Source organism: Aedes aegypti, chromosome 2, assembly GCF_002204515.2.
Source record: "Aedes aegypti strain LVP_AGWG chromosome 2, AaegL5.0 Primary Assembly, whole genome shotgun sequence".
Classification (NCBI taxonomy): Eukaryota; Metazoa; Arthropoda; class Insecta; order Diptera; family Culicidae; genus Aedes; species Aedes aegypti.
The window spans coordinates 300,669,039-300,813,217 of NC_035108.1; the positions used below are offsets into that span (position 1 = coordinate 300,669,039).

Below are 144,179 nucleotides of genomic sequence, written 5' to 3' on the forward strand. Positions count from 1 at the left end.
TTGACAAACAGTTTACTGAGGGCTTTAGCCTCCACACTTTTCGTGATTTCTGTAGTTAGCCTCCAAACTTGCATACAAGTTGGTAGGAGAATTTTGTTTTTTGTCATATAGCCGCAATTTTCAACCAAAACTCAAAGTTTTTACACTTATTTCGATTGTAAATTGTCTGATCTTTCGATTGGCGATATCAGTTTGTCCCCAAAATGCTCCAAAACCTTAGCCTCCAACATTTTGTAGTTAGCCTCCAAGAACCCTACAACAGCAAAACATGTTTTGGAGGCTAAATGGAGGCTAACTACAAATCGCTAAGTTTGGATAATCTTGATTGGTACAACTAAGCCACTGAGCATCTCACACAAACATCTAGATTAATTTTCGATTTGAAAGTAGGTGATGCAGGACACTGGAAACCTTGGAAAACCGGGCTGCCTATGTGCACGAAAGCTGTTTTAAGGCTATCTGACAACACCTAAATATCATCACTCTAACCCATTACATACATGACTAAAGCACCCTCCTCGTGTGAGATTGATGATCAGCAACATCTAGTTGGGCTGATGGATTTTATGAACGCGCGCGAGGAGGATCTAGAAGAAGTGAAATTGGACAGATCAGTTGGAAACAAATGCCAAGCTCAACCAAAAGGCGATGATACCTGTCGTAACGCGAAAAAAATGAAAAAAAAACGTAAATGGTGATTTATTTTAATTCTCTTCATTTGTTAATTCTTCTATATAGGAGTCAGTGTGAAACTGATGACTGTTTCGACCCCGGTTTCGACTTGGACTGCGAATATTTGGTTACCGAATCTGCAGAACTATTAGATGTACCCGAGCAAAATACCCTGTACCATATTTCTGGTTATATATTTCAGAAAATCGCTCAACGACCGTCAGTTTTTTCGAGTGATGGAAATATTATTTAGAAATATTAAAGCTTCAGTATCAAATCAGGAACATTTGCAGAAAACAATTCTGCAAGAAATAAAAATGCTTCCGAATAATATTTTCCATTGCGTAAAATTCAAAGAAATTTTGATTAAGAAATTTGTATTGTTCCGATTAAGATCAGGTGAATTAAAAAAATGTCGAAAGAAGAAATTGGATAGCCGAAGTATGCTGAATTGAATTCTTATTGTTTGTTCAAAACTGTTAAATTTGTAACTCACCCAAATGAAACAAAAATACAGTTTGCGCTTTACTTTATTTCTTTCCGGTAGGTATGATAAACATCTACAGTAATTTAGAGCCTGCTACTCAGGTTGGAGTTTTATATGATATCCACAGTTACTTTATGTGCATGCAAGTCGCGGAATATTTCATAACGTAAATTTCATGAACCGGGAAATCTAATCCAGGTACCTTTCACGTTCAGATTGTAGCCGCGCACCTTACATTATAGCTCATGAAGGCCTCTCATAGCTTATGTTTATCGTCGCAGATTCAAATTTTGTCGTTTTTACCATCATTCTATAATTTATGAGTGGTTAGAGTCCGCGGCTACACATCAAAGCCATGTTGAAGGTGTCTGGGTTCGATTCCCGGTCGATCCAGGATATTTTCGTAATGGAAGTCTCCTTGGGCATAAACCGTTATTGCACCTGCCAAACGCTATACGTATGCCAAAATGTCCACTTTGGCAATAAAAGCTCTCAGTTAATAACTGTGGAAATGCTCATTGAAAACTAAGCTGAGAAGCAGGCGCTGTCCCAGTGAGGACGTTGATGCCAAGAAGAAGAACAGAGACACTATAATTCACCTAATCACCACAATTAAAAAAATAAATAATAGGGTAGGTGTACCAGTTATGGCCATAGTGGTTCCCTATTTCGCCATACGTGATATCTTGTGTGCTTTTACATTTTGAAAAATCTTTTGTGTTTTAGCAGTAAAACTAAGGATGAATCTTGATGTTAAAACATTCAAAAAGATTAAAAATGTGATCCAAATTTTGCATATGGCCGAATAGAGAACCACTATGGCCATAACTGGTACACTTTCCCTAATTAGGAACTATTTTTTTATGAAATAGTGTACCGTCTTCCATACAAATGGCAACACTGTTTTAATGTAACATGCAAGGGTGGAAAACTTACAACTGTGCTCATGGATGAAAAGAAGAACAACTAAAAGAAGCCAGGTGTCCGATCTTATCTTAGGGGTACAGAATCCCCTTGCATTGTGGAGTGATGGCCGTTAGATTTAGATATTACACGACATGCGCCACGCGACTTGTTGACTTGCGAGACGTGTTGGTGGTGTGCCAACTATGCAAGTGTTTTGCAGCGACAAATTTTGTCTGAATTAGGTGAAAAACAGTGCTTTATCATCCACCTTAACGTCATACCCTTATGTTATGGTGAAGATAAATTTAAACGATGCCTCATATCATCATTAATCGAGAACGATTGTTTTCTTCTCTAAAATAGTGCTATTGAAAATTCAAGAGTTGGTTTAATACGCATGGTTAGCATAACTTAAAGTAGTTTATTTCGAGAAAAAAAAGTTGAGATATTAAGAAGCGTCCATAAAAAAGATCTCAAGTATGTGTCACGGAATACCTGCCTAGGCTTCACGGAGCACGATATGAAAACTGCTGCTTCACATTCGCGACTACGAAGCTGCTGATGTTTTCTTCGGTTTTCTGTGGCAAAAACAAGGAGAGATATAATAATGTATGGGAGTTCACATTTATTTATGCATAAATTTCAGCTCGAGCAACATGGTTACATGGGCAGTTTGGCGATCACTGGTCTAGCTGAGTAAATAAGAACACATTCTAATGGTTGTATAAATATCACTCATTTTATTAATCCGAACGGATACGTTCGCTCCTATCAAACCACTCAACATGCTGTGGATCTAATGTAATGAACAACAAATCCGATCCTAATGTACTCCTATCAACCGTCGGTGCACCAAGTCCAAAAATCCATTTGATAGTCAGTTCGGTTGCTATCCTACGAGAAAATGCTCTCGACTTCGGGTTTGTAGTGGCCACAGGTGGGAAAGCCCGGTGGAGTTTTAATCATCTGGTCGATCTCACCGACCTGCAGAATGAAGCTCATTCCGATGCCCAAATGCCACTCAAAATGACAGTGCACCAACCAGAACCCTACAAAAAGCAGAAAAAGGGAAAATGCGTATATGAATGTCGGTCGACCCATCATGATGCACAGTGGGAGATTCCGTCATTTTAGCGCTTTTAATGAACAACGTCTTATGCATTATGGTGTCTTATTGAAGTTTTTCAGTAAGTAAATTCGCTTCTTTTGATGTATTCAAAATTTTAATCTATCACCCTTAAAGTGAGATGGAAAATTCAATTTTTTAACATATCAATATACAATGTTGCTGTCTTGCCTAAAGTTGTAGAAATTTCTGTTTTCAACAACTTTGTCGAAAACATTAAGTTCATAACTGCAATACTTTTCAAGAACCCTTGAAACTATATTTTTCGATAGAACTTGTGCATTTTAATAGCATAAAGTAAAAATGTATTTGATGTTAATAAACTAAACTTTTGTGAAGACACCAACTTTGTATATTAAAAGTTCAAAATATGAATTTTCAATTTTACTTTTGAAGGGAAAGGTCAAAATATAAAAAAGAAGAAGAGCTTCAGTCTCTGAAAAACTTTGTAGAAGAGACCATAGAGTTTGGAGTTAGCATTTATTATAAGTGCTAAAATGCCCACTGTACGATGGATTAATTTCCCAAACAAACCTGGATTGTCCGCACGGAAACGAATTTTCGTGTAGCCCCGGCTCGGAATCGACACGGTGTCTTTGTAGGGCGGATTGTGCCCATCGGGCATCCCACGTGTTCGCCTGACGACGGGCTTAAGTTCCTCGTCTTTGATCCACCGAAGCTTTTCGGATGAATGTTTTATCCTGGTTGGCAGTTGCCCCATTCCGGTAACGATGAATCGGTGCCCGTGCAGATGGAACGGGTGATAGAGCTCTCTGATCACTTCGGCGTCGTCAATTAGCGACATTTCCACTATATCGTTGAGGTCCACCTTTAGACGGTGGACGCAAAAGCAGGCTCGCTCCATCGGACATTGGGCCGGACGACTGCTGACGTTGCAGAATGCATTTTCCATGGTGGGCAGCAGTTCCGGTTGGGTGAGGGGCGGAAATGACGGGTACACCATGCTGATGTTGTTCGTGATGCCAATGTTGTTGAGCGTTAGGGCGACAGCTGAAAATTTCATCAGAATTGACGGTAAATGGACAATACGGTTAACCCACCACGGTGTATCACACTGGTTCAGAACCCGAAAAATGTGCGTTTTTTAATTTTAGATGTCTAAACGAGATTTGATGATGTCCTTTGAAGAATTAAAGGGTATTCCGTAAGCTTTAGCTGCCTTTTTATCTATCTATAAAAAAGGGAATGGTGTTTGTATGTCAGGAAATTGCTTTAGAACGGTTCAACTTATTTTCACAATTCTTCCACAGTTAGCATAGTGAAAAGCTGCGAAATGTTGGTTAAAACGACGGGAAATTTTTTGAAGGAGTAGATCACAGTGAATACAAACCTGACACCAAGAAAAATTGCCTACCATTATGAAATCATAATATAATTGTCTATTTTAGTGGAAAAATCATTTAGATTTTCGTTCCTCGGGTTCTGAACCAGTGTGCTATGTCATTGGTATTTGAGTTACCAAGGTGAAAATTCTGGTTATAATGTGTGCGCAACCGACGACCATTTGCCGGACACATTTGAGGTAATGGGTCTGACATGAATCCTATACTTACTCATATAGCGGACATAGCCATCGTTGGAAAATAGCAAACTGGTGTCGGCAGTAAATGTGTTGAAAGCGACATAGAACTTTTTGTCTGGAACTGCATCAATGAGAGCATCGTCACGCTGCACCTCGTGAGCTTCCAGGTCCGATGCACAGACAAATTGATCTCCCGGTTGGTAGCAAGTGCTGTTTGGATGGTTGAGGGTCTGAAATTTGAATATTGAAAAAGTTTTGAAACGTTCAAAGTAGAACTACAGTGACTATATAATTTGTAAATTAACCCGTAGGCTACGGGGCTGACATACAAAATTCAATTTACTGCATAACTCAATATTTTTCAATGAAATTTTGAGGATTGTTACACTATTAGTTGTAGTTTCATGAGTAATGGGAGAGTATACTTTAGGTGCGTCGGTACAAACTTCGAGGTATTTAACCTCGAAGTGGACACTTCCAGCCTTGAAGATGCCGGGCTCGAGCCAGACGACAAGTAAACGTCGCGGTGTCATCCGACAGCTTACGGACGAAGAAAGTTCCGTTGCGGCCCGTTGTCCCTCCTGCAATCGCTCCGATGTGGCGGACAGATGGATGGACCAGTGTGACCTGTGCGAGAGGTGGTTTCACTTCACCTGCGCCAGGATTGGCGAAAGTGTCAGAGATCGCAGCTTTGCGTGTGTCACCTGCGCGCTACAGCACGGACTGGAATCCACCAGATCAACTACGTCCAGCACTAATTCGGCAAGAAGGCGGCTCGAGCTACTTCGGCTAGAGGAAGAAAAAAACTGCAGGAGAAACTACTTGTGGAGCGAATGGAGGAGGAAGCTGCTCTTCAGAAGAAGGTAGTAGAAAAGGAAAGGGAGGGAAGGCAGCGAATCACGCAGGAGAAGTTGAAGATCGCAAAGCGGTACATTAGTAAGAAATACGATGCTGCAGGAAGAGGAGAAGTCGCAAGATCGTTCTAGCACACGTAGCAAATTCGGTGAGGTTGAGAATCGGGTGAACAATAACGATTTGGCCATGGCAGTTGGATTCGGGACAAACTAAGTCCCCGTTGGTGCCACGCCAATTACCGAAGTTGGTCCTCAAGCAACTGGCGGAAGCTCGGGTGGCGGTACGTTTCCGATTGTTTCTACGCAGGCTGACATTCCCAACAAGTTCGTAGCAGCTACTGATCCGTACGACCGTAGTAATATCGCTTCGTGGGGAATACTCGTGCCTCACGCCGTGCAAAACACCGTGGATTCGGTTCCGGATCTTCCTTCATCACAACCAGCAACGTCTAGCACTCCGTTGCAAGAAAGACCGAAACAGGAAATAGGTAGACAGGCGGCCATTCCACTCTCGGTTAGGACACAGGCTAGTGTTAGTTTCGCTACACAGTGTACCACACAGAACACCGTTCCAAGTTCTAGATTATTTCCTCCTTGGAATCCGACGGTTTCGTCGAATTATTTCCCATCTAACCAGTCAGGAGTTCCCAACTCGTTTAGTAACGATTCTTTCGTTTTCGCTGGAAATATACCACAGCAATACGAACCGAGAATTTCTCTGATGATGTTCCTTTTCGCCCGTTTGTCGCGAGTGTTCCGAACCCAATAGTTACTCCGTTTGTGTCACAAGGAGCGACCCCTAATCCAGCAGCAAATTGTGGACCGAGTTCGCAGCAGATTTCCGCGAGACATGTTGTGCCTAAGGAGCTACCGGAATTCACCGGTGATCCCATAGACTGGCAATTGTTCGTGAGCAGCTATAACAACTCAACGTGTATGTGTGGGTATACCAACGACGAAAACCTCATGCGGCTACAACGCTGCCTGAGAGGAAATGCCAAGGAGGCAGTTCGGGGACATCTCTACCATCCGTTATCCATACCGCAGGTGATGGCCACCTTGGAGACACTCTACGGACGTCCGGAACTGATAGTGAAGTGTTTGATGAACAAGGTGTATTCCACTCCGGCGCCGAAAGCAGATAAACTGGAAAGTCTCATCAGTTTTGGGCTCGTGGTGCAGAACTTGTGCAGCCAACTACAGTCGATGGGTATGGATGCTCATTTGTCTAATCCCTCTCTACTCCAATAGTTGGTGGACAAATTGCACGCCAACATTAAGCTGGACTGGGCTATGTATCAGCGAAGAGTGCCTGTGGTGGATTTACGTAGCTTTGCCTTTTACATGGCAACAATTGTGTCGGCGGCCAGCAACGTCACCCTCTACGCAGAACCCATGATAAAACCAGAGAAACCCAAGGGAAAGAAAAGGGTTTTGTTAATACCCATACAACGGACTCCAAAGCGAAATCCATCCGCGATACGTGTGAATGCAAGCCAGCAGCCGAAGCCGTGTCTTTTGTGTAAAAGGGACGGACATAAAGTGAAGGAGGGCAACAATTTCAAGCAGTTGACGTTGGAAAATCGTTGGAAAACCGCTCAACAGTTCAACCTCTGTCGCCGATGCTTGATTTCACACGGCAAGTGGCCATGCAAGGCCACAGTTTGTGGTGTTTGTAGCTGCGAAGCGTGTCATCACAAGTTGTTACACTCAGAGTCATCGTCAGCAACAGTGAATGTCCACCGTAAGCTTCCGTGCCCGGTACTCTTCCGAATACTTCCCGTAACTCTCTATGGGAAAAGTGCATTAGTCAACACGTTGGCGTTTCTCGACGATGGTTCTTCGCACACGCTCATAGAAAAGGACCTGGCTGATAAGCTGGGAGTTGAAGGCGAAGTCGAACCCCTGGGCCTACAATGGACCGGAAATATTAAGCGAACCGAAAGGGATTCCCAGAACGTGAAACTTGAAGCCTCGGCTGTTGGAAAAGATCGGAAGCACACGTTGCACTATGTGCGTACGGTCGACAACTTAGATCTTCCCGTTACATTACGATGAATTGGCGCTTAAGTTTCACTATCTCAAGGGCCTTCCTGTGGACAGTTATACAAGTGCTGCCCCTCGTATTTTGATTGGCGCCAACAACGCAAAACTCTTGTTATCTTTGAAGAAGCGGGAAGGAAGGTATTGTGAGCCAGTTGCAGCCATTAGGCTGGACCATCTACGGCATTGCAGAGATTAGGCTCGACCATCTACGGCAAGGCAGAAGGCCTCATCGATTCGCCTGAATATCGTCATCTCCACATTTGCGTTCGTTCGTCAGATCATCAGCTGCACGATACAGTGAAGAACTTTTTTTCGATGGAAAGTATTGGTGTAGCACTTGTTCCACAAGTTGAAGCCGACGAAGATCGTAGAGCACGTAAAATTCTAGAGAAGACAACCATTCGTACAGCAGCTGGACGATTTCAAACCGGTTTGTTGTGGAAGTTTGACTGCATAGAATTCACCGAAAACTGATTCATGGCTGAGAAGCGGTTGGCGTGTTTGGAGCGAAGCCTAACCAAGAAACCGGAGTTGTATGCGAACGTGCGTCACCAGATTGTCGACTACCAAGCGAAAGGATATGCGCATAAGCTATCCGATGAAGAATCAACCAGTAGTAATCCAAATAGGGTTTGGTATTTGCCGTTAGGGGTCGTGCAGAATCCAAATAAACCTGGAAAAGTTCGAGTAGTATGGGATGCCGTCGCAAAAACTAGTGAGGTTTCGCTTAATTCTATGCTGTTGGCAGGCCCAGATCTCCTCACCTCGCTTCCATCAATGCTGTTTTGTTTTGCTATTCGCCAACGACATATCGCCATCACCGGCGACATAAAAGAAATGTTCCACCAGATTATTATTCGGCCGGCAAGCTCAGCGCTTTTTGTGGCGGTTCCTGATGAAACGGTGCAGGAATACGAGATGGACGTGGCGACGTTAGGGTCAACATGTTCGCCATGCTCTGCCCAATACGTCAAGAACAATGGAAGCACGTTTACCCCGAAGCAGCAGCAGCTATTGTAGAGAACACCTACGTAGATGATTATGCTAACAGTTCGGATACTGTTGAAGGAGCGGTTCGAGTTGCACTCGAGGTACAAGAGATTCATGCAAGCGCGGAATTTGAAATTCGTAACTGGCTCTTAAATTCCCAACAAGTTCTTCGACGGGTCGGGGAAGAGAGTTCGAAGGCTACAAAAAGCTTCACTGCGGTGAAGGCAACCAACTCAGAACGAGTTTTGGGTATGACGTGGCTTCCAGAAAGTGACGAACTCACGTTCTGCTTCAACTTTCGGCCTGACATTCAACAATTGCTGGTAGGTAGAGATATCCCAACAAAACGTGAAGTTCTGAAAGTTGTCATGAGTATTTTTGACCCCCTCGGGCTTGTGGCGGCGTTTGTTGTCCATGGCAAGTGCTTGATCCAGGACATTTGGAGCTGCCAGTTTGTCTAGCGAATCGTGAGATGGTGATTAGACGATTTATAGCCAGAAGAGGTGCCCCACAGGAGATCTATAGTGATCAGGGCCCAAATTTCATTGAAGCAAGCAAAGAGTTACGAGCGGAAGTTACGGCGGTAAATCGTGAATTGGCTGGGATATTCACCAACCATGACACCTAATGGCAGTTCAACCCAACACCAAGTACGTAATGTGAAGACTTCATTGCAAACATTATCGACCTGTAGCACGCTGGACGAAGAAACCTTCCAGACTCTCCTGATCGAGATAAATGGAATCGTAAATTCCAGGCCATTGACGTTTGTGCCACTGGATACGGAAGAGGATGAAGGGCTTACGCCCAACCACTTCCTGATGCTTAGTTCAAACGGTATAGTTCAGCCGTTACAGCAACCAGTCAAAGACAGTGGGTAAACGCTTCGAGCGAACTGGGATCTAATTCGTTCGTTACTGAATGAATTTTGGGTCAAGTGGATAAAAGGATATCTGCCCATAATCTGTCGTCGTACTAAATGGTTCGATGATATCAAGCCCATTGCAGTTGGTGACCTAGTGTTCGTGGTTGACGAAGGTATGCGAAACAGCTGGACACGTGGAAAGGTGGTGAAGACGATTCCTGGCAACGATGGCAGAGTTAGAAGAGTGGATGTGCAGACGGTCAATGGAGTTCTTCAACGACCTGTTACCAAAGTGGCAGTACTTGACGTGGCAGTTGGCGGTATAGCTGAAGAAACCAAACAGCAATACGGGTCGGAGAATGTGGATGAATATACCCACGCACTACTTCTACCTTGGGAAATACATTGGGACTACCTTGCATACTCTACCGTGATCGCATAGCTGTCACCGGTGGTAACAGCAAGAATAATTAAAACAGGCATTAGAACAATCGATTAGTTGAAACGTTGTTGGATTCCATAATTAGTTAAATTAAAATAAATTAAACGCTTAAAATAAACTTCATTTCTAGTTAAATCGACTTCGTAAGTACACCGAATTACACTTAAATACATAATACTTATAATTTACATGAATTGTTCTATACAGAAACACATACATTGTTGAAGACAGTTGCGGACAGTGAACGCACAAACTAAAAGAAGGATTAAATACGTAAGCAAATTAAAACTTTAGTAAAAATTTGTTAAACTAATTGTAAATAAATTTCCGCAGCTTAAAGCATTCTCCAAGCAAATAACGGAGTGTTAAATAGCTGTCCGAAAATCCCGTGTTTGTTCACGCGCCGTAACAATAGTAATGATTCTACGAATAAGACGTTTGCACGAAGAGTAATGCTTTCATGTAAGCTAGCACCAATTATCCATTTTGTGAAACTTGCTCTCGTACACCCATTAAAAGTCAAGTTCAGAGTAATTATATAGTGATGAGAACTATACACATGCACTTACCATGCCATCGGGAAACGGCTCATCCCAGGTGGGAGGCACCTGCACCGGAAAAGCCAGCTCTTCATCGCTGATTTCACTGCTCGAACGGTAGGACAGAACAGCGAACTCTTCCTTTCTCTGGATATTGCAAAAACCAACCGCCCGAACACGTACCCAATAGTCGCCTTTTTCGGTCGAAAACGTGGTTCCATTTCAGGGAAGAAGCAAGAGTTGGTGCGTGTGAATTAGTAAGCACGTTATCTGATGGCGCAGTGGCCACTGGCTCCTGCCATACATAAATTAAAACAAACCTGGTTTTTGGTCGGCGTGCAGGACAAAGTCGTACCGTTCGCCCGATGTCGAAATGACCGTATCGACGGTTACCGGCTGGACTGCGCCGCCATCGGTGGAAATGATTTGCATCCGGTGGGCTTCGATCTGGAAATGGGATAATTTATTGAACAGAGGAGGTTTTGGTCGCACAGTGGTTCAAGGTGAGGAATTTTGCTAGAATTAATTGTATGCTATAGACTATAGTATTGGAAAATTTGGAAACGATTTTTTTTTTGCATAACGCCTAGTAGATTTACGATGAAAGATGCATTAATAGCTTTATAAGGAAACTTTAAGCAAAAACCGGTATGTATGGACTAGGTTCGCCGTAGAATTTGGCGAGCTCGTGGTTCATCCCTGACCGCCATACACTGTTTTCCTGCACACCTCCAAAGATCGTTCTAAAAACCCGGCGTTCGAAGACTCCAAGTGCTTGAAGGTCATTCTCGAGCATTGTCCACGTTTAATTCTCGTAGAGGACTACCGGTCTTATGAGCGTTTTGTACATGTGAATCTTTATTGACCGCAGCTTCTTGTGGAGGCCATAGAAGCTCGACTTCCACTGATGATGCGCCACCGTATTTCATGGCCAACGTTATTGTCAGCCGTCAGCAAGGATCCAAGGTAGACGAACTCGTTGACCACCTCGAACGTACCCCCGTCTATCGTAACACTGCTACCTAGGCGAGCTCGGCCCCACCAGCTAGCATGTAGGGCAAAATGGTCCAAAATGCCACTTTAAGGATTTGTGTCGTTTTCTCCTAATAAGATCTACAGTTTAACACCATTCTAAGTCCTAACAGTAACTTTACAATATTTGCTCGCTACCACATTGAAATCATTTTTCAAATTTGAGTTTTTTAACGGTCTTAAATCGTGCAGAAAAGTTGGTTGAAAAATGGGGGTGGTTCAAAACGACCGAATGGGTGGGGTAGAATGCCATTTAATATGGAGAACTAAGAGTAAGCAACCATGTTTCTCCATGAGTTTTCTCTGTGGTATGGAAACGCTTATTTGTTAATAAAATCGTTGAAAAACCTTAATGTTTAGGCAAAAAAGTGAAAAATGATTAATTTCACCGGGAATTTAAGGAAAAATCTATGAGTTTATGTTCAAGGGTTGTAGCGGCAACTCTTGGGTAAATATATGTTAACAACGTTTGGCGAAGAATACAAATGGAAACGCTGTAGGAATGATTTAATGAGGTGAGCCATTTTACCCCATCAGTGCGTCTTGGACCATGTTCCCCTACTTTGTCTTGGTAGCATTCACCACCAATCCAACTTTTGCTGCCTCGCGTTTCAGGCGGGTGTACAGGTCTGCTATCTTTTCGAATGTTCGGCCGACAATGTTCATAACATTCGCGAAGCAAACAAATTGACTGGATCTCGTGAAAATCGTACCCCGGCTCTCCGCATAACACCTTTTAGCGCAATATTGAACAACAGGCACGAGAGTCCATCATCTTGTCGAAGTCCCCGGCGGGATTCAAACGATTTCGAACACCTTCCATCGTCGCTCTTATCAGTCTAGTGAGCTTCCCGGGAAAGCTGTTCTCGTCCATGATTTTTCATAGCTTCTTATTCTTCTTCTTCTTGGCATTAACGTCCTTACTGGGATAGAGTCTGCTTCTCAGCTTAGTGTTCTTATGAGTTCTTCCACAGTTATTAACTGAGAGCTTTCTTTACCAAAGTTGCCATTTTCACATTCGTACATCGTATGGCAGGTAAGATGATACTTTATGCCCAGGGTAGTCAAGGAATTTTCCATTACGAAAAGATCCTGGACCGACCGGAAATCGAACACTCGCAGTGACTGTTAGCCAAGTTATAATATTGTGGAAGAATCAATCGGAATGCTAATGAGGCGTTTGCAACGAACGCGACTTACCTCACCTGAGATCTGACACTGACTGGCTTGAGGCGATTGGAAGACTCACGGCCATATCACACTCATATTACGATTATAGTATGCGCATGCATTACCGTCTTAGCTGTCAGTCAGTATCGTATGTAAGGGGAAGGGTATTAAACATGCACACCCCAAAATCGAATCATCTCTTGTCGTTTCATAGCCAGCGTAAAAAGCTAGAATAGTTCAGATATTATATATCTCCGTTTTGACCCAACCTCAACCCAAATGCCCATTTACAGCCCCATGGAAGGTATTATATTTTATCAGCTGGTCCAAATAAATTTTTCTTAGTACAAAGCAGTTCACGTTGATAGGTACGGCAGAGCTGTTGTTTGTTTTTTTTTTTGTTTCTTTATTAAGGTGAATAGCTGTTGTTTGTGCGTACGAATAAACCAGTGCACTATGGTCGAGGAATCAGTTTTACGCGGAAAGATGTATTTTGAGCTTTAGAATGAAACATTAGACAAAAACGGTCTTCTACAAAGTTGTTTGTATTAGTTGAGCCCTTTGTTTGGTTTTCTTGAAAATTAGGGTGGACCACGTTTTCATAGAAATTGTGTAACTAACTTTCTTATTTGTAGAAATTATATTATACATGCTTCAGCAAAGTTGTAGACCATTCAATTTCAAGCAACTTTGCCAAATAAAGTTTTTTTGTATCTCTTAAATTGACCGATTTAGAGCTTTTTTCCTACGGTGACATAGGGTGGTCCGAACAAAACTGGTTTTCTGGCTCTAGAGTTTTCAATTCAAATTTCTCATCAAAGTAGTCTATGAAACACTTTTAGAGCTTTGAAAAATGCGTAATTTGGTGAGTGAAGAAACTCGCTATCTCCTTCCGTTTAGGAGTTATTGTTGTTTTTCTCTCAAAAACATGCCTACTTTGATTATGAATATCTCTTATTGGGGCAAACATAAAAAATATCTTCTGACGGCATTCAAAAGACAAAATAAAATTGTATATTATATAAAAAAACTACAGATATGTTATTTTTGTAACTCTAACAAAACGTCTTGAAAGTCAAATATTTGTTATCACAAAAACTTTAATAACTTTTGAACTAAAATAGATATCATCAATATTTTTGCATGAAAATTTGCGTTTTGTTAAGTTCTAAAAGTCGTTCATAGACGACTTTGACGAGAAAATAATATTAAAAAAAACTAGAGTGGAAAAACTTATTTTTGTTGCGATGATTAGGAAAAAATGCTCTAGATTGGTCAAATTTTGAGCTACAGAAAAACTTTTTTGGCAAAGTTGATAAAAATTTCAAGTTCTACCGCTTTGTTTAAGAGCATATACCGGTATTTTTGCAAATAAAAAAGTTGATTATATTATATGTGTGATATTGTGGACCACCCTAGTTTCAAATGACACAATATGTAAGCTTACATTTTAAGAAACAATTTTGTAGAAGATCATTTTTATCTAAAATTTCATTTTCATGCTCAAAATGCAAAATAATAAAGAAATACATACTTTGAAAATCTACAAAATAGTTTTAGAGCCCTATCTTTCTTATTTCAGGTTTTTAGTCAAAGCGGTCTATGAACGACTTTAAGAACTTAATAAAACGCAAATTTTCATGCAAAAATATTGATGATATCTATTTTAGTTCAAAAGTTATTAAAGTTTTTGTGATAACAAATATTTGACTTTCAAGACGTTTTATAAGAGTAACAAAAATAACACATCTGTAATTTTTTGATATAATATACAATTTTATTTTGTCTTTTGAATGCCGTCAAAAGATATTTTTTATGTTTGCCCTAATCAGAGATATTCACAATCAAAGTAGGCATGTTTTTGAGAGAAAAACAACAATAACTCCTAAACGGAAGGAGATAGCGAGTTTCTTCACTCATCAAATTACGCATTTTTCAAAACTCTAAAAGTGTTTCATAGACTACTTTGATGAGAAATTTGAATTGAAAACTCTAGAGCCAGAAAACCAGTTTTGTTCGGACCACCCTATGTCACCGTAGGAAAAAAGCTCTAAATCGGTCAATTTAAGAGATACAAAAAACTTTTTTTGGCAAAGTTGCTTGAAATTGAATGGTCTACAACTTTGCTGAAGCATGTATAATATAATATCTACAAATAAAAAAGTTAGTTACACAATTTCTATGAAAACGTGGTCCACCCTAATTTTCAATAACACCAAACAAAGGGCTTAACTAATACAAACAACTTTGTAGAAGACCGTTTTTGTCTAATGTTTCATTCTAAAGCTCAAAATGCATCTTTCCGCGTAAAACTGATTCCTGGACCACTGTGCAGTGGTCACCAAAGTGCGGCCCCTGGAAGGGTTTTATGCGGCCCATGAAAGGATTTAAAATATAAATGTCTTGAAGACCACATTGCATGTTATAAATTCTTGATAACTATTTTCAAATTTCTTCGTTTTTTAAACGATACTTTAAAACTTGGGCAACTTGTCTGCGTTTCTCCATATCGGTCATTTGAATATTGAGTTATTATCAAAAAAAAAATGGTTGAATTCATTATAAACTGATGAACATCTCAAAACCGGTTTAAGACCTTTAGGTTCTTCAAATCTATCAGTTGCCTTGAATCGAAAAGAAAGCTAAGGTAAGAATAAAAATATACGGACAAAAGAGAGTCATTGGCATCTAAGGCCAATGACGACAGTTTGCGAAATTTTCCAATTGTAGGTCTTCTTGATGGACACAGATCCGATCATTGGCCGTTTTAAGCAGGGACCAATGATAATTTGAAAAAAAAAGCGATTATTGGTTGTTTTGAAAATTTATAACAGTAAGCTTTATGAACATAATCATAAAACTTACTGTTATAAATTTCAAAACAGCCAATAACCGCTTTTTTTCAAATGACAATGTTTGCATAGTTTGTGGATGTTGGGAGATGCTATCGAGGGGTATCAAAACCCGATTTGTTTATTGTGTGATTTGTGTGATTATTGGCCCTTTAAAATTGTTACGCAAGATTTGCATTAAGAACGCATGAACGTCTTAATTTCGTCTTTGGTGATACTGAATCATTTCATCTTTCTTGCATGCAACATCAACCAATATTGCACGCTCTCTTGCATCTAGAACTTTTACAACATTGCCGAGGAATATATAGTAGCCTAGGACACTGTTATATGAAAAATTTAGATTCTCGCTCTAGTCCACTTTTTGGATTGCATTTAGGTCCCATAACAACTGTGCAAAATTTCAGCTCAATCGGAGAAACTATATTTTAGCGTCAGCCGATCAAAGTTTGTATGGGATTTACTATGGAAAAACTTACTTTTGCAAAGAAAAATCACCAGAGGTCACCCATTGATCTCTTTAAAAATTCTGAACACATATTTCGATAGGAATTTCTACGATGAACAACATTGCCGAAGACCGCAAAGCAAACCGAAGCTTGTGAAAAAAGTTATTAAGCATATGTTATTTGGAAATTTTGCCTGATTTTGTTATTATTGTTATTGCTTTACGTGTTAATCAACGTCGCCTTGCCAAAAGGTTTTCATTGAATAACTTTTTTCACAAATGTCGAATTGTTTCGCAGTCTTTGGCTATGCTTTCATAGTAAAAATACCTATCGAAATATGTATTCAGAATTTTTATAGAGGTCAATGGGCGACCTCTGGCGATTTTTCTTTGCAAAAGTAAGTTTTCCCATAGTAAATCCCATACAAACTTTGAACGGCTGCCGCTAAAATATAGTTTCACCGATCGAGATGAAATTTTGCACTGTTGTTATGGGACCAAAATGCAATCCAAAAAGTGGACTGGAGCGCGAATCTAAATTTTGTCCCACGCTAGTGTATAGGTATCTGAATTACTACAAATATGAAAGTTGTCTATTTTATTTTGATGAATATGTGGACCGCCTTTCTATTAAACAACATCAATCAAAGGGCCTACCTAGTACAAACAACTTTGTAGAAGAACGTTTTTGTATGAAGTTTCGCTTTAAAGCTCTAAATGCTCTAAATTCTCCTCGTAAATCTGCTTGCTAGACCACTGTGCATTGTGCAGTGCTTAGTATTCGAATGCGTCAATCCCGAAGCCGTTATTATTTGGGGTTGCCTTGTCCCAATAATTGAAATGAATATTTAAGCCAGAACGAGCAGACCCACCTGTAGTTGGAAGGGACAGAACTGGCTTCCGCTGCTGATCATCCGAAATCGGTACCGCTTCCATTGCTCGACCCGATAAACCGTCAGAGGAGATTGCTGAAGTTCTTGTTCTTCTTCCTGCGAATAGGCAAGTCATATTTACGGCGTATGGAACTAATTGGAAATTCAATGCTGCAGTCAACTTACATCGAAGTGGCGCCCTCGTCCGTTTATCAGAATGGAATCCATCTGAATGGTGTGACTTTGCAGGCCAGGAACGAATTTCTCAGCCATATCCAAGGTCCAATCTGCGATGATGATGTGATGTTCCGACAAGTCGTAATCGTACAGATTCATATTCAAATCGGTTGGATGACGCACCACCAGCAGTCCAAAGTGCCCATTCGCTTTCTGGTGGCCGGCATGGGAATGGTAAAACTGAGTTCCGTGCTCGCTGGCATTGAACACATAGCGGAAGGTGTTCCCCGCGGGAATCGGACACTGCGTCACCATCGGAACGCCATCCATCCAGGGAGTTTGCGTCTGGTGCATCCCGTGCCAGTGGATGGTAGTGGACGATCCCTCCATGTGGTTCAGGAGATCTATTACGATTATGTCGTTACGACAAACGATGACGGCTGGGCCCGGCATTTGGCGATTCAACGACACTACCGGACGTTCCATACCGTCGGCGGTGATGCACTGTGGGTGGGAACAATCGGTGTGGTTCCCCCATCGACAGTCCTTGCATGCTCTGAAAGAGAGTTCAGTTTAGGGGTCGTCCATTAATTAAATAAGGGAATATGGGGGATAGGGGAATTGTAATTTTAATTTAGGGGGCAGAATGTTGATAATGATTTGCTTGGTGAGGAAGTTTTCTTTTTTGAAAATTTGTGTTCGACCTTTCGTTCCTTTTTATTCCTTTCGACTGCTTGTTTTTTCGACCTTTTGACCTTTGTCACTGTTTTTTTTTCAAATTCTCTCACTAAATAATAAATGGAATATTCGAAGCAATCATAGTATCTTATACTTAACTAGTGGTCCCGGCAAACTTCGTCTTGCCATCAAGTAGGCTGTTGAAAAGCACTACGAATCATCCCATACAAAATGACAGTTCCGTTCACCCTCGTTTTTTCCGACATTCCCGATGAATATCCTGAAACTTTTATACATACAAACACGACGGAACCCTTGACAAACAAAATGGAGAAAGAATCATCCAAATCCGCTGACCCGTTCGTAAGCCATTTCGTGACATACAAACACCATTCCATTTTTATTTATATAGAAGATAGATAGATAGAAGATAGAAGATAGATATATACCGTGCTGCATCAATACCCGGACGCCTAAGCAAGGGCAATTCTTTAAACTTTAATTTCAATATGTTCCCCATAGATTTAAATAAAACCCCCTTATGCTACCAACCGCATTGAACCATATAATTGTAATAACAATGAATTTGATGGTGAAAATTATGATTTTATCATAAAAATTGTTGAAATAAAAAGGCATGTCTTGTCCTTAAATCCGGACACATGAAGCAAGTTGTGTTTTTAAATCCGGACACTATGGAATCAAAATCCGGACAGTTATGTAATTATTTGAAATATTCGTAAAAATGATTGAGGTATGTCTTTATCGGAAAGATAATTAAATTTATAAGATTTTAATAGTCACATGCGATGTGTACTGCTAGACAGAATGAAAAATATGCTCATAAACGCATAGTTTACCTCAACTGCAGCCCAGACATATCCAACCAACTACTCGTTGTTCAAACTGAAGCAATAATGTGTAGCTTTTCTTGCATTTAAGGCATTCTGAACACTTTAAACACTTTTTTTTTGATAATATTATCGAGTTTCTCCAGTATTACAATCCAAATATTCACTTACATAAAACAATAATGAGGCTTTAGTATGATGTCCGGATTTAGAGACACTTGCACGGTTTTCCGGACAGCCTTTGTTTGCGTTGTAAAATGCATATTTACACCATATTCCACCACTGCCGTTGTTTCGAGTTGTTAAACTGCAATTTTGTTCACATTTTCGTTGAAAACGCTTCTTTAATATTATATTTTTCACGTATTTTTGCAAACTAAAACTTGTGCTAGACTCGGTGGCACTATTACGAAAATAATTTGCACTGTGCGAAAATGACGTCTAACAGAAGCAGCTTTTTGTTTTTACTTTCTAATAATTACCAGGCAATGGTTACTAGATTACAAATGCTGATAACATGTTCGGAACTATTGGAAGAAGAAGTTATGAATAATTTTAAAAATAATTATACAATATTTTTTTTTATTCCATGAATTTCATCAGAGTGTCCGGATATTGGTACTCGAACTATACCGTGATGCATCAAAATCCGGGCGGGACCAATATCCGGACACTCAGATAATAATCGTGGATTTCACTGTTATTTTATTTCGATATAATATAAATTTTATATCTGTCTGATAATATGAATCATAAGGTCTCATATTCCCTTCAAAATCAATCTAGTAATCCTTGTAATAAAACAGAAAATAATAAAAATGACAAGCTTGCCCCCTTCAGCAGTCGTTGTTCATCAGTGCAAAAGTGCATATCGGAATCAGTAACTAACGTGTGAACGTACTTTTAACATGAAAATAAAAGAAAAATGTGTCATTTTACGTTGATATTGTGCTCCACTGTGTACATAGCAGTTAAAGGCTTCGTCGATGTCATAAAAAATAGAAAGTTGTGTAATTTTATGTGTACAATTGGCTGTCCGGGACTTAGAACCACTGTTTTCAATTCCGAACGAATAGTGATTGCAGTCAATGTTCTTGATAAGAAACTGTATAAATGTTAAACTGAGAAGACAAATAAATACACATTTTATAAACTATAAATAGTGCACATAAAGTGGAATAAAGTAAAATATGTGTGGATAACAGAAATTTCGAGGAAGAGGTTAAATAAGTATGAATTTGCAGTTTGATGGTTAATATATACAATAAATTCCTTGTAAATGGGCTAATAATACAAATGTCCGGATTTCGATTCCAGTGTGTCCGGTTATTGAACCCATAATTGAACATCTGTCCGGATTTAAAAACACGACGAGCAATATAAATTCATCGGTGTTGGTGACTTAATCTTAATAAATACTAAAAAATATGTTACATTCATCAAACTTAGATCTCAACTTGTAAGTTTCGAAGCAAAACTTTTGAGAAACTGAACTAGAGCATGTTGCCAATTGTGTTTGAGTATATGACTCGTCTTAAGCGTCCGGGTATTGATGCATCACGGTATATCACTTATATATTCGAATCCTTGTTCAGCATTCACTGTGCATTTAGTTTTTCGAATACCTGAAGCATTCATGACATAGATTCCATTGTGGGGTCCTTAGCCGCCTGCCCCTAGTGGTACTGACCGGAGTGCAAGTTGAGAATAAAAGACCGATTCTTTAACTTCACCATAATCAACGTGCATAGCCCACACTCCGGAAGTACTGATGATGACATGGACGCATTTTACGCGCAGCTCGAACACGGTCGTTGCCCAAGTCACGACGTCAAGATCATCATAGGAGATTTGAACGCTCAGTTTGAGTTCAGACCGACGATTGGAAAGCTCAGCGACCACCGGCTGACGAACGGGAATGGCTTACGACTGATTGATTTCGCCGCCTCCAAGAATATGGCCATAGCGTGTGCACACCAATATTTCTCCCAAATTACTTCAATTTTTTGGAGAATGATATTCATCAATATTAACATGCTTATAGGAGAGCAAAAACTTCATCATTTGCATCAGTCTAACGGCCATTCTTAGCACCTATTTCCGAAACAGCCTTCCGTAACGAAACACCTGTAGGCGAGTTCCGGCGAACAAATTCTTCGAAGAGAAGAAATTTTCTTCCATTAGGGGACTTTTTTTATTTCCGTACAAAGTGGGCCGAAGGGTCTCAGATTTTCATGAAACTTTTTCCACAGGCAGGGCTCATCAATATATGAATAGAAAAACAAATTGAGAAAAATTCAGGGTCGCTTATTTTCTCGGAAAACTCAGTTGGATTTTTGTTTTCCTCTGACACTACTTACTTTGAAAAATCATAACTCAAGAACGAAGCATCGTAGAAACAAAGTTTTTTTTTAATGAAAATGAAAGCAAATTTTCTCAGGAATAAAAAATAAAATAACTGAAAAAAGTTTTCCACAAAGCTTTCCACCGTTGGGAAAATTCGTAAAGAAAAGCTGGAAAAACTATGCTCCAACTCGTGGAAAATTTTCAAAAAAATATTTTTGAGAAGATAATATCATAAGCTTTAATCGCTGAAATGGTATTTTTTTCGTTTTTGAGTTATGGCCAACTTTGTAAAATATGTGCAAATGTGCCATTTTGAGCCTTTTCTTTGAAAAATCATAACTCAAGAAAGAAGCATCGTAGAAACAAAGTTTTTTTTTTATGAAAATGAAAGCAAATTTTCTCAGGAATAACAATAAGTATTAACTGGAAACAGTTTTCCATGCAATTTTCCACCGTTGAGAAAATTCCGAAAGAAAAGCCGGAAAAACTATGTTCCAATCAGTGGAAAACTTTCAAAAATATATTTTTGAGAAGGTAATTTCATAAGCTGAAATTTTTGAAATTTACTTTTTTTTTCGTTTTTGATTTATGGCCAATTTTGTGGAAAATGACCATATAAGCATTTTCTTTGAAAACCCATATTTCAATAGAAGCATCGGAAAAACAAAGATTTTTTATCAAAGCAATTGCAAATTTTCTAAAACATCTGAAAAAAAGATATGGGATTGGTTTTAATGGAGTAAACAAATTGTTTCTGCCTCAATTTTTCATTACACTGAAAAGGAATTCTTTCTTTTCTATGGAACAAATAAGATTGTTATTATTTTTTTTATTCAATTATTTAGTATATAACTTACATTTTCATCTTAATACTATCTTTTTTTTTTCAACCGGGAAGATTGTCTTTGGTTGCTAACACCAGAAGATTTTCGTTTCTGGTTAATCATAATCATGCACTTCATGCAAATTTTCATCTTTTCCGTAATCCACCGAACTCCATTCGAATGAAACTTGGTCATGAGACAATGGCTAATGGAGCGTAAATTTGTCCTTACTGATTTGTGGCCGTCCAGTCCGAAGGGGTTACAGCATAGCGAATAGTATTCGTAGTATTGAACTTTGCCCATTTTAACAGCTTCGGTAATAACGATTAATATACAGCTGACAACACTTGCACTTTCTCACTGCTCATTGTTAGTTTTTTGGTAAACTTATGATTCTCAAGCCATTTCAACACTTTAAACCAGATTTGGTAAATACCTAATTGCCAATTGTCTACCCATTGATTTAACTGTTAATTTTGTAGTTACCTAACAGGTAGCTGGAAAAAATGCCTACATGATGATTGAAGAAATCTTTGTTTCTATGCTGTTTCGTTCTTAAGTAGTTTCGTTTATAAACTTATAAATTTGAAAATAAGCTTTATAAACTTATAAATGTATAAATTTGTAAACAGCTCATCTTGGCAATATTTGATCATGTTTTAGGAACGAAAAATGAGCGTATTTATATAATGTTTAGGATTGGATCTTATTGATCGCTCTTTTCAAATATACTTTGTAAGCTGGAATAGCTGATGGGGTTATCATTATTTATTTTCCTTAAAGCTAAGTATGCTGTTCAGCTCAAGAAAAGTAAAAATTTCTGCGGAAAGAAATGGTCAAGAAATTTTCTACAGTGATTTGATTAGACATTTTTTTTCAACTGCATACTGCGTTTAAAGAAAAATGCTTTTCTTGAGCATTTCTTGCAAGAAATTTCCCACGCATCGAGATAGGCGATTACTTTTCTGTTGAAGTGCATACTTCTCATAACGGTGAAAAATGTCCTGGGAAACTTATTCCATTCAAAAAAATCTCAAATTTTTGAGAAAATTTGATTCCGATTTGACAAAAAAATGTTTCTGTGACGCTTTTATCTTCAGTTATGATTTTCGAACGAAAAGACTTGTACGAGAAATCTGGGCATTTTTCACAAAACTATGACCAAACTCAGGAATTAAAAAGTAGTACATCTTAAACATTTCAGTGATTGAAATTTATAAAATTCTGTTCTCAAAAAAATTTCTTTGAAAATCTTACACGAGTTGGAATATAGTTTTTCCGGCTTTTCTTTACGAATTTTCTCAACGATGGAAAATGTTGTGGGAAACTTTTTCCAGTTAACATTTTTTTCTATTCCTTCCTAATTTGCTTTCATTTTCATAAAAAAAACTTTGTTTCTACGATGCTTCTTTCTTGAGCTATGATTTTTCAAAGAAAAGGCTCAAAATGGCACATTTGCACATTTTTTACAAAATTGACCATAACTCAAAAACGAAAAACAAAATACATTTCAAAAATTTCAGCGATGAAATTACCTTCTCAAAAATATTTTTTTGAAAATTTTCCACGAGTTGGAGCATAGTTTTTCCGGCATTTCTTTACGAATTTTCTCAACGGTGGAAAATTTTGTGGAAAACTTTTTCCAGTTATTTTATTTTTTATTCCTGGGAAAATTTGCTTTCATTTTCATAAAAAAAAACTTTATTTCTATGATGCTTCGTTCTTGAGTTATGATTTTTCAAAGTAAGTAGTGTCAGAGGAAAACAAAACAATTCCAACTGAGTTTTCCGGGAAAATAGGCGACCCTGAATTTTTCTCAATTTGTTTTTTATTCATATATTGATGAGCCTGTGGAAAAAGTTTCATGAAAATCTGAGACCTCTCGGCCCAAACCCGTACGGATATAAAAAAAATCCCCAAATGCTACTTACGACCCCATTGCTGCATAGTTTTCTGCAACCCACGAAAAGTAACATATTCGAGGAGTTTCCGTTGCATTGCACACTCGGTCACATTCTGCTCCATCGTAGGTTTTCATCTGCTCTAAGATCGACTTCCCCTCCTGCGATGCATTGAACAAGTTAATGGCCTGTGACTTTGGATTCGACCATAATTTATCTGTACACAGAGATTAGACAAGCATTAACTGATACTACTTCCAAACTTGCGTTTTCTTCACTCACTTGAATTTAATGAAAATGTTATAAACCCATCTGCCGTGTTTCTCAGTACAATTGTTATCACGACAGCCCAAATCAAAAATCGATTCATTTGGAACTGTGTTGCATTAATAACCACTATTAAATACTATATCAGTTTTTTACTGCCACTCTTAACTTATTTCTAAGTGATCTAGCTGGTGAACTGTTGTTCACTCAGCAAGTTGCATTTGAAAACTGACATTTTTCGGTACACTGAAAACGCGTTTCGTCATGGATCTATCACGACAATGTTTCTAATCTCCTAAAAGAATTGCTCTCGCAGCCGAAAAATAACGTTCTTGACCAGTGGCAACAGATTAATGGAGGTCGCTTTGCCTTTATTTGGAAATTGCACTTGGGTTATCAAGGTTTGATTGGAATGAACGCAATTTTTTGTGAGTTTTTTTTCAGTATTGTTTTCGGATGGAAGTTTACAGTTTGCGAATTTGTGATTGAATATTTAAATCGATCTTTCCAGGCGTTACAGTTATTAACGAAGCTTTCTTTGCCATTGGTGACATTGTCATATTCGTATATGGAAGGCGTTGTGTTGTGTTGTGTGAAAGAAATTCAGGGAATGGAATTGTCGATACGACAATCTTCAAACCGATAATAGATCTTGGCTGTTACGTCAATTTTTCAAAGCTTCAAAAGTGTTTCATAGACTACTTTGATAAGATATTAGAATTGAAAACACTGGAGTCAGAAAAACGGTTTTCTTTGGACAACTCTAAATCGGTCAGTTTAACAGCTACAAACAACTTTTTAAGCAAAGTTGCTTGTAATTGGATGGTCTACAACTTTGCTGAAGCACTATACTATACCCATGTTTGAATGCTCTATGTAACCACCAGCACTATCTTTGCTGGGAAAATGCTTTTTTGTGTTCCCAACTGCAATCTTGTATCTTCGAATAATTCTGTCCAAATAATCTGGTAATTTGTTGAAGATTGAAATTCAAAAGTTGACTGAGAGAGACTTTTTGATTAATTTCTTACTTTTGTCATCTGCAAACGCATACATCGCGATGTGTCGTTTATCCGTCCAATCAGTGAGTTTGGAAGAATTGACGTAATCACCAGGTCACTGTCATAGCAACCTGGTTTACCGTGATGAATCAAAATCCGGACGGGACCAATATCCGGACACTCTGGTGAAATTCAATAATTTCAATGTTAAATATCCTTTAAACATGTAAGAATATTATTCCTACGAATAATGTTAACTACTGTTGACCATTGTAACGTGAATTGACATCAAGTTAGCCTTGTAAAACAACGGTAATGACTAAAACAAAAGTCAGTTTCACTCGCGTCCGTTTATTTTCAAAATTAAAGAAAACCGAAGAAATTCTACTCAATGCGCCATCGTAATTCGACAATTAATCACGCGTTTTTTATGTGCCTATTATTTGTGATACACATTCTGCAGTGATTTGTTTGTGTCTTTTTCTTGATAAATTCAATAGTTTTGATGAATTTACTGGAAATACACATAATTTAGTGCTAGAAGAAGACTGTCCGGATACTTATACGTGCGGTTTTGAATCCGGACATTGTGTTTTAAAATCAATTTCCCAAGGTTGAACAAGAAAATATTACATTATAATTGTTCCTGGAAACCTGGAAAAAGGGGTAAAAGGTTACATCACTGTGATTTTGAACAACATAAACGGAAAATGAGTGTAAATTATGTGTAAGCACTATGAGGAATAATGCACACATCACAGTATTTTTGAAGACTTCAAAAACAACGTTTTATGATGTTCCATGACCATCCAACAGAGAAAAAATATTATGTTTACAAATCTATCAATCTGTGTATCGTGATATGAAGGTATGTTTAATATTTTTTAAGTTTAATGTGAAAAACAGCTGTGATTATTTGAATGTCCGGAATTTGATGCATCGATGTCCGGATTTTGATTCATGTGTCCGGATTTGTGGACACGACATGATGTAGAATTAACTTAATTTTTACGGTATTTTCAATAAATTCATTGCAAATTACGTGAAAATTATCAAGTTCTATCCTAATAGTTATCGTCTAAAAGCAATACATAATAAAATAACGATTACCCAATTATATACAAGCATTTGATTACGCGTATCACCTTAGGCGTCCGGGTATTGATGCATCACGGTATAAGCTAAACTATCCGAATAAACATTCTGCAATCCGAATGTTTCTTCGGATAAAATGGTGTTGGTCATAGTACCTTAAAATAAAAAAAATAAATCGCGAAGTCAAATTTGTTGCTAGGTACTACCTACGAAGTATTCTATACATATCTTCCAAGATAGTCTCGGAAGTAGGACGAAGAGAACAATCGCCTGCTTAGCTACTCAGCTTCCATACACAATGTGCCACGAGCCGCATTGCTGATACGATATTTTCCGTTTCCAGAGCACGTGCGGATGAATGCTTTTCCCACAGTCCGTAGGTGGGAGACGACAACAACGACGATAATATCTGCAATATCTGATACCATGGCTGCCCAAATGACGTATCAAATCACGATACCGAGAAAAACGTTTCTTCCGCGAAGCCAGCTCCTGACACTGCCCTGTTTGTATTTACTGGGAAGCTGCAGTAGCCGTCGTCTTCGTTGGTCGACTTGTTGATATATTTGCGGAACGCTTTTCTAAATCCTCCTCAAACGCTGCACTTCACAACAGCTTAAGTATCGTGATGAACCACCATTTTCGAATTTCACTACATGTATTAATATTTTATGAGCTTTTGACTATTATAGAGTTGTAATCGTTACAGCGAAAGGATTTTGTTAATCAGGTAAATCACTCTAAACGGAAATTCAAGTCTCCAACCCTTATATGATGACGTAAGAAACAGTTCCATTTTCTAGTGCAGGAGGTTTCAGGCTTCGTGATTTTCGGAGCACTTTTTAAAACAAACAAAACAAATTGTTTATTTTAGACTCCATTTGATACCTGTAACTTTTGAATCGCGTAAATCGATTCTTTAGTTTAAAGAAAATTGCGAAAATTATTTTATTGAACAACAATAAGGTCCTGAAGACCTGTCCCAATATTAGTATTAAACGCTTAAGTTCAGGCCAGAAAATATTGTTTTCCGATTTTTGAGATTTTGTCACACCCCTTGGATTAAACTCTAATTTTGGGTGAATTTTGTTTTCCGTGTCCCTTCCAATATCAGATAAAAACAACCCCAGTATAGTAAAACCCCCATGACGTTTTGTCGACTAAGTGGACGTCAAAACATAATCCAAGGTGTCAAAGTTCAAATTTGGACCAGTTTCAAAAATAAAGTTTAAATATAATATGGCTGTTATTTAAGCGGGAAAATTTGCCAAGGTACAGTCAGGTTTACACCCACCGAAATTTATCAGCTGTTTTCAAATCGATTCAAGTGAAATTCGGCAGGTAATGTGCATAGTATGTGCAGGTCGTAAAGTTAAATCATATTGAAATCTGCTGAGTAAAGAGTAAAGGAGTAAAGTGGGTGGCAGCGTTTTATAGGAGATCTGACTGTAGTAGAAAAAACACACTCTTTCTGTAAGAAATCTCGTGAGCTACAGCACCAAATGCTCTGGAGAGCACGATCTGAAAACCCCTGATCTTCTTAATCCCTTTGCGGCGATTTAAGTGCTCAGTAGTTCCTCCAATACCATCCCACTTTCCCGACTATTTAGCGATATAAATAAAAGTAGTTGACGCTGGACGACCTCTAGTGTTCATTTACCTGTCCGCGAGACCAAATCGCGCTAGATCTTAAAGCAATTTCGCGCGTTGAATTGATAAGACTGCCTGCAACTTAATCAAAGCATCCACATCCAGAAAATGTCGTCCTTCCTCAACGGTCGTACATCTCGAGTTCAAGTTCAATGGCAATCGATAGTGGTCGTGATTTGTGCCAGCCTATTGGCCAGCGTGAGTGCAACAAGCAGATGGGCCAGTTTGGTCCGAGCCGTTCGAAATGCTTCCACACCGATCGATTTGGAAGCATTTCCGGGCGAGCTGTGCATGAGAAGCTGTGAGGATACTCAACCTCGCGTTTGCTACTTCAAGTGGGTGCTCGAGCATTACCACTCGATGGGACCGTAAGTATTGTTATGGCGAATATCTACAGTATTTATGACCCCAAGTGGCAAACTAGTGATAGTGGTGTAAGATTGCTTGTAACTCCAGAAGTTTCTTCGAGGCAAATGATTACTTTTTGGGTATCCAAAGAGTGCAACGGAAGTGAATTCAAACGAAAACGAAACTTAATTACCTGGACATATGTGAATAATATAAGATAACGTATACTTTCATGTAGTGAATTAAACCCCAAATCGGTACGGCACATGTTTTTATAAGTCAGCATTATTGACAAACATTAGCCACCTGAATGAAAACTACCGTCGCAGTTCTTTGTGCTTCAACCTTTGAATCATGTACGGGAATGTTTACAGAAAGGTGTTAGTTTTTGCATTGTTGAACAAAACATTTCATGAGAAGCTTAGTGTTGACATTTTTTACACGCGTGTTAATTACAAACAATCAAACATGAATTTCAACCAACGTTTTATACGGGGTTCATTTACCTTTTCGCTTTCTGTTGCCATAGCTCATGGTTTAAATATTTCAGGTTAGCGCTGTGCGGGGTGACACTGGGCTTAGGGGGTAACATTAATAGCCCTTTTGATGTGTTTAATAACTGGTATGAACATTCACAAACTATTCTATGACCATCTAGTGACTGCTCTGTTGACGTATTCTGGTAACTTGTCACATTGTTTTTATTGTTCTGATATTTATTTATTAAAGATGAATAGGGAACAAATGAAAAAGGGAAATATTTTGAGTATTTATTTCTAACTTAAATCTTTGCACATTTTCAATCGTCCTCTGGATCGTCATTAAACCTGTTTTATTGTATTTAAAACTTCAAATACCTAACAAAAATCAAGGAAATTTTGTTTTTTTTTTCCTTCTAAAATGTTCAACTTTTCAAGGGGGGGGGGCGACATAAAAGATAATAATATTTGTATCTGTCTTTTTTAAAAAAAAAGTTTGCTATTTAAATTTTAGGATATTAGGAATCGTTATGAAATGAAGAAAATTTAGAGTGTTGGATTTAAAAGAATATTTCAAGCGTGTTTTAGAATAAGGGCGTAAGTTGCATGATCTATTTCTCTTCATCGATCCTTTCTTCTGCAAATAAAGATGACAAGATACAAGTTTGTCTGTATTTTTTCAGCTCAAGTAGCAAGATTACATCGCTGCCAAGCGGTTTGAAGTGAAAAAAAGCTAAATCCGCATCTTGTCACTTTAATTCACAGAAGAGAGAATCGATTAAGAGAAATCGATCATGCGACTTACGCCCTTATTTAAGCACATGCTTCATTTAAGAGGTGAAAAAATCTGTTGCTCAATGTCGTTTGTCAGAACATAATTTATCTAAATGAAATCTGACCGAACGTGCAATGACAAAAGTTTAGAATAAATATTGACTGGTTGAAAACATTTTGCAAGATTCAAAGGCGTGACCCAAAAAGGGCAACATGATCTTCACTGCACAAGCACTTTAAGAGAATAAATGAATCGAATAGTTACATCCCCATCCACGTTAATAGTTTGAATTTCATAAAACATAAAACAGTCAACATAGCTCGGCTGATTTTCATTCTTTTACCGACTTCCGCACAGCCGAGCGGTCAGAAATTGAATTTATAAGCAGAAAACCAAGTTTGCTCATAGCAGGATCTATTGGTGCCACTTTGTGTCACTTTTCCTGAGATACCAGCAAACGAACTTTACCCAAGATTTGTAAAGCTGATATTGGCATTATGATTTAAGGTGTAAGAAGATGATTTAGTATTTTTTAACAATAATTGGTAACATAAAATTTTGGTGTCGTCAAATTCATGAATATTCCTTTTTAAAAATAAGGTAGTTTTTCCTTATTTTACTGGTCTTATGATAATTGGCATCAAAATAGTTGATAATTTTGAAGTTAGTCTTGCCTTCTTTTTATCGTAGGCAGTTTAGCTCTGTAGTGTTAATATTTTTTTCAATTTCTCATCGTAATAGGCTGTTTTTCATCATGCCAATCTGTCATGAAACGGCCTACTTTCCTGCACTGAAGTATGCAGTGCGGGAATAGTCATTACGCAACTGAAACTAGTGCTGTAATGATTCAGTACGCAACGCTGTCTCATTACGCAACTGTTTAGAGTTGCGTAATGAATCATAACACAACAATTTTTCAGAAATTTCAAAATAATGGAATTTTTTCTAGTAGTTACATGCTGAAATAATAGCAGTTTCATTGTTGAAGCACTACAGATTCTAATGTTTTGATCCATCATTTTTAATGCTTTCGATCGACTCTAAATAAAGATTTTTTGACAAAGTACTGTTTCCAACTAAAACATAAAGAGATATTTGTCTGGAAACTGGAATAGATTGTCAGAAACTTAATAACGGAACATGGTGTTAAGTCTTGTTGAAAGTATCGAGAAGGAAAACTCTGGATGATCAATCTTGTGTAGGGCAAGATATAATAGATTCTGTCTGTAGCCTTATGAACAAAGTAACACTTAATGGACTTACTGTAGTTACATTTTTTTATGTCACACTAAATATAGTTAAATAATACGCTTCGCCTAATGGACATATGGCATAAAAACGTTTGAACGAATAATGTATCTTTGCGAACTAATGCAAAAAAGTCTATCATCAAAAGAAGGAAAAAAATGATTGAAATATTATCAGCTTAGTGCCAATAATTATCGGAACAGTATAACCAGGCTCTGGAAAATTTAACGATCATTGGCACACGAGCCATAATGTCATCCCAATTATCCGCCTGCATTCATACAGCACGCATGAAATGTATCGTTCGTAAGGCGATAACGCGGGAAATCAACAGCGCGTTGTTCAGAAAGTTATCGGTAATTTGTCCAGACACGAATTCAGTTAGAAGGCTATAAGCATTGAATGTGGAGAAGTTTACCGCAATAAAAATAAAAGAATGAGCGAAAGCCCAAATTTATCATTTCCATTTCAAAGAAACGTCTTACGCGTAATACGGCGGTGATTTTTGTTGGTTTTAGCATTTGATAAGTGAGACGAGCAGCTATCAGCAGTCTACCTTCGCATTGAATTTAAGCTTTATTAGGGAGGCAGGGTCCGTCATGAATTTGAGAATTTTCAAAAGCAGTTTTTTTCATTCAACATCATAAAAGTTTACATGAAAATGTGTTCACAGTGTTCTGTTTTACAACCGAAACACAGTGAACACATTTTCGTCGAATAAATTTCAGTTTTGAACAGAAAAACTGCTGTTGACGATGATTACGATTACGCATTCTTCTTACGTACATTATAGTTGGCGTTATTTTATATGAATTTTTTTATCTGTGCAGAAAAGACACACGTGGGTGGTGTGTGTGGTGGTGTTTGGTGCCGATAACTGTGTGTCACCGAGGCGAATATTTTCCGGTTTTCTGTGCTATGTTTACAACCAAAGGAGTGTTTGATGATCAAATAGATTATAATTAGGTTAGTGATGGTTGCATTATCAGCAAATATGAAAGTTATTACCAATTTTATGCAAAACATATATCACCCGAATGGCTCGATACTGTTATAGTATGTGAGAGTTGCTGCTCTTGAACGCTCTCGCGCCACATGCCAAACGAGAGAGTGAATGTTTTCATTCATAGGGCTCTCCGATTGCAATGTGCCACGAACTGTTATGGTTCATGGACTGTTACTCTCTGAATACGATTCGATTGACTTATTTGGACCAAAATCCAAACATTGAGTATAACTCCAAAGAAGAGCCTATTATTCTGAGAAAACAAAATTTGGCCAAATGTCCATTTGCCAATCATCTACTTATATGCGAAACAAATATGCTCATCATGTGTTCTGCTTTTCATGACAGACTATCACAAAAACGATTTTGAAGTTATTTAGAGTTTATTGCACGTGGCAAGTCCTATGGAACATTAGTAACTATTAACACATGGATTGAATAACAAATTTTATAATCTTTTATCAAAACTTACACCAATCAGCACGATGAACACTTTTGGCTTCATAATCATGAATAGCTTTCAGTATGTAGAGTACATTGTGAATTTTTCGGGGAAATGGTACATTCGGGAAAATAGTTTTCGGGGAAGTTGCAATGGTTTTCGGGGAACAGGACAGCTCAGATCGTTTTTAAGCATAAAAGAACAGCAACGGTCAATCTTTGCCGACCCATGCAAAATGCTACAGCCCAAGTTGCGTTTATTCAATAACCTTACCTTGTGGATCCAGGTTTTGCTACTTTCAGATGGCGATCTTTTGTGTAATGCCTCGTGTATGCTTGCTCATTGATAACGCAATCGTTGCTACACTAATTTCTGCATTTCTGAGCTAACAGCCAGAGATATAGGGCAAACGCTCCCTTAGTGGAGGTAGTGTGTTTTGGTATGTTACGCTGTAATAAATGATTATATGATATTTTTCTGTGATGTGTGATGTGAAAATGATATGAGTAATAGGAAAATATGCATGAAATTTAACCGTAAAACTTTTTTTAAACTATTTAAAAAAAATTATTTTGCCTTAAATTTTTGCTCTTTTGTACCTATAGTGGTGCATCAGTACCCATATTGGAAAGTCTCATAAGAAATCAATGCATTGCGCCACTAATGGAACCATTCTTAAAATATACCTCCACTAAAGAAACAGTGTTCCTATTATTGGTGCTAGGCTTTTTGCAGGTAAATTTCAAATGAATCGTAATTTTTATACAATTGAATGATAGAAGCATTGGAAATCTATCGACTGATACGTTAGAATCATATATTTTATGATTTTATCACCGTGTCTTAGCAGTTTTCCTTTAGGTGCCCCACTAATGGCACATTTGCCCTATGTGCTGTCGCAATTGATGTTTCTGTTGGTGACCTCAATAGGAAATACGTCTATCGTTCGGTTGTAACCTTACGATTTATTGTGAGTTACAATTAAATCCGTTTTGTGTAATATTTTTGCAGTGTGTAATTTACACCTATTATTACCCATTTTGTTTCCGTGTGTAATTTGAGTGTACGAAGGGTACGGTGCTGCCATCTGGGAAAAGTTTGCTCGATGCGTGAAGCGTCAAAATTTTACCCGGCAAGGTATTGGAAGCGAAATTTCAAATGCTCATATAAAATTAATTACAATAGTTATTTAAAATCTTTTCAGTATATGTTGATATACTTTTGATGGGCTACATTATAGGCATATAATTTTAAGTTTTATATTTTTTCTCAATTTGCTGCTGATTTTATAGTTGATCAGTAGTCTATCCCCGTACACTTAACAGAATTTAATTAAAAAGTATTTTTAATTATTAGAAGCATTTGAAAATTGACTTCCTATGCTTTGCCATGTAAAATAATCAGAGCTTCACGCATAGGGTCAACTGTGGTCATTACCTTTGTAGACGCGAATTGTCCCACAGTGAAAAAAAATGTAGCATGTTGTGTAAAATGTGAAAATATCTTGATTTGTTTTCACATATTGTTGATGTATTAGTTGGCAACATATTTCGGCAACATTTCTGGTGAATTGGGACACAAATGTTCTTGCTCCGAATGATTCCACAATTGCTTGTCACTTTCTTAGAAGAAATTTTCCACACAACTCCCTTCACGGGAAGAGTGGACGTCTGGCTATTTGGAAAGATGTATGTCAGATAGTCAGGCTGCTATGAAAGCTATTGCTTCGTCCAACTCAAGTTCTAGGCTATCGCATGTCGCACTTAAGTTGACGAACTGAATACAGTCAACTCTGTAAACCTTGTACCTGGCCATTCTCCCATCGCACAGTGCGTTGAATGTATGGAAATGCGGGGCAAAAACCAAAACTGCAAGATCAAGTCATTTGAACACCTTGGTATGGAAGGGTTTCTGGTCAGAAGAGCTATAATTTGCATAAATTACGTATAATATACGCATAATCGCAAAACTGTCCCAAGCGCCAATTCCATTTTTCCAAGAAAAACCACGCAATTCGTACTATTATTGTTCATAATGATGCAAGAAGTTATTTGCAAATACTTCCCTTCTCCCTCATTTCTGCAGAAGTGACTTATACGCCTTTATGCAAAAAAAAAATCGCAATTATTTTTTAATTTTCAGTTTTTAATATAAAACTTGAATAAAATCGTGGAAATTACATTAAAAATATATTATTTTAAGCATAAACTTACTCTGTTGTAATGTCTGGTTGATCCGAGACCTCATAGCGTTGCAAGACCTTCGGATTTTTATCACAAACAACTCATTTTCATATGTGTGCTGGTTAAGTAGTATACCTAAAAATAGTCAAAAATCTCGAAGAGTTGCAAGGATTTATGGAGGAACTCGGTGGAACTTTTTTTCAATCGATAAATCAAAGTTACTTGTTAGTATTTCATAACCAACTCCTCGTGCCGATTTCTCATATTCAAAGTTAGAATGGGTGTGCTAATACCATCAAATATACTTTACCAATCTCTCTTGAGGATTTTGATTGAATAGATTGGTTTCAACACTCTCTGTATTAGTTGGAAGGAACGCTGAAAACAAGCGACAAAATTTAGTTTTTTTGCTACTCCGACAACTGTTACTTTCGACGATTGTTGTAATTGTTTTAGTGCTTTGTATAGCTTATAAATACTTGTTTCAATAACGGGTGCCATCTATAAACCCATGTGGATACTTATTATCGCCAAATAAAATAACTTGATATTTGATTTTTGTCTATGGAGCAACGCACTGTGCATCGCTGTGAATGAATGGGCTAATGATTTAGCTGACAATAGAGCATCGCATAACTTCATTGGTCCTAAACCAGCTATTCCAATTCCAAAGTGCTATGTGAAGCTTCAGAAATTCTTGGGCAGCAACCCAGCACAAGCAATATTGGAATTATTTGGAGCCATGTCGTCAAATAATATTGTAAATCACTGAACCATCCCCAAAGGTGGCGAAGTATTTACAAAATCTGTCTAAGCAGAATTGCAGAATTGGCCACTGCCGACTCAACTATCACATAGCAAATATTCAGCATGCTGTCTCATTTGTGTGTGATATCTGTGATTCCGATGAGTATACCCCATTAGGCATAAATACGTTAAGCCACTTCAGAGCACTTGGAACCTACTTAACAGTGGTCAAAGAAATTAGTTGCTCTATAAATGCTTCCAGAAGCATCACTTTCAAATGTCTTGATATTCGATATCCATTTTGATGTGTTTCCGGACATGTTTTTAAATTGACCACGGTTCTATCCCGTTAGGCCGAATGCCGTAAGGCCGAAAGGGTCGTTGGGCCGAAAGGGTCATTAGGCTGGAAATGGCCGATAATTCTAATAAATCGTCAGGTCGAATGGGTAACTAACAAGGTTAGGTCAGGATAATTTGCATTGCCTAGAGCCCACAATATCCGCTGTGAAATATAACTAGAAAGAACAGTCTCTGACTAAAAAAAGGAAAAACACTGATGAATGTGTTAGCCATTTGAAACAATAGTAAATGATCAAATGTTATTTCGGCCTAGCGGCATTCGTCCTAACGACCTGCATCCGTAGTAGTTAACTAGAAATAAGTGTAGCAATGATTACGCTGCATGCATGGCACACGAGTTTTCATTTCATGGTTGCTGAACGTAGCAAAAGCTAAGTCCTCAAAGTAACTAAAATAGAAGTTCCCTTTTCTTAATAAACGCCACTTGGGCTGTAGCATTATGCATGAGTCTGCGAATATTGATCGTTTATGTTCTTTTACGCTAAAAAATTATCTGAGTTATTCTACCCAAACTTGGCAGAATTTAAGCTCTTTGCAGCATGAAAAAGACCAGCAGCTAAAAAACCAGATCAATATCTATTAGGAGTCGCCAAAGGCGAAGAGTACAGAATACACTGTGTAAAACGCATAATGCAAAAGCATGAGGGTGAAAATTTAACCTCAGGCTTGAAGAGGGGAAGCCGATTATCTCGGAGAAACACAAGGACGCCTGCGCCATTGCATCAGGCAGTACAATGCTGTGGAGGGGTCCTGGTACTCCATAGACTCCGTGTGCGATTGGGTTTTATTTAAACACCCTAACCATTCATTCCCAGGCACGGTAAACATGAAGCCGCATCACATCATGAATTAGGGGTCACCTGTGAGGTGGATTTTTACCACCGAAACAGGCAGTCCGTAAAGTTAACTCTTAGCCAATTGAAACAATCGCTACCGACACTACGCGGCTATCTAGGCTGAATGGGGAAAGGAAGTTAGTACCGGGTATCCCCGTTGGTTTGACCACATTTAATCTGAACACTTTTTAACCTGTACCCCGCTAATTTACACATCGTTCAGATTAATAATGGTTCAAACGTCATTTAGCTCATGGAACGGAGTAAACTGAAATGGAACGCTGTGAAACGGAACGCATATTTAAAACAAAACAGTGAAAGAGGTAACCAGAAACATAGTTCTAGGGTGACTAGAAGTTCAAATTAAGAATGAACCCCGATGGTTTGCAAATTAGCGGGGGTGCACGGTATATTTATTAACTCCTGTCGTCGCAATTATTAAGGCTAAAATGTACACAGACCACAAATTTGAAAAACATGTAAGGACATAAAATTAAAAAGAAAATATAGAAGGAGAAGAATGCCAAGGAAATGTAAGTTAAGCTGACTTAAGGTCATTGGCGTAGGAACAGGGGGGGGGGGGGGGGGGCAGGGGGGCCTGGCCCCCTCCAGAATCATCCAGGCCCCCCCAGAACTTTTGATGACAATAAAAAAACACAACACATTAACACGTAGCAGAATCTTCTGAATCAATGTTACCACTGAAAAATTTTTTGTCAATAACAAGAATCATGGTTATTGACAAAAATCTCTTCAGTAGTTACGTTTTCTTATGTTGAACAACTGAAGTGAAGAAACCTCGCTTGTCTCAGCAGCGTGGTGGTTCTGACTTCGGTGAATCGCGCAACAACCGATAGCTTAACCGTTGCTGTCGATCGAATGGTTACTTTTAGAAATAACTTTTTGTTGTATGCGATAAGCGTGATTTTTCGACAATAAAAGCGTCAATATCCTGGAAATTCGATTCCCGAAATTCATTCCATATCCAATTGATACTGTTTCAGCAGAAAGCAGCATGTTCCCTGCATTATGATTTATTATGTTTTTGGAGGATATCCTGCTCGAGGTGTCCGGTAATGAGAATTCACTAAAGAAATCCATACATTAACTTCAACTCGTATAGTGTCCGAAAAAAATAATTGAAAAATATAGAGAGAATTTCTAAAGGAATTTCTAAGACAATACATAGCGAAAATTCTTGTTGAAAATTAAGACATAACTTTCATGGAATTTTGGCGTATCCAAGTTTGAAAAGATGTAACACAATTATCGCTTAAACTATGTTTTTCCAAGTAAACTTATTACTTCATAAATTTTAATTTGATTAATTTAATTTCCAACAGATTTATAGAATTTTTTATATAACTTTGATATTCTTTATAGAATTTTAGTATAATCAAATCCCTCAAGGAATATTGAAGGGTGGCTTCGGAACTTTTGAAAATGTCTTGTGAATAAGTCAAATAATATTGTGGGACTTGTTCATATTTTCATAGTGAATTCCTCCTTGTTGACATTCATTCCTTACCGAGCAGAAGAAAATAACTACTGAATACCAAATTGAGGTATTCCATACCAGATAATTTTCAATACTTACAACCTGGTGGCTGTCTTGGCCAAATAAGTTGTTGAACATCAATTTCAGCAACTTTTCCAAGCAGCCTAGAGAGCCGTGTAGTTATCGGTAGCGGTTGACTCAACTGGCTAAGAATAATACTACGGATCGCCTGATCCGGTGGTAGAAATCCACCAGTCAGGTAACCCCAATTCCAAGGTGTCATGCGACCCGTGCTGATGGATGAATGGTTGAGGGGGTTTAAAAGATGCTCAATCGCGAACGGAGCCTGGTGTGTACCAGGGCGAACTCCCCAGTATGTAGCTCTTACTGCATTACGGCGGGGCAATGATGCAGCGGACCGTTATTCCCCAGCGACTCGTGGGAACAAATATGAGTACAAATCAAAACAACAACAATCTTGAAGGTGTCGACTGCCTCTCTCAGTCGGAGCCAATGGTAGTGGAGGACGTGCAGAGCAATACTGAGCTAACCGAAGAGCAGTTACTCGCAAGTTCGCAGGAGGATATGCTTACCGACGCAACCGAAGTAAGCAACAAAAATTCAACAAACCATCCGGACACCCAACTGGACATGGACGACGATAATAACGATGGTATAAATGTTAACCATCAGAATCTGAATCCTTCATGTCATCCGAACAACGCGAATGACCAACAGACGACAAAAATAAACCTCACGAGAGGACTAAGGAAGAAGTTTAAAGCACTGATGCAGAGCGGCGTGAGTCGATCTGAAGCCCTCATTCAACTCGGGAAGGGTAAAGATGAGCTAGCTTCCTCTAAACGTGGCAGGACGGACCTAGACAACTCGGCTACCAGTGAGGACGTCCCCAAGCAGAAACGAACCAAGAAACGCCTGGATCCCAGAGATCGAGCTGAGCAATCCAACCACGATGGCCCAATGGCTCAGCAGTCAAGTGACGGTCACCAAAATAGCGGAGAAAACCAAACGGCTGGTCATAGCTACAGTGACATGACCAATCGTAGGAAGGTCGGAGTTGTTCCGAAACACTTTCCCACATCCCATCTTTCCACGACTCAGCTTGATGCTCTTCAGGAGGCCCTGCTGCTAAAAGTGGAGAAACAGCGTAATGAGCCGATGAAACCAAAATTCTGCAACCTGCTCTACAAGTCTGGATACATGGTCCTTGTCTGCAAGGATCTCGAGACTGCAGACTGGGTAAAAGAAATAACTCCTTCACTCATCCCTTGGGAAGGTGCCGAGTTGGAAGCAATGGACGAGGAGAAAATTCAGCGTCCAGAACCAATTCGTGCGTTCTTTCCCCAAAGTGCGAAATACTGTGATGAGCGCATAAAAACGCTCATCGAGAGTCAAAACAAGATCACAACCTCTAGTTGGCGTATTCTCCAAAGAAGCACACCAAACGATATCCATGTCGAGTGGATATTTACGGTTGATAGGCCGTCTATGGCGAACCTAACAAAATCCAACTTTATCCTCAACTATCGCTTTGGCGAAATACAGCTGAGAAAAATAAAGGGCAAAACCACTCAGTCGAACGAAAATTCAACTAATAGGGTGCCCCAAGAGAAATCTAAGGCAGCCTCTAGCAAAAACCCACAATCAAACCCCATTAAAAAGGCCAGTCTGCCTGTCTCTAAAGATTCAAGCTCCAACCAAACTCCTAGCTCTAGCGGTGGCAGATTGGTGCCATCTAAGAGCAGTGGATCTGGTAAAAGATTGAATTCGACTACAGAGACAAAAAAGGCTGGCCTAGGGAAGAAGATTGACAAACACGAACACCCGAAACATCATCCAAAACAAATACAAGATGATCCGCAGCATCCAAAGAAGAACGACCTCCGTCCTGGAAACTGCGGCACACCTAAAAATGACTAAGATCATTCAAGTGAATCTCCATCATGCTCGAAGCGCAACGGATGTGCTTTGCCGGAGATTCACAAAAGAACTGTTCACTGTGGCTCTTATCCAGGAGCCATGGGTCAACCAATCTCGAATACAGGGTATTCATGTAAACTCATGCAAGTTGGTATATGATGACAGCCAGCTCTCTCCAAGAGCAGCTATTCTAATACGCAATGACACTAAATGCTTTCCAATTACAGAATTCATTAAACGCGACATCGTAGCAGTCAGGGTGGAGGTTCCTACCGCTAGAGGGAAGGCTGATATCGTCATGGTCTCGGCGTATTTTCCAGGCGACGCGGAAGATGTTCCTCCTCCAGAGATTGCTGCGCTAACCTCTTACTGTGAAACAAAAAACATTCCCCTTGTAATCGGATGTGACGCGAATGCGCATCACACTGTATGGGGAAGTACAAATATAAATCCTCGGGGTGAGTACCTATTACAGTTTCTATCCTCAAACAACATAGACATATGTAACACAGGTGACAAGCCTACATATGAAAACGCCATACGACAGGAAGTGCTGGATCTGACTTTATGTAGTCAGTCCATCTCCCACAAAATAACTAACTGGCATGTTTCTGATGAAATATCTATGTCAGACCACAAACACATAGTCTTTGAATGGGAAGGGGGTCTAACTATTGAAAAATCGTTTAAAGATCCTAAGAAGACTGATTGGGAAACCTATTCAGCCACTCTCCGATCCGAAGACTACATCATAAATCCTAATATCAAAACAGTTCTAGAGTTAGAAATGGCTTCTGACTCTATACAAACTAAAATTCTTAATGCATATCAAGAAAGCTGTCCGACTAAAACTGTTAAGTCGAGCAGAGATGTTCCGTGGTGGAACAACCATCTTGAAAAGCTTAGGAAAACGGCACGGAGGGAGTTCAACCGTGCCAAACGCTCTACTGATTGGAGCCTATACCGAAAGGCTCTGACAGACTACAACAAGGAAATAAGGCTAGCTAAGCGGAAATCATGGGTCCTCATGTGTGAAAGCATTGAGAAGACTCCCGTAGCTGCCAGACTTCATAAAACTCTATCGAAAGACCACTCCAATGGTCTGGGAACTCTCCGAAAGACTGACGGTTCGCTCACTGTGGATCCCACAGAAACACTGAGTGAAATGCTGAGGACTCACTTCCCTGATTCAATCCCTGAAGCGATCGTGAACGCTAATGGCAACAGACATGGCGTCTCTGGTCAACAAGAGCTCCTGTCATGGGACTCAAGTACCAAAAGAGACGCATTGAAGGTTGCCAAAGAAGCCTTTACGCGAGCAAGGGTGGAAAGGGCAGTGAGATCCTTTGAGCCATTTAAATCTGCTGGCATGGATGGAATTTTCCCAGCGCTTATCCAGAAAGAGGAGCAAACGCTTATTCCTCCCATGATAGAGATTTTTAAGGCCAGTTTAGTCTTAGGACATATTCCAGATGGCTGGCGTCAAGTTCGAGTTGTCTTTATCCCGAAGCCGGGAAAAAAAGACAAAACCAATCCCAAAGCATACAGACCGATTAGTCTGTCGTCAGTGATGCTTAAAATAATGGAAAAGGTCTTAGGAGAGTTCATAAATTCAAATTTTATGGAAGCAATGCCTCTTTCCAAATACCAATTCGCTTACCAAAGTGGAAAATCTACGATCTCAGCACTACACATGCTAGTCAACAAGATCGAGAAAACATTTCATGCAAAGGAAATCGCCATCGTGGCATTTCTTGACATTGAGGGTGCATTCGATAACGCTTCCTATTTGTCTATAGTGTCAGCAATGCATAGGAGAAAATTTGACCCATGCATTGCTACCTGGGTACATGCTATGCTAGCAAATCGCCGAATCTCATCCGAGTTGAGCGGATCGTGCGCCACTGTCATGGCCACAAAGGGGTGTCCTCAAGGAGGGGTACTTTCACCTTTGCTATGGTCTCTAGTGGTGGATGATCTACTTAATAGCCTGGAAAAAAGAGGATTCGAGGTTGTTGGCTACGCTGATGATGTTGTCATCATTGTACGCGGCAAATTTGAAAGCGTTGTCCTTGCAAGAATGCAATCAGCTCTCGATTACACGCTCTCCTGGTGTCTGAAAGAGAAACTGGGGATAAATCCTTCAAAAACTACGATTGTTCCTTTCACAAAGCGCAGAAAGGTACAGCTGCAACCTCTTTTCCTTAATCAAACACAATTGGTTTACTCAAATGAAGTCAAATACCTTGGCATTACGCTTGATGCTAAACTCAATTGGAACACACATCTTCAAAACATGGTAAATAAAGGTCTCAATTCTCTGTGGGTCTGCTCAAAGACCTGTGGAAAAAAGTGGGGCCTAAAACCTAATATGATCATGTGGATATATAAAACCATCGTTCGGCCTAGAATAGCCTACGCTTCCCTTGTTTGGTGGCCAAAAACAAGCGAGGTTACGGCTAGAGCCAAGCTGAACAAAATCCAACGCGCCGCGTGCATCGCCATTACTGGTGCAGTTCGCAGCACCCCTTCATTCGCCCTAGATGCAATGCTTAATCTGCCCCGGCTAGATCAATTCATAAAGCTGGATGCTGAGAAAAGCGCTCTGAGGCTAAAACGATCAATAAACCTTCTGCCAGGTGATTTAACCGGTCACCTAAGCATACTAAACGAATTTTCTATAAATCCAATTGTAGAAAAATGCAGTGACTGGATGGAAATGGTTGTGAATTATGACATACCATATACGGTGTTCATTCCTTCTCGCCAAGAGTGGCAAGAAGGTGGACCGAGTATTCCTCCAGGCTCAATCAAATTCTACACTGATGGATCGAGAATGAACAATCGTTCTGGATCTGGAGTGCACGGACCAAGAACCAAAATCTCTGTCCCTCTCGGACAGTGGCCTACAGTTTTTCAGGCTGAAGTGTATGCTATCATTGAATGTGTGCAGCTCAGCATAAAGAGGAATTACAGAAATGCCACAATCTGTATTTTCTCCGACAGCCAAGCAGCTCTTCATGCTCTGAAAGCTTACACTTTTAACTCAAAATTAGTTTGGGAATGTGCTCTTGCTCTAAAAACCCTAGCCATCCGCAATCGAGTTAAACTATATTGGATCCCCGGGCATATGGGTCTAGAGGGTAATGAAATTGCCGATGAGCTAGCCAGGAATGGATCGGCCAATACATTCATTGGTCCTGAGCCATTCTTTGGCATATCAAACTGCTCACTAAATATTGAACTGAACAGCTGGTTGTCCAGGCAAATTATATCCAATTGGAAAACAGTTTCCAATGCGAATCAATCTAAAAGATTCGTCACAATTAATTCGAAACAAACACAAAAACTCATTGGTCTCAACAAAAGGGACCTCAGCACCTACACCGGTCTTATAACTGCACACTGCCCCAACAGATACCATTTACAAAAGATCGGAGCCATCCAAAACGCAAATTGCCGTTTCTGTAGTGAAACGTGCGAAACCTCACAACACCTTCTCTGCTCCTGCAGTGCACATATACAACGAAGATCCAAAATATTTGGCAAGCCCTTTTTGGAGCCGGCCGATATTTGGAACGCATCTCCCAGGGAAGTGGTCGGCTTTATCAGGCTGATCGTACCAGATTGGGGGATTCACAATGCTGCAACTTAGGACTTCTGCCCATCAATGGCAGATGGCTAAAAGTTCAGTCACCGCGCAAAGTATTCCGGTGGCGTTCCCGCCACTGAGGGTCTTTGTAAAAGCAAAAGGGTATATCACAATAGTTCTAAAAAAAATGGACGCAGTGATCTCGCACCCGACAGAAGGAGGAGGAACCTGAATGAGGTATGAATGAGGTCTGCATAAGAGGTAAAATACCTCAAATAATACCTTTTGCATATTCTACAAATGCCAAGCTGATAATTAGATCAGGTATTGTAATACCTAAATAATACTTGATGTATTTTCATATAAAAGTGAATTTGTTTTCAATTATAGTTTACCTAGAAAATGTTACTAAATCTTTCACAAGTTCAGTTTTTTTTCGCAATTCCTCAAAAAGTTGATTCTGTCAAATCTAATACTGAGATATTTTGCTGATTGTTCTACTAGAAACTCTTTTGCGAATCCTTTAAAATATTTTATCCATAAATTTTAATACAAATTCTTCCGTTCATAAAAGCCCTTAACAAATATTTTACAAATACATAAAAAATGCGTCAAACATTTTTCTATGTTTTCTTTTTCGAGAAATTTCTCTTCAAATCCCCGGATTATTCTAGAATTGAAAAAAAAGGTTTTTAGATGTCGCGTGCCTGCGAATTCTTCAGAGGAAATTTGTTGAAAACCCCAGAAAAAGTTTTGCTTCCGAAATTGGTTCAGGAATCTGTAGAGAAATATGTAGCAAAATAACTGAGAAAAACACTTCTTTGGAAATAATGTTATCAATTATTAGCAGAATCCACTAGGGCGGAATTTCGATAGGCTCGCTGGCAGAACTCTAGAGAACCGGAAGTCAAGGAAGGATATTTTTCAGAATAATTTCTAAAGAAGATTCTGATGCAACTTCTTGAGAAATTTATTTTATTTGTCAATTAATTAGAGAGGTTTTAACTATCCTGTAATTTACCTCTAGAAATAAGATAAATAATCACTTGACTTTCATTTTACCTCTACCTGCTTCAACCTTTCAACCTGCTTTTGTTTCTCCTTCCTTCGCATGACGCTTTGAGGAACTTCGTACAAAAATCTGTCCATACTCAAAAAAAAAAATAAAATGCAATATTTTAAAGAATTTAAAAAATGGTGAATTATAGGAGTTTTGAATTTTTGAACCGTACGGTCATGATCTAAAAACATACTGGCAATGTTTTCGCGTTAAACTCTTACAGTATTACAGAATAATAGACCCTTCAAAAAAGTTTGTTTTGAAATTCTGAACGTAGGAAAAATTCTACATCAATATGTTCACCAAAGTATCATAAAACTTCGGAGTTGATACAAAATTGTATCTAAGATTTAAGTTACAAATGCTTTCAGTAAAAACACCAATAATTTTCTATTATAAGAGGCGAGGAAAAAAACAAGATTTTTTGTAGTAAATCCTACAAGGACCACTTAACTTTTCTATGAGGTACATTGTCAATTCTTGAATTTTACGACATTATTTTGTATTTTTTTTTCCGAATAATGTTTATTCAAAAGATTACCAACAAAGCACTTTCAAACTTTTTTTGTATGTGTTTCTCTAGAAATCTGATATGGAGTGATTTGTAGGGGAATATGTGAACCAAAAAATTGAGAATGGATATTTTTTAAATTTTATTCATGGAAAAATCGTGAGATTACCATTACCAAAACAATTAGAGTTAATTCTAGACCCTGAAAGAATATTTGATGGAATTTCTAGAGAAACTTTTCAAAAGTTCAAGAATAAATTGTAAAATATTAGTAAATCTGATGAAAAATTTCTTCAAAAATTCCGAAAAGTATTGTTAGTGTGGTTTAAACAAAAAAATCTCTGGAAAATATTCAGATGAATCCCTGGTGAATTTTTCGGAAGAATCTTAAGGAATCTAAAAAAATATCTGTGAAAATAATGCAGATACAAATGTGGAGAATTTCTCTGAAAAATCATGAATAAAATTTACTCAATGGTATTTGCTCATGAATTTTTTGTAAAATATTACGAGGAATTCTTAGAGCAACACTTGGAATAATCATTTGATTGTTATGCAGGAAGCCCGGATAATTTTTACTGAAGTTTTTTTAAAATCCTGCAGAGACTTTTAGGAAGAATTTCGAAAGTAAAGTGGGAAAAACTGTTGATGAACTATCTGAACAAATCGTGGAATGAACCCTTGCTTGTTGATCTTGAAGACATTTTTATGTGAGAGTTATAGTATTTTTTGAACTATTTTTTGATGAAATTCTCAGTTATTCCTGAACATCCTAATCAAATTTTTAATGGACAACTGGAGGATACTTTCAACTAACAATTGGAATGTATATGTAATAAGTATGTAGAGGGCCTTCCAGGAGAATTTATTAAAATAATTTTTAATGCATTCTCTGGACAAATTCTTCAAGTGTTTTTTTTTATTTTTTAGCTATTTGATAGAGAAATTTTCTGGTGATCAATAAGTCTAGGAATGATTTTTCGTGAGAATCCCAGGATGAGCTCAGTGGAAACCGGTAAAGGAATTCTTGGAGAAAGCACTAAAAAGTACGAAAATAATTGAGGAAGGAATTTCTTCTCCAAGAAGGAATTTCTTCAAAGCACATGGTTGAATACCTGAATAGTTCGTGGAAGTACCACAAAGGACATTCGTTGTAAGTTTTTTTTTGCTAGAATTCTTGAAGAGTTTTTGACTGGATTACAAAAAGAACCCAGTAGCGAAGATTGAAATATACAAATATCGCTGATGTGCCGTGAAATGAGACAAAATAATAAACAAATAAAATCAATACAATTCTGGTAAAACTACGAAGTTTGGGAAAATCGTGATTATTGTGACCGACATTACTTCTGTGAAACAAGTATTTTCTAGGCCCCCCCTAGGCCCCCTCCAGAAAAAAATCCTAGCTACGCCAATGCTTAAGGTGAAGATAAATCGAAGCCAAAGCTCAAATTTTCAAGAGCACGGATCTAGAGAACCAAACATCCACCAGCGAGTGACCAATCGATTAAGTTTTCAGCTTAAACGGATGTTTGGTTCTCCAGATCCGTGCTCTTGAAAATTTGAACTTTGGCTTCGATTCATCATCACCTTAATCGGTGATTCCACATGATCGAGCCTCTTTCCAAATAAACTCTGAACAATGTATAGCACTTCAAAATACTTATTCATCAGACCAGATCAGTACCAGTAATAACCAACTAACTTTAAGAGTTTCATTGATAAGATAACATAATATGTACTTGAACTCAATGTAGACATACACCATTCAAAATACTGATTCACAAAGTCGATAGATTTCGCAAATCCCTATTTGTAACCAATCATTATTGCAATAAACTACTAGTTATTTATGATACCCTCTTAAATTAATTCACGTTTCTGTATTCTGTATTTGTACACAGCGCCTGTAAACGATGCGCAGACGGAGTTCACAGCGATTGCTATCTGCCGGCGTGTCTTACAGCGGATGGTTTCGAGCGAGGAGTGATGTCCATCAACCGTCAAGTACCAGGCCCAGCGATTCAAGTCTGCAAAGATGATCTCATAGTGGTGGACATGACAAATGCCATGGGTGGAACGGCCACAGCCATGCACTGGCATGGGCTGCATCAGAGGGACACTCCGCACATGGACGGGGTCCCATTCGTAACGCAGTGCCCCATTGAGTTCATGAGTACCTTTCGGTATGCTTTTTGGGCGACTGAGCCTGGCACACAGTTCTATCATTCGCACGCTGGACATCACAAAGTGAATGGACACTACGGGGCCATGATCATTCGACAGCCGGAAGTGAACGATCCCAACGCGAAACTGTACGATTTTGATCTTCCGGAGCATTTGATTGTGGCATCCGATTGGATGCACGTGGACGGAGAAATGTACATGCCGGGTCTTCCCAACGGCGATGGCATCCTTCCGGTGAATCTCCTAATCAATGGACGAGGCACGTGGCTGAAACACAACGGAAACAGGACGAACGCTCCACGGGAGGTGTATCGAGTGCGCAAGGGTGGCCGGTATCGGTTCCGTTTCATCAATGCCGCCAGTCACGTATGCCCCCTAGAGCTGCAGATCGCTAATCACACACTTGAGATCATCGCCAGCGATTCGTACAATTTGCAGCCCATCAGTGCCAATACACTTGTGACGACGTCTGGCGAACGGTACGACTTTGTCGTGAATGCAGACCAACCCACCGGTAAGTAGCTAGTCAGAAGATATGCCTAATCGTTTGAATGGTACACACATTGAAGACGAGACGCTGACACAGCATCACCGAGAGAGAAAGCGTGCCTCATAGTATCTATCTGCGTTATCACTTCCAAAACCCTCGGTCACGGAAGTTCGCGACGCGGTAGCCGCTGTGGACTAAGTTAGAGATTCAACACAGACAGTTTGTTATCAGTTTCATTCTATCGTTTCGTGTTAACAGGGCCGAATCAACTGAATTTGTGCCCCGGGATTGTGTTTTGAAACTTTGAATGAAATGTTTGAATTTGAAAGACTTTGCGCCTCATAAAAAAAGGCAGCGCTCATTGTCATTACAACATTCCTACTTTTGATGCTTGATTGATGGTTAGCTTCACCAATAGGTAATTACTTATCCGTTAACCCTCCGTATAGTAGTCCGCCCCTGAGCTCTCGTCCGCTTCGCGCCGGAAGCCGATAAGCCAGCCCTGAATTTCGTAGAATCTACTCGAGAAGCACTCCGCCTCGGTCGGTCTTCAACGCTGAATGAACGGGCAAAACGCATTACTTTCGAGTGTCATCCAGCCGAAGAAGATAAAAGATGAAATTTAATCCTTGTCAGAAGCAGAAGGCCGCAAAAGGAAAAAAAATCTAAAAAGTCATCGTCACCCATTCACATACGGTATCGTGTATAGTTGGGTGCCGCATGATGCACGGTGGCCCAGATTTAAAATATTTTGGCGAAAACTACATATTATTATATTTTACAAGTTTTCATCATGACAAGTGTTGTGGAAGTGTGGAACATGTTTTCCAGACCCTGTTTTGGGCATATTCTTAAATTTTTGGTATCCATTGAACGAAATTTTAACAAAATTTTAAGGCTATATTTTTCAAAATTGGAATATTTAGTCTAATTTAGAAAATTTCATCGATTTCTTAGGCTTAGAAGATTTGAGCGAGATATCGCCATGGAGAGCGATAGTTGAATTTAAAAGAATGTACTCCTATTTAGAGTCAAAAACGACGAAAAACAATTGTCTTTTGAAATTTTCAGTTGTGTTTTAACTATTTGATATTGCAGATAAATGTATGACTTTGTTTTTCAGCAAAAATCACGTTCGAGAATTGAGTATTTGCGGGATTAAAAAAAAACTAGACCTTTGTGCGACGTGGAAGGTTTCAAATTTCAATTACACAGTGCAATCCCTTTAATCAACGCATGGGACTTCTTCCGTTCGTTCGTATTTATTTTTCGTACTTATTTTTTCAAGTGCGCCAGAAAAAAAGATTAAATGCGATGAAAGAACTAGAGTTGTTGTACCTTCCTTGTGAAATAATGGGTCTAGAATTGAGGTTTGAGAGGGTTCACTTAACTGTAAATCCTTACATTTTGCCGACATCAACCGGTGAATGTCCTCTTATGTCTTCTTCTCTCAAGTGTATCCTGTTTGGGTTTGAAAGTACGACAGCATTTTCGGAATTATGGCAAACTTAAAACAAATTTCAATATAATTATTATTAAATGATAAAAAATCATAATTCAATTCTTTACTTTAACATAGTTAATTGCTTTTTTTTTCAATATACTGTGTATTCAGTAAATAGAAATATTAGTATTAGAACACTAATGGCACTGTTCTCACAAAACTGAATTAGTTTATTATCACCTTTAACTTTATCTTTTCATTGTTTGTTCGATGCCATGTTGTAGTGGATGATTTTAAAATTTATTTGACGCTTTGAGCACCGGTACCCAAGCTGTCAGCGCGTGGCAAACTAGATGTTGGTAACACGAACAGAAGCGACATTAGCATTCTTAGGTTAATGCTTCTACTATTCAGTAGCTCAGCTGAAAAAGGGCTCAACATCAGAAAAGAAGAGAAAAGCTAAGAATTTGTAGAAATCTGAGGAGATCCAAAACAAAGTAGGCATTTTGTATCAGCTTCATTTTGGAAAGAAGCCTTGGAATCTGAAAGAGAATTCTGGATTGGATTATACTGGATATTCTGAAAATTTTGAGAATTGTGGCATTACAAAATACGATTCAGTAAGAATGTCAAGCATTTGGTGGTTTCAAGGAATAGATGATTGGTTTAGATTTCACCAGGAATATTTTAAGAAATTTTTCAAGGAATCCTAAAAGAATCATTCTAGAAGTTTTCCATGGATTCCACAAGGAATTCTTCTAAGTTCTACGAGTTTCTCCTGGGATTCTTACGGGATTTCGGATTGTTTTTGCAGGTTTGACCTACCTTGTATCTCACTGGCTACAGCTTAACATCTAGTCATAAACGGACGTATCATAGGCGACGTCCATAAATTACGTAACGCTTGAAGTGGTAGAGCAGGCAAGCTTAACCTTAACGACTCACACATTTTTTTAAATTTCCATCATCCATCCATTTACGGAGAGGGAAGGGAGTCAACAGTTTCCAATTTAAGCGTTACGTAATAAATAGATGCTGCCATAGGCCTTTTCATGTCACAGATCCATCTATGCATTTGTTTACATCGGTGGAGGACCGGTGCTAATACGTATCTGTCATCTCCATAGAAGAGCTGCCAAACTGCATCATTTACTTTACTGACAGCAAATAGTAATCACCATGTACTTCAGGCATTACTTCGAAGAATTCTCTCAACCGTAAGTTTTCGAATGATTTCTTTGCAGGTCTACCTGAAATTTTCACATTTTTTTCAGAACTTCTCAAGAAATTCTTCTATACAGTTGTGTTCAGAATAATAGTAGTGAAAGCCGATTTTCATACAAAATGCTCAACTTTGGCATGCTGTAACTTTGTTTCCATATGAGCAACCGGCATGAAATTTTGGCAGTGAACTACAAATATGCTCAATTTCATTATCACAAAATTTGAAAATTTTCACACTACCGGCTAAAAAGTTAAGCACCTGGTGAAATCGTTCAAAATAATAGTAGTTTTAATAATTTAAATATCTGCTGTATTTTGAGTTTTAGAATTTTTCTTTACACATCGTTTTAACCATTTCCACCCAAGCTTTAAATATATAGACAATACAGTTTTTTACTAAATTGTTGCTGAACAAAAATTTACAAAAGAAAAACTACTATTATTTTGAGCGATTTTACCTGGTGCTTAATTTTCTAGCCGGTAGTGTGAAAATTTTCAAATTTTGTGATAATGAATTTGAGCATATTTGTAGTTCACTGCCAAAATTTCTTGCCGATTGCTCATATGAAAACAAAGTTACAGCATGCCAAAGTTGAGCATTTTGTATGGAAATCGGCTTTCACTACTATTATTCTGAACACAACTGTATATCCCTAAAACATCTCAAAAATTTGTTTTCTAAAATTCGAATGTGACATTTTTGAGTGATTATATGGAATTTGACCATAATTTTCTCTACAAATCCTCTCTTGGAATTCCTTAGTAATATTCTTTTAGTATTTCTATAATCTTCATATTCTCAAAAAAAAAAAAAACCTCATGGAGACTTCCAGGAATTTGTCCAATCGCCCATGATTTTTCTTTAGACTATCTACAGAATTCTTTCATTGATGCCTTCCAAAATGTCTGTTCAAATTTTGTATCTGGGTTCCACAGGAATTGCTCAAGAAATTAGTTGAAGAAATCTTCCAGTGATTTTATTTATTTTCAAATACAGTCAAACCTCCATGAGTCGATATCTGAAGGGACCATCAATGTATGGAAATATCGAATCATGGAACAAAAAATAATGTGGAAAGCTGTTCGAGAGCACCATCATAGTGACCATGAAATACTGTTTGTATAGTATGTTTCCATGAGTCGATATCAAGTAATGCAACATCGACTTACGGAGACATTTTTGACAATTTCGAGTTAATACAATGAAGAGTCATCAAACACTTTCGATCAACATACTGAAATATGTGAGATTGTTCTAGGAAATTAGAAAAAAAAAAACAAGTTGTTTTGTCACATTGGTTATTGTAACCGCATAACAGTCACATTGAGTCATACCTCGATATAACGTAAACTCTTTGTAACGTAACTCGATAGAACGTGATTTCATACCTCATACCTCGATATATCATATTTGTTTTTGCCTTGCATTTATTTTTGCAGTTTATATTATATACGTGATTTGTAAACTAAGAAACATTATTAAGGATTCAAAAACCAATTAAAATCAATTCTGTATTGTTCTGACTGCAGTTTACTATCACTGAGTACAGTCATAAATCGATATCGAGTGAGCAAGCTATATAGATATATGCTCAATGTTAAAACCAATATTTTCTCAAAGCTGTACATTTGTATTAAAACATCATTTTTATTTTCACTTTGTGGCATTTACTCTCCTACTAGAACCAAGCCTACCACTCATTTAAATTTTCTATGAAAACTTTGATTTACTTTCTACACTTTACGCTTACATTAGGTCACTTTAGAACTTTATAATGAAAAATCGGTTTTGCCTCAATACTAACAAAAATATAAATTTTCCAGGCCTACTATGTTCTAAAGAGTTTTAGATATGAGCAAAATACACATTTTCTCTGAAGACGTCATACTTCTAAAATTTTATATGAAAAGATATAGGCGTTTTTGTAGTTTTTTCATCCACACTTTCAAGCGTAACATTTCAAAATGGCGCAAGGAAAATCAAAAACTTTTCCCGCTACTTGAATAAGCATATCATAAGTATATTTTAAGGAACTTTGGTGATAGGGATTTCTAATTTTCTCAAATGAATGTGTTTTGAATTATCCCTTAATTTTACTTAGAAAACAGATTTTTTCAACTTCTGGAGATTCTAATTCAAATACAGTCGAACATTTTGTAATACATACATAAATAATTAATCATTCTTAGCATGAACAAGAAGTGTGTAGATGTAGATGTAGATTTCGCTAGTATTGAGGAAAAACCGATTTTTCATTATAGAGTTCTAAAATGACCTATATCTCTAAAACTATCAGGTATAGAACAAAATGAGGTTCTACAAAGTTTCCATATTTTCTATAATCTTGAACATGATAGAACATTTTGCGCTATCTTTTGAAATAAAAAAAAATTGAGTGCGAATTTTTAAAACTATGAAATTTGGCGCTTAGGACACTTTTACGTATAACGCGCATTGACCAGACAAACAAATGTTCAGAAGACATCAAAACCCTATCTCTTATATTTTTCCATTTATTTTTTTTTCCGTGGACCAATGTGCATTGCGCATTCGAGTCGGAGCTAATATTTATTGATTTAGTCGCATTCAAGAAGATTAGATCAAACTAAGGTTAGACCTTTGTGTGTTTTTGGTATTACCTCAGATATTCTCCAAAAGAATCATTCCAAGGGTGTTTGGAGAGATTCATTCAATAATTTAGCCATGTAGTCTCTTGAACTGCCTATAAGAATTGATAGGTTGTTCCGGTAATTGCTCCAGGAATATCTTTAAGTATTGTACCAGTCCTTCCCTCATTGCCCGAACCGGCAGGAGCAAGCGTCAAGGTCGAAGGATCAAACACTACTCTGGATGAGAATTCTAATTACGATATATTGAAAACTTGAAAATAAAATCTGAAAAATGGGCTATATGGCGCAGTTTTCCGCTCGGAGAGGCAAATGGGACAAATACAATACATTTTGTTAATCCACTCCAAAATATTGATCTTTGAAATTATATTAATACTCAACCATAGAATTCCATGTTGGGCAGACGTTTAATATAATTTTAGGTATCAATCATGAAATACGTAACGCTTTTAAGCATAAGCATTGATGACCGTAAAATTCGTAGCTGCTACTCCGTGATTGACCAGAATAATCAATGTTGCACAAGGAACCAAGAGATGTAGCTTATGAGTAGCTTTCCATCTTCGATGTACACTTTCGAGAATTCCAAACATTAAAAAGTCAATAACGGCGCTGGTCACGTCCTTACGGTCATTGGGGAATGGAAGGAATGTTAGCGTGACATCCATTGTTACTAGAGACCGAGATCACCTCTATATCTCCATGGTTGTCACGGGAAGGAGTCTTGTTAGTGGGGAGCGATCATAGCTGCATGATCAGGATACACCTTGGTAAGTGATGTGATTCATGCAACCTCAGTTAAAAAAATCACCTGTCAGTACTCTGAAGACAACGTGGACATATGGTTAGTCGATACTTTTAGCGTCGAACTATTCAAATGTTATTTTCTATAATGATAAAAATGAGATAAAAAAGGCATGTAGTTTTTAATGTCTATATACAAGAGTCTATGCCGACACTTACATTAACGAACGGAGGCTTGGCTAGAGAACAAGTCAAAGGAATTAATATAATATTCCTCCTGTTGGATTCGTCCAGGCCTCCGATGATTTGGTGGTATGAATAGTTTTAAAAAGTTAAATTTTAAATTAAAATTTAAAAAAAATCCAAATTTATTATTATATGGAACGAGTGACAGTGTTCTAGAGTGTATTGCCGCAATTAAAGCCGTGACAATGCAATGTTACAACGTTACATAATAAAACAAAACAACCATGAAATAATTGTATGTAAGACTTGGTACGTAGGTTACCGAATGCACAGCTTTTGTCCTAGATTCCGATCAATTTGTTTTAAAACGAATCAACTGAAAAATTAAATTAAAAAGTAAGTTGAAGAAAAACTTGTTGTGGTTTCGGCAGATTCGTTTTCTTTATCAAGAGTAATTTCATACACCCTCAGGCCTCAAAATTTGAATTAATAATGAAATACGTTACGAATTTAGGAGAAAATCTTCGCCGGATGCAATATTCCGTCATACCTAAGATTTCATAAAAATTGTTTATGAAAAGTGGTCAGACGAGTATAAGATGATCGATATGTTTTATTATAAGCCTTGTTTATCGAGGATTACATTCAAAGACTTTTAATTACTGCCACAATTGAAATAAATGCCCTGTTTTTGCTATAATGTTTGATATAACACCGCTTTTTGGATGGAATTACTTTTTGCTTATGCTCAAAATGGAGACAATTTAAGGTAAAGTTTAACTGAACAGGGTGAGTATTGATTCTTTCAACTCGGTCAAAGTTTTAACCACGCGTTTGTTGAACTTTGAAAACATCAAAATATAAAAAAATCATAATTAATCCTCTTTTATCAATAATTACGTAATAAATGAAGGATCCCATTTGCCAATTTGACAATTTGAATAAAAGAGAGAACGAAAATTATTGAAATTTGCGATTCTCATGTTCGTCTTAAGTAATAAAGAGCAATAGAATTTTCATTAAAAAAATAATAAATGAATACGTGAAATCTCATATACATGTTTGTAAAAACAGCTACACCCCCTGGAAAATTTTACCACATTGGAGTTATTCCTGATTGTTCCATTTAACCCTGGATTCTTACTTGCCCCAGCTTACCTCACTAAGAATTCTACTGTGCCTTTGACAACGAATCCCATGAAGTAATTTCACCAGGATTTTAGAAGGATTCTATTATGAAATTCAAGAAATTCTGCATACGATACTTTCAAATTGTTTACGGAATTTCTGCAGGAATTTGTTTAGAGATTTTTTCATAAATTATTCCAGCAAATGTTCATGAATTCTTTCAGCGGCCTTTTTTAAGCATAATCCAGAATTTTTTGTGAAATGCTTTAGGAATTATTTAACAAAATCTTGCAAACCATCCTCTCCGAATATCTTCAAGTTTTAATGTGTTCTAACAATGATTCCATCAAAAAATATCAAAGTAGGTATTTTCCTGTGCGATTTGTTCCTGTTCAATATTTAATTCCATTCTATTCACAAAATAATTTGATGCTTTACTAGATTTAAAAAAAAAAACTGAAAAAGCCCACAATAAGTGTTCAAATCGATAACTAAGAAATGAAATATGAATTCTGTCTAGTTAAATCTTAGAATACCATCAATTCTTGGCCAAATATACTACCGTCGAGTTAGGGAGATATCAAGTTATAGAACACAAAACCAATGACGATGCGATCCTAGGGACCATCGCTAACTCGATATCGAGATACAGTCGCCTCTCCACATCTCGATATCGAAGGGACCATCGAGATAGGGAGAGATCGAGACATAGAACAAATTTTTAACGAATACTAGATTGAAAATCACTCCGTTGCCAGGAAAAACAAAAGCAAACAGATGTCATTTCGTCTTCGAAAATTGATTTGAAACTCTAAAATCTAGTCTAGTAACCATTGATGATGGGAATATCGACATACGGAGAGAAAATTGGGAACGAAAATCACATCGAGATAGGGAGATATCGAGATAAGGAGGATATCGAGATATGGAGAGTGAAAATGTTTGCAGAATGAAGGGACCGAAAAAATCATCGACATAGGGAGAGATATCGAGATGTAGAACATCGAGATGTGGAGAGTCGACTGTACTAATTATCGAGTAAGGAGAGTTGACTAGACACACATTAGCCAGATATTTCAATGAAATGGGTAAGCTTCTAATTAACATACAACCCTGTTATTTTGTGTAGATAAGTCCACATAATGGTGATGGACAATCACAAGCAAACTGCATTCCAATGTTAACTAACATAAGATTTTGGATATCTCTGAACTGACTTAATGTAGACTTAAAAGTTTTCTGAATGACTTTATAAGACAAGCAATTCCAGGTTTTAGGGATATGCTTTAAAAGATTCTTGAAATATACTTATTTATCAGGCAAATTGTATGTACCTATAGCTTTTCAGTAGATGAATGAATATTTACCTAAATTCGGATTGAATCTGTGAAGGCTGATTTCACGCCTTGTGGTCACTTTCCTAAAGATTTTAACCCTTCTTCACACCTCTTGTCTATGGTTAAAGTATTGACACCCAAACTCCTTTTCAAATTCCTGCTTTCGTTCGTCCGATTCTTTGCAAAATAAACTAAAACATGCCCCAAAATAAGCTCTTCTCGGTTTTTCCAAGATGCCTTTGCACCCGAAAAACGAAAGACGCCGCCATGGCTTGTGGCTTACCTAACCCAGAAAAGCAAGGCCTGCAATTTGTCGCTCAACTTTTCCCCATTCAACGGAGATGATGACGGAGCAAAGAATACCTAACACTCTGGTAATGGTGGCTGACCCGGTCGGTGAGGCGGTGCCGTCGATGTCATCTTTCTTGAACCGATCCACTTGTCTCGTCTGAGAGCTTGTCCTGATAAAAAAAATTTAAGTACAATAGGTTTTAGTATTGAAGTTTGATTGTAGTTTCACCAAATAACAACAAGTTTTGGAAAACATTCAATAATAAATATATTATAGATTATATCGTTCACTTTAGGTTGTATGATGTTTGATTAATTTATACTATACCTAATATTAACTGTAAAGTTTTTTTCGGGAAGCCCTGATGCCCCAAACCGCCTGAATTCAAATTTTCACACTTTCTTTCTTTTCGCTTTGGTTCGACACCCAGCCAAAACAACTTGGCTCCTTCAACCGGAGAAAGATGCGGTCTGTAAAATTTGTCCACCTCTGTGGGGGTTGGGGTGACGATTGCAATTTAAATTTTAGGGCAGTTGGAGTTGTGCAAACAGCAAAAAATGAAAATGACACTTGATGTTGAAAGCTATCTGATGAGTTGGTGCATAATTGAAAGGATCGACGGTGTGGTTGTGGTTGGGTGCGATGAAATGTGGTAGAATATTCATAAAGTGGTTGTTCCGCGGGATGAGCTGCAGATTTATCATTTGGGGGCTGTGAAATGTGCATGAACAAGTGATTTGTAGTATAAAACCAGCAATGAGATATAAAATTTGAGGCTGTGATGAAGATTGTTTTAATGGTTCAAGTGTACTCCCTGTGGAATCCTCCTGATCGCCCTACCTGAAATGTAGATTTAAGCAGTAATTTTTGAGTACAAAGCTATTCGAGGACTTCGCTGAAGACAGTTCTTTAAATTTACAACAGTTCGTAATAAATTCTTCGAGAATTATTATTTAATAAACCTTATTCTCACGCAGGCTCCTACACTTATGTTCGATCAACTTTTGATTTCAACTTCCTTTACCAACAAGAAATTACTGGAACACAAAAGTGTCTTTCGATAACTCTGGATAGCTGTTGAAGTTAAGGTTTGTTAGATTATATTTGAGTGAGCATGTTTTGGGTATGAAACTTATTCGTCAACTTAGATAGCTAAAGAATATATTCTTCTATCTCAACCCTACACTATGTACATCTTCAGATATCTCCGCTGTAGGGTGTGTGATATGTACCTGCTCTTTAAGGCCGCACGGGACGTCATCATAATCACCCTATCCATTTCAAGAAGCAAATCCGAAGAACCACTCCATATATCGATGCGAAAATGTATCACTATGATTCTATATATGTAGTGCACAACTCAATAAATTTTCAGTTTCATCGGTTCACTAAAACTCGAGATTTGCTTCCACAAAGTTTTGATGCTAATTGTTAGAATGAGACAAATGAAGAGAATGACCCTCACCGGAGTTGGATTCAGCGTCCACTCCAGGCGTCCCTGGGCCCATAACCTATGTATAGTTACCCCGGCGCAGTAAAGATGTCCGCTTCCCTTTTTCGTTAATGCTTTCTTGGTCCACTAAGCTTTCGTGGGACTCCAGCCGTTATTCTTAACTCCTTCGGGCCGGCGTCGGTTTCCTACCTCAGTACACGGTTTTGGAAGTAGCTCTTCACAATCTGGCACAAGTAGTCGGGAATCCACATTATGTGCAGCGCAGTGGCAATGGTCTCCCAGCTGGCGCTGTTGAACGCGTTCTTCACATCTATCGTGAACACGGCGCAGTAACGATCTCCTCTACGCTTTTGTTTCAATGCTTTCTCGGCCCTCTCGAGCACTGTCAGAATTGCGTCCACCGTCGACCTTCTTTTCCGGAATTCAAACTGCCTTTCTGATATCCCGTTCTCGCTCTCTGTACATTTCATCACCCTGCTGAGGATAACCCGATCCAAGAAGTTTACCGAGTGTATCCAGTAAACATATAGGCCTATATGATCCCGGATCCCCGGGTGGTTTTTCTGACTTCAGAAACAGCACCAGTTTCAGGAAACTGACCTTCTTTCAAGCATTTCTGCATAATTTTCCTGACCATATCTGGATTCACAAGGTCTGCAGCTTTAAGCGCCATGTTGGGGGTTCCGTCCGAACCCGGGGGCCTTGTTCAGCTTCAGCGCTTTCACTGCTCGTTGGAGATCTTCGGCATTACCTACCTCTTCATTGCCATATGGTGTGGCCGGATACATTGTAGGGTCATGCTTTAGGCCTCGACGATGACGCCCAGTTTGTCCGCACACGTTTTGACCGGCGTCGACAGGCCCTTGATTTTCGCCATTATCACTCGGTAGGCATCCCCTCAAAGATTAGCTTCAGCTGCTCGGCACAGCTCTTTGAAGCACTTAAACTTACTCAGCTTAATCTCACGTTTGAAAGCGGGTTTGGCTTGCTGGAGGACAATTCTTCGCTCTTCTCGGACTTGTCCGTGTCTCGCTCTCTGATATCGTCTCCTCGCTTTAAGACAAGCGGCGCGAAGAGCTCCTAATGCGCACAAGTTCCATTTGCGTAATATTACGTACATTCTTTGGCTAGTTCTTGCAGTTTACTCGATTTACACTAAAAGTTTCACTCCGAAGCACAATTAACACGACTTTCTTCATTATTTTCCAGATGACTATTGGATCCGTCTACGGGCGATAGGGCCATGCGACTACAGGCAAATCAGCCAGGTTGCCGTTCTGTCGTACCAACCGATGAGCGTCCCTGAGGAGGACATTGCTTTCACGGACAAAGAGATTCCCCATTATCAGGATCAGCTGTTTTTGAACGATGTGGTAAGATAAAGAGGATGTCATTTGTCATGATTACGAATGCTTTAAACCATTTTCTGCTTGCAGTATGTAAATCACCCAAACACAACTTGTGGAGTCTCGAAACCAGACGTTTGCATCACGGATTTCCAAGCGTATGAGACCGATGATGACGTCATCAACGGTGTTCCGGATATGCAATTTATTCTAGGATTTGAAAATTACCCGATGAAATTCGAAGACGCTTTCGGCATGGGCAGTCACGAGCATTTCATGAGTGAGTTATTCCATACCTCAATCAAATATTCCTCTCTATCAAGAATTCTTCTCACCTCCTATAGACATTCACGACGACATCGTCCTCCAGGGGGCCATCAACAACATCAGCTTCACATATCCCCCGTTTTCGCTGCTCACCCAAACGGATCTCATCACCGAGGGCATGTTCTGCGACGAAGATAGCTGGCCGGAGCGTTGCCAAACCCGCGATCACTGCACCTGTATCCACCGGTTGAAAATTCCTCTGCACGCCTTAGTCGAATTGTATATTCTCGATTTGACGCCGGAAGTGAACGATCTGAATCATCCCTTCCACTTGCATGGCTACCAAATGTACGTCATGGAGATGGGACAGGACCGGTCAACGCCCATCACGATGGAACGAGCCCAAAAGATTGCTCGGAGGCAGTCTCTCCACCGGACACGAGTAACAACTATGCCCCCCAAGAAGGACACCGTATCGGTTCCGAGCAAGGGCTACACCCGGGTTCGATTCGTTGCGGACAATCCCGGATTCTGGCTGATGCACTGCCACTACGAGTGGCATACGGCCGTTGGAATGGTGCTGGTGCTGCAGGTCGGTGAACCGGGCAGCTTCGTCAAACCACCGGCCGGATTTCCCACGTGCAACAAATATACGCCAGATGTGGACGCGTCGCTTTTTGATGCGTGATTTTGGCGTTGTTATTTATTGGTTATTTATTGGTGTAAGGATCTGAGATTAAATTCTAGTCATTTGTTGCGAACGATGTTTTTGTACGAATGTACAGAAATTTTAGACAAAGTAGAAATCGAATGTTTGTGTTGAGAAAACTGCTGGTTTTGTTTTCGGGTTTAATAAATAAAATGATTTGAAATATACAGGTTTGTCACATATTCTAAACATTCGAACGATAATATCTATATCAGCAAATCACGGAATGCTATCGACTGAGGCTCAAGATCCCTGGGGAATTTCTCCGGCGAGAAATTCCCCAGTGAAATATTAGCAAATAAACTACAGTCAGGTCTTCTATTGGACACATGGTGGGGGGGGGGGGCGTTATAGGAAACCTAGGGCTTTCATTAATTTGGGTGTGTTGTAGAATAACTCGTATTCTTTAAGAGGAAGCACAGTACTGGCTATGGTGAAGTTTTAGTACTCAGCACGAGCTACCTTTAGGAATTGAGGATCATCCTTTTTGTTGAGAAGGTGTCCGTAGGGGAGCTTTTTATATTTTACGCTATATGAACCTTGAAGAATAAGAATCTAATATTTGAAAAATACATTGTTAAGCCAAAGTCGTTTAACACTCATAAGTAACCGTACAATTATCTCAAAACCTTCTAATCAGAATTAGTATCAAATGTTACGCATTCGGGGTATTGATTCATTAGGGTTAATATTTCTAGCGCCGACACTGTCATTTGTATTCCACTCATTCAGCATGCAACGCTTGGTTCTCAGGTTTCTCAAACTTCCAACACATGCTGTCAAATCGAAAGGAAAATAATTGAAATCGTTAACTACCTACTTAAGATTAGGAAACTGCATCGAAACAGTAATGATTAGAAATTTATTTAGTTTATTATCCGTGGTGCTTTTTTGGTTCATATTTTCGTTTTTACTACCACTGAAAAAGAGCCATCTGATGACATTTCAGTTTTGAATTCCAACCAATTCCAAATAAAATAAGGGAATTAGATAGCGCTTTACCTCCAGAACAACTTACCTTAAAACACCAAATTATCTGGATTTTGAGACACCCTGATTTTGAGTGAAATTGATCATTTTTCACGGTTTTTTGGGTCTGCTTTCTAAAATGTTAACAATACCATACAACTAAATGCAGCAAAACAAGTACGATGGTGAACCTCATTGGCTCATGTACCTAAATTTTTTAACAAATCGGAGGATCCCATTTCGGGGTAAAATTGATCGCTTTTTAATGTGATTATTTTATGTTTTGAATACAAATCTACATACTTAATTTGGGCCTCCTAAATCCGAATATGCTTGCCAAATTCTTAACAAGACAAAATATTTGTCAATAATCAATGATTAAATTTCGATAATACTGCAGATATCGCTTAAATGTAGGCAATTTCCGAAGGATTTTCCTAACATTCAACAGAATTTCAATTATTTCAACAAAACGAGCAAATTGATACGAAATTTTATGGTAAAATATTTGGGGATATATTTTAAGCATCCTCTCTAACTTTCAGGCAGATACCATGTCCACATCCTTGTTTATAACTAGAAGTTTATGGATGTCTATCAACACCACATCAAACATGATTCTGGAATTTTAAATTATTTTCATATAAATAAACATTTTTTGACCCAAAAAAAAACTTCACTATCACAATTTGACAATACTTAAGACAAACAATGTTAATTTGTTACAGGTTGCACCAATTTTGGTGCAATATTTGTGAGAAATAAAATTGCGTGACACAGTTGTCAGTTTTTCCCTACTGATCAATTTCACCCGAATTTACGGTAAAATCTACTCAAACCTCATACACCCGATTCTGTTTTTGTACGGGGGACGCGTACCGTGCAAAAAAGTTTTCAGTTCAAAATTTCAAAAACCGTGCAAAAAAAGTACCATTAACATTTCTCGACGTTTCATGCTAAAATAAGGTTTGGGCGAAAAAAATGTATGGAAACTTTTTTTTTTGCACGGCCGTGTAAAAATAAATCCGTGCAAAAACAGGATCGGGTGTATAGTGTTTTCATTATTATTCGACTTCTATGTACATTTTTCGATTTTACTGCATTATTTAGGGCATCATTATAATCAAAAACTATCGAGTGTTGTTCTTAAAAATAAGAGCACGGGAAAAAATGCGGCACTCGAAATAAAGAGTCATGATTTCGGGAGGAACGTGCATTTTTATGTTATGAAAATACACAATGAACAAAAGTCATGAAGTTGATCTGGAATCATGCACACAGCTCATAAAATATTAGCACTGTTCTTGAATTTAGATACCGTTAAACGGGGTAACTTTGATAGTTTTTTCGAAGAAAGCTTCAATATTTATGCATACTGTTCCAAAGTATTACAATTTATATTTTTAAAACAAGTACTGGAATCTCAGCTATCGATTGCACTTGATAGATTGTCAAATGATTTATTCTGAATGGATGTATTATTATTCATATAATAGTCGGTTTTCTGTTTTGAGGTTACTTTGATTTATTTTATTTATTTATTTAGTTGGTGTTACATCAATTCATTTGATAGAACCTCGTTAACGATGTTACGCCAATTTACTCGGTCCATGGCTGTGTCTCTCCAACTTCGATTTTGGCCCACGTTCTCCAGATTTTGTTGCACCTGATCAAGCCAGGCCTATACCTTGGAGTCAGCAAAATCGATTTTAGGATGCAAAATTACTTGCTCACCATTTTCGTATTTGTATATTTATCGTGTGGCAGGTACGATGATACTCTATGCCCAGAGAAGTCAAGGAAAATTCCATTACGAAAAGATCCTGGGCCTACCGGGAATCGAACCCAGATACCTTCAGCATGGCTTTGCTTTATAGCCGCGAACTCTAACCACTCGGCGAAGGAAGGCTCCACCAAAAAATCTCGTAAATGAAATATAAGGCTTTGAGTGAAAACAGCATTCAAAACAAATTGATGAACCAACTCATGTATTGTGGCTGATGAGCTGCGTAAGCTACAAATCAAGCGTGAAAAATCTCGAACGTAGTATATGAGAATTTAAAATTTTCGCCACGATGTGAACATCTTCGTCGCAGACAAACTGGAGAAACCCAACATTGATCTGCTTGTTAACTTTTGATACATAAAATTGAAGATAATTTGTTATTAACACCACCTATCGGATAAATTCCCAATTAGGTTTGTTGCTGCCAGATAGCCCTTGATCTGCTGAACAACTTTGCCGAAGACACCAACCCTCTAGCTCATCAAAATATTAAGATATAGATGATTGAATAAAATGTTACTAGCGCCACCTAGCGGATAAATTCTCAACTAGTTTTGCTATTGCAGATAGCCCTCAGTCTGCTTAACAACTTTGCCGAAGACACCAACCTTCTAGCTTTTCAGGATCTTGAGCTCTAGAGGATTGAAGAAAAATTGTAACTAGCGCCACCTAGCGGATAAATTCCCAATTAAGATTGTTACTGCCAGATAGCTCTGGGTCTGCTTAACAACTTTGCTGAAGACACCAACCTTCTAGCTCATCTGGATCTTGAGATATAGAAGATTGAAGAAAAATGTTACTAGCGCCACCTAGCGGATAAATTCCCAACTAAGATTGTTACTGACAGATAGCTCTTGGTCTGCTGAACATTTCTGCCGAATACACCAACCTTCTAGCTCATCAGGATCTTGAGCTATAGAAGATTGAAGAAAAATTGTAACTAGCGCCACCTTGCGGATAAATTCCCAATTAAGATTGTTACTGCCGGATAGCTCTGGGTCTGCTTAACAACTTTGCTGAAAACACCAACCTTCTAGCTCATCAGGATCTTGATATATAGAAGATTGAAGTAAAATGCTACTAGCGCCACCTAGCGGATAAATTCCCAACTAAGATTGTTACTGACGGATAGCTCTTGGTCTGCTGAACAACTTTGCCGAAGACACCAACCTTCTAGCTCATCTGGGTTTAGAGATATCCGTTGAATGGACGATGTGGCCAATTTTGGTACCCCAAGACAATCCGGAATAACTCCGGAACCACGTGGACCATATTCCCAAATTTCCTGGACCATAAACTAGAAGAATTTTTCGGGAAGTTCTGAAAATTTCAGCAAAATCCATCGAGAAACAAAAAAGTTATGCACATTTTAGTGTGTTTTTTTCATGTGAAAAGTATGTTGGCTGGATGAAGGTTAAGGATGCCATTCAACAGCTCAAGAACAACAAAGCCGCTGGCAAGGATGGTATCGGAGCCGAACTCATCAAGATGGGCCCGGACAGGTTGGCCGCTTGTCTGCATCGGCTGATAGTCAGAATCTGGGAAACGGAACAGCTACCGGAGGAGTGGAAACAAAGCGTTATATGCCCTATCTACAAAAAGGGCGACAAACTGGAGTGTGAAAATTATCGTGCAATCACCATCCTAAACGCCGCCTATAAAGTGCTATCCCAGATTCTCTTCCGTCGTCTATCACCTATAGCAAACGAGTTCGTGGGAAGTTATCAAGCAGGTTTCATCGACGGCCGCTCGACAACGGACCAGATCTTTTCCGTGCGGCAAATCCTCCAGAAATGCCGTGAGTACCAGGTCCCTACGCACCATTTGTTCATCGATTTCAAGGCGGCATACGATAGTATCGAACGCATAGAGCTATGAAAAATCATGGACGAGAACAGCTTTCCCGGGAAGCTCACAAGATTGATCAGAGCAACGATGGACGGTGTGCAAAACTGCGTGAAGATCTCGGGCGAACACTCCAGTTCGTTCGAGTCTCGGCGGGGACTACGACAGGGCGACGGACTTTCGTGCCTGTTGTTCAATATTGCGCTTGAAGGTGTCATGCGGAGAGCCGGACTTAACAGTCGAGGCACGATTTTCACGAGATCCGGACAATTTGTTTGCTTCGCGGACGACATGGATATTATTGGGAGAAAATTTGAAACGGTGGCAGATTTGTTCACCCGCCTGAAACGCGAAGCAACAAGAGTCGGGCTAATGGTGAATGCGTCGAAAACAAAGTACATGCTGGTTGGCGGAACTGAGCGCGACAGGGCCCGCCTAGGAAGCAGTGTTACGATAGACGGGGATACCTTCGAGGTGGTGGACGAGTTCGTCTACCTCGGATCCTTGTTGACGGCTGACAACAATGTTAGTCGGGAAATACGAAGGCGCATCATCAGCGGAAGTCGTGCCTACTATGGGCTCCAGAAGAAACTACGGTCAAGAAAGATTCACCCCCGCACCAAATGCACGATGTACAAAACGCTCATAAGACCGGTAGTCCTCTATGGGCATGAGGCGTGGACTATGCTCGAGGAGGACTTGCAAGCTCTTGGGGTTTTCGAACGCCGAGTGCTAAGGACGATCTTCGGCGGCGTGCAGGAGAACGGCGTGTGGCGGCGAAGGATGAACCACGAGCTCGCTCAACTCTACGGCGAACCCAGTATCGTGAAGGTAGCTAAAGCTGGAAGGATACGCTGGGCAGGGCATGTTGCAAGAATGCCGGACAACAACCCTGTAAAGATGCTGTTCGCCACGAATCCGGTCGGAACAAGAAGGCGTGGGGCGCAGCGAGCTAGGTGGATTGACCAGGTACACCAGGACCTGGAGAGCGTGGGTCACAGTCGAGGATGGAGAGAAGCGGCCATGAACCGAGGGAATTGGCGAAATATTGTTGGCGAGGCTTTATCAAGATAATTGATGTAAAGCCAAATAAGTAAGTAAGTAAGTAGATTTCTAAATTAGTAAATAATACATTATAAGTCATTTTTAATTTCAGAGCGGTCGGTTCTCAGCTTGCTCCTGGCGATCAACATGCTCGTGCTGTATGTATCAAGCGAGCGTGCTTGTGCGGAATGTACTAAGTATACGATGCAACTGATCTAGAATTAAATATTTCAAATTACAATTGGCATTGGAAATTTCAAGTAAATATTTGTATCTCAAGACTTTCTAAGTGGGATGCTCGAAATTATTGAAAATATTCTAATTGTTTGTGGCTGAGAACTTTGAACAGACAAGTTGAATGTGATTATTGGGAATTTGTTGAATATTTTCCAATTACTGGTAGACACTGAAAAAGGCTGCAATATAAAAAACTGATTGCTTAAAAAGTCTTTGATAAGTGTACAATATTTTGAAATACATCGAGTTGAAAACAAACAAAGCTATGACAAGAACACTATTTGTATGACATGTAGGTTTCTTAAAAAAAATCCTAATACTATTTGAGATTTTTATGGAATAATTTGAATATTTCCGAATACCTGATGACAAACGGGCATTCGAGACAAATATTTGAATGAGATGAGGAGCTTTACCAAAATTTTGAGTAATACATTACATTCAAATGAAATAAGGGTTTCTAAAAAAACAGTTCAATTTATAAACGAAATGAGTATTTTCTAATAAACTCTAGAATATTTGAATGCTCTCTCGAAACATTCGCATATTTTCGAATACCTGGGCATTTCAAAGATTCCGACAACGTTTTTTTAATGAGATTAGGGTATAAGATTTTTTTTTTGAATAATAGGAGTTGCTGAGAATTTTTTCAGCAACTTAGAAATACTTGTGTTTTGTGGAATTCTTTAAATTATTCTGAATATTTGATGACGATTGAGAATTTCTGACTTATATTTGAATGAGATTAGAATATTAGGAAAAATTTCTGAAAAAATAGAGTATCTCGTCAGTGATATTTACATAAAAGGAATGTTTTAAAAGATATTCTGTAGAATGCATGATTGGGATACGTATTTTTTAATGCAATTTTAAATAAGACGTCTCAATATTATATGAATAAAATTAAATAAATTATTTAAACAATATATGTTCCTTTTTTAAGAATTACTGCTGAATGTTTGACTGAGATGAGAATATTTTAAATGACTCCGGAATAATTCAGTTATTTATGAAAATTTTGAATACCAATATCAATATCAACAGATCACCCATCCTACATCATTAGCAAAATGACTCACAGTTAGATGAACACATTTCATTTATCGCTTGTTGGTCGGTTTTTCGTATTCCTACTTCCCACGGCCCGCTGCTGTTGCAGCGGAAATCATTTGCGCATGAAATGTGTAACCGTAGGTCCCAATTTGCAGCTTGTTGGCGCTGCCACAATTTCCCCAGGTCTGTCCGAACCTGCCAGTAAGCCCCTATATCCAATTCCAACTCTCCCAAAAACATATGGACAGCCTTACTGGCACGGTAAACCTAGCTGTCCATGCTTAAAAAGATCCGACAACGTCATTTCCTCAATTAGCATATGTAACAATCTTTCTAACTGGTATTTTCTGACAGTGGTTTGAGTAAGTCCGACAACCGTTACGAGTTGTGTCGGCCCAATTGCTACCCTGCGCAGAATAATTGACAATCCGACGAAGTGTCAAACTTCGGCACTTCGTCATCGTTCTTATTGGATCGAGTGGTGGTAATATAAGACGAATCAAGGGGATTCGTCCTTCTTTGCCGTTTGACTTTTGAAGAAAATAGTAGTGCGCGCCGTAAAGTGTCCTAGCTAAAAAAAGTAAGGTTACAAATTATAGTAACCATGTGGTGTATATAATAGTTTGTGCTTTTTTTTCTAGTTTGCCCTAAATTACGATTAGTATCGAATGTTAGTAGTCCAAATTAGTGGTATAAAAGTGTTAGTACGGTTAGTAATTTTTTAAATACGATTAATTTGTTAGTTCCTAATTAAAATTATGTTAAAACAGTTGTGAACAAGCAGTTAGACGCGAAAACGAACATCTATAACAATTACCAACTTATAACAAAGAAAAGGTAAAGCATCTATTGTAAAAATTGTAATTGATTGTAAAATTGTGTAAAATGGTGGTAAATTGTGAGAGACGTATTGGTACTAATCCATATGGGTTAGGTCCGAAATCGGGCCTTTTCTTTTTGCGTTTCCTCGCGTGGTTTATCCCGGAGGAACTTCTTTCATCCGCAGTGAAGCCAAAGGACCAGTTTGGAGTGTAGGAAAGTTGGTTGGTGTGCCGATAACCAGCTTAGTTCCGCCCGCCATCTTGGAGCGTCCGTTCCAACAATAGCATCGACGCCATTTTGAAATTTCGGCCATTGCAACATCTCTACGGCTTCCTTCCCGCTTTCAACGTTCGGTCAGTCGGATTAAGACCAATCCCGACAAGGAACCCGAACGAAAGTAGCCCAGCTGGTGGGCCACAGTCCGTCCAGCAACCCTACATTGCCACAATCCGTCCAACAACCCTACATTTCCACACCGGCAAGAAACAGATTCGAAAGAAGCCCAGCTGGTGGGCCCTAGTCCATTCAGCAATCACGGAATCCAGTCAATGAAGGCCATGCTGGTGGGCCATAGTCCGTTCAGCAGCCATCTCTGGGAAAGAGCTTAACGCCATCGGTCGAGGACCGAATACCGACCCTCTTTCGCCCGTTTTCTCGCCAACAACCCGCCCAATTCCGACATCCAGCCAAGCTAGCCACCGTTCATCACCATCAAGCCTCGCCAACAACCCACCCAAAAGCGCAAGTACCATGTAACCGTCTCTCCACCATACCAATATGCCCAGATTGGGTGAATAAATCTAGTAATGTAAGCTAAATTGGCGAGTAGGATTATTTAGCCACCGCACTCCCTATAAACTTTTATATACACCTCTCTTTCCTCGCTTTTCGTACCCAAAAGGGGTTCCCAAGCCTCATTCTCTTTAGTCTGCTATAAAAGTTGACCTTCCCTTCGATTCATTTCCGCTTTGGTCATTTGAGTGGATTATTATCTATTCAGCTGTCAGTGTGCTTCAGTTAAGCTCCCACTGAAGGTAAGTGACTGGTGAAGCAGGGGTTGAAACGATGCTAATTGAGTAAACGACCCAGTGCTCGACAAAATTCATACCTATTATTCCCTACTGAGCAGCCGAGAGGCTACAAATTGGCGCCCAACAAAAAATCGATCAAGCGATCAAATCTTTCACCCCTCCCCCTATCTGTGGGAAGAAAACCGGTTCTGTTTTGGTAAATTCGTCCTTCAAACGAAACAGTTTTTGAGCAACATGGATTTAGATTTTGAAGTGCAGTACAAAAGTTTGATGGTACATCATTTAGAGAAGCAGGAGATTGAACATGAGTTGGCTATCAGAGCAGTGCAATTTGATCCGACCGAGTCCAGATCTGCCATTCAGAGACGGCTCAGGGATCGTCTCAAAGAAGAAAAAGAGATGAATACAGTTGATATTGACTTTCTCAGATCTAAAGTTACAGTTGATGCAGAAATCAAGATGATTGACGCAAATGTGGACCAAATTCGTGGATATCTGGAAAATGAAGTGCGATTTGAAGGTTTTAAAGACAGTTTGAAATCGCGGCTTGTCCATTACTTTGCCCGAATTCGCCGTGCTCTAGAATACGCGGAGACGGACGAAGATCTTAACGATTTAGACAAACTCCTCAGAGCAGTAAGGGGTTTAGTAAATACTCACTTTTCGATTTTCTCTCCTATTCAGACGGTTAGAAGCGAAATGATGCAAGAAATTGTCCGCTCCGTCTCAAATTTGAGGACTGGACTAGATGATGAGGAAAATCCTTCCAAAAAAGGAGGTAAGGAGAGCCAGAAGGTCTCCAAGAATGTAGATCGAAGTGATTTAAGAACATCTGAGGATGAGAGCGATGATCCATTAACAGCTCAGGGTGCGTCAGGGATGGCTAAACATTCAAATCGTCGCGAACTAAAATCGGATAGACAAACGTCTAAAACGAACTTAGAACAACTCTCGGGACTGCTCGCCGCGTTGTTCCCATTCGGATTTCCGCAGAATCCTAATGAGAGACCTCGTCAAGATGTCAGCTCGGATACGAACCGTTCAGAAAAGGTTATTCGCAAATTCGCATTAGACAGAAGGTCGAAGTCAAAGCCAATTCCTCTGGCTGAGACATCGGATTCAGTTGTAGAATCCGATCAGGAAAGTTCTACCGCGTTGTCAGATCCTCCGGTTCCAAATCGCTACAAAAATCGAAATCATCGTGTCGCGCTGAAGAATAGGCCCGTTTCCGAGTGGAATATCCGGTACGATGGCAAGGATAGTGGCCAAAACCTAATGAAATTCATTAAAGAAGTCGAGTTTTACGCCAAATCGGAAAACGTGTCTAAACGTGAATTATTTCGGTCCGCGATCTACCTTTTCAAAGACCAGGCCAAGTCGTGGTTCATGTCTGGGGTAGAGAACGAAGATTTCACGAACTGGAACGAGCTAAAATCGGAACTCAAACGTGAGTTTCTTAGTCCCGATCACGATCACGTGACCGAGATTAAAGCGATTTCGCGAAAACAAGGTCCAAAAGAACGGTTTTCGGACTATTACATGGAAATGCAAAACATTTTCAATTCCCTCACGAAACCGATTTCGGAAGGGAAGAAATTCGAAATCATCAATCGAAACCTTCGGTCGGACTACAAAGGTCACGCAGTTGCCTCAAATATCGATAATCTAGCGGATTTAAAGAGATTTGGAAGGCAGCTAGATGCAACCTTCTGGTATAAATACGCCAACTCGAACAATAACGAACAGAACACGTCGCGGAACAAAACCCAGGTGAACGAACTTACTCGTAATCCTGAGAAGAAGTCTAAGCATCAGAGCGAAGACTCGAAGAAATCGTACAAATCTCGAAACTTCTATCGTTCACAGAAGGAATGCTCTGATGAAGAGCAACCCTCTACAAAATCGTCGCGCGAAAACCCGGGAAATGTAAAGCCAAAACCGAAGACACCTGATCACCCTAAAGATTCACAATCGTGGGTTGACAGATATGTTCCTCCCACAGCCGGAATTTGTTTCAATTGCCGAGGTCAAGGTCATCATTATTCGGAGTGTAATCGACCAAGGTGCAAATTTTGTCTCAGGTGTGGTTTGCCTGACGTTGAAACCAAAAACTGTCCCTATTGCGCAAAAAACTTCAAGTAGACCTGAGAGGGCAGGTCAGTCAAACTTGTACGCAAATTCCCTCTTCTAGCGATTGTCAAGATTCTCTTTTCCATTTCGGCTACAGCCGAGTTCAATCCACCGACTATGATTCGCCAACAGCAGCTCGCCTGGAAGAGTTATTCGTTCGAGTGGAGGACGACGACCGTCCATTTGTCAAGGTGTCTGTGCTCGGTATTCCCATAATCGCATTACTCGATAGCGGAGCACACCGAAGCATTCTAGGCACAGGATCTTTAAAGCTCATAAAGACCTGCAAGCTAAAAATTTTTCCAGCAAATGTTGACCTGGTTACGGCCAGTGGACAGAAATTAGATGTGACGGGATACGTGAATCTCCCTATGAACTTCAATGGACAAACAAAACTTATCGCTGCATTGGTAGTCTCAGCCCTGAAACGACGTCTGCTTTTAGGCACCGATTTTTGGAACGCTTTTGGAATCGTACCTACCATTCCGAAAGTGGCTGTGGAAGAACTAGAAGTTAGCCCAGAAGAGCCACCTCTGACAAATGACCAGCTCGGTGAGTTAGATATAGTCAAAGACCTGTTCAAAGTAGCTATTGAAGGAAAATTAGACACAACACCGCTAATAAGCCATCGCATTGAATTAACCGAGGAAGTCAAAAACTCTCCTCCGGTGCGCATAAACCCCTTCCCCACCTCTCCAAAACGACAGGAGCAAATTAACCAAGAACTGGACAATATGCTCGAAGCGGGAATAATCGAGCGATCATACAGTAACTGGGCTCTAAGGTTAGTCCCTGTGGACAAACCCGATGGGACAGTACGTTTGTGTCTCGACGCTCGAAAATTAAACGAGAGGACCTTACGAGATTCTTATCCACTGCCCCACGCAGATAGAATTCTCAGCAGAGTGGGACCATGCAAATATATTTCTACAATCGATTTGTCGAAAGCCTTTTTGCAAATCCCCTTACACCCCAAATCTAAGAAATTCACGGCGTTTTCCGTTCTAGGTCGAGGGCTATTCCAGTTCACTCGTATGCCATTCGGATTGGTCAATAGCCCAGCAACACTATCCCGGCTTATGGACCGAGTCCTGGGTGCGGGTGAACTTGAACCTAAAGTCTTCGTGTACTTAGACGATATAATCGTCCTGAGTGAAACGTTTGAGGAACACCTCACGTTGCTCAGAGATGTCGCCAGTCGACTGAGTAGAGCGAATTTATCGATCAATATACAGAAATCTAAATTTTGTGTTACCGAGCTTCCTTATTTAGGGTATATATTGACTAACAAGGGCCTAAAACCTAATCCAGACCGAGTGGAAGCGATCATTAATATCGAACGCCCTACCACCATCCGAGCCTTAAGACGGTTTTTGGGTATGTGTAATTACTACCGTCGTTTTATAGCCAACTATAGCGAGGTAGTACGGGCACTTACAGACTTGCTGAAGGATAAGCCCAAGTCGATTCGTTGGAACGATTCAGCGGAGAAGTCCTTTGTGAAGATTAAAGAACTGCTTATAAGTGCCCCGCTTCTTGCCAACCCTGACTTTAACAAACCCTTTAGTATCCATTGCGATGCAAGTGACACGGCCATCGCCGGAGTCTTAACACAAGATTTGGAAGGCGTTGAACAACCCATTGCCTATTTCTCGCAGAAATTAACAAGCCCCGAGCAACGATACTTTGCCACGGAGAAGGAGGCCCTAGCTGTCCTGAAGTCCGTTGAAAAATTTAGATGCTACGTTGAAGGATCGAAGTTCACGGTTATTACCGATGCTTCTGCCCTCACATACATTCTAAGAAGTAGTTGGCGTACCTCTTCACGTTTGTGTCGATGGAGCATAGAACTACAACGGCATGACATGATTATCAAGCATCGCCGCGGTATCGACAACGTGGTGCCTGATACCCTGTCACGATCCGTGGAAGTCCTAGTGCTAAATCGACAAAACCAGGATTGGTACACGAAAATGATCGGCAAGGTAAACGATGAGCCTGAAAAATATAAGGATTTTCGGGTAGAGAATGGTGTTCTCAAGAAATTTGTATCCACACAAGGAGAGGCTTTAGATTACCATTTTGAGTGGAAAATCTGTGTTCCAAAAGAAATGCGAGAAAACATACTGGTCGAAGAGCATGATGATGCACTTCATCTAGGGACCGACAAAACCATTGCTAAAGTGAAGAAAAAGTATTATTGGCCGAACATAGGAGACGATGTGCGGGCACATATCCGCAAATGTTCGGTGTGTCACGAAAGTAAACCTTCCAATCGGTCACAAAATCCGATGGTTGGTTCTCCCAGACTGGCCACCAAACCCTTCCAGATCATTGCCGTAGATTTTATCCAATCCTTACCCAGGAGCAAATCAGGGAAGGCTCATTTACTAGTCATATTGGATCTCTTTTCGAAGTTTTGCTTGCTCTTTCCGGTACGAAAGATAACAGCTCCCCAAGTCTGTGATATTCTGGAAAACTGCTGGTTTCGGCGGTATTCTACTCCAGAGTGCCTCATATCCGACAACGCATCAACTTTTCTGTCGTCTAATTTCAAAGAGCTCTTGCAAAAGTTCCAGGTGCAACACTGGACAAACCCTCGACACCATAGCCAAGCTAATCCGGTGGAGCGTCTCAATCGCACCATCAATGCGTGTATACGATCTTATGCTAGGACTAATCAACAACTATGGGACACTAGGGTACCTGAAATTGAGTACGCTCTTAACAATACTCCCCATGGAGCCACCGGATTTACTCCGTATCGTGTACTATTTGGTCACGAAATTGTGAGCCGGGGAGATGAGCATCGGGTCGACCGAGACACCGAGACCCTTTCGGATGGTGAAAGAATTGAAAAGAAGCTTCAAATTGACCAGTTTATTCACGAACTTGTTCACAAAAACCTGAAAAAACAATTCGATAAGAATTCACAAAATTACAACTTGCGTCATAAAACATTCTCACCTGTTTACACTGTTGGCCAAAAAGTTTACAAACGAAACTTTCGTCAATCGTCAGCAGTTCACAAATATAACGCCAAGTTAGGTCCATGCTATCTTCCTTGCACCGTGATAGCTCGTGTGGGAACCTCTGCTTACGAGCTGGCAGATGAAAAGGGGAATTCAATTGGAGTTTTCTCTGCTGCAGATTTGAAACCCGTTGAAACCTGAAAAGAAAACAAATGCACTCATTAACTTAAGGTGAAGATGAATCGAAGCCAAAGTACAAATTTTCAAGAGCACGGATCTGGAGAACCGAACATCCGTTCAAGCTGAAAACTTAATCGATTGGTCACTAGCTGGTGGTGACCAATCGATCAGGTTTTCAGCTCAAACGGATGTTTGGTTCTCCAGATCCGTGCTCTTGAAAATTTGAACTTTGGCTTCGATTCATCTTCACCTTAACATTTTACGATACGTATCGAGAAAAACTTCCTTCTGTTTAGTTGCGGCCGAAGCTGAACATCCTCCAGTTACACCTGTAACAAAATCAATTAATTAGTCTCTGCAATCAAAAGCCAACTCCTTTCGATCAATGATTTCAATTTCGTAGATTACTTACCTTTGTAAACAACGAATAGCTTCCTTCTCTGTGTGTTCCTCCATGCAGGCTGTAAAACAAAATATAAACATTGGTACCATAACTGACAATTAGAGCAGCTCCTGTTAGTCGCGCGCAATAACAGACGGAACAAACAGGGAATGAAAACATTCACTAGTTAGCTATAATTTTTCACTACGTACCAACAGTAATTTTCACTATTTTCACGATTGTCTGCACTTTCACTTTCTCAATTCAATTCGTGTTTTGTTTTGCTCACTTATTCAGTTTGACAGTTCTTGTGCTTTTGTATTGGTGAAAGACTCCATAACGCTATCCTTCCTTCAAATGGGAAAGAGTAACGCGTTGGCAGTGTTGCCGATTTCATGTATGCGACATAATTTACTTTGTACATTCAAAATAAATATTATGTTGATTATTTCATTGTATTGTTAAACCCCATGCTTCCATTCATTTTTTTACTGGGATGGAGGGGTATTTGTAACCGTAGGTCCCAATTTGCAGCTTGTTGGCGCTGCCACAATTTCCCCAGGTCTGTCCGAACCTGCCAGTAAGCCCCTATATCCAATTCCAACTCTCCCAAAAACATATGGACAGCCTTACTGGCACGGTAAACCTAGCTGTCCATGCTTAAAAAGATCCGACAACGTCATTTCCTCAATTAGCATATGTAACAATCTTTCTAACTGGTATTTTCTGACAGTGGTTTGAGTAAGTCCGACAACCGTTACGAGTTGTGTCGGCCCAATTGCTACCCTGCGCAGAATAATTGACAATCCGACGAAGTGTCAAACTTCGGCACTTCGTCATCGTTCTTATTGGATCGAGTGGTGGTAATATAAGACGAATCAAGGGGATTCGTCCTTCTTTGCCGTTTGACTTTTGAAGAAAATAGTAGTGCGCGCCGTAAAGTGTCCTAGCTAAAAAAAGTAAGGTTACAAATTATAGTAACCATGTGGTGTATATAATAGTTTGTGCTTTTTTTTTCTAGTTTGCCCTAAATTACGATTAGTATCGAATGTTAGTAGTCCAAATTAGTGGTATAAAAGTGTTAGTACGGTTAGTAATTTTTTAAATACGATTAATTTGTTAGTTCCTAATTAAAATTATGTTAAAACAGTTGTGAACAAGCAGTTAGACACGAAAACGAACATCTATAACAATTACCAACTTATAACAAAGAAAAGGTAAAGCATCTATTGTAAAAATTGTAATTGATTGTAAAATTGTGTAAAATGGTGGTAAATTGTGAGAGACGTATTGGTACTAATCCATATGGGTTAGGTCCGAAATCGGGCCTTTTCTTTTTGCGTTTCCTCGCGTGGTTTATCCCGGAGGAACTTCTTTCATCCGCAGTGAAGCCAAAGGACCAGTTTGGAGTGTAGGAAAGTTGGTTGGTGTGCCGATAACCAGCTTAGTTCCGCCCGCCATCTTGGAGCGTCCGTTCCAACAATAGCATCGACGCCATTTTGAAATTTCGGCCATTGCAACATCTCTACGGCTTCCTTCCCGCTTTCAACGTTCGGTCAGTCGGATTAAGACCAATCCCGACAAGGAACCCGAACGAAAGTAGCCCAGCTGGTGGGCCACAGTCCGTCCAGCAACCCTACATTGCCACAATCCGTCCAACAACCCTACATTTCCACACCGGCAAGAAACAGATTCGAAAGAAGCCCAGCTGGTGGGCCCTAGTCCATTCAGCAATCACGGAATCCAGTCAATGAAGGCCATGCTGGTGGGCCATAGTCCGTTCAGCAGCCATCTCTGGGAAAGAGCTTAACGCCATCGGTCGAGGACCGAATACCGACCCTCTTTCGCCCGTTTTCTCGCCAACAACCCGCCCAATTCCGACATCCAGCCAAGCTAGCCACCGTTCATCACCATCAAGCCTCGCCAACAACCCACCCAAAAGCGCAAGTACCATGTAACCGTCTCTCCACCATACCAATATGCCCAGATTGGGTGAATAAATCTAGTAATGTAAGCTAAATTGGCGAGTAGGATTATTTAGCCACCGCACTCCCTATAAACTTTTATATACACCTCTCTTTCCTCGCTTTTCGTACCCAAAAGGGGTTCCCAAGCCTCATTCTCTTTAGTCTGCTATAAAAGTTGACCTTCCCTTCGATTCATTTCCGCTTTGGTCATTTGAGTGGATTATTATCTATTCAGCTGTCAGTGTGCTTCAGTTAAGCTCCCACTGAAGGTAAGTGACTGGTGAAGCAGGGGTTGAAACGATGCTAATTGAGTAAACGACCCAGTGCTCGACAAAATTCATACCTATTATTCCCTACTGAGCAGCCGAGAGGCTACAAATGGAAATTGAAAAAGTATGCTATGAATTTTATTTTTCAGCCTTATAATTAGCACCAATAGATTGCAAATTTTCTCAGCAATTCATTGGTATATAAAAAAATGTATGCTTTCATATTAGAAAACCAAATAATCTTGGGGCAAACAAATGCATGTCTTACGAGCGCACCTACCATCCATGGTAATACCATCCTTTGCCACGTTCAAAGAGTAACGGTTCATTTCTTCAACGGCTAGGGTGGGCATGCGAATTTTCATATACAGTGGGATTCCGTTTTTGGCAACAAAGTTGAAATTTTCAGTTGCCAAAAACGGAACCGTGCCAAAATTGGAACCCAGATTTAAATTTTGTTTTTCATCTGTTGGTTTTGAAAACATCATCAAAATGTTATTACATTATCCTTATGGAACCATATGGCATCGAGACGTCGGAACAGTTCACTCCGAAGCAGTTTTCCGTAGGGTTTCAGGTAGTATGCTATAAATCAATAGACCCGTAACATCAATTGTGGCCATCGTTCTGCATACTTTTTACACTTCAACGTCTTCTATATTGTTTTAGAAGTTTTGTATATAATATTTGTATAAGTGGGCTATGTAAAATCAATAAACTCATATGTTGCAATTGCAACGAAAACAGAGACTTGTTTTCCGGTTCCTTGAACGTTTATTTTTGCCCAACGTTAAAAAGTCCCTATCGGTGAAAATCATAGGGAAATTAATGTAATTTATGTTGTACATAATGTAATTTGTGTTCTACATAACAATTTTCCGTTTGTGTGTGTTTCATGTTACAATATTAGTTTTTAGTGTTTTTTGAGGAATGAGATTCCAATTCATAGGGAATAACATCTCGAAAAAAAAGTATAATTCTATAAAGAAGCATTCTAATTAGAAAACTGATAGACTTACGTTTAGTGTATCATTTGTGTTTGTGCGTTCATCTCCTTGATCGGTACTGGGAATGCTAAAAAGGTTTAGATTTAGGTTTGGTATAAGTTCACAATATTTCAATGTGCATTTTACCTGTTCACAATGTCTTGTCTTAGATATAATTCAGTTTTTGCATGTTGCCGTATTTCTTAGGATAGTAGCTGTTGTTGTATAATTTTATATTAGGAATTCCATTAGATTAAGGCATGATTTTAACATTGCATGTGCATGAAACTAACCTATTTTTAAGACCGTACTAACTTTTTCTGTTTTAGCACGTTTTAACTATTGTTTTTCAATTAATGTTTTAACTCACGTACGTAACTAACATTTAAGGCTAAGGCATAAACTCAATTTTAATATTAATCGAATATTTTAAATAATTTAATAAATAAATTTGTTCAATTTACCGGAGCACACTTTACCACAGCTTTTTTTGTTTTGCACGTTCTATTTTTATCTAACGTCTTCCCTTCCTACTGTCATTCTTATTTTGATGTTGACGCGCAGCGGCGCTTCAGTATGAAAACGATGATATCCTATAACGCAAGTCTGGATAACGGCGGTTAGATGTGTAGGTGCGACGCAATGTATGTTGCGACACTCATAAGTGACCTTTATTCAAGAACTGGTCATTTTCTTAAAATTGTGTAAGAATACCAAAACAATTAAATGTATTGCTGTACTTTTACTCAGACTGGTTTCAAAACAAAAGCGCTGCGTATAGCAAAAAGGCATGAGCTTTTATTTTTAATTTAATGAACATCAAAAATCAGTTTGACTTTTAAGTGTTAGTGTAATATTCAACGAAATTCGATAAGTTTAGAAAGGCTCCTTCAATTTATGTTTCTGAGAAAGTAAAGCATTCATAACGATTGATTGCGGTCAAAAGGGCAAACATAAACAATTACATCTCATGATGTAATTATGTAGAATACACAAACAAGCTTCTTATTACTTTTACTTGAAATGAGTTTAAATTGAGCTTCATATATGTTTTACACCTACACACTCAATCTGTTCGGTAAAAATAACTGGGTTTTGGAACTACCGAAAAAGTCAGTAAACTAAAAAAAAATGTCAGAAATCGAAAAACAGAGATTTTTCGCTGAAATTTTGCAGAGAGCTTTCTTTTTATATCATACATCGATAAAAAATAAAACATGGTGAAATTTGCTTTTCAATTACGCGTGGCGACAGTTTTCATTTTACTGACTTTTTCGGTAGTTCCAAAACCCAGTAAAATTTTACCGACCCCAGTAATTTAATCTAAGTGTGTACCTTATGAAATCAATGGAAATTTACAGGATCCTGTTATCCTGATCAGAATATTCATGTGCTCGTAAAGAATCTACAGAAAAATGCAAGGGCTCTGAAGCATCTTGCTAGGAATCCGTAGGAACTCACCTCGAATTCTCTGGAAGAATTTACTAGGAATTAACATCTTGGAATTTCGCTGTGATTTGCTGAAAATTATCAAGTCTTTATTGAAAATTAAGAATAATTTCTTAGACTACCACTACCGCTCTTAAAATTCCTCTGGAAATCTTTTCAAAATCCCCAAGATTTCGCCAGATATATTCATAAAAACACAAGAAATACACATTACCCCGCTAGGAATTTACAGGATCCCCTATATAGACCCTAGAAATCCTAAGATTTTATTATATATAGATTAGAATTCTGAACTGTCTCTTAACAAATCTAACGTCTTACAGAATCTCTAACAAAGAGGGACCGTAGCTCTGAATAGTTGGCGCATAAGCATCAAAATACACAACAATACCACAGAAAAATTTTAAAACACTATCAATCGTATTTCTCGCTCGATTCAAGGATATTATTGAAAATAACGTGTAATTTGGACTGTGTTCGCAAAAAAAATAATTACAATATAGTTAAATATGCACTGTTTTTTTTTTAAATATATTTTTGCAATTCACTAAAATAACGCAATTTATGTAATGAAATTCCATAGAAGTTATGGTACACCACATTTTGTTGTACTTGTATTTATTAATGCGGTGTGTTCTCGCAATGTTTGTAATTCCATAATAATAAGAACAGTCAGCTAATAAAGCAAGACAAAATTAATGATTGCAACTCTGTGTGAGTATAGACTTTCTGTTTCTCTTTTCGGTGCTTGTGCTTTGTTCAAACAAGCTGTTCCAAATCTGAAGAAAAATGTTTTTAGTGTGTCACGTACTGGTAGACTCAAGTGGGCTGGCCATTTAGTATAAATGCCTAAGAATAGAGATTGGTCTCTAGATTCTGGTGGAGATTAATGGCCTTATGAAACGTTGCGAATGCATGACCAATGACAATCCCATAGCAAATAAGCACGTACGGAAGCCCTTAGTAGTTGGTGAGATTTGGTAAAATATCTCTGGAATGAATTTGGTGTGTAGTTGACCTGTTATTCAAATGACTATAGCAACAGACATGTTAATATTTACAAACAATTAAAATTTTTAATGGTATTCAAAAATGTTGCCAAAAACGGATCCTTTTTGTTGCCAAAATCGGGGGGTGCCAAAAATGGAGCATGCCAAAAACGGAGTATGCCAAAAACGGAATCCCACTGTAATTTCAATATTGCAATTGGAGCAGTCAAATTTATTTCAGAAAAGCATCAGTTAGATAGCTAGTTTACTCATCATTTTCAAATAAACATGGAACATAACAACACTTCCTTATCAGGTTTTAGCAAACATAATTTTATATATTGTTGACATCTATTCCCTTATGATAATATTGCTAATAGTGGGAGTTCATACCCGGAGGACAGCGAGATCTCTCTGTCTCTGGAAGTTGGTATTGAACTGTGATGGTCGTGCATCAATTTTGTATTCGTTGGCAATTTGCAATAGAATTATTTACTGAATATTTTTGACGGGATATTTGAATCCTTGTAATGCAATTATGAAGTGGCACTATCCTATATGTGTATTCTTTATATGATAAACCATATCATGCATGGTGACTTGGATTGCTGTATAGAGGGATTATAAATACCGTCGGACGGGGCTACTTTTGATTCCGGGGGCTACTTTGGACACTCACCTTTTGTATTTATTTGCAGCGTTAATATTAATCTGAGCAATTTTGTGTCTTCAGCACTTTTATTAACCAATGTATGCTCTACCATTAGGCATGATTTTTTTTTGGAACAACATCAACAATAACAGGATAAACAAGAAAACATTCCAAAAACATTCTAAATAAATATTCACAAAATATAAAACATTGGCTATGCAAACATTGTTTGAATTTTACCCATGTTGTGAAAACTTATTGGGAGCATCACAAAACTATCGAATCGTCATGTTTCATGAAAATTTTATGATTTGTTTTGCTTAAAGTTGTTGTTTTATTGAAATAATTGATCAAAGGTCTAATTTTTACGACTGTTTTTATTATAATGTTGTGGTTTGTATATTTTACAACATAAAACAAAATTAAAATAAATGTTTGTTTAAGTGGATAGACATAAAACACACATATTTCAATACGTACCAATGACAAGTTCACAATATAATCTCTAAAAAATTTTCTCAGTTGTATTTAACATGAATTTGCAGTACAAAACAACTGCATGCTTCAAATGCTTAATATGAACTACTTTTAAGTCAGCTCTTAACTGCTTATAAGCGAAAAGCATATTACCAAAGCAAACTTACTTCTTTACGATCTTGCAAAACTTTATTTCATAGATTGCGTTTTCAATGAAAATTAGTTACTGATATCAATGTGATCCTCCTACATATCATTCATATAACAGTAAGAATAGAAAAAAAAACAGTTGTTTTACATAACTCATTAATCATCGCTGTACCTAGTAGTTACATCGTTCGTTTATGTCAATTTAAAAATCAAGCATTCGTAACTGATAGTTATATTTAAGAGGAAGTTGAAAGTTTTTGTTTCATACTGCAAACTGAGAATGGTGAATGGCATGTTTCGTTGAAATTTGTTACATATGTGTAACTGTTTCTATCTTTGCAGTTTTCTAAATTATGTTTATTAATGAAAAACGTTCAAAAACATCATAGTGGACGATCATCTATAGAATCAGTTTGACAATTATAAGAAAAAAACATTTCATTGTCAAATTGTAAAAATGTCCAAAGTAGCCCCTTTTTTTATCTTGAAGGACAAACTTTTTTCGTTATTCAAGCATTTTTGTTATTTCTTGATGGATTTGCCTCATATTTTGGACATTTGTTACGTACATACACAACTTACACTGATAGGCAAAATAAAGTGCCCACTTCATCATTTATTAAATTTATCTCATTTATTTGGCTCAAATGAAAGTAAACGTACTGTAGTATTTTTTATTATCTTATTTTTTTATATTATTTTCAAGTTTCACTAATGGAACACTAAAAAAAAAAAGATTTAAACTGAAAGAAAAAAAAAATCAATTTGTATTGAAAAAAAAACAGTGACAAAAATAAGTGCCCACTTCTAAAATCGATATGTTTTCGATAAGTTTCCATTGGGAGACCCCTTGCTTGTTTATGTTTTGATATTTTGACATGTTGTGAAGCAAACGGCTCGACCTGGTGCCTTTCTACACGTGATCGCATTTGATTCAGATAAGAAAAATGGAGAACGCAGTGATTTCGAAAATAATTCCCTTGTGTATCCGAAAATTGGTTGTTCATGATGTTCGAAACGGTGAATCGCATCGGGCTGTCGCTAGTAAGTATAATATCAGCAAGGCAGCGGTTGGAAAAATTCTCCTGAAACAAAAAACGTTCGGATCAGTTGTGGATCGCCCCGGCAGAGGCAGGAAGCGCAAAACGGATGCAAGAACGGACGCCAAGATCATGCGCGAAGTCAAGAAGAACCCGAAGGTAACTGTCCGAGAGATCCAGAAAACCGTTCAGCTATCAGTTTCCAGCCGAACTGTTCGTCGCCGTCTCGTAGAACAGGGGTTAAATAGCAAAGTTGCCCGGAAGCGCCCATTTATCAGCAAGGCAAACAAAGCCAAACGGCTTAAGTTTGCTAAGGAGCATGCTGATAAGCCCCTTGAGTTCTGGAAAACGGTTCTCTGGACGGACGAGTCAAAATTCGAGCTGTTTAACCAAAAGCGGCGGGCTCGTGTGTGGTGCAGATCGGGTGAGGAGCTTCGGGAGCGCCACATCCAAGGAACAGTGAAGCATGGAGGAGGAAATGTGATGGTCTGGGGGTGTTTTTCATGGGGTGGAGTAGGAAGCCTCGTGAAAATCGACGGGATAATGACGGCAGATTCCTACATCAACATCTTGCGGGAAAATCTGGAGGTTTCGCTGATCCAGACGGGCCTTGAAGATAAATTCATTTTTCAGCAGGACAACGACCCGAAGCATACTGCCAAGAAGACCAAGTCTTTCTTCCGGTCTTGTCGGATCAAACCGCTGGAATGGCCTCCACAAAGCCCGGACCTCAACCCCATCGAGAATTTGTGGGCGATTCTCGATGCCAGGGTTGACAAAACGGGTGTTACCAACAAAAACAATTATTTTGAAGCCTTGGAGCGTGCCTGGGAAGAACTTAATCCACAGCACCTACAAAACCTGGTGGAAAGTATGCCGAAGCGCCTTCAGCAAGTCCTTAAGGCCAAAGGAGGACACATTAACTATTAAATTGCTTTTTTTTTTCTTTAATTAATCTTTTCTGGGGCCAAGAAGGAAGTGGGCACTTTTTTTTGTCACTATTTTTTTTCTCAATACAAATTGATTTTATTTTTCTTTGAGTAAAACTTTTTTTATCATAATTTTGTAAGTGCAACTTTAAAAGAATATCGAAAATAAAATATCAAAAAAGACTTAAGTATGTTAACTTTAATTTGAACCAAATCAAAGAGAGAAATTCGAAAACTGGTAAGGTGGGCACTTTATTTTGCCTCCGACTGTAAATATAGGCAAGAATTATCAATGTCTATCCATAATTCTAAGAGTTACAAATCCTCAAAGTTAAAGAATGTGGAAATAATGTCAAAAGAAGCCCCGTTTGACGGAAATAAAAGTTTTTTATTTTTAAAGCTAAGTGGTACTGGTAGATTTTTAAATATTGTGGATAAACATTCATAATATTATTGCATTTTCTCATGTGGAGGATAACAATACTTTTTCCGGTAGAGAAATATTCCCTTGCGCATGTGGTAGTGATAAGTTCATTTCGGTATAGATGTTCATTCAATAAATTTCAAATTGTCGGTTGATTCCAGATCCTCCACTGACTTGGGCCTTAATAGTATAAAAATATAAAAGATAATATTTTTTATATTTCACGTTAAATAAACCCCAGGCATTTGTAGGTTATATAAGAATACAATTTTTCAAACAATTTTCAAATATACAAAAAAGTTTCAAAAGTCATAAAAAACTTTCCTCATATGCGTGTTATGAGTCAAGGTTTAAGCCAAAAGTAAAATCATTTTGATTTCCGAGCTAAAGCGAAATATGCACTTCAACAGAAACGTAATCGCCTATCTCGATGCGTGGGAAATTTCTTGCAAGAAATGCTCAACAAAAGCATTTTTCTTTGATCGCAGTACGCAGTTGAAAAGAAATGTCATTTCAAATGGAGCTCACTGTAGGAAATTTCTTGACCATTTCTTGAGCAGAAATTTTTACTTTTCTTGAGCGGAACAGCATACCTAGCTTAATTCCAAAGTGCACCCCGTCTAAAGGCGGGGTTGGGTATTAGAGGGTTAAAATACATACATCGACATAGATTTTTTATTGTTTTAAATGAGAGATTATCTTTCACATATTTGGTTTTGTAATTTACAGACACCCTATAGTAATGAAGAAGGGCTCCCAGGGAACAATGAAGGACAAATCCAAAAAGATTTCCAATCATCTGAGGAATTCTCGCAAACTTCTATTATGAATACCAAAAAAAAAGTCCTCAGTTAAATCTTTATGGGTATTTTTAAAAAGGTATAATTCGTGGAAGATTCCTTGGAGTCATTGCATTGTTAAAGAAGTACTCGGGAAAATCTCGGGCTTGACCAAGGGTACGCCAAGAAAACCCTTCAGTTGTTTTTTTAAGGGAAAATGCTGAGAAGTCCCCTCAATGAAATTCTTGGTTGAAACCTTGATAAATTCCTTTAACGATTCCTATATGCAATCTTCCCATATCGGAAAGCCTAAAACGATTATTACTAGCTATTTTATAGTGGTTTTACGCCCGAAGCAATTCTTTCAGATTATAATTGAAAAATTCCAGGTTGCTTTGCTCAGAATGTTCTTTACATGATAGCACTGGAAAAAGATCCCTGAATTTGTTGCTAATGTTTATTCTGAAGAAACCCGGTTAAAATTTCTGTAAAAAATTCTGAAAGAATTTCTAAACAAATTCTTGGAAGACATATTACTTTTTTTCAACGAAACCTTGAGGGTTCTCAAAATAGGTTCAACAAATTTATTGAATAATTTCATATAAATAACCAGGAGATTTTTAAAAAAGAAATATTTTGAATGATTATTTAAATCCACCCGAGAATAAATTCAGATTATTTTTGGTAAGTATTTTTGGATGATCAAAAAAAAAAAAAAAATAAGGAATTTTGATTGCCTCAAGCTCAAAGCTCACCAATGATCCAGATTTTTGGAGGCCAACAAACTAAGGTGCATTTAATTAAAAATCAAAATTTATGAAGTAAATATTTATAAATCCAAAGTCGTAATTAGACTCGACATTTAAAAAAAAGGTATCTGAGCCTACTTAAGTATCCACATGAGGATTAGCTAAACGCGGCCCTTTTCGAAGGCTCAGTTTTTTCATGCGCCCAATCGATTTAACAACAATAAATATTTGTGGAGGCCCCTAGAATAGGGGGCCCGAAGCGACGATCCCTCTGGGCCCCTTTGCTGGTTCTAAATCTAGCCATTAAGTATTTAAAATAAGGGATAATGAAGGGGCCCCTGTGATCCAAATCTCCTTCAAAACCTATGCTTATTATACTAATTTTTAGTTTGAGAACATACAAATTGTCAAGCTAGGTCGAACTTTCAATGCTCTGAGAAATCCGCACTGCAATTTTGGGGCCCCTATGATCTCGGGGCCCGGTGCGGACCGCACCCACCGCACCCCCCTAGCTACGCTACTGCCCTAAATGATGCACAGTTAGTTAACATTGAGTTCGTAATTCCGTTATTGTTAAATTAATAGCTTTACATACTATAAAAACTGAACATACAGGGTGTTAGGTTCGTGAGTGCAGACATTTTAAGGGGTGATAGAGGACCATGTTAGATGAAAAAAATCGTTCTACGGATATGGTCAATTCTTAACTGTTACCGAGTTATTAAACATTTAATGTTTTAGGATATGTTTGCCTTTAAGTGGTTATAACTTTGGAATAGTTCAACGCATCTCAATTCTCTTACTTCCATTTGAAAGCTAATTAAATTTCCAATCTACTAACAACTTTACATCTAATGGGTTTTGCAAATAAATTCATTTTTAAGAGCAAATAAGTTCAAAGGTAGTGATTTTTCTCTTGTTTTTGTCAGTTTACTTTAAAAAATGCGTAATAAATTTCATGCTTGTCTTAAGCAAAGTTGTGTGCTTCAAGCTGCTCTACAATTCGTTCTTTGACACCAAACTTCTATCTCTACGCGTTCTCTTGCAATTTTGATTTGAACACGCCACTTTGGGTCACAAATTTTGGTCCGTAAATGCAACAGGTAACAGTTCATTTCACCCCACTGTGTTGCAAAACTTGACGCATTGTTTGCATCCGCGCACAGCACACTTGATCTCAGGTTTAGACAACAACAGCTTGGCGCGTATGATTAAGCACACGCTGCTGTGCGTTCTTTTGCATGCTGTTTGAAACTTAAAATAAATCGTTTTTGTCCGATGGAAATCAACTTTTCAAAATGTTGAAGGAATGTAGTAAAACATTGATCGGTTTGTTATTTTTCTGTTGATGATTGATCTGAATTGTAAGCAATTATTGTCATTGCTCGTAGAGTTAATGTTTCAAAGTACTGCATAACAGTATTGGTGAAACAACATTGAACATACAGAAAATGTTTATCTGGTTGATTCATATCAGTTTATTTGAAGGCTCTGTGCAATGTTCCAAAGACTGCAAGGATGCTGCTAAACATTTGGAAGCAGTAACACGCTTACGATACTTAAAAGCTTTGAGTGTATCCCAGTCCCAATTTTACTGTGAATCTCATTCAACTGTTAACGCCAGCAGTTAAATTGTTTAATGATTCATTCAAAAATAACCTAGAAACTTTGCTAGAAGTTTCCCCAGCCCTATTAACTATTCAAGAATATCTCGAGAAGTTAATTCAGGGATGCATCCAGACATTTAAAAAAAAGTGTCTACACCGAGGAATTGTCAAATAAACTCTTCTATGAATTTTTCAACTCTGCTTTAAGAAATTGTTCATGGTAACACTCACCAAATTTGTAGTGGAATTCGTTTAAAAGTGCTTACTAAATTCATCCTGATATTTACTAAGGTATTCGTGTTGAAATTTATCTAGGGATTACACCAGGAATCTCTCAGGTTCTCTTATAAAAGCAGGATAATCGTCAACAAATTCAAACTGGATTTTCTCCAGATATTTTTTTGAGGATACATGTAATTTTCAATTCAATTCTTCTCAAATTATCCAACAAATTCTTCATAGAGGTGCTGAAAAATGTTTGAAACAAGAAATCTCATGAGGATATCGATGAATGAGTTGATGCAAAAATTGAATTCCAGGAATCCTTGAAAAAATCTTCAATAGACTCGATGGCAAAATGTCTGATAATATTCCTTGAAGAACCACTCGAAGTTTGATTAATTGTGTTTACTTTAAAGATCCATTCCTCCAGAATTGATCTGGAAATTCCTCCAGAGTTTCTCCAGGAATTTTTCTATACATTCTTTCGGAGTTCTTCCAGTTATTCCTCCGAAGTTCCTCTGGAGCTCCACCGGTAGTTTCTCAACAGTTCTTCCGAAAAAGTCTCCAGAGCTCCACCGAGAATTTGTTCTTCGGCAATTCCTTGGGACTTCATCCGGGTACTCTTAGGGAGTTTCTTCTGGAATTCCTTCGAAGCTCCACTGATTTTTTTTTTTCAAACGTTGCTTCCTAAATTCCTCTGGAATCCCTCCCACAATTTCTCCGGAGCTCCTCCAGGAACTGTACTGTAGTTCCTTTAGGAATTTACACGCGAGTTGCTTCAAGAATCTGGCAGCTTCACCAGAAATTCTACCGCAGTTTCTCCAGGAATCCTGCCGGTTGTTCCTCCGAGAATTTTCCAAGAATATACCCGAGAGTTTTCTTGGAAGGCCTCCGGGAGTTCCTCCAAAAATTTCTTCAGGAGTTCTTCCACAAATCCTCCAAGAATTTCTGAGGATCTTTTTGTAGTGGAAGTTTCCTTGACTTCCCTGGGCATAAAGTATCATCGTACTTGCCAAACGAGATACAAATGCGAAAATGGCAACTTTGGCAAAGAAAGCTCTCAGTTAATAACTGTGGAAGTACTCATAAGAACACTAAGCTAGTGAGGTCGTTAATGTCAAAAAGAAGAAGAAGACTAAAGGAACTCCGGAGGAATACCATGAGGAACTCTTGAGAAATTCGCGGAGGAACTCTGGGATATTTCACGGAGAAAATCTAGGGGAATTTCCGGAGTAACTCTTGATGAATTCCTAGCGGAACTCCGGAGGATTTCCGATGAATTACTGCACGAACTCTGGAAAATTCCTGGAGGTATTGCTTGAGGAACTCCGACAAAAATTCCATGAGGAACTCTGAAGAAATTCGTAGCGGACCTCCAAAAGAATTCCTGGAGGAATTGTGGAATATTTTCTAGAGAAACTTCGAAACAAAATCCTGAAGGAACTATGGAGGAAATCCTGGAGGAATCTGGCTGGGTTTGACTGTAACTCTTAATCGTTCTGATTTAACGGCTACGCAGTCTTTCAGAAAATGAAACAAGGTTTATAACTTGCCCTACGTTTCGACCCGGGGTTGGTGTCTTGGAACTTTGGAGATATTTCTGGAGGATCTCCAAAGGAACTCCTTGAAGAACTCCGAGGATTTTCTGGAGGAACTCAGAAAGAATTCCTAGATCCATAAAGGGATTCCCGGAAAAAAATTCGAAAGAATTCTTGGAAAAATTTCTAGAGAAACTACGATGGAACTCCTTGAGAAACTCTGAAAGAATTCCTGGAGAAAATCCGAAAGAATTCCTGGAGAAACTTTGAAGCCCGGAGTACTTTGAAAAATTCCCGGTGGAGCTCTGGGGGATTTCCAAAAGAAAGTCTGCAGGAATTCCTGGATGAATGCCCAAAACAGCTCTGAAGGAATTCCTGGAGGAACTCTTAAAAAAATCCTGGAGGAATTCCGGATGAATTGTTGGAGGAACTCCGGACAAATTGCTGAAGGAACTCCAGAAGAACTGCTGGAGATCGGCTGAGGAATTTACGAGAGTAATCTGGAAAAAATCCTGGAAGAATTTCTGAAACTACTACGGAATAACTCCAAAAGGAGCTATGAAGGAAATCCAATGGAGGAGTTAGCGTTGGAGCTCCAGAGGAACTTTTCAGGAATAACTGGATGAGGAATAGCTAGAGTACCTCCAAAGGATATAACTTTGGAAGAATTTCCAGTGGAAATCCGAAGAAATTTCCGAGGAGTTGCTGATTGAAATCCAAAGAAATTGCCTGAGGAAATGCGGAATAATTTTTGGAAGGATTTGAAAAAAATCCTGGAGGAACTCCGGAAGAACTTCATGAGGAACTCTTGAGGAATTCCGGGAAGGAAGTCTAGAGGAAAAGAAGAAACTCTTGAGACATTTCCTGAGAAATTCTGCAGAAATCCTCGAAGAGAATGTAGGGAATTTTTTGAAGTAGCTTCAGAAGAATTCCTTGTGGAACTCTGGAGCATTTCCAAGGAATTATTTGAGGAACTCTGGATAATTCCTGGAGAAATTCCGAAAGAAGGAGGAACCACGGAAGAAATGCGAAGGAATTCCTTGTAGAGCTCCAAAAGAATTCCCGGAGGAATATTTGGAATTTCTCCAGAGGCATTTCTGAAGGAAATTCCTGAAGGAAATCCTCGGCGAGGAATATTTAGAGAAAATTCCCACAGAAATTCCTAGGAGAAATCCTTGGATGAATTTCCTGGAGCAAATCCTTGGAGGAAATTCTGGATGAATTTCTGTAGCTAATCTCCAGAGCTATTAATGGAGGGATTTCGGAGGAATTGATGTAAGAAATCCCCGAAGAAAATTGTGGACAAAATCTCTGGATGAAATTCCCGGATCAATTCTTGGAGGAAATACTTAGGTCTTAGACGAGTTCTTGGAGGAAATCTCCAAAGGAATTCCTAGGGGAAAACCCCGGAGGAATTTCTGAAGATATCCCTGGAAAGTTTTCTGAAACAAATTCTGAAAGAAATACCCGGAGAAATCCCTGAGGAATTCGTTGAGAAAATCCCGGAGTAATTCTTGGAGGATATCTGATGCAAATCCCAAAAATTTCCTGGAGGAAATCTCCGGAAAAATTCTCTGAAAAATCCCCGATATAATTTCTGGAGAGAGAGAATTCATCCACAGAGGAATTCCTAAAGAAAATCTCCGGAGGAATTCTTGGAAAACATTTCCGGAGGAATTTCTGGAGGAAATCCCAGGAGGAATTTCGGAAGGAAATCCCCGGAGGTACTACTTGAGGTACCTTTCGTAGCAATTCCTGGAGGTAATCCCCGGAGGAATTCCCAAAACAAATTGCTGGAGAAAATCTCCGGGGGAGTTCTTGGGGGAATCCCCGGAGGAATTCATAGAGCAAATTGCCAGACGAGTTTCTGGAGGAAATCCTCGGCGAAATTGCTATTACAGATCTCCTGGGGATTTCCTGGAGAAAATCTCCGAATGAGTTCTTGAGGGATATCCCCGTAAAAATCGTTGAAATTGCCGAAGAAATTCCTGGGTGAAATTTCCGAAGAAATTTCTGTGGGAAATCTCCGGATAAATTCTCTAAAATAATGCCCGAAAGAATTTCTTGACAAAATCTTTTGAAGAAATTCCTGGATAAAATAACCGGAGTTTTTGGTGGAAATCACCGGAGGAATTCTTGGAAAAAATCTACGGTGCAAATCCCCAGCGAAATTTCTGGAGTAGATCCCGGATAAATTCACTGAAAAAGTCCCCAAAAGAAGCCCCTAAGAAATTCCGGCGATTAGCTGACAGTGTCTTTGCGATATTATAAATCCATTTATAGATTTATTCTACCTGTTACACATTCACTGCGTTAGCCATTGAATGAGATGTACACTTTAAAAATGGTGACGTACTGCAAATTAACATGATTCGTGTCAAATGTGAAATTGACATGCTTTGCAAAAAAAGTTTTTTTTTAAATTTCTCTAAGGATTTTATGATAATAAATGTTTTTAGCATCCATCTTAACTTATCTCAAAATTCATCATGGATTTTATGTTCAAAGATACTTCCAGGATATTTTTAAAAAAATTCTTCCAAGAATATTTACAGAAATGTTTTAAAACATTTTGCCAGGAATTTTTCATAATTTTTTTAATGATTCGTTCAAAAATAACCTGGAAATTATGTTGGAAGTTTCCTCAGCTCAATGAATTTTTCAAGAATGCCTTAAGAAAGTAATTCAGAAATAAATCCAGATATTTTCCTAACAATTCTTGCATGCCTACAACCAGGAATTGTAAATGGATGTAGTGGAATTCATAATGGTGCTCACAAAATACCTTCCATTTTTCTGAAAAAAGGAATTAAGGAACTATAAAACAAAAACAAATCAAGCAGTTTAAGAATATTTTTCTGTTCGGAACATAAACCACTGCGACTAATATTTGATCTTGTAGTATATCTATTGTAGTATATCACTCATTTTACAATTCCTCGGTGTAAAATGTGCTCCAGGAATTTGTCCGAGGATTTTCTCCAGGAATTTCTTAGGGGCTTTCCAATAGGAATTCTTTTTGGGAGTTTTTCAGTCAATTTATCCGGGATCTGCTCCAGAAATTTCGCTGGGGATTTGCAACATAGATTTTTTTCAAGAATTCCTCCGTTGATTTCCACCAAAAATTCCGGTTATTTTATCCAGGAATTTCTTCAAAAGATTTTGTCAAGAAATTCTTTCGGGCAATTTTTCAGAGAATTTATCCGGAGATTTCCCATAGAAGTTTCTTCGGAAATTTTACCCAGGAATTTCAACGATTCCTACGGGGATATCCCTCAAAAACTCATTCGGAGATTTTCTCCAGGAAATCCCCAGGAGATCTGTAATAGCAATTCCGCCGAGGATTTCCTCCAGAAACTCGTCTGGCAATTTGCTCTATGAATTCCTCCGGGGATTCCCCCAAGAACTCCTCCGGGGATTTTCTCCAGGAATTTCTCCAGCAATTTGTTTTGGAATTCCTCCAGGGTTTACCTCTAGGAATTGCTACGAGAGGTACCTCAAGTAGCACCTCCGGGGATTTCCTCCAGAAATTCTTCCGGAAATGTTTTCCAAGAATTCCTCCGGAGATTTTCTTTAGGAATTCCTCTGTGAATGAATTCTCACTCTTCAGAAGTTATATCGGCGATTTTTCTGAGAATTTTTCCAGAGATTTCCTCCAAGAAATGTTTGGGATTTGCATCAGATATCCTCCAAGAATTACTCCGGGATTTTCTCAACGAATTCCTCAGGGAATTCCCAATAGCGATTTCTCCGGGTATTTCTTTCAGAATTTGTTTCAGAAAACTTTCCAGGGATATCTTCAGAAATTCCGCCGGGGTTTTTCCCTAGGAATTCCTTCGGAGATTTCCTCCAAGAACTCGTCTAAGTCCTAAGTATTTCCTCCAAGAATTGATCCGGGAATTTCATCCAGAGATTTTGTCCACAATTTTCTTCGGGCATTTCTTACATCAATTCCTCCGAAATTCCTCCATTAATAGCTCTGGAGATTAGCTACAGAAATTCATCCAGAATTTCCTCCAAGGATTTGCTCCAGGAAATTCATCCAAGGATTTCTCCTAGGAATTTCTGTGGGAATTTTCTCTAGATATTCCTCGCCGAGGATTTCCTTCAGGAATTTCCTTCAGAAATGCCTCTGGAGAAATTCCAAATATTCCTCCGGGAATTCTTTTGGAGCTCTACAAGGAATTCCTTCGCATTTCTTCCGTGGTTCCTCCTTTTTTCGGAATTTCTCCAGGAATTATCCAGAGTTCCTCAAATAATTCCTTGGAAATGCTCCAGAGCTTCACAAGGAATTCTTCTGAAGCTACTTCAAAAAATTCCCTACATTCCCTTCGAGGATTTCTGCAGAATTTCTCAGGAAATGTCTCAAGAGTTTCTTCGGGAATTCCTCTAGACTTCCTTCCCGGAATTCCTCAAGAGTTCCTCGTGAAGTTCTTCCGGAGTTCCTCCAGGATTTTTTTCAAATCCTTCCAAAAATTATTCCGCATTTCCTCAGGCAATTCATCTGGATTTCAATCAGCAACTTCTCGGAAAATTCTCCACTGGAAATTCTTCCAAAGTTATTTCAGAAAATCCTTTGGAGGTACTCAAGCTATTCCTCATCCAGTTATTCCTGAAAAGTTCCTCTGGAGCTCCAACGCTAACTTTGCCGAATTTCCTCCTTAGTTTCTCCAGAAATTCCTCTAGAAACGCCTCCGCAGTTCCTCAAGAAACACATCCGGAGTTTCTATAAGAACGCCTTCGAATTCCTACAGGAATTGCTCCGTAGTTCCTCCGGGATTTGCTTTGGAGATTCTCTAGGAACTTGTCCAGGGTTCCTTCAGAGTTCCTCCGAGAATTCCTTCGTAGCTTTAACGATAATTCCTTTTGAGTTGCTCCAGAAATTCCTCCGGAGTTTTTCCAGTACTTCTTCTGGATTGTATCCAGCTTATCCTCCAGAGCTCCACAGGGAATTCCATTGGATTTCCTTCATAGCTCCTTTTGGAGTTATTCCGTAGTATTTTCAGAAATTCTTCCAGGATTTTTTCCAGATTGCCCTCGTAAATTCCTCAGCAGATCTCCAGCAGTTCTTCTGGAGTTCCTTCAGCAATTTGTCCGGAGTTCCTCCAGCAATTCATCCGGAATTCCTCCAGGATTTTTTAAGAGTTCCTCCAGGAATTCCGTCAGAGCTGTTTTGGGTATTCATCCAGCAATTCCTGCAGACTTCCTTCTTGAAATCCCCCAGAGCTCCACCGGGATTTTTTCAAAGTACTCCGGGCTTCCAAGTTTCTCCAGGAATTCTTTCGGATTTTCTCCAGGAATTCTTTCAGAGTTTCTCAAGAAGTTCCATCGTAGTTTCTCTAGAAATTTTTCCAAGAATTCTTTCAAATTTTTTGCCGGGAATCCCTTTATGGATTTAGGAATCAGCAGGTATTTCTTCAGATTACCGCCAAAGTTCGGAATTTTTCCAGGAATTTTCCAGAGTTTGTGCAGTAATTCATAGGAAATCCTCCGGAGCTCCGCTAGGAATTCCTCAAGAGTTACTCCGGAAATTCCCCTAAATTTTCTCCGCGAAGTATCCCAGAGTTCCTCCGCGAATTTCTCAAGAGTTTCTCCCGGTTTTCCTCCGGAGTTCCTTTAGTCTTGTTCTTCATTTTGGCATTAAAGTCTTCACTAGGACAGAGCCTGCATCTCAGCTTAGTGTTCTTATGAGCACTTCCATAGTTATTAACTGAGAGCTTTCTTTGCCAAAGTTGCCATTTTCGCATTCGTACCTCGTTTGGCAAGTACGATGATACTCTATGCCCTGGGAAGTCAAGAAAATTTCCACTACAAAAAGATCCTGGACCGACCGGGAATCGAACCCAGACACCTTCAGCATGGCTTTGCTTTGTAGCCGACTCTAACCACTGTTCCTTAAGTGTTCTGTACGAATTTGTCCAGGGTTCCTTCAGAGTTCCTCCGTGAATTCCTTCGTAGCTTCAACGGTAATTCCTCCGGAGTTGCTCAAGTAATTCTTCCACAATTGTTGCAGTAATTCTTCTGAATTCCATCCAGCATATCCTCCGGAGTTCCTCCAGAGCTCTACAGGGAATTCCATTGGATTTTCTTCATAGCGACTTCCTACGAACTCAGGAATTTTAGGATGAGGTCTCAAGGGATTCTTGAAGGAACTCCCTATGAAAATTTTTAAGAAATTCCCTGGAAAGGAATCCTCAGAAATTCTTGGAGGACCTCTCAAAGGAATTTATGGAAGAACTCCTGAAGAAATTTTTGGAGGAACTCCCGGAGGCCTTCCAGGAAAACTTGGAAAATTCTCGGAGGAACAACCGGCAGGATTCCTGGAGAAACTGCGGTAGAATTTCTGGTGAAGCTGCCAGATTCTTGAAGCAACTCGCGTGTAAATTCCTAAAGGAACTACAGTACAGTTCCTGGAGGAGCTCCGGAGAAATTGTGGGAGGGATTCCAGAGGAATTTAGGAAGCAACGTTTGAAAAAAAAAAAATCAGTGGAGCTTCGAAGGAATTCCAGAAGAAACTCCCTAAGAGTACCCGGATGAAGTCCCAAGGAATTGCCGAAGAACAAATTCTCGGAGGAGCTCTGGAGATTTTTTCGGAAGAACTGTTGAGAAACTACCGGTGGAGCTCCAGAGGAACTTCGGAGGAATAACTGGAAGAACTCCGAAAGAATGTATAGAAAAATTCCTGGAGAAACTCTGGAGGAATTTCCAGATCAATTCTGGAGGAATGGATCTTTAAAGTAAACACAATTAATCAAACTTCGAGTGGTTCTTCAAGGAATATTATCAGACATTTTGCCATCGAGTCTATTGAAGATTTTTTCAAGGATTCCTGGAATTCAATTTTTGCATCAACTCATTCATCGATATCCTCATGAGATTTCTTGTTTCAAACATTTTTCAGCACCTCTATGAAGAATTTGTTGGATAATTTGAGAAGAATTGAATTGAAAATTACATGTATTCCTCAAAAAATATCTGGAGAAAATCCAGTTTGAATTTGTTGACGATTATCCTGCTTTTATAAGAGAACCTGAGAGATTCCTGGTGTAATCCCTAGATAAATTTCAACACGAATACCTTAGTAAATATCAGGATGAATTTAGTAAGCACTTTTAAACGAATTCCACTACAAATTTGGTGAGTGTTACCATGAACAATTTCTTAAAGCAGAGTTGAAAAATTCATAGAAGAGTTTATTTGACAATTCCTCGGTGTAGACACTTTTTTTTAAATGTCTGGATGCATCCCTGAATTAACTTCTCGAGATATTCTTGAATAGTTAATAGGGCTGGGGAAACTTCTAGCAAAGTTTCTAGGTTATTTTTGAATGAATCATTAAACAATTTAACTGCTGGCGTTAACAGTTGAATGAGATTCACAGTAAAATTGGGACTGGGATACACTCAAAGCTTTTAAGTATCGTAAGCGTGTTACTGCTTCCAAATGTTTAGCAGCATCCTTGCAGTCTTTGGAACATTGGACAGAGCCTTCAAATAAACTGATATGAATCAACCAGATAAACATTTTCTGTATGTTCAATGTTGTTTCACCAATACTGTTATGCAGTACTTTGAAACATTAACTCTACGAGCAACGACAATAATTGCTTACAATTCAGATCAATCATCAACAGAAAAATAACAAACCGATCAATGTTTTACTACATTCCTTCAACATTTTGAAAAGTTGATTTCCATCGGACAAAAACGATTTATTTTAAGTTTCAAACAGCATGCAAAAGAACGCACAGCAGCGTGTGCTTAATCATACGCGCCAAGCTGTTGTTGTCTAAACCTGAGATCAAGTGTGCTGTGCGCGGATGCAAACAATGCGTCAAGTTTTGCAACACAGTGGGGTGAAATGAACTGTTACCTGTTGCATTTACGGACCAAAATTTGTGACCCAAAGTGGCGTGTTCAAATCAAAATTGCAAGAGAACGCGTAGAGATAGAAGTTTGGTGTCAAAGAACGAATTGTAGAGCAGCTTGAAGCACACAACTTTGCTTAAGACAAGCATGAAATTTATTACGCATTTTTTAAAGTAAACTGACAAAAACAAGAGAAAAATCACTACCTTTGAACTTATTTGCTCTTAAAAATGAATTTATTTGCAAAACCCATTAGATGTAAAGTTGTTAGTAGATTGGAAATTTAATTAGCTTTCAAATGGAAGTAAGAGAATTGAGATGCGTTGAACTATTCCAAAGTTATAACCACTTAAAGGCAAACATATCCTAAAACATTAAACGTTTAATAACTCGGTAACAGTTAAGAATTGACCATATCCGTAGAACGATTTTTTTCATCTAACATGGTCCTCTATCACCCCTTAAAATGTCTGCACTCACGAACCTAACACCCTGTATACTAAACTGAACTCCGTCCAGAGAAAATAGAGTTAATTGGAAAGCTTTAACAAATAATTTAAGATCGATAGCGTATCCTAAGAGTAAAAATCCGATTACAAATTTGAGGGACCCAATTCCATTGATATGATGACCACTGAGCTTTGTACTGTAGTGTATTCTACAACCATTTGAAACTGTATTTTAGACTAAACATATGCAGTATTGCTATAGCAAACGAAATCGACGAACTATTTAAAGACTAATTTGGAATGAAATAAATATAAACATGTACCAATCTTGAATTCATTTACGTTAAAATCGATAAGTACCAAATTCAAAAACAAATTTGACTGCATTGGTTTGATTCCGCCTCAGGCCGAGAGGAGGCGGAGGAACGTTTTCCGTCTGTGCCACGACGTTGAATGCTAGCCCGTTGTCTAGTGTGGTGCTTCCTTCAAAGGGCAAACAGAGCCTGTGGAAGCTAAACCTATACCTAAACTAAACCCTAAACCTAAACTAACCCCCCTATAATTGCGAAATCGTAAATAAAAGTGCGGGATTACCGATGTAATCTGATTGAATGATCGGTCTGGTGTATTTCCCGCACTTTCATCCCCGGTCTGGTATATTTTTATTCCCGGGTTGGTGTTTTCCTGCACTTTTATTCTTAATTCCGCACTTGTTATATGCGCAATCTGTCGTATATTTTTTCTATAGTTGTTGGTAGATATCAGTTAAAATTCTACAATGGGTACAATGTTTTATAATACGATTGTCTTTTATTTTCCGTTCAAGTTTCATTACATTTTAGTTATTATTTAGTATGTATTATTGTTTAAGATTTTCTAAAGCCAAAACTGCATGCCCTCCATAAATGGCATTTGGCGCAGAACATTATCCAGCTCAGCATGAAACTCAATGAACTTGAGTTGAACTCATTTTGAATATTTGCACCGAAATCACTTATCGCAAACCTTCAAATTCCGCGCGGAAACAATTCAAAGTGATTTGTTTCCGCGCGGGAAAGTTTGTGTAGAGTTTCATTTCCCTTCGCAGAGCAAATCCCGCGGTAGCGTCTACACTTCAGGAAAACTGTCATGCTCAAATTCCGTCACGGGATTTCCAAATCCCGCTCCCATTTAAAACACATGGGGGACAAAATCCCGTGACACGTTTTCCGAACTGTAAACCAGCCTTTAAGTGACTTACTCATTATGACTTCATCAAATAGTGATCGTAGAACAGATTGTTTGTAAACGTTGCAAAATCTTATAAATTTTTAATATTTGTGTATAAATCCTCAAATGCACTTGATTCCAACGATAATAGCTTTGAGGTTAAGTGTCATATTGATACTCTTTACTTTTGCATCCGTTTTGCTTAACCGATTAACAGAAACTTCGTTATTTCGTTTAATATGTTGTGGGTCTCGCACTATCAAAGTTACCCCGTTTTACGGTACCTGTCATTTATGATTCCAATTTTGGATATGAAAAGTGGCAAACTGCGTCATGATTTCATAAAGCACCTGATTTAGAATCATGAACACAATTCATGAAATCATAAGCACTCTTTATGAATTTAGGTACCTATCACTTATAATTCAAGTTTTAGAGATAATATTCTTATTAACCGATAGGAAACCTGTCATTTATGATTCTAATGATTTGCAACTATGTGCTCTTTTAATCATGTCCCAAATATACATTATCTTTATCCGATGTTCGTGAGTTAATTTGTATAAACATTACAATCACAATACAAGCAAAGTGATTACAAACATATTTATCAATAAGAATGTGAAATTCCATATAAGTTTGTAGAATTATTTTGAAATTATATTAATTACCTTCTAAGAAATATAATATACCATACTATTGCAGCATTAGAAAAAAAAAAACATCAGTGATTGAAACTCGTTTACATGCTGAACTAAATAAAGAATATTTAACAGCAACAGTATCTGTAGAAAGTTATGGGTTAAGTATTACTATCGATGCGTAGATACATTTCTGATCGAATAATACTAAAATCATAATAATTGGTTCATAAACAACTGAGTTATTAACGTTCAAAATCTCCCCTAATTTCGTTACATGTCTCATTTTCTGTACTTTGAAAGTGCACCCCAATATAGAAAACAAAGACGTAGTCACACGTCAAAATAGCAAGCTAAATCTGGATTCAAGACGGCGGTTCATGAAAAAATCATCTCCCTTGACCTTTGCGCGTTACGTATTATTTTAACGACCCCTAACTCAATCTAAAATAAAATAATATGGTAAATGTTCCAATAGTGGAGATACACAATTCAACTTCATTTAAACGCTAAAAATTCAAAAAATGCAATAAATGTATATATAACTAGTTTACCCGACGTGGCTAGCCACGTTCCAACAAAATTTTAAGGGTGTGAGCCGTGTCACCGATTCGTTTAACTTTTATTTAAAACTAGCTTACCCGACGTGGCTAGCCACGTTCCAACGAAATTTAAGAGGAAAATAACCATCATCATTTTACAAATTTTCAAACCCAGTTTTTTTGCTCAAATTTGAAGCAATGTTCATGAAAATCTATCATTGCATTACACTTGCTACCTGTAATGAAATGATAGATTTTCATGAGGATTTCTTGAAAATTGAACGAAAAAACTGGTTTTTCATTTTTGAGGATTGCTGATGATTGAATGATGGATTCTTGAGCCTTAAAAGCAAAAAGCTATGCATAATCTTTCATATCGCATGATACTGATGACCTCAAAATCGCCTAAATTTATGCTCTGGCCATACTCCATCAAGCACGTAGCCTCAATAATGTTATAGTGTTCTAATCTGAAATAATTATAGCCTTATATGCTGTTGTAGTGTTTCTTCTGTTCTGAAATATTTCAAAAGTTTCAGAAGGTTCTGTGAATTAGAGAGTAGAATCTTCTAGCAAAGTGCAAAGTAGTGTGATTCATTGTCATTTTTTCAAAGTCACAGTGGTGGTGAAAAGACCATCGACTCAAGAAAATATCGAGTCATGGAACAGGAATGTTTAGGAAAGCTGTTTTAAGGAATCCTCGATCATAGTATGCATATTTTTTTAGTATGCATCCATGTGTCGATATCGAGTCGATGAATATCGACTCATGGATGTTCTACTGTAAATTAATAAAACTCGAATATTCGGCGCACATTCATCTCATTCATGTTTATCTTGCTTTTAGATATGTCAAACTCGGTTTTGAACCTGAGCTGGAACTGGAGAAACTCGTTTCATATTCATAACTCCAACCCGATTCAAGTTCAACCGAATTACAATTTGCTTGAAGTTGATTCGTTCATGTTTAAGTCACCAACCCAATTCCTAAACAAACGACAATGATGAAGGGTTCGAGAATATTCTACGAATTGAAATGAACAAAGTTCCAGAGAACTCCAGAATATTATGTCAAAGAGTTATCGTGGTGCTCCACAATTTGCAATCGTATTGTTCTTATATTAAAATTGACCGTTGTAGTGCTCTTGAACTGCTGTTGTAGTGCTCAACGAAACTTTTCGATGAAACATTCCAAAGCGTTACTGACAGACAGACAACTCTGGAATTTTATATATATGATTCGACAGCTCGATAGTTGAAAGTAAACCTGCTCTGAAGCATGATTGAACTTGACAGTTCGAAAGTTATTTTCCGCTCTCGAGAATTTGAGAATGACTAACCCTCTGTCAACTTTGTTCAGAAATAACTGTCAAAGCTCAAATGGGTTGACCGCGAAGTTCAAATTAACTAATTGAGAGAAAACAACTATCAAAATGTCATATTTTAACTAATAGTTAAACGAATTGGTGAAACGGTTCACAGCCTAAAGCGAAAAGCTACCTATAATCTTTCAAATCGCATGATACTGATGACCTCAAAATCGCCTAAATTCATGCTCAGGCAATACTCCATCGAGCTCGTGGCCTTAATACTGCTGTAGTGTTCTATACTGAAATAATTATAGCCTTATATGCTGTTGTAGTGTTTCTTATGTTGTGAAATATTTCAAAAGTTCCTGAAGATTCTATGAATTGGAGAGTAGAATCGTACCACAAAATCTAGCATATCCTCCCAAATAGCTGCTGTAGTGTAGTATGATTCATTGTCATTTTTCAAAATTACAGTTGTGAAAAAACTATCGACTCAGAGAAATGCCATGTCATGGAACAGGAATGTTTTAAGTAACCATCATAGTAAGCATAAAATATTGTATGATGTTTGCATCCATGAGTCGATATCGAGTCATTGAACATCGACTTTTGGAGGTTTCAATGTAAATTAATAAAACTCGAATATTTGGTGCACATTCATCTCAGTTATGTTTATCCTGCTTTTACATATGACGAACTCGTTTTTGAACCTGAGATGGAACTGAAGAAAACGTTTCACATTTTCAACTCACACCCGATTCAAGTTCGACTGAACTGCAATTTGCTTGAAGTTGATTTATTGACGTTTTGATCACCAACCAAATTTCACATCAGACGACAATGATGAAATGTTCGAGAATATTCTACGAATCGGAATGAACAAAGTTCCAGAAAACTCCAGAATATTCTGCCAAAGAGCTATTGAAGTACTCCACAATTTGCAATTGTAATGTTCTAATATTAAAATGTACCGTTGTAGTGCTCTTTAATTGCTGTTGTAATGCTCAACGAAACTTTTCGATGAAACATTTCAAAGCGTTACTGACAGACAGACAACTCTGGGATTTTATATATATGACTAGCTTACCTTGCGTGGCTAGCCACGCTCTAACGAAATTTGAGAGTGAAAAGCTATGCATAATCCTTCAAAGATCGATTATGCCTACGTTCAAATGCAAAATGACAACATAGACTAATAAATTCTTCTGTTCTTGAATTTGAAAATGTTCTATAAATAATAAGCTGATAAGCATACTCCATCCCAGTGGATATGTAACGTTAGAAGTAGAGGATAGTGGCCTTAATTTTTGACGTAGAAGTACGTCTTTCTTCTCTATACAGGAGTGAAATTGGAATTTCAAAACCAGGAGCGTTACGTTGGCATGAAATATTTTAAACGTTTATAACTTTGCACTGGCTTAACAGAATTTCTTGATTAGCACCTCAATCGAAAGCCAAGACATCAAAGCTTCATGTCGTTTACTTACTGAATCCCACATACCTGTCTAAATAGTTTAATAACTGTTTTAAAAGAGAACGTTGATTTCAAGCAAATCTATAAATAGGGGTGGCTAGAGAAAATTTGACGTCATTTGCTTTTCACTCTCCGATTGGCTTGCATCTCAGCAGGCGACAGATCGGCTTGCTCTGACCGGACGTGCTTTTCAAGCACAGACATCGATAGCGAAGGACGCCCCCGTTTGTCTTGCTTCGCTCAAATCAAACTGTCGAGCGAGCGAGAGAAGATGCCGTCCGAAGCTAAAGCCATCACCGCTGCCGCCGCCTAGAAGAAGAGGAAGCAGTCCACAGTAGAAATTGCGGTCGAACTGTGAACACGGTCGGGCGAGTCATTCTCGCTTTGTGGTTCACCGCTTGTTTGCATTCACCCAGCCATCGTCATCGCCGCCGCAAATTTAATCGGCCGAGAAGCTGTTGACCCGCGCTTCAAAATTTCGACTCGTGATGAAATCATCATTGGTGGTCAAGAAGCAATCCCGTTAGGAGCAAATACCAGAAGCCCCCTGAGTTTTGCTGGTCCGAGCAGTGTTTTTATCCGTAACAACATCGAAGCTAACAAAGCCATCGGTTCTTTTCAGAGCCATCAAATTTGTGGAAAAGAGTTAAAAGAGAAATATTTCCGACCTTATTTATAACTTCTAATATTCCTAAATCAATTTCACAGCTTCATACAAAATTTCATTTGTCACGAATAATTTATGACTCAACCATTTGAGATTGTACTCGCGGACGCTGCTTCAGTGCCGTCGGGGTGAATGCTCAACATTTCACAACGATTGCAAAATAGAGTGGCTTTTCCAACAGCGCCTTTTATGTTCCATATTTTATGGGAACACTTTGATTAGGAAAATTATCCCATGTGACAAAATTGCGACATGTTTAGAATGCTTTAAAAGACATTCTCATTGAACAATTGTAATAATTTTGGCACTCATGGATCAGAAATTTACCGTCATAATAAAGAAAACTATTAATTATCAATAGCTCGTATTGAATATTTAGGGAATGCCAATCATTCCAACAATTCATGTTCGACCAATTTCTCACGTAATAGTATTCTCCGAAATTTTCAAGTAATTCCAAGCCCAACACATTATTGGCACATACCCATTTCCCAGATTGGTCGTTCAGAAAGCGAAGAGCACAAAAGGGAGGAGCATCATCTGCTATTCCAAGGTTATAAAACATGCTGCCTTCGTTGGATTCAGTTTCATTCCATTTCCGCTTTCGAGCTGGTAAGAGCTCCTCCGAACTTGCTTAGCGAGAAGTACCTCGCTGCTAGAAGCTTGCTGAGCTGTAAATCCAGAATCTGGTTTGTGAAATCACTCAAGATCTCAAGATTGAGCTACGTTTCCAGATTTCAACTAAATCCCTGTGATCCGCTACCCTGTTTCTGTTGTGCACCCATGAATTATTCAGCTGGTTTGTCGAATAAACTGAGAACTTATTCACATCTTCTTCTTCTTGGCATAACGTCCTCACTGGAACAGAGCCTGCTTCTCAGCTTAGTGTTCTTATGACACTTCCAAAGTTATTAACTGAGAGCTTTCTTTGCCAAAGTTTCCATTTTTGCATTCGTATATCGTGTGACAGGTACGATTATACTCTATGCCAAGGGAAGTCATAAAAATTCCCATTCCGAAAAGATCCTGGACCGACCGGGAATCGAACCAAGACACCTTCAGCATGGCTTTGCTTTGTAGCCGCGGACACTAACCACTCGGCTAAGGAAGGCCCCAACTTATTCGCATGCATTTGCAACTTTTTCGATTTTCCATACAAAATGACCAACTTTGGTAAGTTAGATCTCAGTTATCATGGAAATATTTTCGAATGAAACTTTCACAGAACATCAGATGTAACTTGAATTTTAACATATATTTTTGAATAATTTTTCCAATCACAAGTTTATATGTTATAACGGTTTGACTAAACTGTAATTTTCGACGAAAAATTCAAAACTTGTTATCTTAAAATTTCATAGCCTTACACAAAAACTGTCTTCAGCAAACTTATTCATCTCGTCAAAGTCTACAACTTTGCTGAAGATACCATGAAGCTATTCCTTCAATATGTTTAGTTATGTCAATTATAAAAAATCGTCAAAAAATTCACTTTAGTCAAACCGTAACTGCTTTTCAACGTGTGATTGGAAAAATCACTCAAAAACATATGTTAAAATTTAAGTTATGTCTGATATTCTGTGAAAATTTCATTCAAATCGGTCCATAAATAACTGAGATATAGTTTATCAAAGTCGGTCATTTTGCATGAAAAATCAATAGAGTTGCCTTTTTTTTCTCAGCGAAGAATTACACCATCAACGAAAATAGCGCGAAAGCAATGACCAATCGCGTGCGAGTAGCGAACGGAGTGACGAAACAACCAAGCGAGAACCCCACCACTCGCCATCGGTGAACGGAGCTCGAGCAAATAAAACCACTGGTTGTTCTGCTCCCAGCTCATTCACAAATCGAACGGCATAATGAACGGATCAAGCAGCGGAGCAGCAAAGAAGAGCGCGTGAAAGCCACAGCAGTGTGCGAGTAGCGAACGGAACCAGAGATCAACGAAGCGAAAGCAACAACTGAAAATCATTCAGTGGACGGATTAGTAGTCAGCGCGAACCGGCGACCTGTTGGAAAGTAACGCCAGCGAAATATACACCATCTGCCTCTCCTTACCATTCATATTCTTGTACATGATGAATTCAATGAAATGGTTTGGTTTGGCGATGAAGCAAAGAGTTATTAAGGATGATTTTACTTAACAAAGAGTTGTTGATAAATATTCCAATCAATAAGAGTTGTTTTGAAAAAGTTCACTTTTATCAGAATTTTCCTCGGAAAATTTCTGCTTTACCAAAGAGTTGTTAATGAAATTCCTGCAGTAAAGGGTCGAGTTTCTCCCCACGAATATATCCAGCCAGGACCAGTCATGGAGGACAATCCATCCAGAGCATCACGGCCCCCGCTTCCAAAATTCTCGAGTACGGAAATTGGAAAATGTATTAAAATTGCGACATTAAAATCAATAAATTGTTTCTTGACCAATTGTAATGAGCAACTATTGATCTGAATTGATTTTTCTACATGTTGTCTATTGCGTTAATCTGAAAAATAGGCTATATGAAATTGATTTCTTGGCAAGGGATGTACAAGATGAGCATTATGCTGTTATTGCATCCCGACGGCACTGCAGCAGCGTTCTTGGAACATCCTCAAATTGTCGTATTGTCGATTATTCGTGATAAATCAGATATTGTATGATGCTACGAGATGAATTAAGAGATTATAGCAAGTTTTTGGTAAGCACATTAAGAAATATTACTAGCTATATTATCACGAGAAGTTCTTACTAGCTCGAAAGTGTAAATGAAATGAACCGAATCCTGTTGTTGTTACAGAGGGATTTTAATCCGAAGGTCATTCGTCCCTTAAATGAACCGAATCTGTCAAAGATAGTATGTTTTACATAATTTGAATTGCAGATGATGCTCCTCCCTTTCGTATTCTTCGCCTTCTTCTGATGGACCAATCTAGGATAAGGTACATGAAGTTGATGTCTTGGTTAGGGATTTACATATCTTGGAAAATTCACATGCGCGTTCGTATGGACAGTAAAAATATCAACATTATTTTAATAGCTTACAATAAATTAAAATCACGCATGATATTCAATAGTTTTCTTTATTATGACGGTAAATTTCTGATCCATGGGTGCCAAAATTATTACAATTGTTCAATGAGAATGTCTATTCGAATGCATTCTTAAAATGTCGCAATTTTGTTACATGTGATAATTTTGCTAATCAAAGTGTTCCCACAAAATATGGAACATCAAAGACGCTGTTGGAAATGCCACTCTATTTTACAATTGTTGTGGAATGTTGAGCACTCACCCCGACGGCACTGAAGCAGAGTCCGCGAGTACAATCTCAAATGGTTGAGTCATAAATTATTCATGACAAATGAAATTTAGTATGAAGCTGTGAAATTGATTTAGGAATATAAGAAGTCATATATAAAGTCGGAAATATTTCTCTTTTAACTCTTTTCCACCAACTTGATGGCCCTGAAAAGGGCCGATGGCTTTGTTAGCTTTGATGCTCTTACAGATAAATAACACTGCGGGATGTTATCAGTTGATTGCCATGGTCAAACGGGGAATCCTCAACTCAAATGTATAAATTTGAGCAAGTTATTTGCTTATACGACGAACCGAAAGATTCGTGGCGTGGATGACGCACAATAATAACAGGTAGTGGATCACCGGGCTTAAGTTGAAATCTGATGATGGCGGCGATGACAATGGCTGGGTGAATGCAAACAAGCGGTGAAGCACAAAGCCAGAATGACTTGCCCGACCGTGTTCACAGTTCGACCGCAAATTTTCCTTTGGACTGCTTCCTCTTCTTCTTCTTCTTCTTGGCGGCGGCAGCGGTGATGACTTTGGCTTCGGACGGCATCTTCTCTCGCTCGCTCGACAGTTTGATTTGAGCGAAGCAAGACAAACGGGGAAGTCCTTCGCTATCGATGTCTGTGCCTGAGAAGCACGCCCGGTCAGAGCAAGACGATCTGTCGCCTGCTGAGATGCGATCCAAGCGGAGAATGGAAAACAAATGACGTCAAATTTTCTCTAGCCACCCCTATTTATAGATTTGCTTGAAATCAACGTTCTCTTCTAAAACAGTTATTAAACTATTTAGACAGTTATGTGGGATTCAGTAAGTAAACGACATGACCCTTTGATGTCTTGTCTTTCAATTGAGGTGCCATTCAAGGAATTTCGTTAAACCAGAAAACAGTTATAAGAGTTCAAAATATTTCATGCCAACGTAAGGCTCTTGGTTTTGAAACTCCAATTTCACTCCTGTATAGAGAATTTTTATTTTACTTTCAAACTGTGCGGCATAATCAAATGCAAACGCATTCAGTTCCCGATGGTTAGCGCCTGTGCTTTTACTGTTCATAAGTCGCAAGGTGGAACTTTCCCCGAGGTCGTGTACGACTATGACAAAAGCCAGGATCAGCAATTGGTATATGTTGGTTTGTCGCGGGTTACTTCACTGCAAGGGCTATTTTTGACAAACTCTTCCAATTTTTTGACGTTGGATAACGTCTTACGGCAACATACTGGGGTACAATTTCGAAAAACGAAAAATCGCTCGCGTCACGAAAAGTTGTTAGATTTTGACTTTTAATAACTTACTAACACCTGGATAGATTTTCAAGATTCTTGCACCAATCGATTGGAAATCTTTCGAATCTACTCCAACAATGAAAACTATTGATTATCATGACTAAACTATTGAAAAATTGGGAAATATCTAAGCATGTCTTATTTTTTATAGAAAAGCACATTTTTCTTGTGTATTCCTGACACAGACATCATTGCGCGAGTTAGCAACGGAGCTACCCGGTTGGCGTTAACCAAAAATGCTGACGACCCAGCTGCAGCGAGTTGGCAACGGGCCGCCAGAACGAGGGCAGTGCAGAACGCTGACGACGGCATTGGAGCGGATGGCAACATCGAGCGACTTGGCAGTTTCGGTGTACGGCGACGACGACGACGGAAAGTGCAAGTGCAAGCATTAAATGTGTAATTAATTTCGATATTGAATAAACCAGTTAGTTCGATTTCGGCTCTAGGGTAGTTAAGTAGCTTTTTTTAAAAAGAAACTTCCATCCGTGAAAATTTAACTGGAGGCTCCGGCGAGATCCTCCATCTCGGGAACAGTATAAGTGATATAAGTGAAGTGTAAAAATCTTTGAAAAATTCTTCTAAGTGGTTCCAAGAGCCACACCTTCAATATATCACAAAGCGACCCGCAGGACACCGTGGATCACCCGATTGGCGTGCCAGGACCCCAGTAGCGCTCCAGCAAAAAGGATAATCCGAACTCGCCTGCCTGCGGATCCCCCGAGTGTGAGGACGACAGCCACCAAAAGACCAACGATCCAATGTTGGCCGGACTCAGGACACGGTCCTTTATGTAAGTTTTTCCATTTTTTATTATAAACCGACTAAAGGAGTATTTTTTTAATAAGAGAAAGTGCAATTTATTGATGAAATCAAATCGAATTATCAAATAGTGATTATTTCTATAAGTGCAATCAATTTTTAAATCTGAGTGAATACAGTGAATCAAACGATACAGTAGATTTAGCTTTTAGTGTCTCATAGTTTTGCTAAATTAGAATCAAACAATAATGGCTAATCCACACGCCGCTATCAATGGAGAGCCGGTTATCCCACCGCTAACCATGCAGCAATTTATTGAGTTAGGGAAGTTACCAGATTTTCTTCGTGACCTACAACCCTTTGACGGTCGACCAACCGAATTAATTAATTGGTTAGCCGACGTTCAAGGTGTAATCGATATGTATCGTGAACACGGTGCAACCGATGCTCAACTTGAGCTTATCGGACGTTCTGTTCGAAGAAAAATTAAAGGCGAAGCCGCCGACATTCTTAATGCAAATAATATCATGCACAATTGGAACAATATCAAAAGTACACTTTTGCTGTACTATAAAGATAAAAGGGATTTAAAAACCCTAGATTTTGAGTTAACATCCATCAAAAAAAGCACCTAATGAAAGCTTAGGGAGTTATTATTCTCGTGTTAATGAGCTACTATCGTCAATTATCGCTCAAATTCAGACAGAACCAAAATTTTTCCTACATGCAAATTCACACATTGATTACTTTCGAGAAAAGGCAATTGATTCTTTTATTAGGGGGCTAGAAAAACCCTTATGCCAACTTTTAAAAACCTACAACCCAAAAACGTTAAACCATGCCTACCAGTTTTGTCTAGAGTATTTTAATATGGACACACGGTCTGCTCCATATCGAAATGAACATACCTCTAACATTCCGAGACCAAGAGACCTTGAACCCCCGAGACTCCCACCAAGAAGGCAGCCACTTCATCCCACCATACCTCCAAGAAATCATCAACCTGTCTTCCATCAAGCCCGACCAATGTTTAATCATCCTTTCCCACAACCAAAATTCCAGAATAATCCTTTCCACCAACCTCATGCTTTCCAACAACCAAGATTCCAAAACAATCCGTTCCCTCAAACCAATAGACCTCTTCCTAATCCAGAGCCTATGGACGTGGACCCAAGCATTCGGTCCAGGAATATTAACTATAGTAACAGACCCCAAATGGGAATAAAAAGACCCCACCAATCTTTCAACCAACCTCAACATTTCAAACGAATGGCTCACCCATTGCAATATGATTATTCCTACGATCCCTATTATTTTTACCCAGATTACATCCCAGAATACGACGATATGGATTATCAATACGATCCGCAAGAGGAACAACCTCAACCAGAATCTCTTCAGAATGATACACCCACATCGGAAGCTTCTCTGATAAATCAAGAGGAGGATTCTCAACCATCAACTTCATCCCAAACTAATTTTTTAGAATGGAAGCCGAGTTGGTAGGTCCAACTCTTCCATACATTACATTAAAAACCAATATCGGAGAATTCCCTTTTCTCGTAGATACAGGGGCAAATATTAACATAATCGACCCGAAATTGGCTTACAAATATAAAGGTGCTAAGCCCTATGATTTTAAAGCAGATGATATTTCAAGCGCTAGTGGCAGATTTGAAGCAACATCAGCCATAGACATAGAATTCTTTTATCCTAAAATAAATCATTCTGCACAATTTTTACTTCATAAATTCCACCCTTTTTTCAAAGGAATTATTGGAACAGGCATTCTACATTCCTTGAATGCAGTAGTCGACCTTGAAAATAACATGTTACATCTGAAAAAAGGTAATAAAACTTTAAGCACCCAACTTTCACGATATAATCCCTCAAACCCAACATCAAACAATTTGTTCAGAACTTCTCATTTGTTGACGGACGAAAAGGAAGAGCTCCATAAAATTTTAAGTGCACATAAAGATGTGTTTCACCAGCCAGATACAAAATTGACTTGTGGTACGACAGTCGAATGCTCTATTAACACCACTGATGACGTACCAATACATCAGAAAGTGTACCCGTATCCTGCAGCCTATACAGAAGAAGTTCGAAAGCAAGTCGATAAGCTTTTAGCTGACGGCATAATTCGCCCTTCTCGGTCTGCATGGACATCTCCGGTATGGATAGTGCCAAAAAAGACAGATGCATCCGGTGAAAAAAAGTTCAGAATGGTCATTGACTACAGGAAACTGAACGAAAAGACCATTTCCGATCGCTATCCAATGCCCGAGATTGGTTATGTGATTGACCAATTGAAAGGACAAAAATATTTCTCGACATTAGATCTTGCGTCTGGTTTTCACCAAATTCGAATGAAAACCAGCGATATTGAAAAAACAGCATTCTCTATCAATAATGGCAAGTATGAATTTACTAGAATGCCATTCGGACTGAAGAATGCGCCCGCAACTTTTCAAAGGGCAATTGATGACGTTCTCAGAGACCACATCGGCAAAATTTGTTACGTTTACATCGATGATGTAATCGTTTTTGGAAAAGACCTTGATGAACATTTGAAAAACCTTGATACAATTTTCAGAACTTTGAATAATGCTGGATTAAAAATTCAGTTGGATAAATCAGAATTTCTTCACCAAGAGGTTGAATTCCTGGGCTATGTCATATGCTCAGAAGGAATTAAACCGAATCAGAAAAAAATCGAATCTATTAATCAGTACCCAGAACCTAAAAATCTGAAAGAACTTCGAGGATTTTTGGGAATGATGGGCTACTATCGTAGATTTGTCAAAGATTTTGCAAAAATTGCAAAACCTCTGACAATCCTTCTAAGAGGGGAGAGAAGTCCTATGTCTAACAAAAAGATTTCGTTGAGTGATAAAGAAAAACAATGTTTCCAAAAGATGAAAAGCTTACTATCATCGTCCGACATATTGATTTATCCTGATTTCAACAAACCTTTCATCTTGACGACAGATGCCTCCGATTTTGCAATCGGTGCTGTCTTATCTCAAGGTGAGTTAGGAAAGGACCGACCTATACACTTTGCATCCAGAACTCTATCTAAAACGGAGGAAAGATGTTCAGTGCCCGAAAAAGAAATGCTGGCTATCCACTGGTCACTTCAGACTTTTAGAAATTACCTGTATGGGGCAAAGTTTAAAATATTGACGGATCATCAACCCCTCACTTTCGCACTATCTCCAAAAAATACGAATGCTAAACTGAAACGATGGAAGGCCTATCTTGAGGAACATGACTACGAGATAATATACAAACCTGGAAAAACAAATGTAGTCGCCGACGCTCTGAGCAGAATTATATGTTCCATGACAGCAACCCAGCATTCTGCCGAAAATAGCGACGACTTTTACATTGAATCCACGGAAGCACCTATCAATGCTTTCAAACACCAAGTCATTCTAAAAGAAGGTCCAGACAAAGTAACGGTAACCAACCCATTTCCAAATCATACTAGAGTAGAAATTTCAAAAACCAACTTTAATGAACATTCAATTTTACAGATTCTCAAAAATCATTTTGACTTGTCTAAGGTTAACGGATTATTAACGACCGAACATTTGATGGGCAAAATTCAAGAGATATATAAACAACATTTTGGCTCCAAGAGATCGTTAAAAATTCGTTTCAGCCAGACAATTCTTCAAGATATACAACAGGAGGACGAACAATGGAATGTCATCCGACAAGAACATTGCAGAGCACATCGTGGAGCTGAAGAAAACAAATTACAGATTTTGAGGAAGTTTTATTTCCCTAAACTTTCTCAAAAGCTTAAAGATTTCATTACAAATTGTCAAACTTGTCACGAGAACAAGTACAACCGCAATCCTATCAAATATCCCCTTCAAGCAACCCCAATTCCAAACGCTCCTTTCAAAATCGCTCATATCGATATCCTCTTCCTTGAAAATGACCACTTCCTTACCTATATCGACAAATTTTCCAAATTCGCTCAGATTAAACATATTGATTCCAGAGCCGCTGTCGATATTGTTCCCGCCGTAAAGGAGATCCTATTAAAATATAATCCACCAGAAACATTAGTTATGGACGGTGAAAAATCGTTCATGACAGGAGAACTGGTAAACTTTTACAACACCCATCATATCGAACCCTACATTACCGCAACCGGTCGTAGCGAAATGAATGGTGTTGTAGAACGTTTCCATTCCACAATTTTGGAAATTTATAGAATGACAAAACAGGAAAATCCAGGAAAACCCGTTCACGATTTAATACTTTTATCCCTCAATAAATACAACTCCACCATCCATAGTAGTACAAAACATACCCCTTTAGAAATTATACTTCCTTCTCCCAGAACCCCAGAAATTATCGAAAACGTATTTAAAAATCTTACAGAAAAACAGAAAAAGGACCTGAAATACCATAATAAATCAAAAAAACCAACAGAACTTGAATCTAACCAAGAAATATACGAAAATGCAAGACAAAGAATTAAACACAAACCCCGATTCAAAAAGAATAAAATCAGACAGGTTAACAAAAGTACAGTAACTATGGATGATGGGAGGAAAGTACATAAAAACGATATCAAGGTTAGGAAGATTTAACTCTCCTTTTATTATACTCTCTTTTTTCAGAACCCTCATGTATCTAAGTATAACGATAGGTGAAAAGATAAACGTTAGGAGAATAGATCACTTACCAATTGTTGCTTTTCACTCAGGTACTGCTAGGATACAACTTACCTCTCATATCTATATCCATCATTTCAACATTACCTCCCTTAACAATCATGTAGACAGTCTGAGAAACCAATTTGAACAGCTAAAATTCAATCAATTTACAAAACTCACTTCGCAAAAATTTGACGAAATTCAGCAAATACTTAGCAATTTAAATCCATTTAAAAGACATAAACGTTGGGATAAATTAGGAACAGGCTGGAAATTTATTGCAGGTAGTCCAGATGCAAACGACTTAAAATTAATAAATTCCTCCATTAATGAACTTGTAAGTAACAATAATCAACAAATCAGAATTAACAGAGCACTTAATCTGCAAATGAAAGAATTAGTATACAAAACAAAAGACGCAATAGAGTTAGCAAATTCAAAATCCATGGAAATATATTCGATAAACATATTTCTCAATTTAAAATATCTAGCAGATAAATTAGGACAGATTGTTGACAGTATTTCTCTCGCTAAAGTAGGAATTCTTAACCAAAATATACTTAGTCAGGACGAAATAGGGATTCTATATCAAGATTTAATGAAACAGAATATTACACTTCACAATGCACTGGAAGCACTAAGTTTTGCGGATACAAACGATCGCCACCAACACCAAGGAGTTGACTCTACTAATCAAGACACCTATTTTGGATAAGAGAATTTTCAACAAGATTCACGTCTTCCCTGTTACATCAAACCATAAACAAATTCATTTGACTAAGAGAAATTATCTGAATCACGAGACCGGTAGCTACATTGTAAGCTCATTGACGGAAAACATATACAAAATCCAGGAAACGGAGTTCGATAACTCTAGATGTGTACCAAACCTTCTCTCCGGACAGCAAGCTAGTTGCAATTACACCTTGAACCCACCTGATGAAGAAATCATCATCATAAATAATGAAAACATTATTTTGAACACCGATGGAAATATTACCTTTACATCGAATTGTGGAATCAACAACCGTACCCTAACTGGAACATTTCTTATATCGTTTCATGATTGTGAAATGATCATCAAGAACATCAGTTATTCAAACATCATTCGGAACATGGCTGGAAACCTAATACAACTACCTTTAGACGGCCTCAATATACAGAAACAATTCACCATAGCAAACCTGAGTCTTGAGCATTTGCATAATTTGCACCTGGAGATGAGGAAGGAAATGGATTACATCCGGCTAAACAACACAAACATCGAATGGCCATCTTGGCCTCTATTTGGAGGAATCTTCTCATTACCCTTCACGATTATCGGTTTTGCGATTCTTTTGAAAATTTTCTCCCACAGACAAGCTACAGTAAGGATACAAACATCTAAAGCCACAACCAATCAGGAACCAGTGGTAGAACTTCAACCCAGGATTAGATCCTTGACTTTGATGGACGTGATTCGGACGGAGCCTCAACTCTCAGGAAGGGACGAGTTAGCAACGGAGCTACCCGGTTGGCGTTAACCAAAAATGCTGACGACCCAGCTGCAGCGAGTTGGCAACGGGCCGCCAGAACGAGGGCAGTGCAGAACGCTGACGACGGCATTGGAGCGGATGGCAACATCGAGCGACTTGGCAGTTTCGGTGTACGGCGACGACGACGACGGAAAGTGCAAGTGCAAGCATTAAATGTGTAATTAATTTCGATATTGAATAAACCAGTTAGTTCGATTTCGGCTCTAGGGTAGTTAAGTAGCTTTTTTAAAAAGAAACTTCCATCCGTGAAAATTTAACTCGCGATATCTTAGCCACTTTCGTCATTCAAAGGGAAACGCCCCTTTCGGTCTTCTTCTTACTTCTCTTTATTATCTCGTGTTCAGTCGAAGCCAACCAAACTCGACTTCACGCGCGCATCAGTCAATCGTTGACCAGCAACCGGAGAAGGACTCATATCGGAATAAAATTTACACGTTCGTCGCTGCTGCTGCTGTTTATTCCCAAGCTCAAAGCTGCGGGTTCCGTGTAATCGCTCATCATGGCCCTTGGCATCCAGCTAGCCCATCGAATTCGTGGAGAATGCGTCCAGAAACCTTGATAATTACCGTCGGAGGAGTGAGCAAACCATCGAATACAAGGATGGACAAGAGAGCACAAAATTACCGACCGCATTTTAATTTAATCGTTTTCGGTGATCTTTTGGTGTGTTTCTGTCTAACAATGGAATGAAAACCCAGTTTGATCGACGGTGACTACCACCAACCGTCCTTTTCAGGACGACAATTTCATTTTAAAAGAGTTGTGAGAATTTTCCACCGTGAAGAGCGACATTACTGATGATTGAATGTGATTGATTAAGATTTTGGTCAGTCATTTGCACGCAACCATAAATGGGAAATAAATTTCCCATTGTGCGCGTGCGGGGCGATCCTCGACAGTGTGTGCATGAGTCGGATAAATTGCGAACGGCACTTGAATGAAGAATTCCTCCGGTTTGTTTCGCATTTAGAGATGATCGCATAATGCCGTTGTCGCCATCGCTACCTAAATGATACTAGAGCGATCAGTATCAACTCGTCGAACACAGAGCTAAAACTAATAAGAAACAGCTTTGTTGTCTTTCGATTTGGTAAGACATTGTCGAACGAATGGAAATACGCACACAGAAAAGACTGCTACCGCCGCCCGACCCGAACGACGGGAACCTATGTTAACTTTGTTTGCCATTTATCTCCGTTGAAAACTAATCATCCGAAACTATAATTGATAACTAAATAAATTATTGAATCAATTGAGGCCCTGAAAAGGGCAGTTGTTTGAAATTGTGCTTCAATACAATTTCAGCACGTTCGCCACGGATACGACGAGTATCGAAAGGCTTCGGAACCCACTTAAGCAATCAATCTTAGTGGATCATGCGTGGACCTTCAAGCGGAATATTTATTTGTTGAGCAAAAGTTATCGCTCATGCTTCTTCTTCCATCGACCGGTTGAAGAGTTAATCGAACCAACCAAATAATAACACAAAATGTTCATAATAGGTCAACAATGGCAACAAATGCAACAAATAGTGTGAAAATTGATTAGAAGAGCACTTATTTTCGACCTACAGAATTCTATGCAAATTTTCGGATTTTCATACAAAGTAGGCCAAAACCGTATCGAAAATCGGTCGAAAGTTAGTGTTGAGTCGAAAATTGGTGCTGTTCTTTCAGAAATCTTTCATAAGTTCGTGACGGTCTCAAGCCAGGAAATAGAAGATGCTAATGTTATCCAACGTCACTTTGGCGGTCGTATCTCGGAAACAACCTCTTACTTTTTAAGTTCAATCACGCCAAAGGCAGCAATTCTACCAAGAGGGTTGACTTGAGGAATGAGCTGCAGCGCTTAGGCAATCATCGATTAGTGACGCTTTGAGACGAACTGCGTGAAATACTGGATCATAGCGGCCAAGCCTGCATATTGATGAGTATCAATGTACAGAGCCTAAATGCTCATGCAATGGATATTGCTACAGACCAAAGCACTGGACCGATTCTATCGATTATCACGATCGAAGCACCCGAGCTATCAAACATCTAATCTACTGGAGGAGTTTGGCGAAACCGGCCAGAAACCGATCACCCAACCAAGCAACACAAGGAAGCAACGACCAAACAAACAAATTCAATCATCTGGCATTATTCCTGGAACACCAAACACTGGTTCTCGGAACCACAGAACGACAAATGGTTCTTTTCAGGACTACCAAAATAAGTCCAAAAAGAGTTAACTTCTGAAAACTTCATCCGATCAATAACAACACAAAACTAGTACACTTACAAATTCATACACTTGACACTTCTACGTCAACCCCGCGGTAATGTAATAGACATTACCCACCCCAAATTTTTTTTAACATGACCCGACATTGACACGCATGATATTAATAACCGCCATATCGCCTAAATTTATGCTCCAACTTTACTCCACTCAACAATTGGCCTTAATGCTGTTGTAGTTTTCTAAATCTGGAATAATTGCAGCCATAAATGCTTTTGTAGTGTTTCTTAAGCAGTGAAATATTTCGAAAACTCCAGAACATTCTAGAGAAGAACGTTCTCGAATATTCTGCTGAATAGCTGTTGCAGATAATTTATTGTTGTTTTTCAAAATCACAATAACGCATGGAAATATCGACTCATATGCTTTGGAAACCATCATAGTAACCATAAAATTTTGTTTTCAGTATGCTTCTATGAGTGGTTTCACTGAAAACACAAAAACTCAAATATATGACGCACATCAATCTGGTTCATGTGTTTATTGCCTTTCCACATGTCAAACTCGTTTTTGAACCTAAATTGCAACTGTTGAAGCCTATTCTGAATCACATATTTAACAACAACCCAATTCAAGTTCGACCGAACTACAATATACTTGAAATTGGTTTATTTAAGTTTTGATCACAAAACGATTCAAACAAAATCGGGCTCTTCTGGGCCAACACATTAAGTGTGTTATATCTACACATTCTGAAAACTGCTCTTTTGTTGATTTCTTTCGCTTTTTCGCAAAGTATGTGACACATGCGGATAATTTGCAATATTAAAATTCTTAATGTCACATGATTTTTTTGAAAAATATACGCTCATATACGCTGAGCACAAAATATTTTTTTCAGCATGAGTAATAACTACACATATATATGTTGGTCGAGAAGAGCTCGATTTGTGTGACTTTTTCCCAAAAATTAAAACGACAACGATGAAAAAATCTAGAACATTCTATGAATGGGTAGAAACATGTTCCATAAAACTCTAGAATATTCTGTCGAAAATCTGTTGTAGTGCTCAACAATTTGCAATTATAATGTTCTTATAATGAAATTGACTGTTGTAGTGCTCTAAAATTGCTGTTGTAGCGGCTCAATGAAACTTTTCGATGAAACATTTCAAAGCGTTACTGACAGACAGACAACTCTGGGATTTTATATATATGATGATTGTAACGGAAAACAACACTCTTTTACCCAATGAGAAAAATAATTTCATCGCGGTAACCGAAGGCATGTCAGTAAAAAATAATACACTATATCCCCAATTTACGAACTAGATCGGGTGCGTAAATTGAATCAGTGCGTAAAACGAGGGAGCTCAGTTCGTAAAACGAGGTTTTGCCGTTTGGAGTCTATTTGTGAGAAACTGATTTATATTATTTAGAAAAAAAAATGCTCTTTCAGCACCATTAACATATTATTAATACATTGGGTTCTAAATCAGGCCAAAATGTGTGTCTTCCAAGAACTCTTTGGAGTTTAGACATATGATTCTACATGAGTTAACGGAGATCAATTTATCATTTCTATGTAGAAGAATATCTCACAATACTGGACCCTAGAAGATTGTTATATTTCTAAGAAGCATTTGTATTGTCAGATCCAAGTTTTGGTAATTAAGTGAGTACAACAGGTGTTCTAGTTCATCCAAAAACTTTCTGGAATATATACCTGCAATGTACTGGCATATTTAGCGATCCTTTGATGTTTTTTTTTATATGGCACAAGCCCTTATCTATTCATAGTAGTAAAATTAGTATTTTTATTACTTGTGCCGATGTCCTAGGTCCTCCAAGGAATCCATTGAATATAGGCCTTGGGATCTACGACCGTAATAGGAGATTAGAGGTTAGTGATGATGATGATGATGATGATGATTGTTTAGCCACCATTAGCGCAAGGATTACCTATGGCTGCAGAATCATACCGGGATGGAATGATCTACCTGATGGTTTGTTGTAGCAGGGCTAGTTAATATCTTTGAAGACCTTTGGAAGACAACACTAAGGCTGTTTTCTCATGACAAGAGGCTGGCGACCCCACGCACTTTCATCCAGTCAACAGTTCAATTAACTCCCTTATGCTACCCCTCCCCAATACCCAATATATAGTAATATATCATATATAGTGTTATTAAAGTATCTTACCTCTTTGTACCCATGTTCGTTGGCTTCGCATTAAGATTCATCATCCGTGGTCAGAAGTATATCATAACAAATCTTACTGTTTGGTTCTGGGCAGTAAGTTAAATCACATTCAATTATTTGTGTACATATGTTACTCTATATTTATTCTTGTATATCGTCTTCTTTTCTAACAATGCTTCCCTGTCATCACATATCTACTCGCTATCTTCTCCATCCGAAATTTCACTATTGCTGTCCTTATAAATTTCTTCTGCTTTCTTTTTAAGTTTTTCTCTATCCGTTGCTAGTTCTTTCCACTTGCTATTTGTCATGTCTCGATATCTTGAAAAATCTTGCTGTAACGTATCTTTCCATGTGAAACTAGGTCTTCCCTCCTTTTTAAAACAGAACTTAAATTTAAAAGCAGATTTCAGTGGATGCTTATTTGGCCTCCTGATAATGTGCCCATAGTAATTCAACCTAGCCACTCTAACTCTTCTATTGATAGTTTTTCGGCTCATCTCTTTCCTCACATTGAATTTTCTCTTTACTACTCTACAGTTATTCCATATATCTTTCAAAATTAGTTTCTCATATTTGGCTCATTGTAATCTACTACGTTTTGTAAGTGTTGATACTTTTGTACCGTATTGTATAGCTGGAGCAATAACAGTTTTGTATATTAGTTTCCCAATATCCCATGACGGTTTGAACGTTTTGCAAAATTGTACTATGTTCTTAGCCGATTTTATCGCGTTTATTGATCGTTGTCTGGTAGTTGCTGGTCGATTTAAATCACTAGTTAAAGTGACTCCCAAGTACTTAAGCGATTTGCACGTCTTATATTCCTTTCCGTTCAACATAATTTTTTCAGGCGGAGGTTTCGTGGCATTCGGTATTCTTATAAGAACCTGACTTTTCTTACTATTTATTTCTAGACCTACTTCACACAAACAGTCCTCTAACGCTGCAATGATTTTCTCCAACTCATCCTGATCCTCCGTCAATATAAGAATATCGTCTGCAGAAGCGAGTATAATTGGTAAGGTGAATACTCCAACCTCCAAAAGTTTTAGGTTTGAGACTTTCTCAGCTACTCTCTTCAATATGTATTGTATGACGAGATTGAACAAAAAGGGCGATAATGGACACCCTTGTTTTATACCTTTTCCCCGCTTAACTGATTCCGAATACTGCCCTTGCCATCTAATCATAGTTCTATCTTCCTTGACACAGAGAAGAACTCTATCAATCACATGAGTCGGTACTTCCAGATCCATTAAAATATCCTTCAATTTGTTTAGATCTACATTATCGAAGGCTTTCTTAATACCAACTGATGCTACAAACAATGTTTTCCCCGCATTCCAATACTCATCCATGACTCGTTTTGCAATAAACACGTGATCATCTGTTGAACGTCCTTCAGTATACGCCGCCTGATGCAATTCCGGTTCTCCAGTAAACTGCTTTAGCCTATTCCGCAACCATTTTGCATAAGGCTTATACACAGCATTGCATAAGCTTATTCTCCTGACACGGTGTCTGTGTGGAGTAACTTTATTACAAAAAAATAGGTAAGTCTGAAATTTCGAACTAAAAACAATTAGACTTTGCTCTTTCATTTGCGACCAAAATCAAAATAATCGGTCGGGGGGTCCAGAACATTTTTTTTTATTTTGTGTGAAATATTCATGGATATGTGTGTTTGTACCGACGCACATTGCGTTGAACGTAGATACGGGAAAAACTGCAAGATCAAACCATTTGAACACCTTGGCTTGGAAGGTAAAGTTGTTCTTGATCAAAAGAGCTGTAATAAGCATAAATGACATATAATATACGCATAATTGCAAAACTGTCTCAAACGTCATTTTAGTTATTGTCCACGAAAAACCTTTGTAAATCGTACTTAAATTGGTCATAATGATGTATGAAGTTATTAGGAAATATTACTCGCAAAACTTATGATCTCGTCCTAAGGTGAAGATGCATCGATATCAAACCTCGAATTTTCAAGAGCTTGTTTGTAGATTTGTATCTTGAGAACCTGACAACCTTTTGCGTTGAACATTTTATTGATTAGTCGCCACCAGCGAGTGACCAGTGAGTTACCGGTTGTCTGCTTCTCTAGTCTTGTGCTTTGGAAAATTCGAGGTTTGGCTTCTATGTATATGCACCCTTAAAACCATTGATAACCGAGTGTGTAGCTCGTTGTTATTAAGCAGATAAACGGACCAAAATAAGAACTGTCACCGCTGGGAGACAGAGGAATTCTCTTCATCGTAGCATTGTGAAATAAAGTGTAAATTCATTCGTTTGCTCAGTAATAACAAGCTATGGCTTTTAGGACGATATCATAAATTATGCGAGATTTCTCTTTTTACTCGTAGATACAAAAGTGACTTAACCGCTTTTCAAACAACACAATTTCAGTTATTCGAATTAACTAGTAGAGGGCTTCGCATGTGATAAACCTTGTTATAAGGCATGTAATATACTTGCCCCATGGTGCTGAAAAATACGCTAATTTGGATGGTATTTGAGATGTTTCAAATCTTATATTTTTTATGTTATTTTCTTAAAAGCACAGTGCTTACGAAAAGATCAGAAACTAACATCATGAGGCTAAAATGGGTTTGGGATTTTTGTACTTGTTTGCAGGGCTATAACCCCATATTAATGCCTCTACCGGCAGCTTCATTTTTTTCAAAATATTCAAATCGCGATAACTTTTTCGTTTCTCAATACTTTGGAAAATTTTTTCACAACTTCTCAAAAAACTCTCTTATTTTCAGAATCTGTATCGGTTTTGAGCATTGGTCATCTATATTCGGAGATATTCCAAAATTCCTTGGCGGACCGACGCATAGCCATAACTCTCGTAATTATCTCTGGCTACAGATTTTTTCTCATATTCGGTTATTCGCTTTTCAAAACTATACTTTGATGAAAGTCTATTGTGCAGAAATTAAATAAATCGGTGTAACTGTTTTTGAGCAATGAGCTTTTATGTTTTTGGTACCACTCTAGTCGTAACGAGCTCTTGAAAACTTCTTAAAACATCATATTGAAATTTTATATGGGAAGTGTCGGTCCCCCAAGTTGACCAGTTAACTAATGGTCAATACCGACATAGATTCCAAAAGTAGAAGAGTTTTTAGAGAAGTTGTGAAAGAATTGTGGAAAAATATAGAGGAACAAAAAAGTTATCGCGATTCAAATATATTTTTGTGCTGAAAAAATGAAGCTGTCGGTAGAGGGGTCAAACTAAATAATAGCAAACAAACTCATGAATATCTCTTCAGCTATCCGTCGAATTGGGGACGGACCTGGTGTAGTGGTTAGAATACTCGCCTCTCACGCCGAGGACCTGGGATCGAATCCCATCCCCGACATAGTCACTTATGACGTAAAAAGTTATAGTGACGACTTCCTTCGGAAGGGAAGTAAAGCCGTTGGTCCCGAGATGAACTAGCCCAGGGCTAAAAATCTCGTTAATAAAGTCAAATCAATCAATCTGTCGAATTGAATTTCTCTCTTCAGCAAATTCCTTTATTATTGTTTGAAGAATGAGCTTTTACAATGGGATAATAAGTTTGTACTTACATTACAGTACAAGCGTGTTTGGAACATACCTCAAAATTTCTTCATAGTAATCTCCATATAAACCTACATTGTCTTTGGGCCACCTTAAATCACCACCTAGAAAGCTGCGAATTCCACAGAACACTATTTTCATAGTAAGGATAGTAAGGAACATATGAGAGATTGGATTCTCAAACATTTTTTAATTTGAACCGCCCATACATAAACACATAGATAGGCAAATTCAAACTAATGTGCAGGTCTCTCGAAATAAAAAAAAAAAATACTCTGGACCCCCCGACCGATTATTTTGGTTTTAGCAGCAAATGAACGCGAAAAACCTAGACTTTATTGTGGAGAAGTTTCAGACTTACCTATTTTTTTGTAATAAACTTGTTCTACGAAACACACCGTGTGGATTGTAATACATTGAAACATCAAGGTTCTCGCTCTGTTGGATTAATTTTTTGTTGTTTATCATTAGTTTCAGGGATTGTTATCGTGGGAATCCAAAGAGCGAATTTTGTATGACTTCAATGTACGCCAATACTGCCATAAAGCATGTAATAATCACTAACATTCCTTCTCTCTTTATCCTTGTTTTCATATCTAACCCGCTTCGAGGAATGATTCATCGAAGAGGAAAGGCATCTCTTATCATGGCAGCGTAATGGCCGAGAAAACGTCGGTTTGCGGTCTTCATCCTCGGTTCTGCCCCACGCTCGCCAAATCGATACGTACTTGATCCGCCCACCTAGCTTGCTGCACTCCACGCCTTTGTTAAGTATGAAGTTTCTGTAATCATTGAATACTAATTGAAAGGTAAATCAAATGAACTTATTATTTAACTAATAACAAATTTGTTCCACAGAGCGATTTACAAAACACCACACAAAATCCCTCCTTTCACATATCCTTAGGCAAAACACTTCACTACCGTTATATGTATGACTGATTCATGTTCTTTTGACCTTGCATCATTCATACGTGTAGGGGAAGTCTAGAGTAAAAGCAAAACTTAAAGAACCTTCTGGTCAAAGATGTTGCGTTGCCTACTTCCCAAACTCCAAAACCCCCGGTGTATTATGGAAGGTGTGAGTTTTTAAACTTATGCTGGAGACTTGGCCCCTGACCCCCTTGTACATCAATAAAATAAAATAAAATAAAAAATATCAGGGATTTTCTTTAGAAATGATTATTTCTTTAAATATTGTACTACTAAGAATTTAGCAACCATATTTGGATGCAGGGAGCTCATATTCATTATGTAGAGTCGTTTAAAAAAATAACAATCACATTGACAAGTGATCAATTTCACCCCGAAATGGGATTCCCCGATTTTAATTTAAGGGATGATTTCTAGCACTAATAACATATTTGTTAGAAAATTTTGGCACATGAGCCAAAGAGGCTGATCGTCGTACTTGTTTTCCTGAATTCAGTTGTTTGGCATTTTAAACATCATTGCAAACAGACAATAAAAACCATGAAAAATGATCAATTTCACCCGATATTACGGTACATGTAAACTTTAAAACGTCAAAACCTTATAACAGCAAAAAAAAACTGCTTTTCTATGAAAAATAAGATATGCCTCGATGTTAACCAATTTTTCAATAGTTTACTCATGGAAGTCAATAGTTTTCATTATTGGAGTAGATTCTTAGAAAGATTTCCAATCGATTGGTGCAAAAATCTTGAAAATCTATGCGGGCGTTAGTATGTAATTAACAGTCAAAATCTAACCACTTTTCGTGACGTACCCCAGTATGTTGCCGTAAGACGTTATCCAACGTCAAAATATCAACGTCATATGCAGCCCAAATTCCCCTCTCACGAAACGTCAAATGCAGCCCACCGTTTTCATGGCTGAAAAAGTGAAAAGTATTGTGTTCAAAGCAAACTGTAATCAAAAACCTCAGTCGACGGAGCATTTTTTGACGTTGGATAACGTCTTACGGCAACATACTGGGGTACAATTTCGAAAAACGAAAAATCGCCCGCGTCACGAAAAGTGGTTAGATTTTGACTTTTAATAACTTAGTAACGCTCGCATAGATTTTCAAGATTCTTGCACCAATCGATTGGAAATCTTTCTACGAATCTACTCCAATAATGAAAACTATTGATTTTTATGACTAAAATATTGAAAAATTGGCAATTATCGAGGCATGTCTTATTTTTCATAGACAAGCACAGTTTTCTTGCTGTTATAAGGTTTTGAAGTTTACATGTACCGTAATTTCGGGTGAAATTGATCATTTTTCATGGTTTTTCTTGTCTATGTTTAATAATGTTGAAAATGCCAAACAACTGAATGCAGTAAAACAAGTACGACGGTCAGCCTCTTTGGCTCATGTGCCAAAATTTTCTAACAAATGTGTTTTTAGAGCTAAAAATCATCCCTTAAATAAAAAATCCTATTTCGAGATGAAATTGATCACTTGTCTATGTGATTATTAGGGGTATTCACTTAAACTTGCGTAAAATGAAATCCTGCGTAACTTTGGCAATGAAACATTTCAAATGAAATATTCCTCGTCTGCTTCAATACAATGTCAAATCAAAGAAATACAATCTAGTTATCCATTATAAACTTCAAACAGTCGTCCAAGGTTTGTTGTTTGAACTCAAAATTGTATTTTATCGTAGGAGGATATTTTTTCAGAACTGCTGTTTATGTATTCATTATTCGTTCAAATAATCTGAATCCAACTTAAGATACAGCAATAAATGAGAGCCAGTGCACTGTTTGTGGTCATTCTGGATATTTTTCCTTGTACCGTGTAAAAGGAAATGTCCATGATCTTCATATGTGCATGACTTGGGAGAGTAATGGTATGGGAATACTTATGGGACCTATGTGACAAAGCCAAATATGTGTAATTTCTATCTCACATGCTACAACAAGCCATGTTTCCAGTGTACCCGGTTCAACTACCTTCACTAGACACGAGACCAACGTAAACGGAAACTACGTAGACGTAGAATGGCCAACATGTGATTTTATTTCCAAGTGTACACTTAAGTTTGCCCAGAATCTTCTATTTTAATATCTATGCTTTACAATGTCCTGCAGTAGAAAGGTAAAACTTTGGGTTTTCAGTCTTTTCCGTTACATAATATTTGTAATTGTTTGGAATTCCCTTAGTGACACACTGACATTACCAAAGCATACTTCGATTGATTTTGAACATGCTGAAAGGTTTCATTGATTATTTACGCAGGTTCATGAAACATTTCATATAACCAGTTTAGCATGACTTACGCAGTGATTTACGCTCTTAAGTGAATACCCTTATTATTTTTTAAAACGACTCTACATAATGAATATGAGCTCCCTGAATTCGAATATGTTTGCTAAATTCTTAATAATGCAATATTTAAAAGTTAATTTCAAGAATTGCGATGGAAACGCCTAAATGTAGGCAATTTTCTAAGGAAATCCATGGTATGTAAAAGTTCATATTTGGAACCATTTTAAAAATCGAAGTTAAAAAATATTATACCCGTTATTTGAGCTAGAAAAAATTGCTAAAGTAGTTGCAAGAACATGTTCTTTTGTATTATTAAATAATAACAAGAATTCATTAAACATTTTAGGACCCAATTGGTACGACTTTAGAAGATGAAATCAGGCTCGGGGATATATATTAAGCATCCTCACAAACTTTACTTTAAATAATGCCGTTGTAATCGTCGCTACCTACCGTGGATCGCGCACAGGTTGGTATCCTCAAACAAACCGATCAGTTAGGCCACTCGCTTCCTGCAGGACCATGACGGCCGAGCTCTGGAATCGCAGATATGCCTCTACATTTCCCCGGATACCACGACGAAGTAGAAGAAGTTCTTCATGGTGCGGAACTTCTTCGAGTATCGAAAGGAGATCATGCCAATTATCGTCCGAGTGCCAGAGAAGGACTCTAAGCTAAACTGCGCACTATGGCCCTCCGAACATTTAGGGGGAATGCTCCTCCGGAAATCTAGGGGGTTGGTGTCAGGCCCTGCAAGCCAACCGTAAAAACACATCAGCACAGGAACGTCAACGAGAGAATACGGACCGGAACAATCGGCAAAGACCACAGCGACGAAAATGGACTAGCGATTGGAAACTCGGTACGTGGAACTGCAAATCTCTCAACTTCATTGGAAGTACTCGCATACTCTCCGATGTACTGAAGACCCGCGGTTTCGACATCGTAGCGCTGCAGGAGGTGTGCTGGACAGGAGCATTGGTGCGAACGTTTAGAGGTAATCATACCATCTACCAGAGCTGCGGCAACACACGCGAGCTGGGAACAGCTTTTATAGTGATGGGTGATATGCAAAGGCGCGTGATCGGGTGGTGGCCGATCAATGAACGAATGTGCAAGTTAAGAATCAAAGGCCGATTCTTTAACTTCAGCATAATCAACGTGCATAGCCCACACTCTGGAAGCACTGATGATGACAAGGACGCATTTTACGCGCAGCTCGAACGCGAGTACGACCGCTGCCCAAGCCACGACGTCAAGATCATCATAGGAGATTTGAACGCTCAGGTTGGCCAGGAGGAGGAGTTCAGACCGACGATTGGAAAGTTCAGCGCCCACCGGCTGACGAACAAGAACGGCCTACGACTGATAGATTTTGCCGCCTCCAAGAATTTGGCCATTCGTAGCACCTATTTCCAGCACAGCCTCCCGTATCGGTACACCTGGAGATCACCTCAGCAGACAGAATCGCAAATCGACCACGTTTTGATCGATGGACGGCACTTCTCCGACATAACCGACGTCAGAACCTATCGTGGCGCCAACATTGACTCCGACCACTACCTGGTGATGGTGAAACTGCGCCCAAAACTATCCGTCATCAACAATGTACGGTACCGACGCCCGCCCCGGTACAATCTCGAGCGGCTGAAACAACCGGATGTCGCCAATGCGTACGCGCAGCATCTTGAGGCAGCGTTGCCGGATGAGGGCGAGCTCGATAGGGCCCCTCTTGAGGACTGATGGAGGACAGTCAAAGCAGCCATTAACGACGCTGCCGAAAGCGTTGTCGGATATGTGGAACGGAGCTCAAGAAACGATTGGTTCGACGAGGAGTGCCAGGAGGTTTTAGAGGAGAAGAATGCAGCGCGGGCTGCAATGCTGCAGCATGGTACGCGGCAAAACGTGGAACGATACAGACTGAAGCGGAAACAGCAAAACCCGCCTATTCCGGGACAAAAAGCGCCGCCTGGAAGAGGTGGAATGCCAAGAGATGGAGTTGCTGTACCGTTCTCAAGAAACGCGGAAGTTCTATCAGAAGCTCAACACATCCCGCAAAGGCTTCGTGCCGCGAGCTGAGATGTGCCGGGATAAGGATGGGAGCATCTTGACGGACGAACGCGAGGTGATCGAAAGGTGGAAGCAGCACTACGATGAACACCTGAATGGCGCAGAGAACACAGGCACAGAAGGTCAGGACAGCGAAGGCGATGGCTACGTCAGCACAGCGGACAGCGGAAATCAACCAGCTCCCACGATGGAGGAAGTTAAAGATGCCATTCAACAGCTCAAGAACAACAAAGCCGCTGGCAAGGATGGTATCGGAGCCGAACTCATCAAGATGGGCCCGGACAGGTTGGCCGCTTGTCTGCATCGGCTGAAAGTCAGAATCTGGGAAACGGAACAGCTACCGGAGGAGTGGAAGCAAGGCGTTATATGCCCTATCTACAAAAAAGGCGACAAACTGGAGTGTGAAAATTATCGTGCAATCACCATCCTAAACGCCGCCTATAAAGTGCTATCCCAGATTCTCTTCCGTCGTCTATCACCTATAGCAAACGAGTTCGTGGGAAGTTATCAAGCAGGTTTCATCGACGGCCGCTCGACAACGGACCAGATCTTTTCCGTGCGGCAAACCTCCAGAAATGCCGTGAGTACCAAGTCCCTACGCACCATTTGTTCATTGATTTCAAGGCGGCATACGATAGTATCGACCGCATAGAGCTATGGAAAATCATGGACGAGAACAGCTTTCCCGGGAAGCTCACAAGATTGATCAGAGCAACGATGGACGGTGTGCAAAACTGCGTGAAGATCTCGGGCGAACACTCCAGTTCGTTCGAGTCTCGGCGGGGACTACGACAGGGCGACGGACTTTCGTGCCTGTTATTCAATATTGCGCTTGAAGGTGTCATGCGGAGAGCCGGACTTAACAGTCGAGGCACGATTTTCACGAGATCCGGACAATTTGTTTGCTTCGCGGACGACATGGATATTATTGGAAGAAAATTTGAAACGGTGGCAGATTTGTTCACCCGCCTGAAACGCGAAGCAACAAGAGTCGGGCTAATGGTGAATGCGTCGAAAACAAAGTACATGCTGGTTGGCGGAACTGAGCGCGACAGGGCCCGCCTAGGAAGCAGTGTTACGATAGACGGGGATACCTTCGAGGTGGTGGACGAGTTCGTCTACCTTGGATCCTTGCTGACGGCTGACAACAATGTTAGTCGGGAAATACGAAGGCGCATCATCAGCGGAAGTCGTGCCTACTATGGGCTCCAGAAGAAACTGCGGTCAAGAAAGATTCACCCCCGCACCAAATGCACGATGTACAAAACGCTCATAAGACCGGTAGTCCTCTATGGGCATGAGGCGTGGACTATGCTCGAGGAGGACTTGCAAGCTCTTGGGGTTTTCGAACGCCGAGTGCTAAGGACGATCTTCCGCGGCGTACAGGAGAACGGCGTGTGGCGGCGAAGGATGAACCACGAGCTCGCTCAACTCTACGGCGAACCCAGTATCGTGAAGGTAGCTAAAGCTGGAAGGATACGCTGGGCAGGGCATGTTGCAAGAATGCCGGACAACAACCCTGTAAAGATGGTGTTCGCCACGAATCCGGTCGGAACAAGAAGGCGTGGGGCGCAGCGAGCTAGGTGGATGGACCAGGTACACCAGGACCTGGAGAGCGTGGGTCACAGTCGAGGATGGAGAGAAGCGGCCATGAACCGAGGGAATTGGCGAAATATTGTTGGCGAGGCTTTATCAAGATAATTGATGTAAAGCCAAATAAAGTAAAAACAAGTAAGCCAATTATCGTGACTGGCAACTTAAACATCGATTTGAACAAAGAGGGAACATGGAGCTCGCGGACTTCATGGAGAAGTACCTCAACCCCAAATTGGCTTCGGAACCCACTAAAGCATCCAATCTTAGTGGATCATGCGTGAACCTAACGTTCGACCGGAATATTTGTTTGGGAAGCAAAAGTTACCGCTCATGCTTTTACTTCCAATGACGGATTCTATCGGTGTTGAAGTGTTAAAACCAACCAAATAATAACACACAATGTCCATAATAGGTCAGAATTGACATGCAACAAATAGTACGAAAATTGATTGGATTTTTATCAGTAGAATTCTTTCATAAATTCGTGACGGTCTCAAGCCAGGAAATAGAAGAAGCTAACGTTATCCAACGTCAACTTGGCGGTTGTATCTCGGAAACAATCTCTTACTTTTTAAACATGCTTAAACCTTTCAAAAAACAAAATTAAGAGTATAGTCACGAGCTATAGGTGGCAGTACTTGTTTTAAAAATATAAAATTTGCAACTATTTTATTCTATTTTATTTTCGAACCAAATATTTAAGAAATATTCAAAAAAATGATCAATGTTACCCCGGATTACGGTACATGTAAACTTCAAAACGTCAAAACCTTATAACAGCAAGAAAAATGTGCTTTTCTACGAAAAATAAGACATGCCTCGATATTTACCAATTTTTCAATAGTTTACTCATGAAAATCAATAGTTTTCATTATTTGAGTAGATTCGTAGAAAGATTTCCAATCGTTTGGTGCAAGAATCTTGAAAATTTATGCGTTTGTTAGTAAGTTATTAACAGTCGAAATCTAACCACTTTTCGTGACGCGAGCGCTTTTTCGTTTTTCGAAATTGTACCCCAGTATGTTGCCGTAAGACGTTATCCAACGTCAAAAAATCAGAGGGGGTTGTGTACAAGAAACGACCGCATGACGTTAACTACGCCAAGTGATTTTTTGCATTTGAATTTTAGTCGATTTTCATAGTTGCAGCCTTCTTTTAGTTCAAACTCTAACATAATATCGTGACGGTCCCAACATTTTAGATTTTAGTTGACACCCAATATATCGCCGTAAGACGTAGTTAACGTCAAAAGAAGAATGCGCGAAGAAGCAGAAATTGATCTGCTTTTATAGTGCACTAGCCAACCCAAAGGAATCGAGGAAGACAATATGAATGACTTTGGTTGGGTAAGAAAGGGCTCCACATTTTCCCAATTTTCGACAGTCTATCGTCAAAAATCGAAAGTTTTCTCCATTTGAGTAAAATGTTGTATAAATTTCCGACCGATTGGTAGGAAAATATTGAAAATCTACCGATAAATGGCTAGGTTATTACCATTCACGTTGGACCTAACGTTCAACCGGAATCTTTGTTTAGGGAGCAAGAGTTACCGCTCATGCACCTTCTACCATCGACCGATTCTATCGGTATTGAAGTGGTAACCGAATCAACCATATAATAACACACAATGTCCATAATACGTCAGAATTGACATGCAACAAATAGTATGAAAATTTATTGGATTTATATAAGTAGAATCTTTTATAAGTTCGTAACGATCTCAAGCCCGGAAATAGAAGAAGCAAACTTTATCCAACGTCAACTTGGCGGTCGTATCTAGGAAACAACCTCTTACTTTTGTTAATACTTTCAGTAAATTAGCTGTATGAATGAGTCTATGGCAGTTTGTATGAGACTCTTCATAAATCTCTAGATCTCCATGTTCAGAAGTGGTGCTTTCTACTCGAAGATCAGGATTCCAAAAATAATTGGAATGGGAACATGCGTGGCGTGGTAACGTCAGCTATCAACGGTTGCTTAGATTTTCAATCATTTCTCCCCTATTCCCTCTCCCTCGATGTAAACTTATTGTTTGGATATTCAGAAATTTCCAAAAAGATTGTTAAGTTTTGCATGTCCTTGACCTTTTACCCCTGCTTTACCTTTTTTCCTAGATGACGATTTCGATGATCAAATGAGTGAGAATATCGGAGAAACATCGAATCATTCGATTGGGACTACGGTGGAAAAAGTCGCTGCTAGCCAGAACAAAGACGAACAGAAGGCCAAGCAACCAAAGGCAGGTGCTTCTAGCTCAAATGTCGAAAAGCATAGATTTAAGTGTCCGGACTGTAAGTTTGTTGGAGCCACTAAATGGCTCCTTACCCGACATACGAGGGCCAAGCACGATCCGTCGAGTAAGATCTTCAAGTGCGATAAGTGCAGTTTCACCACGTCCGACAAGTGGCAGCTCACCCGGCACTTAAAAACGCACGACAAAAAGGAGCTCATCTGTGAGGACTGCTCGTTCACGACGAAGTCCCGGAAAGCATACGACCAGCACATGAAGACGCAGCACAAATATGGTCATTCTTCCAAAATGCTGACATGTCCAATATGCACCCGGCTCTTCGTGAACCAGAAGGAACTGGACGCACACGTTCTGGCCCAGCATCCAGATGCCAGAACGGCGTTTACGTGCAGTGAATGCGACGAGGATTTCGAAACGGAAAAATTGCTTCTAGAACACATCGACGATGTGCACTCGATCGTGACGCATCAGTGTCATCGATGTTCGTTGCGTTTGCAAACCGTTTCCGATCTCGAGCGGCATGTTGAATGCACTCATTCGGAAGGCACCGGTGGCCCATTCCGATGTGAAGTGTGCGAAATGTGCTTCAAGTACAAGATGTACCTAATGAAGCACATTGCACTCAAGCATCGGAAGCCGTAAAAACGCCACTTCCGTTCCATGCCGCTCTCCGCATTTCTTCGCCTCCTCCTGTTCGGTTCACAGTTCTGCCACCACCATTTACCAACACTCACCAATCCAAGATTCCATCGAACTTCCGGTTACTTGGCCCCATCTCTTCCGCTGATCGTCGATTCCACCCGACCATTCCCGCCGACCGCTTCCGTTCGTTTCCTGCACCATAAAGCGTCGCCAATTCGACGCAAGCCGTTCACGAAGCGAGAGAAATCGTACCCACAACCTGGAAACGGGTTGTGGGGATCCTCTGTTGTGCTGGGAGGGGTGTCCTCCAGTATTTATTCGGGTAAGATTTTTTCATTATTCTTTCCCAGCATTTGTCCAGGTTTCAACCATTGTTTTATTTCTTCTTTTTTCTCCAAATCTAGCTCCATCTTCTGATCGTTGCGGCTGCCTGCCGATTCGGTATCTCTACTCAATCGAGCTGTTATCTACGTTATCTACTCCATGGTTCCCTCCATTGACAGGTCGTGACGCCAACTCATAATCGCTAAGTAGAACGCTATATATCATCAGATGCATTTTGTTTGAATGTGGGATTAATCGTAGCAATTTCGACGAATGGACATGAACCATTCTGACAAGTTCCTACATTTAATCATTTTTTGAGCGTGAGACACTGTTATGTTTGCAGTCATGTGCCCAAAGAAAAGATATAAATACCACCTGATCAATCTCTTTTCTTCCTATCTTCATTTTCTAATCGCTTCACTTAACTTTGTTCCGTTTTCTTATACCTTGTAATTTTTGCTTTCTCCTTCTGATATTTTTCTTTCGCTTTTTCCATTTCAATATCACGTTTCTCTTCTCTGCATTACACGTGGCCAATATTAATGAATGTGTATACATAAACATTGGAAACATTCGAAATGGAAATTATGAGGAATCATCGCGTGTATGTTCATGATATCAGTGACCGAGTATCATCGACTTGAAGTCCATGCATGTTTTTCACGGTCTTCTATTAAGCAATCACTGACAAACAACTGACAAGTACCGTGTGAGGATAGCTGTTCTAGAACGGCAAATTGTCCGAAATTCGCTCTCTGCTGCAATAATACTCATCATCAATAGGATATTCTCTGGTTTCCTAACGAACAGTGTTCCATAAATTGATTTGAACAGTAGTGCACTTTCGAAAAAGATTCAGTTGGTATATCTAATGCCGATTTGCACCCACTTCAGAAACTGACTATCAAAATGTTTGCATAATATTCAGTTAGATATGCATGTTATGTGTGAAGGAATTTGAAATTTTGTATATTGCGTTGTAATGTTTGGAGAACGCAACGTTTTCAATAAATTCAATTTTCTACCAATGACATCAGCAGAGGACTGTAAATCTAACTTATAGGTTTTGCCGTTAAAAAAAGCAGTGACTTAATGATTACCGTGAGATCATCCAGCTAAGGTTGAACAAAAATATTACTGTGTTGCGAGTAAGTGTTTAATGTTTTAACGTGGCACAGTTATAGATAAAGCAGTAGTACCAGTCCTGCTGAAAATGCCGGAAGTATGAAATCAGTGTTTATGATGAGTACCGTAAAATCTGGTGTAATTGATCAGATGGGTGAAATTGATCGTCGTATCACACGATTTTATTTATTCGTAATGGAGCACAAATATCAATGTAAGCTGCAGTAAATGAACGTTGCTTGTCGTAACTATTGTCGAATTGTGTGTTGTGAAGTTTTTGCGTTAAAGAATGTTAATTAGTATGAAAAAACGTAAAATTTCAAAATCATGCACGGTGCAGTATTGACAAACACCTATGAACTTCTATTTATAAGCAAGGATTTGAACATGGTATCAACCTGAAAGTTTGTCAGGATGCTTGAGATATATCCCCAAATCAGATTTCATCACCAAAACTTGTACCAATTAGCTCACATAGTTGAAATAATTAAATTTCTGTTTGATATAATTGAATTCCTTAGGAAATTGCATACATGTTAAGAATTTTACAAGCATATTCGGATTCAGGGAGCTCACATTTATCATATAGAGTTGTTTTGGAAACTAACAATTTTTTTTTTTTTTGTTAAATTTCTTTATTAGTATCATTCCAAACATTACATTCATTTCTTATATCTAGGTGTTCTGTGTTATTAGACAACACTATCATCCTAATTTGGTAAAACAAATTTAAGATTTAATTAACATTTTGTTAACAACATATTACATTTCAGTTGCCGTAGCAGTTCAGTTTTTTTACAGGTGAGTTGATTTCACCTGCTTATAAGAGAAAAAAAAACGTTTTTAATATACTTAACTTAACTTAACCTAAACATATAACGCATTAATCGTGGCAATAGAAGATTGTTACGATTTTTGCCTGAAATTATTTATTATTTTATTTGACATTTGTTCCAATGTTTCAACATTGGATATTCTATGTAACTCATTGGTACTATACCAGGGAGGTAGTCTCAGAATCATTTTTCTATATTTTATTTTGAATTCTCTGCAGAGCTTTCTTCCTGGTATTACAACAGCTAGTCCATATTGTTACAGCATACAACATGGCTGGCCTGAAAATTTGTTTGAATATCAAAAGCTTGTTCTTAAGATAAAGTTTTGATTTTCTATTAATAAGGGGATAGAGACATTTTAACATATTTATTACATTTGGCTTGAATGCCCTCAATGTGATTTTTGAAAGTTAAATTCTTATCTAGCATGAGCCCTAGATACTTAACTTCATCTGACCAATTTATTGGAACCCCTCTCATCGTGACAACATGTCTACTTGAAGGTTTCAAATAAAGAGCTTTTGGTTTATGTGGGAATATTATTAGTTGAGTTTTGGAAGCATTAGGAGAAATCTTCCATTTTTGCAAGTATGAAGAAAATATATCCAAACTTTTTTGCAATCGACTACAGATGACACGCAGGCTTCGTTCTTTGGCGGAGAGGCCTGTGTCATCCACAAACAGAGATTTCTGACATCCCTGAGGTAGCTCAGGTAAGTCAGATGCGAAAATATTGTATAATATTGGTCCCAAAATGCTGCCTTGAGGAACACCAGCTCTTACAGGAAGTCTTTCAGATCTGGAGTTCTGATAATTAACCTGAAGTGTACGATTTGACAGATAACTTTGAATTATTCTAACAATGAATGTTGGAAAATTAAAGTTTTTTAATTTTACAATCAAGCCTTCATGCCAAACACTGTCGAATGCTTTTTCCAAATCCAGAAGGGCAAGACCAGTAGAATAGCCTTCAGATTTGTTGGAACGGATCAAATTTGTTACACGTAAAAGTTGATGAGTGGTCGAATGTCCATGGCGGAATACGAACTGTTCATTGGCAAAAATTGAATTTTCGTTGATGTGGGCCATCATTCTGTTCAAAATAACCTTTTCAAAAAGTTTACTGATGGAGGAAAGCAAACTGATTGGACGATAGCTAGAAGCTTCTGCAGGATTTTTGTCTGGTTTTAAAATTGGAACAACCTTAGCATTTTTCCATTTGTCAGGAAAATATGCTAATTGAAAACATTTGTTAAATATATCAACTAAAAATGATAAGCTACTTTCTGGAAGTTTCTTGATGAGGATGTAGAAAATTCCATCATCGCCAGGAGCTTTCATGTTTTTTGAATTTTTTAATAATAGTTCTCACTTCTTCCAAATCAGTCTCCCAGGCATTTTCGAAAACGTTCTCTTGATTGAGAATATTTTCGAACTCCTGAGTAACTTCATTTTCAATTGGACTAGTAAGTCCTAAATTAAAATTGTGCGCACTTTCAAACTGCATAGCAAGTTTTTGAGCTTTTTCGCAATTAGTTAGTAATAATTTGTTTTCCTCTTTCAATGCCGGTATTGGCTTCTGAGGTTTTTTCAAGATTTTCGATAATTTCCAAAAGGGCTTAGAGCCAGGGTCCAATTGAGAAATTTTATTTTCAAAATTTTTGTTTCTTAATTGAGCAAAACGTTTCTTGATTTCTTTCTGCAAATCGTGCCATATAATTTTCATAGCAGGATCGCGAGTGCGTTGAAATTGCCTTCTCCTCACGTTTTTTAAGACGGATCAAGAGTTTAAGATCATCGTCTATAATCACGGATTCAAATTTTACTTCACATTTTGGAATTGCAATGCTCCGGGCTTCAACAATGGAATTTGTTAAAGTTTCAAGAGCATTGTCAATATCAAGTTTAGTTTCTAAAGAAATGTTAACATCAAGATTAGAGTCAACATACGTTTTATATATATTCCAGTCGGCTCGTAAATAATTGAAAGTGGAGCTGATAGGATTGAGAATCGCTTCTTGGGATATTTGAAATGTAACAGGGACATGATCAGAATCAAAATCAGCATGAGCAACTAATTGGCTACAAAGATGACTAGAGTCGGTTTAAGACTAAATCAATCGTAGATAAATTTCTAGAAGAGGAAAAAGTAAGAGATTGTTTCCGAGATACAACCGCCAAGTTGACGTTGGATAACGTTAGCTTCTTCTATTTCCTGGCTTGAGACCGTCACGAATTTATGAAAGAATTCTACTGATAAAATCCAATCAATTTTCGTACTATTTGTTGCATGTCAATTCTGACCTATTATGGACATTGTGTGTTATTATTTGGTTGGTTTTAACACTTTCAACACCGATAGAATCCGTCATTGGAAGTAAAAGCATGAGCGGTAACTTTTGCTTCCCAAACAAATATTCCGGTCGAACGTTAGGTTCACGCATGATCCACTAAGATTGGATGCTTTAGTGGGTTCCGAAGCCAATTTGGGGTTGAGGTACTTCTCCATGAAGTCCGCGAGCTCCATGTTCCCTCTTTGTTCAAATCGATGTTTAAGTTGCCAGTCACGATAATTGGCTTACTTGTTTTACTTTATTTGGCTTTACATCAATTATCTTGATAAAGCCTCGCCAACAATATTTCGCCAATTCCCTCGGTTCATGGCCGCTTCTCTCCATCCTCGACTGTGACCCACGCTCTCCAGGTCCTGGTGTACCTGGTCCATCCACCTAGCTCGCTGCGCCCCACGCCTTCTTGTTCCGACCGGATTCGTGGCGAACACCATCTTTACAGGGTTGTTGTCCGGCATTCTTGCAACATGCCCTGCCCAGCGTATCCTTCCAGCTTTAGCTACCTTCACGATACTGGGTTCGCCGTAGAGTTGAGCGAGCTCGTGGTTCATCCTTCGCCGCCACACGCCGTTCTCCTGTACGCCGCGGAAGATCGTCCTTAGCACTCGGCGTTCGAAAACCCCAAGAGCTTGCAAGTCCTCCTCGAGCATAGTCCACGCCTCATGCCCATAGAGGACTACCGGTCTTATGAGCGTTTTGTACATCGTGCATTTGGTGCGGGGGTGAATCTTTCTTGACCGCAGTTTCTTCTGGAGCCCATAGTAGGCACGACTTCCGCTGATGATGCGCCTTCGTATTTCCCGACTAACATTGTTGTCAGCCGTCAGCAAGGATCCAAGGTAGACGAACTCGTCCACCACCTCGAAGGTATCCCCGTCTATCGTAACACTGCTTCCTAGGCGGGCCCTGTCGCGCTCAGTTCCGCCAACCAGCATGTACTTTGTTTTCGACGCATTCACCATTAGCCCGACTCTTGTTGCTTCGCGTTTCAGGCGGGTGAACAAATCTGCCACCGTTTCAAATTTTCTTCCAATAATATCCATGTCGTCCGCGAAGCAAACAAATTGTCCGGATCTCGTGAAAATCGTGCCTCGACTGTTAAGTCCGGCTCTCCGCATGACACCTTCAAGCGCAATATTGAATAACAGGCACGAAAGTCCGTCGCCCTGTCGTAGTCCCCGCCGAGACTCGAACGAACTGGAGTGTTCGCCCGAGATCTTCACGCAGTTTTGCACACCGTCCATCGTTGCTCTGATCAATCTTGTGAGCTTCCCGGGAAAGCTGTTCTCGTCCATGATTTTCCATAGCTCTATGCGGTCGATACTATCGTATGCCGCCTTGAAATCAATGAACAAATGGTGCGTAGGGACTTGGTACTCACGGCATTTCTGGAGGTTTGCCGCACGGAAAAGATCTGGTCCGTTGTCGAGCGGCCGTCGATGAAACCTGCTTGATAACTTCCCACGAACTCGTTTGCTATAGGTGATAGACGACGGAAGAGAATCTGGGATAGCACTTTATAGGCGGCGTTTAGGATGGTGATTGCACGATAATTTTCACACTCCAGTTTGTCGCCTTTTTTGTAGATAGGGCATATAACGCCTTGCTTCCACTCCTCCGGTAGCTGTTCCGTTTCCCAGATTCTGACTTTCAGCCGATGCAGACAAGCGGCCAACCTGTCCGGGCCCATCTTGATGAGTTCGGCTCCGATACCATCCTTGCCAGCGGCTTTGTTGTTCTTGAGCTGTTGAATGGCATCTTTAACTTCCTCCATCGTGGGAGCTGGTTGATTTCCGCTGTCCGCTGTGCTGACGTAGCCATCGCCTTCGCTGTCCTGACCTTCTGTGCCTGTGTTCTCTGCGCCATTCAGGTGTTCATCGTAGTGCTGCTTCCACCTTTCGATCACCTCGCGTTCGTCCGTCAAGATGCTCCCATCCTTATCCCGGCACATCTCAGCTCGCGGCACGAAGCCTTTGCGGGATGTGTTGAGCTTCTGATAGAACTTCCGCGTTTCTTGAGAACGGTACAGCAACTCCATCTCTTGGCATTCCACCTCTTCCAGGCGGCGCTTTTTGTCCCGGAATAGGCGGGTTTGCTGTTTCCGCTTCAGTCTGTATCGTTCCACGTTTTGCCGCGTACCATGCTGCAGCATTGCAGCCCGCGCTGCATTCTTCTCCTCTAAAACCTCCTGGCACTCCTCGTCGAACCAATCGTTTCTTGAGCTCCGTTCCACATATCCGACAACGCTTTCGGCAGCGTCGTTAATGGCTGCTTTGACTGTCCTCCATCAGTCCTCAAGAGGGGCCCTATCGAGCTCGCCCTCATCCGGCAACGCTGCCTCAAGATGCTGCGCGTACGCATTGGCGACATCCGGTTGTTTCAGCCGCTCGAGATTGTACCGGGGCGGGCGTCGGTACCGTACATTGTTGATGACGGATAGTTTTGGGCGCAGTTTCACCATCACCAGGTAGTGGTCGGAGTCAATGTTGGCGCCACGATAGGTTCTGACGTCGGTTATGTCGGAGAAGTGCCGTCCATCGATCAAAACGTGGTCGATTTGCGATTCTGTCTGCTGAGGTGATCTCCAGGTGTACCGATACGGGAGGCTGTGCTGGAAATAGGTGCTACGAATGGCCAAATTCTTGGAGGCGGCAAAATCTATCAGTCGTAGGCCGTTCTTGTTCGTCAGCCGGTGGGCGCTGAACTTTCCAATCGTCGGTCTGAACTCCTCCTCCTGGCCAACCTGAGCGTTCAAATCTCCTATGATGATCTTGACGTCGTGGCTTGGGCAGCGGTCGTACTCGCGTTCGAGCTGCGCGTAAAATGCGTCCTTGTCATCATCAGTGCTTCCAGAGTGTGGGCTATGCACGTTGATTATGCTGAAGTTAAAGAATCGGCCTTTGATTCTTAACTTGCACATTCGTTCATTGATCGGCCACCACCCGATCACGCGCCTTTGCATATCACCCATCACTATAAAAGCTGTTCCCAGCTCGCGTGTGTTGCCGCAGCTCTGGTAGATGGTATGATTACCTCTAAACGTTCGCACCAATGCTCCTGTCCAGCACACCTCCTGCAGCGCTACGATGTCGAAACCGCGGGTCTTCAGTACATCGGAGAGTATGCGAGTACTTCCAATGAAGTTGAGAGATTTGCAGTTCCACGTACCGAGTTTCCAATCGCTAGTCCATTTTCGTCGCTGTGGTCTTTGCCGATTGTTCCGGTCCGTATTCTCTCGTTGACGTTCCTGTGCTGATGTGTTTTTACGGTTGGCTTGCAGGGCCTGACACCAACCCCCTAGATTTCCGGAGGAGCATTCCCCCTAAATGTTCGGAGGGCCATAGTGCGCAGTTTAGCTTAGAGTCCTTCTCTGGCACTCGGACGATAATTGGCATGATCTCCTTTCGATACTCGAAGAAGTTCCGCACCATGAAGAACTTCTTCTACTTCGTCGTGGTATCCGGGGAAATGTAGAGGCATATCTGCGATTCCAGAGCTCGGCCGTCATGGTCCTGCAGGAAGCGAGTGGCCTAACTGATCGGTTTGTTTGAGGATACCAACCTGTGCGCGATCCACGGTAGGTAGCGACGATTACAACGGCATTATTTAAAGTAAAGTTTGTGAGGATGCTTAATATATATCCCCGAGCCTGATTTCATCTTCTAAAGTCGTACCAATTGGGTCCTAAAATGTTTAATGAATTCTTGTTATTATTTAATAATACAAAAGAACATGTTCTTGCAACTACTTTAGCAATTTTTCTAGCTCAAATAACGGGTATAATATTTTTTAACTTCGATTTTTAAAATGGTTCCAAATATGAACTTTTACATACCATGGATTTCCTTAGAAAATTGCCTACATTTAGGCGTTTCCATCGCAATTCTTGAAATTAACTTTTAAATATTGCATTATTAAGAATTTAGCAAACATATTCGAATTCAGGGAGCTCATATTCATTATGTAGAGTCGTTTTAAAAAAATAATAAGGGTATTCACTTAAGAGCGTAAATCACTGCGTAAGTCATGCTAAACTGGTTATATGAAATGTTTCATGAACCTGCGTAAATAATCAATGAAACCTTTCAGCATGTTCAAAATCAATCGAAGTATGCTTTGGTAATGTCAGTGTGTCACTAAGGGAATTCCAAACAATTACAAATATTATGTAACGGAAAAGACTGAAAACCCAAAGTTTTACCTTTCTACTGCAGGACATTGTAAAGCATAGATATTAAAATAGAAGATTCTGGGCAAACTTAAGTGTACACTTGGAAATAAAATCACATGTTGGCCATTCTACGTCTACGTAGTTTCCGTTTACGTTGGTCTCGTGTCTAGTGAAGGTAGTTGAACCGGGTACACTGGAAACATGGCTTGTTGTAGCATGTGAGATAGAAATTACACATATTTGGCTTTGTCACATAGGTTCCCATAAGTATTCCCATACCATTACTCTCCCAAGTCATGCACATATGAAGATCATGGACATTTCCTTTTACACGGTACAAGGAAAAATATCCAGAATGACCACAAACAGTGCACTGGCTCTCATTTATTGCTGTATCTTAAGTTGGATTCAGATTATTTGAACGAATAATGAATACATAAACAGCAGTTCTGAAAAAATATCCTCCTACGATAAAATACAATTTTGAGTTCAAACAACAAACCTTGGACGACTGTTTGAAGTTTATAATGGATAACTAGATTGTATTTCTTTGATTTGACATTGTATTGAAGCAGACGAGGAATATTTCATTTGAAATGTTTCATTGCCAAAGTTACGCAGGATTTCATTTTACGCAAGTTTAAGTGAATACCCCTAATAATCACATAGACAAGTGATCAATTTCATCTCGAAATAGGATTTTTTATTTAAGGGATGATTTTTAGCTCTAAAAACACATTTGTTAGAAAATTTTGGCACATGAGCCAAAGAGGCTGACCGTCGTACTTGTTTTACTGCATTCAGTTGTTTGGCATTTTCAACATTATTAAACATAGACAAGAAAAACCATGAAAAATGATCAATTTCACCCGAAATTACGGTACATGTAAACTTCAAAACCTTATAACAGCAAGAAAACTGTGCTTGTCTATGAAAAATAAGACATGCCTCGATAATTGCCAATTTTTCAATATTTTAGTCATAAAAATCAATAGTTTTCATTATTGGAGTAGATTCGTAGAAAGATTTCCAATCGATTGGTGCAAGAATCTTGAAAATCTATGCGAGCGTTACTAAGTTATTAAAAGTCAAAATCTAACCACTTTTCGTGACGCGGGCGATTTTTCGTTTTTCGAAATTGTACCCCAGTATGTTGCCGTAAGACGTTATCCAACGTCAAAACATGTGGGGCTATCAGGGTATTGAATTGAGAAATATCCTGAAGAGCACTCATCAAATAAAATTCTGCCGTTGGAATTACTTTGAGAATTATTCCATGACCGATGTTTGGCATTAAAGTCACCAATGACAAAAAATTGGGGTGGGTAATGTCTATTACATTACCGCGGGGTTGACGTAGAACTACGATGATTAGTAATTTGATTTGTCATGTGCATGAATTTGTAAGTGTACTAGTTTTGTGTTGTTATTGATCGGATGAAGTTTTCAGAAGTTAACTCTTTTTGGACTCATTTTGGTAGTCCTGAAAAGAACCATTTGTCGTTCTGTGGTTTCGAGAACCAGTGTATGGTGTTCCAGGAATAATGCCAGATGATTGAATTTGTTTTGTTTGGTCGTTGCTTCCTTGTGTTGCTTGGTTGGGTGATCGGTTTCTGGCTCCAGCTGTAGTTCACCAAACTCCTCCAGTAGATTAGATGTTTGATAGCTCGGGTGCTTCGATCGTGGTAATCGATTGAATCGGTCCAGTGCTTTGGTCTGTAGCAATATCCATTGCATGAGCATTTAGGCTCTGTACATTGATACTCATCAATATGCAGGCTTGGCCGCTATGATCCAGTATTTCACGCAGTTCGTCTCAAAGCGTCACTAATCGATGATTGCCTAAGCGCTGCAGCTCATTCCTCAAGTCAACCCTTGGAATTGCTGCCTTTGGCGTGATGGAACTGGGAAGAATTGGTAGAGTTTGTCAAAAATAGTCCTTGCAGTGATGTAACCCGCGACAAACCAACATATACCAATTGCTGATCCTGGCTTTTGTCATAGTCGTACACGACCTCGGGGAAAGTTCCACCTTGCGACTTATGAACAGTTAAAGCACAGGCACTAACCATCGGGAACTGAATGCGTTTGCATTTGATTATGCCGCACAGTTTGAAAGTAAAATAAAAATTCTCTATACAGGAGTGAAATTGGAATTTCAAAACCAAGAGCCTTACATTGGCATGAAATATTTTGAACTCTTATAACTGTTTGCTGGTTCAACGAAATTCCTTGAATGGCACCTCAATTGAAAGACAAGACATCAAAGAATCATGTCGTTTACTTACTGAATCCCACATACCTGTCCAAATAGTTTAATAACTGTTTTAAAACAGAACGTTGATTTCAAGCAAATTTATAAATAGGGGTGCTAGAGAAAATTTGACGTCATTTGCTTTCAATTCTCCGCTTCGATCGCATCTCAGCAGGCAACAGATCGTCTTGCTCTGACCGGGCGTGCTTCTCAGGCACAGACATCGACAGCGAGGGACCTCCCCGTTTGTCTTGCTTCGCTCAAATCAAACTGTCAAGCGAGCGAGAGAAGATGCCGTCCGAAGCCAAAGTCATCACCGCTGCCGCCGCCAAGAAGAAGAAGAATATGAACCAGTCCACAAGACGCTGCTGCAGTGCCATCGGGGTGAGTGCTCAGCATTCCACAACAATTGTAAAATAGAGTGGCATTTCCAACAGCGTCTTTGATGTTCCATATTTGTGGGAACACTTTGATTAGCAAAATTATCACATGTAACAAAATTGTGACATATTAAGAATGCTTTTGAAAAGAAATTTTCATTGAACAATTTTAATAATTTTGGCACCCATGGATCAGAAATTTACCGTCATAATAAAGAAAACTATTGATTATCAATATCTCTTATTGAATATTTAGTTAATGTCAACCCTTCCAGCAATTCATGTTCGACCAATTTCTCACGCATTAGCATTCTCCGCAATTTTCAAGTAATTCTAAGCCCAACACATTATTGGCACATATTCATTTCCCAGATTGGTCGATCAGAAAGCGAAGAGCACAAAAGGGAGGAGCATCATCTGCTATTCTGAGGTT

The 144,179-nt window shown here is 39.0% G+C and overlaps 3 protein-coding genes and 2 long non-coding RNA genes across 5 annotated transcripts; 4 read left to right on the forward strand and 1 right to left on the reverse strand.

The window, feature by feature from the left end:
• Positions 1–2,779: 2,779 nt before the first annotated feature.
• Positions 2,780–24,127, reverse strand: LOC5571650 (laccase-5). Its single transcript, XM_001653678.2, has 9 exons — positions 23,904–24,127; positions 23,652–23,838; positions 17,031–17,577; positions 16,845–16,961; positions 10,791–10,917; positions 10,501–10,664; positions 4,766–4,964; positions 3,726–4,202; positions 2,780–3,114 (listed from the first exon to the last, which is right to left on the reverse strand). The coding sequence occupies exons 1-9, from the start codon at positions 23,989–23,991 to the stop codon at positions 2,960–2,962; spliced, it is 2,061 nt and encodes a 686-aa protein (XP_001653728.2). The 5' UTR covers positions 23,992–24,127; the 3' UTR covers positions 2,780–2,959.
• Positions 24,128–27,610: 3,483 nt separating this feature from the next.
• On the forward strand, positions 27,611–60,265 carry LOC5571641 (laccase-2). The gene is made up of 5 exons (XM_001653677.2): positions 27,611–28,002; positions 46,565–47,361; positions 58,986–59,149; positions 59,213–59,402; positions 59,467–60,265. Exons 1-5 carry the CDS (start codon positions 27,743–27,745, stop codon positions 60,075–60,077), a joined length of 2,022 nt encoding a protein of 673 aa, XP_001653727.1. The 5' UTR covers positions 27,611–27,742; the 3' UTR covers positions 60,078–60,265.
• A 7,550-nt stretch (positions 60,266–67,815) lies between these two features.
• LOC110675721 lies at positions 67,816–68,233 on the forward strand. Its single transcript, XR_002499739.1, has 2 exons — positions 67,816–67,869; positions 67,967–68,233. It is a non-coding gene; the product is annotated as an uncharacterized LOC110675721 (long non-coding RNA).
• Positions 68,234–75,468: 7,235 nt separating this feature from the next.
• LOC110676686 lies at positions 75,469–76,130 on the forward strand. Its single transcript, XR_002500623.1, has 4 exons — positions 75,469–75,508; positions 75,571–75,638; positions 75,700–75,766; positions 75,864–76,130. It is a non-coding gene; the product is annotated as an uncharacterized LOC110676686 (long non-coding RNA).
• Positions 76,131–131,543: 55,413 nt separating this feature from the next.
• On the forward strand, positions 131,544–132,744 carry LOC110675188 (zinc finger Y-chromosomal protein-like). The gene has a single exon (XM_021839595.1). It carries the CDS (start codon positions 131,544–131,546, stop codon positions 132,300–132,302), a length of 759 nt encoding a protein of 252 aa, XP_021695287.1. The 3' UTR covers positions 132,303–132,744.
• The last annotated feature ends 11,435 nt before the right edge of the window (positions 132,745–144,179 follow it).

Excerpts from the sequence above, each read along its gene's own strand:
- LOC110675188 (XM_021839595.1), top strand. The coding sequence starts at position 131,544 with ATGAGTGAGAATATCGGAGAAACATCGAATCATTCGATTGGGACTACG.
- LOC5571641 (XM_001653677.2), top strand. The coding sequence starts at position 27,743 with ATGTCGTCCTTCCTCAACGGTCGTACATCTCGAGTTCAAGTTCAATGG. Across the intron at positions 28,003-46,564 it reads CATTACCACTCGATGGGACC|CGCCTGTAAACGATGCGCAG; the intron begins GTAAGTATTGTT and ends ATTTGTACACAG. Across the intron at positions 59,403-59,466 it reads CAGTCACGAGCATTTCATGA|ACATTCACGACGACATCGTC; the intron begins GTGAGTTATTCC and ends CACCTCCTATAG.
- LOC5571650 (XM_001653678.2), bottom strand. The coding sequence starts at position 23,991 with ATGAATCGATTTTTGATTTGGGCTGTCGTGATAACAATTGTACTGAGA. Across the intron at positions 17,578-23,651 it reads AACTATGCAGCAATGGGGTC|AGCATGCAAGGACTGTCGAT; the intron begins GTAAGTAGCATT and ends ACTCTCTTTCAG. Across the intron at positions 3,115-3,725 it reads TTTCCGTGCGGACAATCCAG|GGTTCTGGTTGGTGCACTGT; the intron begins GTTTGTTTGGGA and ends TGCTTTTTGTAG.